The sequence below is a fragment of the Miniopterus schreibersii genome (genome assembly GCF_964146895.1).
Source record: "Miniopterus schreibersii genome assembly, chromosome: 12".
In the NCBI taxonomy this organism is placed as follows: Eukaryota; Metazoa; Chordata; class Mammalia; order Chiroptera; family Miniopteridae; genus Miniopterus; species Miniopterus schreibersii.
In genome coordinates, this window is record NC_138112.1 from 68,002,186 (window position 1) to 68,126,423 (window position 124,238).

Genomic DNA, 124,238 nt, shown 5'->3' on the forward strand with positions numbered 1-124,238 from the left:
GTTTTGACCTCTGCCTTATAACTGACAAAACCTGACTCACAGTAGCTCCACGGGTCCACACGCACAAAATGATTATTTCCCATTCCCTGCATGTAAAATGAAAGGGATTGGATATACTTCGAAGTCTGTAGACCCCCCACACTGGTCGCTTGGCCTGTGGGGTAAGAGCTATCACAGTGGAAAAGGCCAAGTGGAAACTGGAAACCTACTCCCTCCCTCCCCGGATAGTAAATCAGAAATAACAGCGCGCTCCCGGTGGGCAGCAGAGGCTCTGCCATCCCGGGAGGCCCGAAGCACACAGGGGTAGTAGCTTCCATCACCTCTCCCTTCGGTTACTTGCAGGGCCAGACTGGACTCCACTGAAGTCTGTCCCTGCCAATAACTGAGTGCTCGTGGAGGCTAAGCGTGGCCTCAGGAACGCAACCAGATGCCAGGCCCAGCCAGGCCCAGCCAGACTCAGCCAGACCCAGCCAGGCCCAGCCGGGCCCAGCCAGACCCAGTTAGACCCAGTTAGGCCCAGCCAGGCCCAGCCAGGCCCAGCCAGACCCAGCCAGACCCAGCCAGGCCCAGCCAGACTCAGCCAGACCCAGCCGGGCCCAGCCGGACCCAGTTAGACCCAGTTAGACCCAGTTAGACCCAGCCAGGCCCAGCCAGACCCAGTTAGACCCAGTTAGACCCAGTTAGACCCAGCCAGACCCAGTTAGACCCAGCCAGGCCCAGCCAGGCCCAGCCAGGCCCAGCCAGACCCAGCGAGAGCTGCTTGCCGCGCCCGGTGGTGTCTCCGCCTAGAGCAGAGCATGGGCAGGCCCAAGCGCCTCAAAGGCACACGCGGTCATTTTCTAGAGCCGCAGGATCTGGAGCCCCAAAAGAAGCCAAAGACAAGGAAACAATGTGATTTCCAGTATCACTTAAGGTGTAGCCTCAGGTCGAAGGGCACAAAGACAAACGCTCTGAGCGACCCGTGTTGGAACTGGAAGTCCAGCTGCTTTTCATGGGGCGAATCCTGGCGGTGAGCCCTGGGCCCAGTAACATCAGGCACTGGCTTATGGGAAGGTAGTTAATGACTTTTCCAGGCAACGCCGGGAAAGCCAGCAAATAATTTTATAAAAGTAAGTGGCAAATGCAAAAATGTGAAAAAGCAAAAATGAAACAAAGGGTCTCAGAAAGTTATAGCTGAGGGAAAGAGAAAACCATCAGGCATTCTTGAAAACTAGAAACCTTTTTTGCTTCCATTAAGTGTTCCTGTGGCTTAAGCCAGAGACTGCGTTTATTGCAAAGAGAAAGAACATAATTTAAAATAATACATGGAATGCTAGAACTATATCATCAAAAATGTATTTAAAAGGCCTGGGGTATTTAGCAGTGTTATATGCTAAAATTTTATGTGTAACAATATATTTTTAAGTAATAACTGATATGTTTTATGTTTGTTCCAGCCCCAAATACACACCTCGCGCGCGCGCGCGCACACACACACACACACACACCTCTCTCTTTCTTTAATTTCTTCACTGGTTTTCCCAGGATAGACCCGGCTTACATCTGTTATATTGGCATAATTACTCTGTGTCCCCTTTCTCCACCGAAAGAGCCCCACTCTTGTTTTTATGAGCTTCCTACCTAAGGGCTTTCTTGTCCGGTCAAGTAGGCACGAGCCACCCTGTCATAGGAGGGAAACTGTCAAGGTGAAGCAAGCAAATTTTTTACTTTGGGTTCAAAAATCTCTGTCCAAGTGCAAGAAGGATTTAGGGAGGCATCTTATTTAGCTAGTCCTGTCCTCCATGCCAGCCCTGCAACCCCAGGTCTAGCTAAAGACCTGAGCTGGGGCAGGAGAAACAAGAACGCAGGAGCTGCTAAAGAACTGTGGCCAAGTGTGTGCCCGTCATCAGCAACAGAGAGAGTGAGCTCTCCCGCTCGGTAGGAAACCAAGGGTCGAAGGAGGGGCATTTATGTGGAGAACTTGAAAACAATAAAACTTACTAAAAATCACTGTCCATTTTGTTATCAACGTGCACCAGCAATTTTAAATAAGTCATAGAATCCTCCTACCCATCCCCTAAAAAATATTTTGCTGGGCTATGTTCTAAACAATGCGTGTGACTATGGTTAAGGTTCAACAATGTATCTGTAGGCCTCAAATTGGCATGTTCTGGTTACTTATCACTTAATGAACATTGGGTTCTCTACGGGCATCGGACTGGAGAACTGCCAGTCACACGGTTGGTCCCGGGCATCTGTGGACCCAGGTACATACTTTTGTCTTAAGAATAAGTTTGTAAGGACTCAGAACCAGACCAGCTCGCTTTGGACTCTCATGTCTGTGGTACAACATATTCCTGCCTTTAGAGAATGGATTCAAAATAAACAATGCAAGCCTATCGATGGAAAAGATAAAGAACCGGAACTTGAATTAGCCAATTATGTCATTTTATGTGAGCACTTGGAGTTCTTTCTGTTTCACATTTAAAGCAGTGAAACAAAATGCAAACTGCAAGAGGCAAGTTTTTGTTTGGTGAGTGGACGTTTCATTTTGCATATGAAATACTTTACTGAATTTGAATAGTATTTTTAAATGGAAATTTATGAGTTTTAAGTGATTAACTTTTAAAACTAAAGAAAAATTAAGAAAACAAAATGTTATGTAGTGGTACTTAAGAGATTGTACCTTTTGCTGATGTTTCTTTTCTTTTTTTAAAAAAATTGTTTACTGGACATTTATTTATGTAAAATATTATATCAGGCTGTAACCAAAAGATCAAAGTTCAAACAACAAGGTAGAATGAAAACTATTAAGTAAATAGTTGTGCTTTGTAATATTTTTTTATCTTCTCCTGTTTTACTTATGTGGTTATATACACATAAAGTTTAATAAAAAAATTTTCTCTTTCTCTTCTGGCTATTATTATTATTTGTTTCATTTCATGATTACTATGGAAAAGAATTTTGACATATAGAGGGTGAAGGGCTTAAAATATGACCTATCCCAGGTGACAAATATGCTAGGTTTGCCCCCCTAAAGTTGGGGACCAGAGAGTAGGAAGAACCAGTGAGCCACGCCCAGGGGTCAGCTGACATCACTGTAGTCTAGATGCACCCCTGCCTCGAAGGGGGGGCGACACCGGGTGGAGGTGGCTAAGTGCCTGGAAGGGGTGATGCGGGACCCACCCCCTCCAGGCCAAGAGAACAGCTGAAGCTAAGACCCCGTGTCTTGCAGGAGTTTCAGTGTCTTGGGGAGGGTGAGCCCCACTGGAAACTGATGGAACTACACCTTTGGGAAACAGAACCATGGGGCCGGATCCCAGAAAGGCACCTGCGACAGTCACAGACGCTGGCAGAATGCTTTGGCTGGGGCACATGCCAGCACAGGACAGAGGGGAGTGGCAGACGAGACTCCACTCCTCTCCCGTGTCACTCAGGTTCCATCCTTGGGGCAGCCGATCAATGTTTCTCTCTCTCCCCCTTCTACTCTCTAAAAATCAATAAAAAAAATTTTTTTTTTAAACTGATGCGTGTCATCGCAGGTCTACTTTCTCCAAACGGGAGAAAGGCTCATGGGCGACCCTAACAGATTTTATGGGCTCCATACTGCTCCCTCCACAGTCTGCAGGTTTCCTAGACATTCCCTAGCTTTCTTAGGTGGCTTCAGCCCCCAAAGGGCACTAACGATCCCCAATCATAATTTAAATCTTCCGTCGTGTCAACATTCTCCCAAACACAATAACCACCCCTTCCCTGCCCTCATTCACACAGTCTAAAGTCCACTGGTTAGCTTATTCTAAATATTCATCTGAAATCAATGAACATAGAAATTTCAAATGTTCTGGTACTTACAAGTTAGAAAAGCAAGAGAAATGGTCTTACTGATTATACTTTAAGTTAGGGCTTTTAAACAATAAAGAATAAAGCTGATATATATAGTTTTAAAAAGAAAATATCTCTTGGGAAAGGTGTTCCTAGATTAAGGCACAGTAGGCCCTGAGTCGTGTGAGTTATAGGTTTTCTTAACCTTCCTCCCTTGAACCGCACTGTGGGTCAACAAGGGTAGGACTAGAGCAATCCAGAAGAGCTAGAGACATTTTAGTTCAACAAAAAGAACTTCTGCAAAGAGCTCTTCATTACTGGGAACATTCCAGCAGAGGTTTCCGGGATGTATCAGGCGGTATTCAGGCGTCACATACTAGGTTCAGCCTAAGAAACAAGCAAGACCCCTTTGTACAAAGAGAGTAGAATGAAATTTACCTGGTGCCTAGCAGTTGCAGAATAAACATTAGATTCTTCCCACCCATGGGTCTAATCACATATATTGGATGTATTTCTAAAGGGGTAATTGAATACATTCTAGATTCTTCCAGAAGCTCACAATTTTCTTACATGGGGCCACCGAGCAAGGAAGAGGAGGGGAGCAAAGGAGGAACGTTCTCCCTGATGTCACCAGCTCTTGTCTGCCTGGTGTGCTCAGCCCCTCCCGGCGGTGACTGCTTTGGGCCTCATGCTCTCCACCACAGCTGAAATCATGGCTCCGGCGGCCTTCGCTCCTTGCATCAGCGCCTGCTCCACCTGCAAAGCAGATCAGTTCACAGGACACTCAGGGACCATCCGAGGCTTGTCCCCTGCCCGACCCTGCCCGCGACACTTCCCTTCAGGAGCTCGCCTGCCGGGAAGCCTTTCCTAGAGCAGGAAGTAACCTGTGCTCTATGTTTCCAAAGATCCTAGAGCTGCAAGAGACCCAGAGAAGCCAGGAGGGCCCTGGACACACCTCAGAGGCAGGACGTATAATAAATACTTCCTCTGCCAGTCTCATGGGGTTTTAATAGGGAGCAAATATTAACAAGAGCAGTTCAAACTGTCACAGAGACCTCAGCTTTCAAAGCTCTTCCGCGTGTACTGTGCCACATTGAATGTGTCACGGTCCTATATTATGGGGATGGGTCACAAACCCAAATGCAGTAGGTCCAGGCAGGTGATGTGGGTGAAGCTGGTAGGTGGCACGCCTACCTTCACCCATCTAAAGGGGGAGCCAGGACTGGGCCCCACAGTGTCAGCAAGCAGGGACACGGGCCCAACGGCCCAATCAATGGGTGGTTCAGAGAGGCTGGGAATCCGTATCTTCTTATATAAAATTTCTGTATTTTTAAACGTTGACAAGTAATTCAAAAAAATACTAGTCATTCAAGCAAAACATGTAGCTTGCGACTTGAGCAGAGAAGTATCTGCCTTGGTTTATCCCTGTTTCGTAAAGGAAGGGACAGACTCAGAGGTAAAATGACTTGACCGAGGAGACCGGCCAGCTGATGGCCAAGCTGGACGGCACTGGTGGCCTTACTCTGTGCCTTGTCTACTCCTCCACGGGGTGATAGACATGAAAAGAGCCGTAGAGTCCTGTTGAAATGGAAGGGCCCCGCCAGTGCAGCAGACATGAAACCACTGATGGCCACTGTGGTCCGAGACGAGGGGCCCGACGGTGCCGCGGAGGCGGTCGGGCCGGCGGCGCCTACCTGCTGGCTCCTGGGGACGCCGTATCTGAGGTCGTTGACAAAGTGCTCGCAGTTGCCGTCGATGAGGCTGTACTGCACGATCCTGTCGATCATGTTCTTCGTGCGCTGGATGATCTTGTCCACGGGCAGGGGCAGGTACGTCCCATCCAGCTTGTTGTTAACCTTCCAGGAGCAGCCGTGCAGCACGTCCTCCAGCCGACTGCACTTCACCACGGCCCGGTTGCTGAAGATGGACGTGATGCTGCCGGCCACGAACTCTTCACCTGGAAGCCAGAGGCAACGCTGGAGAGCTGCCCCGGCCGGCGAGCTCGCGGTTAGAGCGCCGGGCCGCGCGCCGAAGGGTTGCTGGTTCAAGGGCACGTGCGTGGGTTCCAGGTTTGATCCCCAGTCCCGCGTGGGAGGCAACCAACTGATGTGTCTCTCTCACATCAATGTTTCTCTCTCTCTCTCTCTCTCTCCATCCCCCCCCTAGTCCCTTCCACTCTCCCTAAAAATGGAAAAAATATCCTCGGGCGAGGGTTAACAACAACAAAAAGTGGGAGAGCAGGGGCAGGGCCCTGGCTCACGCGGGTGCTGGGTAAGCTGCCGTCCTCCGGGCCTCAGCTCACCACCCCGAGACGGGGCAGGGGTGGGAGGCGGAGTCCACGAGCTAAAGGACCGGCTTCCCCGGAGGCCTCGGCCTTGCTCTGCCCCCGAGGCCGCCTTTCTCATAAAACTCTGAAAGTGCCTTACGGTGTGGCCGCAGACTGCACTGTGTCGCACTAACCAGACTTCAGGAACCTTCACACACGTGTGCCCAGCACCTCGGCGAGCAGGCGTCCGCCCCCGGGTGGGCCTGTCCTGGGCCCACGGCCTGCTCCTCCGCAGCCACCGCGGACAGGGCTCCCGATGGGACCTGCTCCACCCGCTGCCACCCAGAGCCACTCTGCCTCTCTCTCTGCTCAAATATGGGGGCCCTCATTAAGGGTTTATTTGAAACCAGGGTTCCACGGCTTTGAAAGAAGAAACGTTTGCAAGCTGCCGTATTATCACATTCAGTCCTTAGAGGAGCTGAGGCTCAGAGAGGACCAGGACCTGCCCACAGTGGGGGGCAGTTTAAAACCAGGGCTGTTTTTCTGCAAATGTGTGTACCCTCCCCACCCCCCTTGTAAGCTGTTTGAGGGCAAGTCATATATCTCCCTTGCTCTTTTCTTACATATTTGAAGAAAATCTGCTGATTTCACAAAAGCTGGCAGGAGGCAATTCAGCCTTCAGAGCAGTGGTGTTTGGTAGCAGAGGCGCAGCTCTGTCACACAGTAAATTAGGCGCCCCCAAATTAGGCGCCCCCCCCTCGGTGTTGCACTGCGGGAGGCCTTGGCGGAGGAGGGGGGGGGGCTAACCGGCCTCCTCCTACTCTGCTGACTTAGAATCAGCCTTTCAGCGCAGCGGCTCTTACTCGGGGGAGCCAGGTGGACCACACGATCGTCCTCCATGTAGATGGCCCAGTGCTCGTAGCCAATTCGAAAAATCTCAATCAGGTCCCCAGGCTGTGGTCTGCCCTATGATGGAAAACATAACAATAAAGACAATGCACATGCCCAAGGAACTCGAGGCCCTGCTCGGGGCTCGCTACAGCCCAGCCTGAAGACACCCGTTTCCTCACCCAGGCTGGAGAAAGCCTCTCCACACCCAGGAGCAGGTGCCCCCCCCACCCCCGGCTGTCACTCTCGTCATTAAAGGCAGCAAGGCTGACTGGGGCAGTTATCTACGTACTGTGCCCTCCTACATGCTGTGCAATGAGTGACAGAAGGGACTCCTTTGTCTTTGAAACTGAGCACCATATTAAGCTTTCTCAATAGAGGGAGCTAGAGGACTTTGCCAGAGGGGTGGGCTCTTCTACACCGTCTGGCTTGGGGTGAGCCGGACCATGGTCAGGAGCGGGTGTGAGGACATCTGGTGGAGCTCTGCCTGAGCCCAGATCCTTCCGTCCCCATAACTTTGCAGCTTTGGCCTGGGGACCTCTTGACAGAGAAATCAGTGCCCCAAAGCCTCCTGCCCCTGCTGGCCTCCTGATTCCCTCTGCAGGTCCCCAGTATGGCCCTCCTGTGGCCCAGAGGGTCGCCCCCCTCCCTGCATGCCCACACCACCAGTTGCTGAGAGCCAGCTGGCCACCTACATTCCAGAGGGTTGCATTTGCCCACCACTGGAGGCCAGCTCCAGCCTGGCCAAACCAACTTCCCTGCTGTCCGGCCGGTTGACCATCTCTCTCCAATGAGGTTCGAACCCCTTCCAAGTTTGTCCTTCCTTGAGTACCCTCCTGGTCCTCAGCCCTGGGAGACCATACTGAGTTTCCTTGTATCTCAATAATTCTTCATGTTAAACTTCCCCTGTTTAACCTACTGTGTGGTTTTTATCTCCTGACTGGACCCAGGCTGCTGATACTCTTCAAAGAGGCCTGGGAGAGAGCCTGTCCATCTAAGAGACAGTGCGTGTGTGACAACCCAGTACTGTCACTTAAACATTTGTTAAGAGGGTAGGTACATCTCACGGTAGGTGCTCTTACCATAATTTAAAAAAAGAAAAAAGAAAAGAAATCCCAAAGCTTTGCCCAAACTTAAAAAAGAAAAAAGAGAGCTCATATCCTATGTCCCTCCTACTCCAGTAATGTACCCAACACCATACAAATGTAGTCTAAGTTCTGACTCCCAGGCCCCTCATCCCTCCCAAACTGGCTCAGTTTGCCCAGGAGTGGGTGCTGGGAAGAAGCCAGCTCACTGATTCCCCCGAGAGGAAGGATGCCGGGAGGCAGAGCCAGGCAGAGAGATAGGAACAGCCCACCCAGCCGCCCATCCACTTGACGAGAACCTTGTTGCTTCCCCCAAGTTTGCAACAATTTCCCACTGGTCTGGTTTCCCCGAGGTTGTATCTCTCCTCCCAGTTCCCAGCTTTATTTCCCTGGCCGAGGACCACCATTTGCCAGGGCAAGAATTCAAAGAAATAAAAAGGGCTTTTCACCTGTTTCTTTGAACACTTTAGTGAGATATCATTGACATCCCATAAATTCACACACTTTAGGCATACAGTTCAATGACTTTTAGCAAATTCACAGAGTTTGTACTTGGGTTAGACAATGATTTCTTAGATACAACAATAAAGGCACAATTCATAAAAGAAAAGCTGATTGATTGGACTTCACCAAAATTAAAACTTTTTGTTAAGAGAATGAAAGCACAAACCACAGGCTGAGAGAAAATATTGCAAAGCATGTATATGATGATGTACTATCCACAGAATTCCTGAAGGCCTCTCAAACATACAAACCAAGAGAAAAAATGGGCAAAAGATTTGGATACTTCACCATAGAAGATACATGTGGGTGGCAAAGAAATACATGAAGAGATGTTCGACAGGGTTAGACATGAGGGAAATGCACACGAAAGCCACAGTGAGATGCCTCCATGTCCATCAGGAGAGCTAAAGTTAAAGAGCCTGCCCACGCCAGAGGCTCAGGCGGCTGCGGAGGGACTGGGCCGCACACGCCGCTGGCAGGAGGGCAGATGGCACAGCTCCTTCGTTTGGAAAAGAGATGAACATACATCCCACGCGGTGCAGCCATTACGTCCCCAGGTATTCGCCCGAGAGAACGTGCCCCCACCAAGCCTTGGACGCAACCGTTCCTAACAGCTTCACTTGTAACAGCCAAACGCCGGAAACAACCCAAGGAACGAATAAATAAATAAGATAAATATCCACACAATGGAATACTGCTCAGTAATAAAAAGGAATGAACTACTGATAACGTGAAACTACGTGGATATAACTCAACATAATCGTGTAAAATTATGTGAAAGGAGACAGACAAAAAAATGGGCCCATATGATATGATTCTATTTATATAAATCTCTTAAAAATGCAAACCAATTGATAGTGACAGAAAGCAGGTCAGCTGCTGCCTGGGGATGGGGAGAGGTGGGGAGAGGGAGGGGTTTGCCAAGGGGAACAGGAGGTTTTGGTTGTGGTGGTGACTTCATGGGCATGTGCGTACAGCGTGTCAAAAACCTATCCAACTGTATATTCTAATATGTGCAGCTGACTGTATGCCAGTTATACCTCTCAATAAAGCTCAACAAACAGCTCAATAAAGCTGTTTTTAAAAAATTAAAAAGGCATAGCCAACATCCCAAATCAGTATGCAGTTCAACCTGTCACACAGTCTAAATAAAATAATAAAATACAGTTTGTAGAGAAGTCACCAGGACTGATCAAGGATTCTCGTGACACCCACCTCAGCTGCTTGCTTTGTGAACTTGTCCGCACTCTCGGAGCTCAGGGATGAATCTGACTCCGCTCTCTGCTGGCTGGGTATGGTCTCCAGGTTAACCACTGCCTTCTCTCTAAACGAATTTTGTGATCATATAGTTAACAAATAACACTTCTTCACAATCATTGGAAATTCTGTGCGACTTCAGATTTACATGATTTTAAGATATCTTTCTAGTTTGAGATTCTAGGAAACATTTCCCCTGAAGCTTCCTTCGATGACACCATTAACTGTCATACAAAATAATTGCTGTTTACTGCTTTTCAGACAGCTGTTAAAATGCTAATTATAGCAATGAGTAGCTTTCAGAATTTTTTTATTTGCTAATAATACTTTTTAAATGTTTATCAAAGTGATACTTGCAGATAGCTTCAAAAAAAATGACAACAGCACAGAATGGCTTATAATGAAATGCAAGAGGCCCCTGCTCCCTCCCTTGTCACTCCAGGGCCTACTGCCAGAGGCAGGCCAGCCCCCTGAAGTCCTGTTTCTTCCAATGATTAGCTCCATATTTCTGAGAAATCTCGTTGAGTCACAACACTGTAACTGCAAGTAATGTGGCAGAAATCGGTGTATTTTGTCCCGTGAGACAAAGTTGAAGAAGAGAGCTGAAACTGAGAGCAAGAACACGCTTTGGGGGTAGTGTAGTGAAATATATTAGAGCAAAAAGACCCGGCTTTGAAACCTGGCTCTGATATTTGTTGTCCGACCTTGAGCTAGTAAATTAATCGGTCTGAAATTAGTTTGGTTAACTATAAAATAGAGACAGTAATAGTTGTCTCACAGAGTTGTCCAGAGGGCTAAATGAGAAAACCTATGTGTCTATCTGGCACATTATCAATCCAAAAGGGCATTTTCTTTATGTTTCCCCAGCTTTAACTCTTCTCTGAAGTACAGTGCATGGCGGGGGGGGGGGGGGGGCACTATCATTTTCAGTACAGGTCTGGAAATTCTCAACCCCTCAAGATTTTAAAAAAGAGCAAACTGTTTTTAAGTGAATCGAGGAACTTGGTTGCATCATTGCCAACTGGCAATACTGTAGGCCCTTCAAAGCAATTCTGTTCTCAAGGTTCTGGAGAAGGCCTGCGGCTAGAAATCACTGCAAGAAACACCTCCTCCAGCAAATCCCAGGCGTGGTCACAACCTGTTGCTAGGACCATACCGGCCTTCTGCATACCCATTCGTGGTAAGCCATTCGCACAGAATCCACATCAAGATTTGTTTTTACAGAACTGCCAGCAAAACCTGTTCTTCAAAGGCTCTGCCAACCAAAGACCCAGTCCTTCCAAGTCAAGAACCTTACCCCTGCTGGAGGCTTCTGCCCTGTTCTAACGGACCCTGCTTGGGCTGCTTGGGCGAGAGCTGGACCAAAACTTGCGATCCCACGGATCCTTCTATTTCAAGAAAAGGGAAGGGGGGGGGAAAAGCTATTTAAACCACATTTGCTTCCATGGGGGGTTACAGCCATGAAAGAAGGTTTTAAGTGACCACCTTGCCAGTGAAGGGGGGCTGCAAGCTCTAGTTAGAACCTGACAGCCTCGGGTCCATTTTTGGATGCATGAAGGGGATTGTAGGACAAGATGCTGGAGAGGGAAGGGGAGACTTTGGAATTCCCGGGGACAGAATCTGGGAGCGGGGGAAGAAGTCAGCGGTGTCTCTATTCCAGATCGCAGAAACCTTGGGGCTAAGCCTGAGGGCTGAACAGAGGGTCTTCACTCTACTGCCTGGGAGCTGCCACCTCCGTGCCACCTCCACCTGAAATACCGAGTCACGGGAGGGCTGCTTCACTTTGATTAAAGTAATAAACGATCATTGAAAAATATTCACTCGTCCCGGTTAACAGGCACTTCGCACAACCAACACATGTCTACAGGAAGGGCTCATGAGACAAACACGGTGAGGTTTCTGGGGATCCCACAGCCCTAGGACCACCTAGACGTCCTGGCGGGTCCCAAGCAGCTCGGCGGGGAGGGGCCCCATTCCTGCGGCACCCCGACGGGGGCTCAGCTGAATGTCCCGGAGCAGGTGGACTGTCATCTGGCCCCATACCTGCCGTCCTCGAGGCCCGTTTGGGGCGGGATCGGAGGAACCTGGAGGGACAGAGCCGGCCCTTCATCTCTGCGACGGCGCTCAGGCCCATCCCGCGGCGGCCGGGCGGTCCGAGGGCTCCGCGCTCAGCCGGTGCCCAGTGGGCGTGGCGCCGGGAGCCGCGGGGTTCAGTGCGGGGCCGCCGCGCCGCAGAACCGCGGAGGCGGAGCTCGGGGCGCGCAAACGGCGGGCGCGCGGGCGGGGCCAACGGCGCGGGAGGGGCGCGGAGGGCTCCGAGGGGAAAGGCAGGGAGGGGCGGCGGGGGGGCACTCGAGGGGTGCAGGGTAGCTCAGAACAGCTGCGTAAAGGCTCGGAGGTGGCATCCAGGGTGGCTGAGAAGCTGAATGTCACGGAGCCGACAGAGGAGCGACATATGGAGAGAGCGCTTGAGGCCAGATTGGGGGGCCTGGGGAGGCTCGCTCAGGAATTAAAATCCTGAGGATTCGGAGTTTTATACGTATTTTTTCCCATGTATATTTCATGATGCATTTTTAATTTATCTATGCCATGTAACATATACAAAAGAATACATGTAGTTACGAAACGTGATAATAAAATTTCCACCCATGGGTACAGCAACCTGGGTGATAACCGGCTGGTCCTCTGCGCAGGGGCTCCTCCTACCCGTGCTCTTCCCCAGCCCATCTCCCCGTCTGCCCTCCAGCCGTCACCTCTCTCCTGCGTTTTGTGTCTATCATGCCCTTGCTTTTTTTTTTTTTTTTTTAATATATCTTTATTGATTTCAGAGAGAGGAAGGGAGAGAGAGAGAAAGATCAATGATGAGAGAGTCACTGATCGGCTGCCTCCTGCACGCCCCTAACTGGGGATGGAGCCCACAACCCCAGCATGTGCCCTGACCGGGAATTGAACCCTGATCCCCTGGATCCTAGGTCCACACTCAACCACTGAGCCACCCCAGCCAGGCTGCCATTGCTTTTTAAAAGGTTTTTTTTCAAATCGCTTTTCTGCATACCTAGTACATTGCTTCATTGTGCTTATTTGAAGTTTTATAAAAATGGTATCCTGCTGTCTTCCGCAAGTTGCTTCTTTCAAAGTTGTTTCTATAATACGCATCACTGTCTAGATCTGAAACCATTTCCCCTGCTGGAAAACATCCCGATAGGCGAATATACCGCCATTGACTGATCCGGTGATAAAGCTACTTGCTTTCTTTTCTAATTTAAAATCAGAAACTATTGAAAACAGCCCCAGTTGTGTCCGGGAGTATGCCGGCAGGAGATTGTGTGGCCTGTAGGGTGCGGATGTCTGGGGCCTCCTCGATTCTCCCTCAGGGCTTCCTGACTGTCCTTGGCCTTGGCCCTTCCATAACTTTCAGAATTAGCTCTTGCGGTTGCTTAAAATACTCTGTTGACATCTTGATTGAAATTACACTGAATCCATAAACCAACTTGGCAATTTTGACATCTTTACAAAACTGAGCCTGCCAATCCATTACGTACTGTATCTCTCTGTCTGTTAGGTCTTCTTTAATGTCTTTCAATGAAGTTTTATAATCTTCATAAAGATCTGATTTTAGGTATATTACATGTTCCCCTCTACTTAGAAGTTTACATTCTATTCTTTTATTTATTGCCCTTGACATTTTAACACGCTTGCTTAAAGTCTAACAGCAATATCCGAGACACCCTCTCAAACAATTCGAGGACCTTAGAACACTTTGACTCCCACCTTCCCCTCCCGTGCTCTTTTAGTTCTGCCCTTTTCTAGAACTCAGAATTCACATTATTATTATTACCATTATTATATTATACAGGCATTTGTTTAGATTGCCTGTATGTTTGTCACCACCTTTGCTTATTTCCTTTCTGCATCGCAAATCTTCCCTCCGAGGTCACCTTTCTTTTTCCTAAATTCTAGCCCTTGAAGGTCCTGGAGGGAACGTCTGTCAACTCCTGGCTGTTGTGCTCAGAGGAGACCTCAGAGGTTTCTGGGGTATCTTGGGAAGAAGCTGAGGAGCTGGGAAGAGGAGGGGGAGCTCAGGCTGCCTGGCTGGGCCGGAGGGCTGGGGGAGGACCCAAAGGGGGGCCCAGGGGCCTCTCTGAAAAGTCCTCAGTGGCAGAGTGCTGCACACAGTCTCTACCAAGACCACGGGAGCAAAGGCCCCCACTAGGGCTAGAACCACACTAGCTAGAGGGAGTCCATGGTGGCCCCGGGCTGGCCCAGGGCTTGTCAGCCCTGCTCCTCCCTGCCCCAGCCCCCTTCCACTCCTGGGTACTGCAGGGGGGTGCCCAGAGGAGCAGACTGTGCCCCCTCCAGGCCACAAAGCCATGCATCTCTCCCAGAGCAATGGGGCACGAGATCAAAAACTGCAGGCCGCTCGAGGAGCGCTTTGGGAGTGGGGGTTTTTATTTCGTTGGTTGTTGCTCTTTACCTGTTATTATTGACATTTTCACATACAAATAAAAATAGAGGAAGTAGGATAATGGATCCCCATGTACCTTTCACCAGCTTCTCCAATTTCCAGGGCAGGGCCCATCCTGTTTCATTGGCATCCTCCCCCACTTCCTCTGCACCCGGGCAGTTTGAAGCACAGGCCAGATTCCAGATCATTCCACCTGTAAATACTTCATACACATCTCTAAGAGAAAAGGAATCTTTCAAAACTAAAAATGACCACAATACTGTTCGCACATTTGAAAACATTTTAGAAGTTCCATGTGCCGTCAAATAGCCAATCAGGGCTCACATCGCCCTGAGTGCTTGCAGTCTTCAACTGTTTGCAGATTCCTGGGCCCCACCCCCAGAGATCCCTCCTCAGTAGGTCTGGGGTTGGGGTCCCAACATTTGCATTTCTTTTTTAAAAAAAGTTATCTTTTTTGTTGAAAGTATTACAGATGGGACCTTTTTGTTCCCCATTGACCCCTCTGCCCCCCTCCTAACCCCTCCCCAGGCCTTCACTGCACTATTTCTGTCCATGGGCTATGCCTATATGCATATAAGTTCTTTGGTTAATCTCTTCCCACCCCACCCCTTTCTCTCTGATATATGTCAGTCTGTTCTATGCTTCAATGTCTCTGGGTCTATTTTGTTCATCAATTTTTGTTCATTAGATTCCACGTATGAGTGAGATCATGTGATACTTGTCTTTCTCTGACTGGCTTATTTCACTTAGCATAATACTCTCCGGCTCCCTCCGTGCTGTGGCAAAGGGTCAGATTTCTTTCTTCTTTACAGCTGCGTCGTCTTCCATGGTGTGAATGTCCCACAGCTGTTTTATCCCCTCATCTACTGATGGCACTTGGGCTGTTCCAGATCTAGCTATTGTAAATTGCACTGCTATGAACATAGGGGTGAATAAATTCTTTCTGCTCGGTGTTTCTGGCTTCTTAGGATATATTCCCAGAAGTGGGATCACTGGGTCAAACGGCAGCTCCATTTTTAATATTCTGAGGAAACTCCACACTGTTTTCCGTAGTTGCTGCACCAGCCTGCATTCCCACCAGCAGCACATTAGGGTTCCCTTTTCTCCACACCCTCAGCAGCACTGGCCGTTGGTTGATTTATTGAGGACAGCCGTCCTGGCAGGTGTGAGCCCAACATTTGCATTTCTAACAAGCTTTTAGGTGATGCTGATGCTGCCCTTGAGTAGCAGCTGAGATGCCTCCCGGCCCCACCACTCGCCCCTTCTGGACCTCTCCTGCAAGCTCCCCCTCACTCTGGCTCAGGAAGGATTTGCCCTCCCCCAGCCCGACGGACCAGCAGACACTAAGGCCCTCTCCTTCTGGAACCCCTTCTATTCACCAGCCTCTGGAGGTGCTTTAAACCCCTCCAAGTCCCTCCAAGCTGCCAAAAGCCAGAGCCACCTGAAAAGAGAAATGAAAGGTGCCATCTTTCTTCCTTTGGCTGCCCCCCCCCCCCCCCCCGCAGGCTGTCACCAGCCTCACGCCTGACAGTGGCACTAGCCTTGGGTTTCAGAAGGAGGACAGTTATAGCTACTCCTCTGGGACGAGCCTGATTGTATCCCCTTCAGAACCCCAGCTTGAAGTCCTAATCCCCAGGACCTAGAATGTGACTGTATTTGGAGATAAGGACTTTGAATGGGAGATGAGGTCCTATGGGTGGGCCCTAGTCCAATGTGACTGGTCTCCTTATAAGAAGAGGTTAGGACATGAACACACAGACCAAGGGGCAGCCATCTACAATCCAAGGAGAGAGGCCTCAGCAAAAAAATATCCTGCTGACACCTTGATTTGGGGCTTTCAGCCTCCAGAACTGTGAGAAATTTCTCTTGTTTAAGCCACCCAGCCTATAAGAGTCCCATAAACTAACACGTCCTCCTGTTTTGATTCGCAGACAGGCACTGAGGCTGGGATGGGAAGGAGGAAGGTGGTGCATTTGCCTCAGGCCACAAGGTTGGGGTTGGGAGGCTGGGAACAGGTCCCAGATCTGACTCCCTGGTGGGGCTCCAGGTCCCTGCCCAGCTGGTTTTTCCACCTTTAGTTCCCACCACCACCACCCTGCTCTGTATATAGATTTTTCTACCTCTGATCACACCTCTGATCGAATTTCCCCACACAAAGCACCTTCAGCAGCCCAGCTCCACCTGCCCAGGAAGATCTGAACAAGCTTCTTGACTCCGTACCCCCAGCCCTGCCAGTAAGGACGTAAGCCAGTGCTTCTCAAACATTAACGTGCATCAGAATTACCTGGACAGTGTGTTAAATGCAGATTCCTGGGCCTCACCCTGGAGATCCCTCCTCAGTAGGTCTGGGGTTGGGGACCCAACATTTGCATTTCTAACAAGCTTTTAGGTGGTGCTGAGGCTGCCCTTGAGTAGCAGCAGCTAAGAAGCCTTCCCCCCCACACCACCCATGAGCTCCCCTCTCCTAAGCAGCCCTTTCCCTTCCCCAGCACCCCCTGCACTTGAGCCTTTGCCCAGCCTGGTCCTGCCATGAGTTCCCTGCTGCCAAGTCTGACACTGGTCAGATCCCGGGACCTCCCAACTCAGGATAAAGTTGAACGGTTGTGCTGCTTTTTAAAGGGAAAGCCTTGCTGGAATTTAAACCATAACGGGACCACCTCTATCTAAATTCTAAAGGATCATGGAGGAGCTTGATAAAAATGCAGATATCTGGGCCCACCCCCAGATACAGACCTCCCTTGGAAACACCCGCTGCTGTGGCCACCCTGTCTATATACAGATGAATAAAGGGAGTCCCAGAGAGGAGAAGTGACGAGTCCCAGGGCACTCAGCACATTAGAGCAGCTGAGCAGGAGCCCAGCTCTCCTTGGGTGCAGCTGTGTGTCCCTCACTGGACCACGCTGCGTTTCCTGAGCCTAAAGGGGCTCTCCTCCTCCTGCCCTTTTCTCACCTCCCCCCACCCCACTTTCCTGGGGCAACAGCTGGGCCCTGGCATTTCCAGCTGATGCTGAAACAGAGCCCCAGGGAACTTCACAACTTACAAAATTGAAAAGAGTGGGGAAAAGGGAAAAGAAATGAGGGAGAGATGAAAACTTTTTGCGGGGGGGGGGGTTTGCAGGAGGGGAGGAGGGAATTGGAAGCCAGTCAAAGGTGTCCAGGAAGCTGGGGGCGGGGCCACCACCCCTGCCTCTGACCAGGGAGGCCTCAGAGGGCAGGCAGCCCTGGAAACCACAGACCTTCCCTGGCCCCAAGGAGCCAGCCTCTGCACCCCGCTCTGTGACAGCTGGCCCTGTGCTTCAGACCCAGAGGGGCAGTTAGTTGGTTGGTTAGTTAGTGCAAGTTTCCTACCCTTGGACACGGATTTCTGCTAATAGCCCCAGTCCAGGCGGTGGGACTAGAGCTGGAGTGTGGCACCAGGGGTGGACTGCTGCCCCCCCCCCCCCCAGGCCGGCTCCAAGTGGCATTAGTATTAACAGCTGCAAAAGCTGCCCCAGGCACTTAGGATCCCAGCTGGGAAAGGTGAGTCACCACTGTGAGCAGGGCTCCTGGACTCAGGATCAGCAGCTGGAGTTGGAGGCGCCCCACCCCCATGTCACCAGGAGAAAAACTGGACCCTCTTCCAGACACCTTCATCCTGCAGCCACCAGTCTTCCACCCGGTGAGCAGCCACTCAGATTTGGAACCTCCCAGGGCTCAGGGCATCTCCGTTCCAGCTGGGGCCAGGCTCCCAGATGGTGGGATGGAAAGACCCTGTCTTGGGCCTGGCTTCCACAGTATCTGCCCCCGAGCTCTGAAAAGGTCCTCCTGAGTTTAGCAAAGTGCTGACCAGCTAATTCTCACTTGGGTGTGAATGTCTGCTGAGCTCACAGGGTCCTTGCATTTTAAAAGTAGTAGAGCCTGGAGACAGTGCTGTGCCCCTACAATAGGAGGGACTGGGGGAAGTGGGTAGTCTGTTGGGGGGACACTGAGCACCTAGCAGGGAGTCAGGTGGGAACCTTCGACTCAGGGATGGGGTGGGGGCTTCCTCGCTTTCTACTCCTGCTTAGTATCCATGCAAATTTGCTGAAACATGGCCATGCTTTACAGAAGCTAAGCTCCCAGCGGACTCCACCCTCCCTCTGAGGAGCATTAATTATCGCTTTCTCTTTACTTGGCCCTCTCTCACCAGAGCTGCAGCAGCTCAGCTCCTTACAGGCCAGGCCCGGAGCCTGGGAAGTGAGGGCCTGAGGAGCTGAGCCCAGGGGGCTGCAGGTGCTCTGGCTGTCCGAATCTCCCACACCTCCCGGTGCCTGAGTAAGGGGGTAAAGGGGTTGCCCAGGTTACAGCCCCTCCCTGCTTTTCAGGCTGGAAGCTCCCATCTGGAAGGCAGAGCTGTGGGGTCTTAGCTCTTTCTGGGTGACTTGGGCTTCTGAAGTCTGCTGGGGGTGGGAGAAGACCACGTAAAGGCTGGTCCAGTGACACTGCCCAGTGTTTACCTGTTGCACCTTCACGTTTGTTCTGCAAACACCTGTTCAGAACCCACACTGTGCCAGGCTGGGCACTGAGCCTATAGAAGGGCGGGGTGGGGCTTCAGCTCTTAGGGGCTGTGCCTCCCAGTGTAGACAGCCAGCCACGTGTCACCCTGCAAGGCAGCTGGCCAAGGGCCAAGCCAGCCAGACCAGCAAAGTGTTCTGGAGCAAGGGGAGGGGAGAAACAATTCAGGCACCAAGGGGTATGGTGCTTGAGACTTTGTCGGTGGGTGTCGGAGAAGGTGTCAGGAGCCTCGAAAGTCAAGTTGGATTTCCCAGGGTGTAGGGATAGCGGAGGAAACAGCCCCAGGGAAGGCAGCGAGCTGTAAAAGTGTGCGTTGTGTTTTAAGAATGCCAGGCAGCTTCTAGGCCATTGTCAGTATCTCTCCAAGCTTCCACATCAGGGTCCGCGCTCAGGTCCCAACTTGTCCATCCTTCTGTATCCCAGTTCCCAGGCCCTGGCCAGTCACCAGTCCTCAGGAAGCCTCGATAACAGGCTTCTGGAAGCCAGGGTGGCATCCAGGGGGCAGCGAGCCTCACTGGGGACACTACTGTGCCCTAGGAGCTGGGGAGAGGGGCTGGGCTGGGCTCCAGCAGGTGGCAGAGCTGAATTTGGCTTCCCCAGGGCAATGTGGCTTTGACATGTGAGGGTCCAAGAAAGGGGAATAGGTAGAAGACCACATTTCAGAGAAAACGAATTTTCCCCACAGGACATTTTCTGTTTGGGGCGGGAGAATCGCGTTTTCTTGCTCTCCTTCCCTCCCCACCCCCCTGACATAGGGGTCCCTTGGCCTTTCCTCCAGCCATGTAAGGATGGGTTTCTCCCCTTGTCCAGGTGGTTCCTTATGTCACAACAATTTTTGGTGGCTTACGCGCAGGGAAGATGGTCATGCTGCAGGGAGTGGTCCCGCTCCACGCGCGCAGGTGAGGGCAGTGCTCCCGGGGTGCTGGGCTCAGCCCCAGCGGCTCCAGCTGGGGGCTCCCCTCTGCCTGCGGGGCCTCTGGGGGTCTCTGACAGAGGTGCCCTTCAGAGCCTCCGCTCCCCCAGGTTCCAGGTGGACTTCCAGTGCGGCTGCAGCCTGCAGCCCCGGCCAGACATCGCCATCCACTTCAACCCGCGCTTCCACACCACCCAGCCCCACGTCATCTGCAACACCCTGCACCAGGGGCGCTGGCAGGCCGAGGCCCGGTGGCCCCGCCTGGCCCTGCAGAGGGGCGCCAGCTTCCTCACCCTCTTTCTCTTTGGAAATGAGGAGATGAAGGTGAGCGAATGGCTATCCGGGCATCTAGAACTTGGTCCTTCCGCCCCTCCTTCCTTCTGTTGAGTCCCCATGTCACTGTGTGAAAGGGAATGGGGGAGGGGTCAAGTGCAGAGAGGACCGAGGAGCTGCCAAGCCCAGTTCCACGTCGCCCTGGGCCCCTGGGGCCTGATATACCTGGCAGCAAGACAGCTCTCTGGCGCCTGGCCCTGGGGAGGGTGCCACCACCGCGGTCACAGTATGTCTAGAGTGCCCGCTATGTGCCCGGCACTGTTCTAAGCCCCTAAATTTCAGCTCATGGAATCCTCCGAACAGCCCATGGAGGAAGGTGCTTCGTTTTCCCCACCCCACAGCTGAGGGGGCAGGGGCAGGGGGCAGGGAGAGAGGACGTGACCCCAAGGCTTTCCCTGCTGATGGGACCTCCTGCCAGAAAGACAAGGGGGGGGGGTTGGCAGTGGAGGGAGAGGCCATGGGAGAGGGATCCACACAGCCTCCTGGGCCTCGGTTTCCTCCCCCATGGACCGGTTGTGGTGATGGCCGGCTGCTGGCAGGTCTGCAGAGAGGGACCACGTGGGGAAGCGCTGGGTCAGGGCCAGAGGGGGGCGTTGGAAGGTGCCTTGGGTCCAAGGCCAGTTCTGCCATCTGCCAGCTCTGCCACCTCAGGAAGGGCACATGGGTTCTCCAGGCCTCGGGCACCCGTCTGCAAAATGTACCTGCTCCATAGAGTTGGGATGGAGGCGAATGGGGACATTTCCAGGCAGGAGTGCTCACAGGCGCCTGGCAGGAGCTCAGCGACCACGAGCTGCGCTGAGGCAGCCCCTGCGTCTCCAGGTGAGTGTGAACGGAAAACACTTCCTCCGCTACCGCTACCGCCTCCCGCTGTCTCGTGTGGACACCCTGGGCATATTTGGTGACATCCTGGTCAAGGCTGTTGGATTCCTGAACATCAACGTAAGTTTCCATGGGGCCAAGGCCTGGGTGGCACTGGCCTCTGACTTCCTCTGACCCCTGGACAGGCCCGGGACCCCCTCCTGCCCCAGACAAGCCCTGTCACTGCAGTTATGGCCAAGTTCCATCGAGGTGTCAGACATGAGTGGGGTGAGGGAAGAGAAGCTGACTAGCGAAGGGGCCAGAGAACCCTGGACAGAAGTCTGTCCTGGGTGTGGGGTCAGTCAATGCGGAGGAGCAATGGCCAGGAGGTGAGTCACTTAGAGACTTGGCGCTGTGGGGCCCAGACATAGCAGCTGGCTGTCACTCCCACCCGAGGAGCTTATTAAAAATGCAGATATCTGGGCCGCCACCAGAGAGTCTGATTCCGTGTGCCTGAGACAGGGCCTAGGATCTGCATGTTCACGGGGCCAGCTCTGAGAGCCGCGAGGAGGCCATGAGAACGAGGAGCTCTGAAGGCCCAAGGGGCCTCTGCCAGTGCCTGGGCCAGCAGGCCGGCCGGGCCAGGGGAATGGCCCCTGGGACTTGCAGTGACCCTGAATCCCGTTGTTGCCTTTTCTCTTTCCGAACAGCCATTTTCAGAGGGCGGCAGCGAGTATCCAGTTGGCTATGTGAGTCTCTTGGGAGCAAGGTGGGCCCTTGCCAGACACACAAGCTGAGCCCCCGGTTCTCCCCCCCCCCACCGTGACCTGCCCCTTGCCAGCCAGGCTGCTGCTCCCCTTGCACAGGCCCAGCTGCCCCTTCCCTTGCACCGTTGCCATGGATACGGCTAGCTCTGCCTTGGTCCCTGGAGAACCTGGATTTGCCTCTCCCAGCTCATCTCCAGGGCCAGCTTGGGAAGATGAATGGTGGGCGGGGGTGGGGGTGAGGTGGGGGTGGGCAGGGATTTCCCCTGAAGGGGCAGGGCCAGGTATTTATATCAGAAGATCCCTTTAGATTGGAGCTTTCAATTCCCAGAGTAAGCCCACGAGGTAGCTGGGCTGGCCTGCGGGGCAGAGGGGGACATGAGGCTCAGGTACTTGCCCAGGGCCACATGGTGAGTGAGTGACAGGCCCTCCACCCAGTTCTTCCTCCATCCAGTTTTCCAGAGCTGGTGTCTGTCTGAATTCAGGAGGATCCCACTGGGGCTCCAATCATCCACCTGTATTGTCTCCGAGAGACAAACCCCAAAGATCCCCAATTGTTAATAATAACATCAAGAGCTTCCCTTTCACTGAGCAAACGTGCATGACCTCTGCATCCCCTCTTCTTTCCTTGACAGCCTTTCCTGCTGGAGAGCCCCAGACTGGTGAGTCAGCTCCCTCCCCATTCTGGTGGAGGCAGAGCCCCCCACCTGCCTCGCCAGGGGTAGGAGGGCACCCCCACCTGGAAAACCCTTGGCATCAGGGTTTTCCCTCCCTTCATAGAAAAGTGCAGGCTGTGGGCTGGTGGCCCCTTCAGGCCGAAGCTGCAGCTCCATTTGACCTTGTCTACATCTATTCTGCACACAATTATTTGATATCTTTGGTGCCAGGCTCAGTGCCAGGCTCTAGGAGAGAGGGACAAGCCAGTCCCCAGGCCTCTAGCTGCTTACGGGCTGGTGGGGAGGCAGACCAATGAATGGGCCATTACAGCTCCGGTGCAGGATAGGGGCATACGTGGTGCTCACAGCACAGAGGGACACCAAGCTCAGCCTCGAAAGGCCAGGGGGAGCAGAGTGCAGGAGGCCAGGCTTGCAGTAGGTGTCTAATAAATGAGCAGAGCTGAGTCCCCTTCTGGCTGCAGGCCCAGAAGCAGAGACTTACCTGCTCAGGGCCCCCAGCCCCTGAGGGTGGCCCTCAAAGCTGCTCCTGGGGGCGGCAGTCCTCACTGAGCATCTCTGTGAGTCCCCTTCTCAGTCATCTCCCCTGTTCCTTCAGGAGGTGCCCTGCTCACGTCCCCTTCCCCGGGGCCTCTGGCCAGGACAGGTCATCGTGCTGCGAGGGCTGGTCCTGCCAGAGCCAAAGGAGTAAGTATGCAGATGAAGGGAGGGAGAAGCGTCCCGAGCCAGGCATGAGCTTTATACACATTGCCTCTCTAGTCTCCAAAGCCCCCATTTAATCCCCATTTCGCAGGTAAGCAGACAGAGGAGCAGAGGAGAAGTAAGCTGTTCAGGGTTGCGGAACTTGCAAAAGGCAGGCTGGGACTGGGACCAGGGCTCAGGCTGCCTTCATGGCCCCCGCAGCCCCAGCTCTGGGAGTATCTTCCCTGCCTGTAAATGTGGTGAGGCCAACAGCCTCTCATCGCAGGTCCTCCCTGGAGCCTCAGGAAGGGCCCTTGAGAGGCTCCAGCAGAGGATCAGAGAGAGGATGCGACCAACGGTGACATAGTGCCTGGTTTAGGAAATGCAGCTAGGCGGCCCCAGGGAGGCCTGGCGCGGGAAGTGAGGACTTGCAGGGACTCGGTAATCAAGTAGATGCTGCCTGACTTATCCCCCAGGGGGCGCTCCCGCTCCATTCGCCAAACCTGCAGGCTCAAAGGCAATTAAAAAAGGGTCTTCTCTTTCTTTCTTTGTTTCTTTTTATTTTCCTCCCTCCCTCCCTCCTTCCTTTTTTCCTTTTCTGGAATTGCATTGGATTTCCTGACTTCTGGGCCATACTGCCTGCCTGAGTTTGACTTGCTGAGGACACTTACTACCTGTGCAACTTGCAGGCATTGCTTTTCCTTTCTGTGCCTCAGTTTCTTTGTCTATAAGGGATAATGATAGCGCTGCCCTCAGAGGTGGTGTAAATGCGCATAAGTGTGCCAGCAGCCAGTGTTCCACACCTGGGTGGTATCAGATTTCTCTTGGTGAAGGGGTGGAGGGGTGAAGGGGCAGGGAGCCGGGAGTCAGGGGTGCGCTCTGTTCCCAGCTCTTTCTCCCCTGTTCTGTTTCTGAGTTTGAAGTCACTGACCTCACTAAACCCCTGCCCTGCATGATCCTGAATTCTGTGGCAAGCACAACCCTGGATAGCATGCACCTCCAAAGCCAGGCCCAACTGGGCTGGATTTCTGATTTTCCCTCTTATAAACTGTGTGGTCTTGTGCAAGTCACTGCTCCTCTCTGAGTCAGGAGTCCTGAGTTTCCCCATCAGAAAAAAACAAGGAGAAACAAAATCCCAGCCCTATGGGGAAAACAAAATGGTTCCTGGCGATAAGGAGCACCTTCCCCTCTGCCTTGGCCGGGCAGTGCAGTGGTTAGAGTGTTGTTCTGCGCACCAAAGGGTCACGGGTTCGATTCCTGGTCAAGGGCACAGTCAGCAGCTTCAGGGCTGTTGTTTCAAAGAAGTGGCTCTGGAAGCCCCCAGACATGACACAGAATCTGGCTGCCCTGCCTGAGAGGAGGCTGCCAGGCAGCAGAAAGGCCCCCTTGCCTGGAGTCCTGAATCCTGGTTCACATCTCAACCTGAAGCCCCACAGCTTTTACGAGTAACGGAGTCCTTTAATTTCTTGTCCCCTCCCTTAAATGAGCTGATGGGCCTCAAGCACAGGATTTCTGTGAGGAGTCCAGAAAAGCTAATGATGCACCTACTGCATGCCAGGTACTATAAGACACCTACTGCATGCCAGGTACTTGCTAAACTTCACAAACATCATAGCCTTTGTTCCTCTCAATGGCCCTGAGAAGGATTTTATAGTATTTTTGTTGTTGTTAATCCTCACTGGAGGATATTTTTTTCCGTTGACTTTTTAGAGAGAGTGGGAGGAAGAAAGAGAGGGAGAAACATCGATGTGAGAGAGACACATCGATTGGTTGCCTCCCACATGCACCCTAACTGGGCCAGGGATCAAGCCTGCAACCAAGGTGCGTGCCCTTGACCAGGAATCTAACCCATGACCCTTTGGTCCACGGGCCGATGCTCTAACCACTGAGCCAAACCAGCTAGGGCTATAGTATTTTTAAAATTATTTTATAGTAGTATTTTTTAAACAATAGGTATGATTTGAGTGCTATTGTACAGTGGCTGCTTTTCTAAGCATTTTGAGTTAAATGTGTAAACTCATTTAATTCTCATCACAACCCCACAGGCAGATGCAGCACTGTTATTCCCACATTACAGATGAGGAAACTGAGGCACGGAGACATTGACTTGCCCAGGGTCACAGGACTAGAAAGTGGCAGAGCCAGGATTGAATCCGAACAGCCTCACTCTAACCCCTGTGCTGTTTGCAAAACACTTACAACACCGGGCACATATGCTCAGTAAATGTTAGCTATCACTAATACCATAATTATGCCCATTTTGAAGAGGAGAAACTGAGGCTCGGGGGTGGTCATTTGCTCCCCCATGATCCTGTAGCCAGTGAGTGGCGATGTGGGGATTCAGTCTCAGGTGTGAGGCTCAAGCAGCTATTTCCACTCTGAGCTGCCAGGTGTCCAAGAGCTGGTTTCTGGGGGGGAATCTGCCCAATCTTCCAGCCTCCATCCCTCCCCTCGGGGTCCAGCAGCCACAGCCCGGAGGAGTCGGGGCGCCATGGCCTGGGGGCTCCGGAAGCTGAGCCCCTTCTTCGGCCCCTTCCCACAGTTTCACGCTGAGCCTCCTGGATGAGGCTGCTCGTGTTCCTGTGACACTCAGGGCCTCCTTCGCAGACAGAACGCTGGCTTGGGTCTCACCCTGGGGACGGAAGAAGCTGATCCTGGCCCCCTTTCTATTCTACCCACAGCGGTTCTTCGAGGTGGGTCAGAGCCAAGCATTTCCATCTGGGACACTGAGGGGGGGAGGGTGTTCCAGGGAGAACCTCCATACCAGGGTTCTCAACCCTCTACACTGGTGCCAGGCGTCCCATGCCCAGAAACCCAGGTTTAATCGATCGGGTGTGGGCCCTGGCACCAGGGTTACCAGAAAGCCCCCCTAAAGACTCCAGTCAGGGTTGAGAACCTCTCCTCCAAGGAAGCAGCCTCTGTTACAGATGGTGAAACTGAGGCCCAGAGCCGAGAAGATCCTCGTGGAAGGGCTGGTGACCAGCTGGGCCCTAGTCTGTTCGGTTGCAGAACTGGGTGCTCCACGGGCCCAGTGTGAAGGGAATAGGGCTCCCTGGGTAGGGCATCGGGCAGGGGCGGAGGGTCCATCAGGAAGCCTACAGGCTTCACGCCCTCCGTTGCCAGGTTCTGCTCCTGTGCCAGGAAGGAGAGCTGAAGCTGGCACTCAATGGGCAGGGCCTGGGGGCCACCAGCCTGAAGCAGCAGGCCCTGGAGCGGCTGCGGGAACTGCGGATCAGCGGCACCGTCCAGCTGTACTGCGTGCACTACTGAGGGGGGACCCAGAGAAGAGGAGAGGCCCACACCAGGGCCCACGGTCTGCCCCCCTTACAGTGCCCACCTGTCACCACCACTCCAGGCCTGGCTCACTTCTGGAGCTATGACCCTGAGTCCCCAGGAGCTCTGGGCCCCGCAGCACAGGGAAGGCACAAGAGTGTGAAGGCTCCTCCAACTCCGGGCCTCCCGGTACCAGGCGCCAAGACTGGCCTCTGTCTTCCTCCAGGGCCTCGACAAGGACACTCAAAAAGAACTCAAAACACTGGCTCGGAGAAGTTAGATGTTCATGTCATTCCCATCTGACAGAACTGGAGAAAATGGTCCAGGCGGGAGGCAGCTCTGTGCCCCACGGACCTTCAGGGTTGTCCCTGTCATCACTGCCACCCCCGCCCAGCAGGCCATCAGCGTGGTCTGTGTGTCTCCGCTTCCCGGCACTTTCCCACACATTTCATTCTTGTAAGAACCCGGCGACGTAGACGGGATGGCAGATGAGGCGCGGCAGACTTGTCAGATGTCACAGAGCTGGCCCGTGGGCACCGGAGTCAGAAGCAGCTCTCTGTCCCCTGGTCAGTACAGGTGCTCAGGGTTCTCCCCTGACGGTCCTGGAAGTGCAGCTCCCAGGGCGCACAGAGCTGTCCCAGGAGGAGAAACATCAACCTGGGTTCAGCTCCTGACACTTTCACAGGCTTAGGGGCCTTGGGTTTGGGCAAACCCAGTGTGCGCATGCGGAAAGGCATGGGAAATGACATCGGCCTAGCCGGTGGCTGTGAGAATCTATAAGTTGAAATTGCTTAAAGTGCCTAGTACCGAGATGGAACTCAATAAATGGTGGCTCTTACGGGTATTGTGAGAAATGATCTGTTGGCCCCATTGATGTTGCCAACGCCCCTCCCCCCAACCCAAGCAGAACTGATCTGATACTGTCCCCACCGGTAAGATGCACCAAAGGCATCTCACCGGTGGGGAGAGTGTCAGAGATCAGTGGCAACGTGCTCACCAACGTTCATGGGTCTACTCCACCCGTTCGACAACCTTCTTGGCAGAACTGATGCTCTCACCCGCAGCCCGGGGCCTGGATCCTAGTCTGGGGTCTGTTGCCCGGGTTGCTTAAAACCTTCCCTGCGAACCCAGACTGCAGACTCACCTCGAGGGGGAGGGCGGCGGGTGTAGCTCAGGGGGAGGAAGAGCAGGCTGTGCGGCTGGCCCGTCTCCGGTCAGGGCCCTGCCTTCTGTTTCTCTCCCGCTGCCAGTCACTGTGTGTGCTATGCAGTGACTCGGTGCCCTCTGCTCCACCCATTAGGTCACTCAGGACACAGCGGTTCTTAGCTCCCTCCTCTGTGCCAGGCCCCTGGTGTTTGACACGTGATCTCCTTTCACCCCTTCAGAAGGCTGTCGCCTGAGCCTCCGGCAGGGTGAGCAGCGCATCCAAGTCTCGGCTGGGACGTGGATTGGAGCCAGGACTCCTCAGTCCGTGGAGACAGGCTGACACTGTGTGGACCTTTTGCAAATGAGTTCCGTTTGGGACACATGAGAGAGGGGGTTTACCCCCTGTCCCCCAAAAAAGTGCAACTCAATTACTGTACAACAAATTCAGTCCGATAGAGAATAAAGGTCCAGAGTCTTTCTTTCCAAAGAATTTAAGCTGCCCCATAGCAAAGAACACATTACAGTTCAGCACGCACACGTTCGTGCTTCTAAACTCTAGGGCTGATACTTGAGCAGAAAACCCTCCCTACTTGCCAGGCCCAGAAGGACCACATCTCCTCTCCTGTACACAAGACGGCCCACTGCCCACAGCCACGTCTATAATTATCAACCAGGTCTCCAGGTAGGGCGCTCGGCCTGCCTGCATTAGAACAACCAAATGTACATGAACTTGAGCCCCTCCACCCCCCAGACAGTGGCTTCTTTGGGGGAAGGAGCAATGCTGCAGCTTCATCACCTCATGGGAAACCCAAGATGCCAGCACTTGTTGCACGAGGACAGCAGCTCACCCTCACAGAACCCCCGTGCGTGGGCACTGGAGGCTGGAACCAGGGAAAGAGGCGCCACCCTCAGAAGGCATGGGAAATGGGGAGCGTCTGGGGATGTGTCTGCTGAGTACACGTTCATTCAAGCACGTGCCTGTGTGCATGTGTTTGCATCTATGTTCTCATGAGACCGTATGTGCCAGCATGTTTCCAATGTAGAAGCACCGGATCCATTCAGGGAAACACTGGAAAGTCAGTCTTGTGCCCCTTCTCTGGTTGCAGACTGACCCTTGACCCAGCACGCCCCTGACCATGGTGCCCATGGCCACGTTGGGCCCCCTCCTTGGAGCCCCTTCTGGCCTGGGATGCCTCATAGCTGATGTCCTGAGAGATGAGATTGAAGGGATCTTACTGTGACCAACAGGCAGCTTGGCCAGGGACGAGGGCCTTGTGGGGTGACACAGCTGTAAGCAGTGGGGTGGTCACCTGCCATCAGCCCTTTAGCCAATACAACAACCTGAGGAGGAGGCACGGTAGCCCCTTGTTCAGGTGCAGGAGCCAGAGTTCCCAGAGGGAGATGACTTGCACATCTTGCCACTTGTGCGAAGTCTGAGCTGAGTCTTTTCTCTGCCCACACCTCCCACTAAGCACCCCATGGTCCTGCCTCTCCCTTCTGCACCCCACTCCTCGTTGTCACTGTTTCACTGCAGATGCAAGAATTAATGCTTTTTTGTCCGGCCGGTGTGGTTCAGTGGTTGATCCAGGAGATCGCAGTTCCATTCCCGGTCAGGGCACATGCCCGGGCTGCGGGCTCCATCCCCAGCAGGGGACGTCCAGGAGGCCTCCGATCAATGACTCATCATTGATGTTTCTATCTCTCTCTCCCTCTCCCTTCCTCTCTCTCTGAAATCAATAAAAATGTTGTGTGTTTTTTTTAAATTAATGCGTTTTCTCTTCCTCTACCTTCTATGTTCCTGATCTGAGGAATGACAGCCCCCGTTCCAACACCTCATGCAGGTTTCCCAGTCCCCAACAGGGCCATCCTAAGTCACCCACCTCTCACACGCCCCTACTTTCCTCCTCAACTTCCCCGCTGCCCTCACCACCTGCATCCAACCACAAAGTCCACTCACTGCTAACTCTAGAAGTTTCTTCTGAATTCACTTCCTTGTCCATCTCCCTGCCTCAGTGGCCCCCACGGTTTCCTGACCAGCCCCCTGCCTCCTGTCCCTACCACTCCATGTCCAGTCTCCCCAAGACCCACGGTGGCCTTCCCAAAGCCCCCATCTGGCCAGGACCATCCTGGCCTTAGGGCACAGGCATGCCCCTGGGCAGCTCGCAGGCCCCTCCTGCCAACCCTTCCTCGCCCTCCTCCCCCCACCCCCGCCCCCCAGGCTGACTGAAGGACTTGCCCTTTCCCTCACCACACAGCTCACTCCGCCTCTGCTCCTCGGCCCAGCCCCTTCTCTGCCCCCCCTTCCCCACACCCACTCCTCCCCTCCCCCATCAGACAGACACCCCTCCTCTGAGAAGCTGCCCTGAAGGCCCCAGCCTGGCTCAGCTGCCACTCTCTGGGCCCAGGCCCCCGGCCCTCCACCTCTCCCCACATGGACCATGTTCTGCTGCGGTTCCCTGGCCTGCCTGCACCCACCCTGCTCACCACCCAGCCGCTTTTATCTGAGCCACGGAAAGGCAGGTGTGAGAGACAGTGATCAGTAGAGACTGTCAAACGCGCAGGAACAAGTGCCTTTGTTCTGGGCTGATGCTTCGCATTTCTCCTCAAGGCCATAACCCTCCTGCGGGCGAGCTTCCCAGAAAGATAAGGACCTGTTTTCAGTTCCTGGCAGAAAGGTTTCTTTCGTTTTGAAGGGGATTTCTGCGATTCTGAGGAAGCTTGCTACCCAACCCCTTCAGAGTCTGTTTGTTGTTTGCTGGCCTTTCCTACATTTCCCCCTTTTTGTTTTTGCCGAATTTGATGAAGCAGGATAGAGAAGGCAGCTGCTTTCTGCTGTCCTTTGGTGATTACGTTTTGCGATTGGCGAGCTCCTCTCCGGACTGTGTATAGGAAACAAAAAGCAAAACAGCGAATGGAAATTCCAGACACACCTCCACCCACTGCTTTAAGACTATTGAGAGGATTTAATTTTTGTAAACCTTCCTGCAGCCCTTGTATTAAATCGGTCCCAGAAACTAGTTGTAGTTGGATTTTGAAAAGTAGTAGAAATATGTTTTTGTAATTCCCCAATTTCTTCAGTCATGTTATGTGAGTGGTATATCAAGTGTTTTCGTACTATAGACCAAGGAGAGTGTGTTTGATTCCAAGGAATAGGAGTGACACAAAAGGTAGACGTGTTCCAAACACATTTAAGGTGCAGCTGACGTTGTAAACTAACTATTTGATCTCCTAACATAACTACAGCTTGTTCTAAATCCTAGTCGAGCATTAATTTCTGAGTCAGTCCGCCTCTGAGACGTCCGTAACTGCTCAGAGTCAGTAGCCACTGTTGTATATAATGTGCAGTTTGCACGCTTTGGTGCAAGGCTACTCCGGCCGTGGCCACCGTGGCAGTGACAGCTGTAAGCCCCATGACCAGGGCAATGATCATGCCAATCGTTCTTTTGCCTCTTTTCATATATTCTACCAATTGTTGAAACAACATCATGGTTGGAGAATCTTGCCAAGGACGGGACAGTTGGACCGGTATCCACATCCCAGAGCGCGCTTTCAGCAGATAAATGTCCTGTAAAGAACTATTAAAGGGGGTGGAGAAATTCACACATGTATAAAAAACAATTATGACAAGTTAGAGTATAATTAGTAGAATTCCATAATACCTGCCCAATCATTATAAGACATGGCAATCGGACACAAGCCTGTGTCCAACGAGTCTAGTTCCTTGTAAATTGTAACTGAGTTCGATTAGTCGTAATGTTTTGCCATATGTTCCCATTCCAAGCATACACACGGTTTAATGCATTCATCAGCTTCCATAGGTGGGACTGAGAGGGCCCGCCGATTAGATGTGGAGCACTCGCAGACATGCCCCCCCATGCCATTGGATGGTGCCATTGGCACGTGTAGACATATTACCCTGACCATCAGAAGGCCACCGTAAGTCTGAACTTTGACCCTTCGCTCGGGCAGAACCATGAGGGCTCTAATCAATGACACTCCCATAGGAAGTATTAATAAGAACCCGAGCTACTTCACCTCTACATTGTTCCCAGTGTACCCAGTCACTCCAAGATGTTGCCGTAGTGGTCTGGCATGGTGGCCATTCAGGAGAGGGCAGGCCACTGCTGCTGATGTTGCCACTAAAGGTTTTTCCCTGGAGTAAAAAGAATTTCCTCGATTTTTCATCTTAGAAAAATCAAGTAGAATTTCAGGCTATAGACACCCAGGCAGCAGTCTGTACTTTTAAGCAATGCTCAGAAACTCCTATGCATATGGTAGACCCTCTACTCCTACTTCATAAAAGGGAATAATCATCCCCTCTTCATGAGGAGCTATCGGGCCTCGAGTATCAAAGGTCCTGGCATCCACGATATTTCACTAGTATAAATAGGAACAGTAGAATCCCACCCCCCTACTCCCCCGTTTAGGGGTGGGTTAGGGACGTATGCCCAATAAGTGGGGTTTTCTGCTTGGATAGGCGTTACCTGTGTGGAACTAACAGCGAGCACGGCAAGGAAAAGGGCCGTTGCATTCACTGGCTGTCCGGCCTCTTGCAACACTTGTTCAGCTTTCTGATTCATCTTCTTTGGTTGGCCCCAAGTAGGAACCGTAGCCCTTTGTGTTTGAGGCAAAGGGACAGTGATGGTTTGTGCATGAAGATCTAACTTCTGCACGCTTCGAGTTAAGTTGTTAAATTCACTCCTCCTTCGCTTGCTCATGCCTAATCCTGATTTCCCTTACGGGCGTCCAATACTTCTGTTGACCTGTGGAAACATAAGCATAACCACGGCCCCACCGCAAAACTTCAGCGGGGATCCAGGTATTTGTTAAACCATCTCTTACAAATACGGGTTGATGTACTTCCGGAGAACTCTCGCGAGTCCGATGTTTTTCAGCTGCTGTAGCACCCTGAGTGTCTTTATTCAAAAAATTGATAGTAAAGAGAGCTCTTGCAATTCTCTGTCTAGGTGACTGAGTCCCTATTTCCCCTTTTTGTTTTCGCAGCATCTCCTTGAGGGTTCTATTAGCTTGTTCAATAATTGCCTGCCCCTGTGGATTATAAGGAATGCCTGCAACATGTTGTATATGATCCTTAGAAAAGAAATGTTGCATTTTGCCTGCCAGGTATGCAGGTCCGTTGTCTGTCTTAATGGCTTTAGGAAGACCCATCACTGCAAAAGCCTCAAGAAAATGTGTTATAACAGCATCAGCTCTTTCATTAGGCAAGGGGGTCGCCCAAGTTAATCCAGAATAAGTGTCTATAGTATGATGTATATATTGCAACTTTCCAAAGTCAGACAAATGTGTTACGTCCATTTGCCACAAATCATTACTAGCAACGCCTCGAGGATTTACGCCTTCTGGCATTCGCGGCCCTTGGATTTGTGTACAGATAGGGCAATGACGCAGAATATGACGAGCCTGCCTCCAGGAAATATAATAATCATCTTTTAAGGCCCTTGCATTCTGGTGGTGTAAGGCATGAGCCTTTGTGGCCTTTAAAACTGAGCCAATCAATTTCTGATCTATTTCATGATTACCTGCTGCCACGGGTCCAGGAAGTCGTGTGTGTCCCTTATATGGGTTGTATAGAGTGGGCATTTACGTGCACGAACTAACTGCTGTAGTTGCAAAAATAACAAATTAATTGGTGAGGAATCCTCAGTAATAGTGACTGTTTCTATATGTTTAGCTGTGAGTTCAGCATACTGAGAATCAGTAACTATATTGTTTGTTTTTGCTCTTGCAGTAATAGGATAATGGCTGATACCTCCGCCTGCTGGACAGAGGTTAGAGAGGTTTTTACTACTCAGGAAATATTTTCCCCAGAATACCCAATCATTCCAGGCTTATTAGCATCGGTATAAAATGTAGGTCCCTTAACGGGTTCCTTTTGAACTCTAGTAGATAATATCCATTGTGTTTTCTTTAGAAATTGAAATAATTTATCTTTGGGATAGTGATTAGAAATTTTTCCAAGAAAATCAGACAAGGCAATTTGCCAATCTTCATTTAATTGCCACAATGTTAGAATCTATGCGTTATTGAATGGCACAATAATTACGTCAGGGTCCCTCCCAGTTAAATTTCTTAAAACGATTGCGACCCTGGATAATTATATAACATATTTTTGAAATATACTCTTCCACTTTCTTCTGACTACGATGTGGCAGAAATACCCATTCAATAATATTCATAGCTTGTAGTAGCAATCCTGTAGGAGAACGTGGGGTGTGAAATATCAGCAACTGGAAATTTTTCATTGACTCTATACGATGTATCTGAGCTCTTTGAACATGCTGTTCGATCCACTTTAATTCCCTTTCTGCTTCATGGGTTAATTCCCGTGGACTATCTAGTTCTGGTGGGACTTCTAAAGTTCGAAAGAGATGAGTCAATGCATATGTAGGGATCCCTAAGGATGGTTGTAGCCAACTGATATCTCCTAATAATTTTTGGTAATCATTGAGCGTTTTTAGGCTATCTCTTCTAATGGTCACCTTTTGAGGTGTGATAGTAGTAGACTCAATTAATTGACCCAAATATTTAAAGGGTGTTGTAGTTTGAACCTTTTCAGGAGCTATCATTAACCCATATTCTGTCAATTAACCCATATTCTGGCTCAGCAGGAGCTGAGCCATGTTAAAGATCTGTTGTAAAACAGGCATTTCTGGATGAGCAAACAAAATATCATCCATATAATGATAGATTAAACTGTCAAGATAAGCTTTTCTGATTTTTTTATAGGGGCTGGTGCACAAATTGTAGGGCTATTTAACATGCCTTGTGGCAAAACCCTCCATTGATATCTCTCATTAGGCATCCCGTTATTAAGTGTAGGGACGGTAAAGGCAAATTTTTCTCTATCTTTGGGATGCAAGGGAATTGTAAAGAAACAATCTTTTAGATCTACAATAATGATACTCCATTTTTGTGGAATTAAAGCTGGTGAAGGTGTTCCTGGCTGTAAAGGACCCATGGGTTGAATACACTCATTAACTTTTCTAAGATCAGTCAGCATTCTCCATTTTCCAGATTTCTTTTTTATCACAAACACAGGAGAATTCCAAGGACTAGAGGAAGGTTCAGTATGTTCAGCTTGTAATTGTTCCCGTGCTAAGTCATGCAGCGCTCCTAATTTCTCTTGACGAAGGGGCCACTGTTCCACCCAGACGGGTTTTTCCGTTTTCCATTTGAGTTGTAAAGCAAAGCGCTGTACAGGGGCTCCTACTCTAAATTTGGAAACGCTATTCCGGCTGCAGAACTATGACAATTGAGCATGAGCTGTCTTTCAGACTTAGATATAATAGGAATCTCTAAAGTGGCTCCCCATTGAGCCAACAAATCTCTTCCCCACAAATTTAAAGGAATCTCAGCCACATAAAATTGACAATGTCCTATCTGTCCCTCTGGCCCGACACACTGTAATTCTTTAGTACTTTGCTATACATTGGTTACTGTGCCGATTCCAGTAAATTGAGCCCTAACCGTTTGCAAAGGCCATTCTTTCGGCCAATTCTGATAAGCTATAATAGACACATCTGCTCCTATGTCCAACAGTCCTTCAAATTCCCTGTTATTTACCCTCAATTTCATTAATTACAGTATGCCAGAAGATCTGTTTGCCTGTGCTTCCAAACCCTCCTTGTCTTTGGAGTGGCCCAGCTTTCCCTTTAATATATGGCAATATAAGCATTGTGCAGTCCTTTGCCCTGCATTAATATTGGTAGTTTTAGATACACTAATCATGACCAAGATTTCACCTAAATAGTCTGAATCATTAATTCCAGTGTGCACTAAAATTCCGTGTTGTCAAACTCCTTCTGCCTAACAATAGTCCTACAGTATTTTTAGGAATAGGCCCAAACACATTAGTCTGCAACTTCTGAACCCCTGCACCTGGGACTGGTGTGACGTGCCCACTAGGAAGGCCCAGGGCAGCGCGCCCTGGGCAGCAGGCATTGGTTCTGAAACACTGGCGCGGGCCTGGAGGGTAACTGACTCCCCCTGAGGTTGGCATCGGTGAAAGGCCACGTTGTTTTCCCCTGGGCCCCGGGCTTTGGGGCCCGATCTGTAGTTTCCCAATAGAACATTCCCTTGTTTATCCCTTTCAAAAACAGGCCTCTCATAATCTGTATTGTGTTCAGAGTGCGACTGAAACACGGCAATTGCTGTGGAGATGAAATTGCATAATGACCGTACCCCCATAGGAGCAGGGTCCCCTAACTGCTGTGCTCTCCTAACAGCCCGCATAACTTGTCTTCATACTTTCAGATTTAATTGTGTTTACCTTTCGGTTGAAACCGATAACACTGTCTTTTTACCGCCATGAGTAACTCTTTAAACTGTTTCTCTTTCACTTTTACCCCCGAGCTGGCCAGCGAGCTCGGTAACAGTCTCGTGGACTGTGTCTCGGCGGATGGGGGGTTCCCCAGGACTCTGCCTCCTCTTTCCCGGGAGTCTCGCTTTCCTCTAGCGCACGTCTTCCTCTCGGGTTCCCTGTGACTTACCCACCGAGACCTTCGCTGTGGACCCTGCTCGCTGCGCCAATTGTCGTGCTCGCGGGACGCGAAGAAAACTCGAGACCCGGAGAATGTAGGGTTTAGGTGGAGAGGCAGAGGGCTGAGGCTCTGGGGGCCCTGCACCCACCCTGCTCACCACCTAGCCGCTTTTATCTGAGCCACGGAAAGGCAGGTGTGAGAGACAGTGATCAGTAGAGACTATAAAACGCGCAGGAACAAGTGCCTTTGTTCTGGGCTGATGCTTCACATTTCTCCTCAAGGCCATAACCCTCCTGCGGGCGAGCTTCCCAGAAAGATAAGGACCTGTTTTCAGTTCCTGGCAGAAAGGTTTCTTTCGTTTTCAAGGGGATTTCTGCGATTCTGGGGAAGCTTGCTACCCAACCCCTTCAGGGTTTGTTTGTTGTTTGCTGGCCTTTCCTACATACAATTGGCTACATAAACCAATTTTAAAAGAGATTGACAAAAGAGATAAACATGACTGTCTACAAGACAGTCACCATTCACCATTAATATTCACCATTAATTATACTTGTAAGTGGAAAATAAAAGGATTTTTTAAATGCCCCACACAAACATGACCCAAAAGAAGAGCAAGGTGACTATATGAATATAAGATCCTGTCAACCTCGGAGGGAAAAAAACGACCAGGAGAGAGGGGGACATTCCATAATGTTACAAAAGTCAATCTCCCAAGAAAAAATAACAACCTCAAGTGGGTGTGCAAGCAAGACCAGGCTTTCAAAATACATGAAGCACATGAAGTAAAAAACTGATAGAAGAGAAAGGAGAAAGGAGCAGATTCACAAGTAATTGGAGACTTTGACAGCACATCTCTAAACAAGTAATAAAGCTACTAGTCACCAAATCAGCAGGGGTATAGGAGAACCTAAAACACCATCAAACAACTTGATCTAATGGACCTTTTAAAAACACTTTACCCAACAAGAGCAGAATTCACACTCTTTTCAAACACCCATGAAATACTCTCCGAGACAGACCACATTCTGGGCCAAAAACACAAATCACGATTTAAAAGTTTTTTTAAATGGAAATTATATAGCGTGTCCTCTGACAGCAGTGGAGTAAAAGTACAAACCAAAACAGGTAACAGGGAAATCTTCAAACGCTTAGAGATCAAGCAACATATTTCTAAATAATCCATGGGCCAGAGGAAGCCCTAAAGGAAATTGTTTAATTGAGCCGAATACAAATAAACATACAGAAATAAATATACAATAGATCAACATTCATGGGATGCAGGGAGAGCGGCAGTGAGCGGGAAATGTGTAGCATCAGTGCGCACATTGGGGAGGGGAAGCATCCCGCTATCAATCCAGCTCCCCCCCAAGGACCTGGAAAGAGGGGAGGAAATAAACCAAAGCAAGCGCAAGGAAGGAAATGGTAGAGCGCAGAAGCCGACGAACTTGAAAACACGAAAAGGGATTGAAAATCGAACCAACAAAAGCTAGATCTTTGAAAAGTTCAATGAAGTCGACAGACTTTTGAAAAGCTAACAAAGGAAAATAGATAAGACACAAATTCCTAGTACTGGGGATGAAACAGGCAATATTACTACAGAACCTGCGGGCATCAAGGATTCCAGGGGCGCTGGCTGGTGCGGCTCAATGGTTATGTTAGAGTAGCGGATAGAGGTGAGCTGGGAGAGGCTTCGAGAGGCAGCTGCGGCTTGGAGGAAATAAGTGCAAGATGGGACAAACTGAAAACAGGCAATGGAGGTGGCGGGAAATCTTTCCTACCTGAGCAGGAGAGATTCAGAGCCCCCAGGATGTGGTCTCACCGGTGGCATAGCACCTTGATGAAGAAGCCTTGCAACTTAAACATACATTTTTTGAGACATTGGGGAGGGGGTAACTTGCTCTTTGCCTAGGGGTGGTCCAGCCTAGGGGTATAAATCCTCTAAACTCCCAAATATCGGGGCAGGGGTTCCATCTCAGCTAGCTAAGCTGCCTGCTCAGCTCCTAGCTGCGTGTATTTCTTTCCTACAAATAAACCCTCATTTGCTTTTGCTCTTATTGGTTGTCTCTTGTTGGAATTCATTCCTACAAGCAAGGCAAGAAGTGGGGGCGCAGAGTACTCTCTCTGGCCAGAGGTTATTCCCAGCCTGAGACCCCCTCGTCCACTGCTGACAGAGCGTCAGTTCCCGCACCAAAGGGTCTCGGGTTCGATTCCCAGTCAAGGGCACATACCTGGGTTGCAGGTTCCATCCCCGGTCCCCAGCTTCGGTTGGGGAAAGTACAGGAGGCAACCAGTCAATGTATCTCTCTCACATCGATGTTTCTCTCTCTCTGCCCCTTCCACTCTCTCTGAAAAGCAATGGAAAAAATATCCTCAGGTGAGGATTTTAAAAAAAGATTACAGGGAATACTGTGAATAATGTTACATAAACTTGGCATCTTGGATGAAAGGGACCATAACTTGAAAAAGCACAGGGTACACAACTCAATAAGAAACAGAATCCTTACCTCTTTTCAGGGTGCATGTACGCAAAGGACTGCTCAAGTGCTGATCAAACCCAACAGCAGAGCCTTGAGGGGGAAATAAGTCAGGAAGGTGTGCAAGGGCCATGGCCCACATGCCACGCCACAAGGGGAGCAGCTGAGGGGAGAGGCAAAGAGCTGGGCTGCAGGCCCCACCTGACAACGTTTAACCTGAAGCCGGGCCTCAGAAACTGCAGCCCAGTAACAGCGGCTCCAGCTGGGCCTGTGATGACTGAGTCACAACCCCTTGGGGAGCTCAGGGTCCACACACTCACTGCCTCTCGGCTGAGTAAGGTGAGGCCCTCACTCTTAAACAGGAGGTAACTAAGACCAGGGGATGGCAGGCAATGTGTCATCTCCAAGTGACGCTCCTTGAAAGAGACAAGACCTTGCAGCTCACTATTTTCTTTTTCCGTTTTGAACATGACCTTAATGCAGGGAGGTGAATGGTCAGTGACTCTTATACTCCTTTCAGGAATAAAGCTCACTTGGAAACAGAGCGGACGCTGCCCAGAAGGCCACCCAGCCACTCTGGCCAGAGGAGCCAGTGGTCGTTGGGCCACTGTGTGGAGCTGTCTAGTCAAGGAAACTGGGAGCCAGGGGGTAATGTAGGGAGAGGCAGTGCCCTTCCTGCATCCCTTGCACATAGCCCTTTCTGATGGAAGGATGGGGGGCTCTGCCCACACTCTCAAGCTTGCTGCACTCCCTTCCAGACTCCAGTGGGGCTCTCACCCCATTTTCCTGCCAGATCCTACAGGGAGCCAGACTGATTGTCTGAGAACTGGTCCCAGCCTCTCCGCAGTCTCCCAGTAAAGCTGTGTGACAGTGGATGGAAGCAGGTGAGTGCTTCTTATGTGCTGGTTGCTTAGTCAATAGCCATCTCCCCCCACCCACGCCCCACTGCCACACGCACCCCTGTTGCTCACCTTCTCCCAGGCGCACAGAGCCTGCTCTTCCTTGGGCAGCAGCAGTCCCTCCACAGATCCCACTGAGTCACCGGGAGTGGCCTGAGCCTGCCAGGGAAGCCCCTTCCCCTTTGCCTATGATCGGTTTGCAGTGGAAATGGAACCCAGTTCTAGACAGGGGAGGGTGGAAACAAGACAGCTAGAGGATCGCAGCAAAGATGTTCTCCCTGCAAAAAAGAGAAAAAAAATGAAAAGCGTCTTTCTTTACTGCTTTGGAATAATGTGCCCCTTGAGGCTGCAGTGCCCATAGCAACCATCAGAGCAGACACAGGACCAACATGATGGTAGAGCCTGGGTCGTCGGGGGCCTTGGTGACCTGCTGAACTGAACCTGGGTCACCTGCCTCCCATCCTCCTGTTCTAGGGACAGTGGGCGTCCAGACTGTTGGAGTCCCTGTTAGATAAAGTCCGCTTCTCACAGCCACATGCATCCTAAGAGCAACGAGCTCCTGGGATCCCCAAGATCCAAGGCACCCTCCTTCTGAAAGCTTTCCCGTGGAGGACAGCGCCTGGCTGGCCTGCCCCGTGGCTCATGTGCTCCAAGGAGCTGGAACAAGACAAGGGCTGATGTGGGCACTGGGGGCTGACAGCTCTGAGGCTCTCATGCCGTCCCTTCCAGGAGTGGGAACACTTGTCCAGGGCAGGGGCACATTATAAGGCTTCCTTCCTACTCTGACTGCTTCTAGGCAGCTTTGAATCACCAGTGATTCCATGTTTTGAGGTTGGTAATCACTGGCCTGTCCATTTAAGGAACTATTGAGCCTCCCTTTAAAATAATATTTTGAATTCAGTCATTTCCTTACTAAAGGAAAGAGAAAGTAAAATTGTCAACTGGGGTATAAAACCTGTTCCACCAGGTGCACATCACCAGCATCCTTCCCCGGCTTGCAATGGCTTCGGTAAGTCCCCCAGAACTTTCCAGAACCGGCTCTACAGCATGGGGCAGTGGCCCTGTTATGAATGCAGCCGCCAGGCTGCGCTCCTGACCTTGCTAAGGCCAGAGCCGCCTCCATGGCTCTGGTGGGAGCCGCCTGTTGGCCAGAAGCCTCTCTTCCCCAGGACGCGGGCCTCCCCGCAGAGCGAGCCTCCTCTGTGCGCCTGGCACCGCGGGCCGGGGTCCCTGCGGGGGGGTGTGGGTGTCTGGGCTGCCTGCCTGAGCCGGGGAAGAAGCTGGGGTGTGGGCCGATGGGCACCGGGCCTGCTGCCTCTGCCTCAGCCGCTGTGGGGCTCGGTGCCCCCTCAGCCCCCTCTCTCCCCCAGGGCGCTGTGGCACCGCAGGGGCTCCCGCAAACAGCTCCCTCTTGCGGGCCCTCACCCGACCCCCACCCGTTTCTGGGGGCGGTGCAGCTCTGTGCTGGCCGCCAAAAGCGCCAGGTGGATGCCAGAGCGCCATCCACCTGCACCCCTGCCCTGGGAACCGGTTCCTCACCCAGGCGGGCCCAAGCTCCCCGCCTGCTGCAGGACAGCCCAGGCCTTGACTCAGGCCCACATTTAGTTTCAGGGCGGAAAGCCCCCCCTCCCCGGCAGGAGAACCCCTCTGGGCCTGCCCTGGCCTGAGTCCTGGCCCCCCTGGTCCTCCAGCTCTTCCCCCGCACAGTGCCTTCGCTCCTATTCCAAGCCAGGCCCATGGCAGGATCCTGGGGATGCAGGGAGGGAGGCCGAGCACACGGGACCCCCCTGACTGGAGCTCAAAGCCTGACGGGGTGCAGGCAGGCCAGGGAACCGCAGCAGAACATGGCCCATGTGGGGAGAGGTGGAGGGCCCGGGGCCGGGGCCCAGAGAGTGGCAGCTGAGCCAGGCTGGGGCCTTCAGGGCAGCTTCTCAGAGGAGGGGTGTCTGTCTGATGGGGGAGGGGAGGAGTGGGTGTGGGGAAGGGGGGGCAGAGAAGGGGCTGGGCCGAGGAGCAGAGGTGGAGTGAGCTGTGTGGTGAGGGAAAGGGCAAGTCCTTCAGTCAGCCTGGGGGGCGGGGGGGGAGGGCAAGGAAGGGTTGGCAGGAGGGGCCTGCGAGCTGCCCAAGGGCATGCCTGTGCCCTAAGGCCAGGATGGTCCTGGCCAGATGGGGACTTTAGGGACACTGGATGTGAAGTGTAGGGACAGGAGGCTGGGGGTTGCTCAGGAAACTGTGGGGGGTCACATAATCAGGAACTGGGCTGCCCTGAACCCAGTCATGGGGGGAGATGGACAAGAAAGTGAATTCAGGAGAAACTTCCAGGGTCATTGTCGCTGTTGGATATTGACATGGACTGAGGGCAAAGGGAAGCTGACCCCTGGTCTCAGATGGGTGGCTTGGGGCGAGGTTGCAGGAGGTTTGTCACTTGCTGAGGTCAGGCACAAAGACAAAGAAAAACTGAAAAATTCCCAAATCACAAAGCTGCAGTGCCCTGGGTGGGGACACTGATGACCAGGGAAAAGGTTGCGCAAGGAGAGGGAGGGAGGAAACAGGACCAGCAAGAGACGCGGAGGAGATGCTCGGGGCAGCAGCTTCCAGCTGAGAGTTCTTGGGCAAGTACCATCACCTCTCTGATCCTCAGTTTCTCCCGAGCAAATGGGTGCTGCGTCCTTCCCCTGGGCTGTGGGACGGTTGCATTATGGTAGGAAGGGTGCCAGCAGAGCCCGCTGCGTGAATGTGTCAGCCCCTCCGCATGCAGGAAGCTGGGCAGCCCCACTAGCGCCCCTTTGAAACCTCGGGTCCCTTTCGGAGGCTGTCAGCTCCTGTCTCTCAGGTCAGCATCTCTGGGTAGGTGTCTCGGGGCTGGAGGAGGCAGAGAGTGAGGAGGTGCCTGTTGTGGTCGTGCACAGCCAGGGCAAAAGGCATGATAGAGGCATGAGGGTCAGTGTGTAAAGGGCAGAGAAGCTCAAATTCACCTGTCTGACTGCTGAGGATGGACCTGGGGCCCCAGCCTCAGGGAAGGGGTTTTCATGCAGGCTGTTGTGTCAACACGCTCACAGTACACCGGCATCCTAGTGTGTGTGCATGTACACACAACACATACAACATACATATGCACAGTGTACACAGACACACAACATATACACCCACAAGCATGCATAACATGCACATCGGACACAAGGTCATTTTGTCAGGCTTCCAGGCCTCAGGGCAACCCGATTCCAGGCTTCCGGTTGCCCAAGGGCAACCTCTAGAAGCTATAGGAGGCTGAGGACCTCCCAGGGGCCAAGAGCCTCCCTCACACACTCACCAGGGGATGAACATCAGCATGGGGTCCCCAGGCCGAGCTGCAGCTCCCCAGCCAGGGCCTTTGCTGCTGCCTTGAAGTCTGTCCACAGCTTCCTGGCTTTCTGTCTTGCAGCTTCATGAAGAACCCAAGCCTGGGGACCTGATCGAGATTTTCCGCACTGGCTACTCCCACTGGGCCCTCTATGTGGGAGACGGTTATGTGATCCACCTGGCTCCTCCAGGTAAGGCCTATTGAAAGTATAATTTCCCTAAGATTTGTTAACTTAATGAGAGCAATTCAAAGCCAAATGCCACCATGGGAAATCCGCGTTGGTTTCTCCCTGAGCAGTGCTGGAGCTCACCGTACACCCGTATCCTTTTGAGTAATCTCAGTGGTCACTCAGGTGCTGGCAAAGCAGGGACAGTGGTCTGTGGGCACCAGCGAAGGGGGCTGTGTCAGCATTCGGAGCTCTCCAGCTCCGTGCGTTTAGCTGGGCCTGCAGAGACTGGCTTCACTTGAATTAGCAATGTCTCTGAATATCTGCGGCCTCAGAAAGAGAATGTTTTTCAGGGCTTGTCCGGTGTGTTCACATGATGTCACAGAACAAGGTGTCCTGAGAGTCTTTACTTCAGACCCCTTAACAGAAGTAGCTCTCCCAGGTTACCCATCACAAAGAAAATTCTCATACAAACACATAAGAGTACCTAGGACCTTTAGCTCATTGATAGCAGGAGAAGCAGGATGACATAGCCAGTTAAACGGAGGCAGCACACGAATATGTATCGTTAATGAAAGAAAAGCGCTGGGGTAAGACTGCAACCTGGGCTGCACAGTGGCTGGTGTCCTGCAGAGCAATGGCACCATAACCTTGGACACCAAGCGTTTGCATTCTCACTGGGCAGAAATCATCATCAAGATCAGAATAATCTTCTTGTGTCTACTCAGGTTTCTATAAGCTATCATCTACCTTGCCAGAGCTGTAAAAATGTCTGAATTTATGGTAAATATTAAATATAACCCTCCAAATCCCAACGACAATTAGGGAGGCTTGGAACAGAAAGAGAGACTATGAGGACCCGGGTCCTGTTGTTGTCTGAGTGTGCAGATCATTTTTCTTAAAGGGGGAGCTCTAACTGCAAACATCAGCCCTTAGACTCCAAGAACAAAATGAGCAGCTTAATTAGGGTGCTCGTTAGTTACTCTCCCTCTTAGAAAATAAAACCTGGATTCGATTTATAATGGAATTTGGACTCCATCAGCTGGAAGCGGTGGAGACTCTCCATGTGGCCAGAGCCGTGCCAGAAAAGTGTGCTAATGTCTCAGGGTCCCATAACCGTTGTAAAATAGAGATGATAGTATTTACTATGACATTGGAAAGGAGAATACATGGTGTAATATATGAAATTTGCACAGCAGAGTGTCTGAAACACAGTGGGAACTAAACGAACTTTGATCTCTTTCTGAAATTCACAAGTGTCAAAGATGAACAAATAACAAATACCATTTACTATCATTGTTCACAATGGCTAACAAGGGATTGGTTGGCAAGATGATGTCCATTCACATGGTGGAAACAACGGCAGCCACTGGCCATCGCAACACCCACTAACTTTAAAAAGTATTCACAGCTTAAGAACTGCGAAAAGCACAATCTGTGAATCCTCCAGTCTCACTGGTGAAGGGACAGACACCAAAGCTCAACAACGTAATCCCTTCACCCTTCTTCCCTGTCCTGGTCTTCTCGCTCGCCGCCTCGCCTTCCCCTGCAGTTCCTGATACTGCTGTATCTGATTCCAGATGAATATGCTGGGGCTGGCTCCTTGAGCATCTCTGTTCTGAGCAACGGAGGGGTGGTGAAAAGGGAGCTACTGAAGGATGTGGCGGGAGACGACCACTATCAGGTCAACAACCACTTGGACCACAAGTACAAGCCACAGCCCGTGAACAAGATTCTCAGTTCTGCAAAGGAGATGATTGGTAAGGAGATGAGGTACAGTGTTCTGCGATGGAACTGTGAGCACTTTGTCACCGACCTGAGATACGGCAAGGCCCGCAGCCTGCAGGTAAGGCCCTCCCTAAGAGGCTCCCTCTCCCTGCTGGAGGTCTGCTTGGGATGGGGGTGACAGAGCTGTGCACCCAGAAGGAACAATTACTCTGAATGATTAAAACTGGGCTTTCAGGTCCCATAGGCTGGGAGCCAGGACGTCTGAAAGCAAATCTCCCATCTGCTGCTAATCTACTCAGGGTCTCTGGACAGGTCCCTTCCTCTCTGGGCCTCAGTTTCCTCATGTGCTGAAGGAGGGGATGTTTGGACGACCTCTGGGGCTCTGGCCAGCTCCTTTAGGATCCTTTGCCTCTAAGATCCACCCTAAAGGCAGCTCTGGATACCCCCAGTGTGTTGCCAACCTCGGACCATGGCAGGTCTCCTAAGTCCCCAGAGAGCACTCAGGCAAGAGATGCTCAAGGTCTGTGGGCCTATGTAAGAACTCCAGAACATTGTTATGTAAGATCAGGGCACAGCTTTTTTTTTTTTTTTTTTTAATATATCTTTATTGATCTCAGAGAGAGGAAAGGAGGGGGAGAGAGAGAGAAACATCAATGTTGAGAGAGTCATTGATCGGCTGCCCCCTGCACGACCCCCACCCAGGATCGAGCCTGCAACCCGGGCATGTGCCCTGACCAGGAATTGAACAGCCATCTCCTGGACCATAGGTTGATGCTCAACTGCTGAGCCATGCCGGCAGGGCATGGGCACAGCTTTAACCCCCTCCGCCTTCCCCTCTTCTGAGTTTTTTGTCCTCAAACACATAGCTAGTAAGAGGCAGAAGCAGGATTCAAACCCCAGTGGTCCCTGTTCTTTTCTGCTGACCCACTGCACCTCCAGGGCTCTCGGCATCTGTGATTGGGTGATGGCGGCCCTGGAAGAGAGGAGGGTGAGGGCAGGGGGAGCAGGTTGGGGAGGGAAATGAAGGATTTGATGCCCAGGAGGGGGTTTGAGGAGATCAGTTAGACATCCAGGTGGACGTGTTGAGTTGCAGTTGGACGTGGGAGTCTGGAGTTCAGGGCTGAGGTGGGGCTGGAGATAGAAGTTTCCAGGCTACACTTGGGAACAGTACACAGAGCACAGTGATCCTCTGGCCATAGTTTCCCAGTCTCCCCTCAGCTTCTGCCACAACTCTCCCTCTGCAGAGGTGGAGCCCAGGTAGGACCCAGACCACACAGTCATTCCCACTTTTGCCCCCAGGGCTCTGGCCCCAGGAGCGCAGGCACGAAGCCTCCTCCCTTATCCATCCCAAGTTAGGAACAAATGGCCCCACTCAGGAAGGTCACACAAAAGGATTTCATCACCCCATCCTGCCAGTTGTCAGGAGAAATCCAGACAAGCCCACCACTAAAAAGTGGTCACAACTTCTGTTTCTCAAAGAATGAGGCTGCTGGGACATGGCCAGCATCCTTCAAGAGAGGACTCTGGGCTGGCCAGCCAGGAGGGGAGCAGAGAGGCCAGGCCCCTGGGGAGGGCAAGATAGTGAGTGTGGCCTTCAGCCCCTTTGGAGGGAGGGAGAACCTGCCTGCACTTGCTGTGGACTCTGAACCTGGGCTGCTCACTTTCAGGCAGAGAACTTCCTGATGAGAACTATGCCTGTGGTTGGAGGCCTGGTTGTTGCTGGAAGCTCTCTCATGAAGCTACTCCAAAACTAGTGACAGCCTGAAGGAGCCACAAAATCCTGTGTTAGAAGCAGCTGTGGAAAAGACCTCGTACAGGTCCTGTCTCCCTGACCCTAGCTCTCATGCAACCTGTAGTTCTGTCTCTCACTTTCCCTCTCTCATTGGTTGAAGGATGGACTAATTGTGCCAAGAATGAAAATTAAGAAATGTATCTATCTATCCCTTCAAGAAGGAAGTCCACTGTTTCTGTAGACTTCTAAATCAGAAAGGAAGAAACTCAGCACTTTCTGTGTGACCTTGGGGAAAGTTCTTGACTCGCAGAGCCTCAGTTCCTTCTTCTCTGAGATGGGGACAGTGATCCACTTTACGGTGACATCGTGAGGATCAGATAAGATGATGGATGGAAGACCTCTGCACTTGTCTGGTCTGTAGCAGGTGCTCAATGGATTGTCTCCATTGTTCTATGTAGACTCATTTTACTCTCAAGAAAATCAATTACCTCCCCACGCAGTCCCATCCCTTGGTACTTGAAGCCTGACAAGGCATAAACATCTCCCAGCACCTTCCCAGCGACCTCCTTCAGTCAGCCCTCCGTTTTAGAAAATTTTGTTTTTCCTTTTTAACTCAAAGGTCAAGTCCTCACCCACCTGTGACTACCAGGTGGAATTATGTTTCCACCAACTCACCATGGCTCAAGCTGCCCCTGGTTGAATGCTGAAAGTGAGCCACCTTCACTTTAAGGGCCGTGAATCTACTCTGTATGACACTGTAATGATGGACACATGTCATTATAATCTGTCCAGATTTACAGAATGTAAAACAGCAAGAGTGAATCTTGAGCGAAACTAAGGTCTTTGGGTTATTATGATGTGTCAATGTAGGTTCATCAGTTGTAACAAAAGTATGCCCCTGGAGAGGGATGTTAACAGGAAGACTACATGTGAGTGGGGGCCGGGGGCATGTGGGAAATCTCTGTACCTTCCTCTCAATTTCTCTAGAAATCTAAAATTTCTCTGAAAAATAAATTGTCTTTAAAAAAATTAACCGCCGCAGAATATCCCTCCGCTACTAACTAGTGTGCCTGCGTGTGGTCGCAAAAGTGTCTGGTCCCCGTGTTCTTTCCTTCCTCACCCGGCCTCTGCCACCTGTGACCCTACTGAATGGCCACTCCACCTGGCCGTCCTCTATGGTGGTCACCACAGCCACTAACACTCTGACTTGAGATTTGGGATGGCACCCTCTCCTGGGCTGTACCTTCCCAAGCATGAGGAAGCTGGTGGGACCCTTGATCCCCTCGGTGCAGTAGAAACCAAGCCGGAACAATTCACAGGACTCTCTGGAAGCTCAGGGCTATCAAAAGGTTGGCGAACAAAGAGAATAACTTTGTACTGCTGCTACCAAAGAGGGCCTTGCTCAGGTTCCCTGGCTGAAATGTCAGCCTCCGTATGGAGGTTCCAGGAGGGTCCATGTCTGCCTTGCTTCCAGGCTGCCTCTGGGTCAGAGGGCCCAGCTGCTCTATGAGGCCCAATAACTGGAAGGCTAAGAGACGGGGAGGCTTTCTCACTTCTTCCCGTCTAAAGCTCACCAAATGGTAGTGGGAGGCCGGGGAATCAGATCTTATGAGATGTGAGCTCCAGCCTCTAATCCTGGGCAATAAATCTCCCCTGGGACAATACCCAGGCTCCCAGCAGCTCTGGAGGCACCAGTCAAAGGTTAGTGCCAGCTCTGCCCCCTCCCCTGGGGGCGCTGTACCAGGAGTCCCAAGGCATGGAGCGCGGCTCACCCACCCTCCCCTCCGAGCGAAACTGCCTCTGCCCCTCGCGTCAGGTTTCAACCATGTGACTGGCCCCACGCCAAAGCTGATTGGCCCAGTGGGGTCACCTGCCCCAACAGCAGCCAATCAGCAGGCTGAGCCAGTGTGGTGAGCTGAGCCAATCAGATTCTCTCTCAGGAACTTGAACTGGGAGTGCTGGTGCTGCAGGCATTGAGGAGATGCTGCTGAGCTGATGCAGAAAGAAAAGCCCTGGGGTGGGAGGGGACCAGAGAGGTGGGGAGATGAAGATACTAACTGTTCCTGGAACCAAGAGGAGCAGAGAGAAACGGGGAACGGGGAGCCTCAGCCACTGGTGCCTGGGTCACATTCATGGCGGAGAATCTTCAACACAATTCCAGCCGCTGAGGTGCCAGGCCCTGGCAGGCCAATGGTTCCCTTTCTTGTCCATCACAGGTGTGTCTCCCCTGCCACTCATGCATCCTCACACCACAAACAGAACACAGCCCTCCCAGGGGAAACCTGAGAAGAGCAGAGAATGGCCAGGACACACCTCAGTGCAGCTGGGAAGGGCCTGTGTCAGTCAGCTTGGGCTGCCGTAACAAGACACCACAGACTGGGGGCTTCGATGACAGACATTTATTTCTCACAGTCCTGGAAGCTGAGAAGTTCAAGACGAAGGTGCTGGCAGATGCAGCTCCTGGTGAAACCCTGTTCCTGGCCTGCAGATGGCTATCTTCCCCCTATGTCCTCACCTGGAAGAGAGCAAGTGAGGGAGCTCTGGTCTCTCTTCTTCTCATAAGGGGCACGAACCCCATCATGCCCACCCCCTGGCCCTTACCACCACCTCCTGACCTCCTCTCAACCTACTTACCTCCCAAAGGCCACCTCCAAATACTATCACATTTAGGGTTAGGGCTTCAACATGAATTGGGGGGAGGGGAGACACAAACATTCAGTCCATGACAGAGCCCTACTGTTTCTTTAATAAAATTCACACTAGGCTGTATTTCCCCAAATTAAATATTCCTGTGCTTTTATTTAGTTCCATGAAAATCAGCTGAAATGATTATAAAACAGAGTGAAATCAATAAACCAAACCCCACACCTGCTGGCTAACGAAGTTTTCTCCATACTAACTGCTTGCCGCTAGGATGATTCCTTGGTCTTACTGCTTTTCCTGCTTGCCTCTGTCCAGCAGCGATCCAATGAGGCCTGCGATGACCAGGCCCACCCCTATGATGCCTGCTGAAACGCCTACTGCCACCACCGCATCTGTGACCTGCAGCAGAAGAGAAGGGGAGTCACCCTCAACATCCGGGGCCAACCACAGATACATGCACCAAGAACCTTCAGTCGGGAACGACCCATCTGGCCCTTCTCGTCTTCGAGGGAACCACAGAAGGAACAATTGTTGGCAGGGATGGGGGTCCCAAGAGGGCAGGCCACCCAGGAAAGCAGAGAGGTGTCCGGTGGGGAAAGATAAGTAGAAGACGGAGCTGTGGTGTGAGGGAAACAATAGCCCTCTATAGGTCCTTAAGGTATAGTAAGGCCACAGGAGGTGGCCATGCAAAGGACAGAGGGGCAGTGCCCGGACATTCTAGGTCAAGGCTGGCCGACTGGGAGCCCTGAAGCAAGCGTGGAGTCAGGGAAACCACCCCTGTGAACTCTCACTACCTAGGGCTTCAGGCCGGGATGGATCTGGGTGGCCCAGGAGCTCAGCCCACCTCCAGACACAGAGTAGGCACTCATGATTGACCCACTGTACAAACGTCAGGACTGCATAGTGCTTTACGGAGTAAGGTCACCAGGTTCCTGCGCTGATAGCAGAAGGGTTCTGGACAAAGGCCCAGGGCTGCCTGACGTCCTAGCAAGTATGCTCAAGCCCTCCACACCCAGAAGAAAAAATACTTGAAACAGAGACCAAATGGCAGATTTCTCTAGAATATCATAACCTGGAGCCACGTGAGAGGCTGGGGAAAAGAAAAAAACCGCACTGTGTACTTCATGCAGAAACACTCGGAAACTTTCTAGAACTTTCCACATCAGAGATAAACAACAGGGATGTTAAAGTGGTGAAAAGTGGTGGAGCAAATCAGCTCCATTCTGATTTGCACAGAGGTGACTGGGTGTTTTAAAGGGTGCGTAAGGGACTCGGACAAGCTGGGGCTCAGGAGAGTCCACGAAATGAGAAATTGCAAAGGGTTGGTCAGCGCCAGTTGTTGGCCAGCTGGATGAGATGGAAGCCAGTAGCCCACCCTCACACAGGAGTGGAGGCAGAGGCCCGGCCTTCCTGAGGACTGCATTTCTTTTTCTTTTTTCAAAAAAGAATAGTTTATTGATTTTTAGAGAGAAAGGAAGAGAAGAGGAAGAGAGAGAAAAACACTGATGAGAGGGTACATTGATCAGCTGCCTCTTGCACGCCCCACAGCAGGGATAGAGCTCAAAACCCGGGCACATGCCTTTGACCAGGAATCAAACCCGCAACCTCCTGGTGCACAGGACGATGCTTAGCCAACTGAGCGACACCAGCCAGAGGTCCCAGGTCCTTGAAAGAGACACTCTTGAGTTGCAGGAGATGCATATACATCTCATGGGGCAGAGCAAGGCTTCACAATTACATGCCCTTTTCAGTAAATGCTCTAAGAAAGGGAGGTCAGGGCCTATCTCAGAGATGGGCTGGAACAAACGGTCAATTCTCCTGGCAGCGTTGAGCTTTTTCAGGCAGGCATTTCAGGGGGCCTGGGTCATCCTGGGGACACGACCTCCGGACAGAAGCCCTGCTAGAGTTTGGTGTCTCCTAGTGCAGAAGTCTGCGTGGATTCGTTCTGTGCCAGGAGCTCTGGCATTCTCACCAGCCCACTCTCTTACGGAGAGATGCAGGGAGTCTGTGTAGACACAGAGTCAGAAAAGGAAGGAGCAAGAGGGAGACAGACAGGAAAGGCCACGAGTTACCTGCTGCGGAAGGAGGTAAGAGAGAAACTGTGCAGGGGAGTAGACCTCGTCCCAGTCCCTGGGAGGCACAGCAGAGGGCCAACCACTCCTGAAAAGTTGGGGTCTCCCAGACTGGCTCTCCGGGTTTCAGCACAGATGCACAATAAGGCAGCCCCCTTCCCCCAGCCTGCCACGCCTCCCGACCTCAGCGCAAAGCAGGGAGACCCCACCAGCAGGGCGACTGCCAGGCACCACGGAGCAGGTCCCAGTGGGACCCAGAACAGCCTGGGCGCCATCCAGAGGGTGTGGTTCCCCTGGCCCACCTTCCCTTTCACCACAGCCCTTCTCCTCCTCACAAAAGAGGAGCCTAATCCTTGACCACCCGGAACCTCCAGGCCTGGCCTGAGTGTAAGCACTTGGGAAAGCCAGGGAGGGCGGGGAATGCACTGCTCCCACAGACAGGCCTTCCGGGAGGAAAGCATGACCCCGACCCACCTCCACGAGCTCCCTCCACAGCCACCTACTGCGGCAGATTGGAATTCCCGTGAGAAGTTGCCATGGAAACATGCTTTAACATATTTATTCAAGTTGCAGCTTTTTTTCTCTAAAAGAAATTGAGTCTGCTTTGGCTAATTGGTTTGACAGTAATGCCTGGCGGCCTGATTATTTAAATTACAGGGCAGACATCTTTCATTCACTGAATGAGCTAAACGAGCAACTCCAAGGACATGAAGAAAATAGATATGTATGCAATGTACCCTCCAGGGCAGGGATTCTGTCCCTGCTATTTTGTCTAGTTCATGTCTCTGCCTCCACCTCAGCCAGGCCCACATGGTTGTCCAGCCACTGTCAGCTGAATGAATGGTCTGGTTCCCAGGGACAGGGACACAGGCTGAGGACGCACCTGGTCGCTGCGGGAGACTCCATAGCGCAGCTCGTTCACGAAGTGCTCACAGTTGTCGCTCGTCAGCTTATAGACCATCTCCTGCCCCACCATCTCCTCCGCCCGCCGGACGATTTTGCTGGGCGGCAGCGGCGCATACTTCTTGTCGTGTTTGTTATTGACTTGGTACTTGTCCTTCCCGGCCACAGAACAGAGCAGCTCCTTCTTCACTATGGCCTTGTCGGCGAGGGCGGACATGATGCTGGCCGCACCAGCTCCTGCGATTTCACCTGTGGTTCACAAAGGACACAGAGCGATGGTCCTGGGCAGGCCCCTGGGGGCAAGCAGGCTGCCCCACTGCCCTTGGCACCATCATTAAGGATGAGCTATGGAAGAGCCAACAGGGCAGACCCAAGCTTGGGTGACTTTGGAGAAGTCACAGGATGTCCCTGGGCTCTGACCTTCTTATTTCTAAAGCAAAGGATGTGAATTCTTCTAAAGGACTGTCTGAGTTCAGATGTTCCTGAAAGATTCAGGATGGGGCAGAGTGGTGCAGGGCAAAGACACCCAGGTCTTAGTCCCAGCTTCTCCTCACTAGCTGGTAGCCTAGACACTGTCACTGCTCCTCCCTGAGCCAGAGCAGGGGAACTCAGCAGGCTAGGGTGACATTTTTTAAATAGTAGGAAAGGAAGCTACTGAGCAAGAGGAGGCCTGACCTGCAAACCCAACCCCTCCACCCCCCACCCCACCGCGTGGCCTCAAGCAAGTCCTTTCTCTATTCCCAGGGCTTTTATCATTTGCAAATGGAAGGGACTGGGTTAGGTGGTGACTACACTCTCCCAGCTGACTTCTCTGATTTGCCTCTAAAGGGGACCTCAGCCTCCTGCCTCACCCAGCTTCTCCTCCTGGAGAAGCTGGGATAAAGCAAAGTGATTGCCTCTGGAACCCTCAGGGAGGGGCCAATGGACCTGTTGGATGAAGCTGGGCTCAGAGAAAGCCTGTTGGTATAACATCAATCTCTGAACAGCCAATTCATCTAATGACCAGCTTCTAAATTCACTCCTTTGTGTGAGCGTGTGTATGTGTGTGTTTACACTTTAGTTCACCAGTTCTTATTTCCTTTGTAAAAGGGTATTTCACCCTGGCTGGTGTGGCTCAGTTGGTTGGAGCATCATCCTATACACAGAAGAGTGGCAGGTTGATTCCAGGTCAGGGCATATACGGAGGTTGTGGGTTCAATCCCAGTTCGAGGTGCGTGTGAGATGCAACCAATCGATGTTTCTTTCACATTAATGTTTCTCTCTCTCAAATAAATTTTAAAAAATAAAAATAAGCCTGGCTGAGCGTGGCTCAGTGGTTGAGCATTGACTTAGGATCCAGGAGATCACGGTTCAATTCCCAGTCAGGGCACATGCCTGGGTTGTGGGCTCGATCCCCAGTCGGGGGCCTGCAAGAGGCAGCTGATCAATGACTCGTCATTGATGTTTCTATCTCTCTCTCTCCCTTCCTCTCTCTGAAATCAATACAGATATATTTAAAATAAATAAGTAAAAATAAACAAAAGGGCATTTTACAAAATGTCTCTGCCCCAGCTCTCTCCCACTGCGTGAGGAAGGATGGGGGCAGAGAGACCAACTACAGGGAAAAACCAGAAGGGACAGCACCCAGCTTGGCCTGGGCTGCAGATCCCAAAGAGAAGGAGAGGTAGAGGAAACAAGATTAATACAGCTATAAAAATATGTCGCCGAGAATTTGCTCTTTTTCATGAGGAATACACATTATCTACCCTCCAACCCTGAGTATCTCCTTCTTGGCTTCTCAGTTTTCTTTTTCTGCCCCTTAGTCGTCCTATCTTTCTCTACTCCCACACACATACCTCTCTCTTCTTCAGTGTCCCCAAATCCCCCCATCTTTCCCCTCTCCCCCCATCCCTGCCCTCAGCTTCCCCATCTGCCATGAGTTTCTTCTTTTCCCCAGTAGAGGGCGCCCTCTCTAAATTGCTGTGAGCTACTTAGACATTCTGGCAATTTACCATAGGATGCCTAGATGTTCACCCAAAAGAAATGAAAATTTATGTTCACACGTACAAAGCAAACTTGTATGGGAATATTTATAGTGACTCTAATAATTTCTGTCAAAAATTAAGAACCACCCAAATGTCCTTCAGCTGGTGAATAAACAAAGGGTGGCCCATCTGTACAATGGGATGCCCAGCAATAAAAAGGAGCCACGTGCTATCATGTGCTACAATGTAAGTGAACCTCAAATGCGTTATGCCAAGTTAGAGAAACGAGACAGACAGGCAACATTCCATATGATTCCATTTACATCACATGCTGGAAAAGGCAAAACTATATGGACAGAAAAAAGATCAGGTTGCCAGGAGCTGAGGGTGTGGGGGCTGGGGCTGCAGGGGTTGACAACAAAGGGGCATAGAGGAACTTAGGGGGAGGGAAGTCTTCTACATCTGTATTATGCAGATGGTTACATGATTATATGCATTTGTCAAAACTCATAGAACTGTATCTAAAATGAGTATATCTTACTATTAAAAACTATTCCTCAATAAGCCTAATTTTTAAAGCCTGTATTTGGAAAACATTTATATATGTATATACACATATGTGTATACACACACCTGCTGTCCAGATGCTTCTAATGGTTGCATAGTATGCCATTAAACACAGGTGTCTATTTTATTTGGCCAACTCCATGCTGTTGAGTGGTTTCCAAGGTTTTGGCATTTTCTTTAACACCATGATGCTCTGGAAGGGAAGGGAGGTTGGCTCAGCACCCACCAGGGCCCCCCGCACCAGTGCTCTCCCGCAGTCCTTCATTTCATCCCTGCACAACCAGGAGCAGGGGGACTTTCATCTGCTTTACAGAGGGTGCAGCTGTAAAGGGTGAAGCTGCAACTCAGGGGGTGAAGTCACAAGTCGGAAAGCAGAGGCCCCAGGATTCCAAACAGGTTCTGCCTAGTTGGGAGGCCCACACTCCTTCCATTGCCCTGTGCAGCCAGCTGTGAACTGTTTCCTACTCATTTGCCCCTCTAGAACATCGAGTACACAAGAAGGGGTGCTTCCCTAGGACAGTGGGGTGGGTGCACCTGAACCCCACTCTCTCCTGGAATAAAGGTCAACAGTCTCTCCACAAACTTGCTGCTAAGGAAGGATACCTACCAGGGAGTATCATTCAGCCAATGGCCACTGAGTGCCCACTATGCCGGTTACTGAGGTGAGAGCAAGCACACAAGTGTGCAACTGTTCGCACTCCCCCTCGTCTCTTGCACTTACACAGAGAACCCATCCTTACTTGGAGGAGCCAGATGGACCACGTAGCCGTTTCCCACATAGAGGGCCCAGTGAGCGTAGCCAAAGCGGAAAATCTCAATCAGGTCCCCAGGTCTTGGGTTGACCTGTGGCTGAAAAAAAAGACACAGGCTGAGGTTAGTCCTGGCAGGGAACAGTCTAGAACCTGACCCGTAAGGAGCCCCAGCCCAGCCTGCAGACTCCCTCTGATCATCTCCTTCAGGAAATGGAAGAGGGAGCTCTCCTCACACAGGTGGAAAGTCCCTCTTTCACTGGGGCTGCTGGGCTGGAAATGAGCTCTTCAGGAGACAAAGAAGAGATGGACAGGGTGTCCGGAGGGCAGTGTGGGCAGCTGTGCAGCATGGGGGTGTGGCAGAGAGGTGTGCACTAGTGGGTGTGAGCACATTTTATGCACGGGGCATATTTGTGTCAGCGAGTGAGTATATGGTTCCCAGGAAGTCTAAAATGCCTTGTGCCAGGCCTGAGGGATTCTGTGAGTTGTAGAGCTCCAACTAGCACAGCCCAGGCATGGTGCTCAACATGACCTACGTTTGATATCCATCACTCCTTTGACTAAGAACTATCATTACCCCACTTGACAGATGAGAAGACTGAGTCTGGGGAAGGTTAGGTAACTTTACAAAGATCCTCACCTTGTGAGAACAGCAAGATTGAAACCTAGGTCTGCATGTTTCCAAAGTTTCACCCCTTACAATCCCAGAGCATCCCAAGCAGGCTGAAGTCTGGGCTCTAGGCCAAGACCAGCTGGGTAACAGGGTGTGATTGGAGTAGGTGGCAGGGCAGTACCCTTCTGGAGTTTGCTTGAGCAAGAAGTATGTTGCCCTGATCACACTAGGAATGTGAGATAAGCCCTTATCACAAAAGTTCTATTTTAGGATCACTCTGAGGTCAGCCACTCCTCTCCTCCCCTGACTCAGTGGAGCCAGGTCACATGGGGCCGGACTACCCTGACCAGGGTGGGTGGGCTGCTGCTGGGTGCAGTGAGGATGGCTGCCAACTGCAAGTCTGCTGGGGAGAAAAGCTTTTGACTACAGGAGTCAAGCATCAACCTAACCGAAGATGGAACAACTTGAGCATCAAAAAGATGCTCCATGAATAATGTTATCAATGTGTTCATAATGATATTTAATGCATTAGTTACCTTTGGAGGATGCAAAAGAATCACTGTATTATTTCAAAAATTGGTAAATAAAGGAAGAGATTTAAGCATTTACAAAATGAATTATACTCAGGGAACCAAATTAAGAATGACAACAAAACCCAAAGCCACAAAACAACACTTAAAAGGTGGCTGTGCTTATGTATTCAAATGAGTAGAAATACCTGGCAGGACACACACCAAGCCCTACAGAGGAAGGACCAATTGTGACCTGTGACAGGGAGGTGGTTCAAGGGAACTTTAGCCTTAATGTTAACAGTTTTGTTTCCACACTGGTTTGGGGGGGAGGGTTGTGTTTAACAAGGAAAATGTGTTTGCATATTTCTTATGGAATTAAAGAAATCAACTTTTATTTTAATGTAAAGGCTTTGGAGTCAGACTCACCCAGGTTCAAATCCCCTCTCTGTCTCTTGGGTAAGTCACTTTACCAAAGTTCAGTGCTCTCATCTATCAAGTCACAGGGTTGTTGCAAAGATTAAATAAAAGCCTTTTGCATGGTGTTGAGATGCAGTGAGCATTCAGGAAATGTGACTGTTACGGAGCCAGAAAGAAGCAGCAACATATGGAAGGGGAAGAGCAGGATGGAGAGAAAAGTAGAGGGAAAAAAGATAAGCTGTTTGGAGATGAGGGGTGGCCATGAGCGCCTTCCTGGCAGCCCCTACCTCGGCCCCACGCCGCTGTGAACCATTTTCATGGTCCCTCCCTTCCCAGCTCATTTCACCCACCCAGAACAGTGTGACTGAGGAGGTGGGACTGGGCAGAGCCCACCATTCCTGCCCCCTCAGGAAGGCCCTGGGGAGCCCTCCCACCCCCTGTCCATGTCCCCCCCCCACCCCCTGTCCATTCCCCACCTCCCACCTCCCACCCCCAGATAGCAGACCCTCAGGCCTCAGCAGGCACACCCAGGTGCCAGAGCTGCAGACCAACAAGAAACCCACACAATCACCACTAACAGGGTTACGGTGTTTTAAAATAAAAGTTTTCTGGGGACTTACCAAAGCCATCCTGTGCCGACGGTCTCTGTGTGTTGCTGCCTCTGTGCCCAGCCTTTTGTAATTTTCAGTTTCGTTTTCTTCCAGCTGGGAGTGGCTCAGCAGCTGAGCCTTGTCCTAGGAGCCAGGGGATCTACTGGTTCCATTCCTGGCCAGGGCACATGCGCAGGTGGTGGGCTCCATCCCCAGTCGGGGGCCTGCAGGAGGCAGCCGATCAGTGCCAACTCTCTCATCGTTGATGTTTCTCTCTCTCCCCCCGTCTCCCTTCTTCTCTCTGAAATCAATAAAGATGTAATAAAAAAGTTTTGTTTTCCCACTGGCCCTGCCCAGAACACAATGCCTGTATATAAAGCCCCAAATCACGTGACCTGCTCCTCCGTAAGACATTTGTCCAGGTGACCTGAGAGGTCATCATTCAGTAGGAGGAGGTTCGTGCTCTTTACATTTAGATTTGGTATGCATTACCAAATAATAAAAATATTAAGTAAAATTTAAGAAATAAAAATGCTAATCAAAGGTCCCATAAAATCTGCTCCTTGTTCAAAGCAGGGTCAAGGTACAGGCCGGGTAGACTACGAGGCCTGGACATCTGCCAGAGTAATCAAGGTGGAGATGTAGATTCCCGAGGGTTGGGTGGCGAACGAGCTCGGCGCCCAGGCCGGAAGTCACCACGTCTCAGGGCGGCCAGAAGAGCAAAGATGAGCAGAGTCCAGTGGGGGTGGGATGGAGACACAGAAGCCAAAGTAGAAGAGTCTGCAGAAGGGGGAAGGAGCTCCAAGGAGACCCCAAAACGGGGGCTGACCATGACCAGAACACACCGACATCTCCAGCAACCTCAAAGCCGACGGAAAAGACAGGACGCGCCATCAGGGGCGCGCTCCCCACGCCTGCCCACCGACCAGGAGCGCGCCGAGACCGCCCCTCCCGCCGCGGCCCAGCTCAGAAACGCGCTCCAGGCCCAACGGAGACCCAGCCCGCCCGCGCGGGGCCTCCCGAGGCGGCAGCGCGCCGCCCGGCCCACGGCCCGTGAGACTCCTTGGGCGTCGCCACTCTGGCCCCCCGCAGCTCCCTGCGGGCCCTCTCCGGCCCCCTCCAGCTTCCTCCAGCGCCAGCAGCACCCGCTGGAAGGTCTCCCACCCTCCATTTTGGAGGGAGATCGTGGGGTTGACTTGGCTAACTCCCTCCTGCCCCATTGGCCAGAGCCCTTGGGGTCCGCCCCCTCTTGACGCTAGACACCTTCTGAGTGGCTGGCCTCGAGTCAGGTGATCTCAGTTTGTCCAATCAGTGCCATTCCCTTGGGACATCCCAGCCCTGTGGGGCCGGCGCAGTGACGGGCTCGACGGCGCTGGTAGAGCGGGAAGGAAGGGTACTGTCCTCATTCTGGCTCTTGTGGCTTTTTACCTCATCCAGTCTGTTCAGAAGATCGGACCCAAGAGCCACCTGGAAAGAGTCCTCCAGGCTGGTGGGCTGGGGATTCTGTGTCTCCGAAAGGCTGGGCGGGAAAGGGCCTAAGTGGTCCCAGCGAGGCACAGGGTGGGGCAGGGAAAGCCGCACACCCGGCCTGCTGGCAGGCTAGGACCATGGCCGGGAGTACGGACGTCTTTGGTCTTATGTGTGCACATGTATGCAATTTTCAATTATGCGAAGAGCTATAAGAGGTAGGATAAGCCTCCATACTCCCCACCCCTAGCACCCAGCCCCCCAGTTCCCCTCCATAGAGGCAACCTTATCAGTTTCTTGGTATCCTCCTAGGAATGTCAGGGACTACATATACTTTTAAAATATATATATTTATTGATTTCAGAGAGAGGAAGGGAGAGAGAGAGAAAAACATCGATGATGAGCATCATTGATCGACTGCCTGCTGCACGCCCCCTACTGGGGATCCAGCCCACAACCCCGCATGTGCCCTGACCGGGAATCAAACCCCGATCTCCTGGATCCGAGGTCGATGCTCAACCGCTGAGCAACGCCGGCCGGGCTACATATACTTTTTAATGATTTTTGTTAAATCTTATATCTATGTAGAAGAATATGTAGAAGTGTGAGGTGTAAGAAATAATGATAATGGTGCCAGGTGGGTACTGGAAATATTGGGGGAACACTTTGTAAAGTATATGATCATCTGACCACTATGTTGTACACCTGAAACTAATACAAAATAATATTGGCCGTAAACTGTAACTGAAGAATAAAATTTAAAGTTCTTTTCTTTATCGGCCCCGGGCAGTGGCTAACACAGGCTCAAAAAGTGTTTGCTGCCCGGCCGGGCGTGGCTCTGCGGTTGAGCATCGACCTAGGATCCAGGCGATCAGGGTTCGATTCCCGAGCAGGGCACATGCCCAGGTTGAGGGCTCGATCAATGGCTCTGTCATCATTGATGTTTCTATCTCTCTCTCCCTCTCCTTTCCTCTCTCTGAAATCAATAAAGATATATTTAAAAAAAAAAAAAAGTGTTTGCTGGCCCTACCCGGTTTGGCATCGGCCCTCTGACTGAAGGGTCCGGGGTTCGATTTGGCCAAGGGCACAAACCTCGGTTGCAGGCTTGATCCCTGGCCCTGGTCAGCAGGGCACATGTAGGAGGCAACCAATCGATGTGTCTCTCTCACATCGATGTTTTTCTCTCTCTCTCTCCCTTCTACTCTCTCTGAAAAGCAATGGAAAAAATATCCTCAGGTGAGGATTTAAAAAAAAATTTTGTCAGCATGGTAGTGATAGCATGGGATATTTTTTCACATTTCTATATTTAACGGACATTTGTACTTACTCCCATGAATGACCTATCAATATATTTGTCCACATCTCTTGGGTTGTCTTTTTTCTTATCAGTTTGTACGGGTTCTTTATATATTCTGAATAGTAATCTTTTGTCAGTTTTTGTGCTACAAATATCTTCTCCCAGTGTTGGTCTGTCTTTTACTTTATGGTGTGTTTTGATAAACAGATAAATAGATGTTCTTATTTGATGTAATCAAATTTATCTTTTTGTGCTTTACTTTTTTTTAACCTGTGTGTGTGCGCGCACACGCTTATAAACTATGGCAAGATCATAGAGATGTTCTCCTGTATTTCCTTCTAACAATTTTGTATTTTTGCCTGTGATGCCAACTTGCCTGGGCTAAGGGATGCTCAGCTGGCTGGTAAATTATTTCTGGGTATGTCTCTGAGAGCTTTCCAGAAGAAATTAGCATTTGAATTAGTAGACTGAGTAAAGAAGATGCCTCATCTGTGTGGGCCAGCATCACCCAATCCACTGAGGGTCCAAACAGAACAAAAAGGTCGGAGAAAGGACCAACACTCTCTCCTTGAGCTGGGCTGTCCATCTGCTCCTGCCCTTGGACATCATAGTTCCTGTTTCTCAAGCCTTTGAACTCCAGAGCTTACACCAACTGTTACCAGGAAACCCCGGTGGGGCTCAGGCTGCCTGTCGCTGTATGCGATTAACGGAGACAGGGTTGAATCATACTGAGAAGGCCGCCAACCAAGAAGACGGAGCATTCGAGCATCCAAAACCTGTCTTAAGGAGTGGCCTGAGAGATAGGGTTACATGGGGGCAAACTGAGGCTGGGAATGGGATGCAGCTACATGCAGTCCTGGAAGTTACTCTTGATTTTGGTCGCCTGTCGATGTCTTGATAAAGAGACATCTTGACTCATTGTTAGGTCGGCCTGGCCATGCATCTTGGTCTCAAAAAGGAGGTATCTTAACCCACTGTCCACAGCTGCGCCACCTCCTTAATTGCTTCATTCCGGGATCAAGGGGAGTGCAGGGTGCAAAGGCCCAGGAGAAAGAAGCTTAAGGGAAAAAAACTTAAATCCCTGCTCACATAAGTATATGTGTTCTACAATTTTATAAGTTATAATTATATTTCAGATTAATTCAGGTGCTCAATCTTTGGACATTATAAGTGCCCCTATCACCACGGCCTTCACCACCTTATTTTCAGTCCTTTAATTGTACCATTGGCTTTCCTGGTTCGTTACTTGCAGGTGGTGGATTGTAAGGCTTCTCAGCCTCCATAACGATGTGAGTCAGTTCCTATAATAAATCTCATTCCTGCATCTGTATCTGTCCTTTTTCTGGTCCTTTTTCTCTGGAGAACCCTAATACATTGCCCTTTGCATTTGTTAAAAAACAAAATTTGAAGGTCTACTTGGCTTTATTAAGCAATTTATGAATTGGGCAACATCTCACCTAGCAAGTACAAGGGCACTCTGAGGGGTTATACGAAATGGAAGGTCTTTTATAGGTAGAAGGATGGGGCAAGAGAGCTGTTAACAAAAGAAAAGGATTATTTTTAGACTAGGACCTCCGGTTTGGGGGGAAGACAGGGAACTGCAAGGTTTTTTGTCATGCAAATTGCCTCTTCTTTCTAGGGAGGCGGAGAGCTAAATTCCAGATTGGTTGATTAAGATTCAGTTTCCCGAAGAGGTTGAGACGACAATGAAATCAAGTATTAAATCTAGGTTTGGTATCCTGGGCTTTTAGCACAGTGATGCCATTTTGGGCCTCTAGTTTTCACTGTACAGTGTGGCAACGTAAGAACCATCCAAACGTGTAAGAATTCTTATGAGTTTATTTGAGCCAAACCAATGACAATTGCTGGGAAGCAAAAATTTCAACAGATTGGAAAAAATGCTCCAGAAAATGGCAGTTTTACCACTTATTTTATACATCAGAATCAAAGGGGAAGTCGTAAAGGGTTGCATGAAATCCACTGGTGACAGATCATGGAGGAGGGAGAAAGCAAAGGGGGGATGAATCTCTGGAATTGGGTAAAAAGTAAAACAAGCACATGCTTCCTTTGCACAGGCAGGTAGACAGTTGACAGCTGACAGTTAACAACAAAGGGGATCTGTGGTCTCTGCTCAGGTGTGGTGGTTGTGCTTGGAGGGCTTGGCGCGGGGAGAAAACTACTCTGATATTCCAAAGGTATGTTGTCAAGTATGTTATCATAGATGCAAAAGAAGACAACAGGCTCAGTTAAGGCAAAGATCGACCTTTGTTAGGGAAAGTTACCGCCCTAGGACATGACTACCTGCCATGAACCACTTTCAGTTGGGAATTTTTAATTTCAGACCATCCCAAGTGGTTACGTTAGGCCTCCGAGTGTGTCAGGCCACGCAGGCCTTCCCTGAGCTCGTGAGGTTTAGTACGTGGCGCTTTTTCATCCACACCCAGCCCATACTCAGACTTTCCCAATTATCCTAACTCGCTTTTACAGTTTTCTTTACATGTAGTTGTTTGTCGCCAACATCTTTTTCGACCCAGGGCAGTTTTCACACACCTTCATTTTCTCTTTGATAACATTAGCTTTTTAAAACACCACGCCGATTAGTAAAATGCCCACCCTTTTCATTTCAATCTTTGTGTCCTTATATTTTCAGTGTCTCAGCTCCTGGAACTACTGTTAAGTTGCTGACCTGTTGCTAAACCCAGCTCAAGACCAAGTAACAAACATCCTGGGTCAACGAGCAACTGCTCCGGAGACTTGACTTCCTCGTGGTGACCAGACCATCTGAATTCTTCATCTTGACAGGAACCATCCATTTCCACAACCAGCGTTCCCCAATTTGCACGCCTAATCAACCCCAAGTGACCTAGCCGACATCTCTCCTTTTCATGGAGGACCTTAATGAGAACAGCTCTCATGGTCTTGCCCTTTATAACTAAACTCTGCCTTTCCTTGTTCTCTCTGGAGCACAGTTTCAGTTGTTACCCGAATCTGTGCCCATTACAATCCATCCTGTTTCCACACCGAGAGGTTCAGCAGCAATCCAACCCTCTCTCTTCTATGCGTCCCTCCCATTTGATGTGAAGCCAGTGAAGCAATTGTACCGATTGTAACTTTTAGTGTCAAATGTACCTTCACTTACCTTTCTGCCTGCATAAGTCCCTCTCACCCCCCCAAGTCAGAGCACTGTTTCAAGGCTAGCCCTCAATAAATCCTAAATAAAACTTTTCTTACATTTACAGAGAGTCTGTTTTCTTTCCCTTGGCAGCCCTGTCCAGGATTCCCAGACAGGGTCCCCTGACAACCAGGGCTGACAAAGAAAACATTCGCAGCACCAGCAGAGCATTGCTGAGGAACCCATAAAAGCCCCTTTTAGAGAGATGATCATTTTGAACATGGGCCAAGCCCAGGGAGGAGTAGCCCACCTCAAGGCACTAGCCACAAGAGGTCATTCCTTCCCTCAAGGCCTCCGGAGGGCTGGGCAGCAGGGAGGTCAGGCAGCCCCCACACCCCCAGCCCTTAAGGTGCGGGGCAACCTTGCACCATGTGACCCGGCCCATCAGGGCAGCCTGGTCGGCCTAGTGGGGTCACCCGACCCCAGGGCAGACAATCAGCAGGCTGAGCTAGGTGTGGTGAGCGGAGCCAATCAGATTCTCTCTCAGGAACTTGACCTGGGAGCACCTGGTGGTGGGGAGGGAAGGGGCCACAGAACAGGATGCAGGATCAGAGACTTGGGGACTGTCCCAAGCCCAGTGGTGAGGAAGCAGGAGTGCCAGGGCTGGGGGGGCTGGAAGCAACAACGCGGAGGAAAGATGTGAAGAGCAGAGAGGTAATGAGGCTGGTTTTAAGATTGGTAAGAGCATATACTGAGTTTCTTTATGGCAAAGGTTTGCTTTGGTTTGCTTTGAACTCTGGCGGCTGAGTCTAGAAGCTCCCCTGGGTCTAGTTCCAGGCCAAGGTCCTTCCTGTCCTATGGATCCTGTTCTTGTATATCAATCAGGTCTGTCACCCTTGCCCCGTATATCCTCACAACCAGAAAAGCCCATTATCTGAGATAATAGGCGTCGGGCTCTGTCTCCTGCGAGGCCAAGAACGCAGCCCGCAGAGAAAGTGAGAGAAAGTCACCAAAGGGCCAGGGCACAAACTGGCATCACCAGGAACAGAGCTCAGCCGTGCCCTCAACGGACTTCACACCAGGCAGTTCTTGCTGCATTTCCCCCAATAAAATCTTTTTATTGGGCTTTATTTAGTTCTATGAAAATAAGCCTTATTATAAAAACAGAATGAAATCCATAAACCAAACCTCAAAACCTCTAGCAAAACAAGACCCCCTTAATGTATAAAGTAAATGCTATCAGGGCAGTCCCTTCAACTCATTGCTTTTGTCGCTTGTTTCTTGAGATCATGGCTCCAATGAGGCCGGCAGCTGCCAAGCCCACACCTGCGATGCCAACTGCCGCGATGGCATCTCTGACCTGCAAGAGAGAGGAGGGTGGATCAGACTCTGTCAGGAATCTGTGTACAGGCTGTACATTCAACGAGAACATTCACCTTAGAGAGCCGCACATGCCCCTTGGTCTCCTTAACAAACTCAGAAGTCAACAAATATTGGCAAGGAAATGGGGAGAAGAGGGCAGGATGGGGAAAGAGTTGGGGGATGGAGCCAGCTGGCCAGGAATCTGTCTGGACAGGAAGAGGGAAACTCGATTTGCACTGCGGGTATTTAAAGCACATAAATCCCAGAGGGTGTCTGTGGAAAGGACAGGGAAATGAAGCCTTATTATAAAAACAGAATGAACATAGTTGAGATCCTGGCTGGCCAATGGGGAGCCCTTGAAGCTGGAATTGCTACTGAATACTCAGTGAGCTATGACCTCCCCGAGAGCAAGGACCTCACGTGCATGGCTGTAGCCCCAGTGCCTGGCCGGGCGCAAGCGACACCAATTCCTGTGACAATGCAAAGGGAGAGCAAGCTCCCTCTTCAGCTCATAGCAACTGTTCCCGGTGAAGGCACACGGTCCAAATCAGCAAAGCTGCACTTTTCCCCACTGAAGGCTTGAAAGAGTATCCTGAACACAAATCACGAAATCTCACCCCAAAACCAAGCCAGGCATTTAAGCAGAATCAAGAACAGCAAAGGAAAAGATTCTCAACCAACTTATGCCACGAAGTCCAATGAAGAGTGTACCACAAGTCCCAGGACTGAGAACGAAAATGTAGGCTCGGTACCCAAAACCCACCCCCTGGCGTGACACGGTCAACACTGCCCTGGCTAGGCTAACCACAGAGCTCGCCCAGGTTGTATATGTTGTGGCTGCCACAACCCCTACATGCCCAATGTAGAGAACTTGGAGGTCTCCTATGGCTGTGTGCATGTGTGTGCCCCATAAATGCACCCAGCGCTGCTGTGTGAGGCGCCAGGAAACACACCAGCCTAACCAACCGCACAAGGCAACCAGCACTGGTGCTCTCAGCAGCCAGGACATACGACGGCGACACTGGATGAAGCTGCTGCTGGGAGGGTTGACTGCTGCCCGGTCCTTAACCTTTCCTCTAAGGGCAACGGGGCACGGCTGCGGGCAGCCACGGCTCTGTTGGGTTAACCTGCTAGAAGCCTGCATCAGTCCAATTGCACCCCGCGTTTTCCTGGCTCAGCTCCGTGTCAGGGTGGGGGAAACGGTTTGCAGATGATGGAGGAGGCACAATGTGCCCCTGGTTCTCCACAGAACCTCAGAGTGTGAGGAGAAATGCTGATGCAGCTGGTTCCTACAGAAGCTACTTTGTCAAGGAAAACAGCAGCCCCGTTGTCTGCGGTCATGCTTTGGGCAGAGTTAGAGTATAATGAAACACCAGAAAGTGGTATAGTTAGTCCTGGGGGGTGCATATTTTATGGGGAAGACGACAGGCCCGAGAGTCAGAGCTACTTCAGATGCCAGCAGTGGTTTCCTGGTGCAAGGCTGCTGGGTCAGCCCAGCCACGGGGCTGCCATCACCTGAGTTCCGATCATGAAACTGGCTGCACAGTGTGGGTCATGGGTCTTAAATCAGAATGCTATGCAGGAATGCTAAGAAACCTTTTTTTTTTTTTTTTTTTTTAAGTGGACAAACTGAAATACTATCAGAATACAGAAAATTAGCTGTTTACGCTACTACACAGCTTCTCTGAGTTAAGCCCCAGAACTGTTTCTGGGGAAAAAGAACATTCTAATGTGCTTTCTTCAAATTCAGTAACGTTCTGAGTGGGTAAAAGAACAGTGTTATTCTCAAAGGAATTGGATTTGGACGATTAGAGGCTGCAAAATAAAAATGGGTATAAAGTCTTTGTATAGAAATTTGGCTTTAATATTTACAGTAATATAAAAATAATCCCTTGTAATTTATCCAGATTTATGTAACATATGCATTACCAATGGCCACATCTTCAGTTTCTATTTATCTGACAAAAAGTAGACTTCACTACGAGTGTAGCTCCTAGTTGCTTTTTATTTTTTTAAATATATCTTTATTGACTTCAGAGAGAGGAAAGGAGATGGAGAGAGAGACAGAAACATCAATGATGAGAGTCATTGATCGGCTGCAGCCCGCAACCCGGGCATGTGCCCTGACCGGGAATCAAACCCTGATGGCCTGGATCCTAGGTCGACGCTCAACCGCTGAGCCACGCCCGGCCGGGTGCTCCTAGTTGCTTTTTAAAAAGTACTATTCAGCAGGCCAAAATGGATTGGCGAGAAATGTTCAATGTGATGAAAAGCAAGGACCTACAACCGAGACTACCCAGCAAAGCTGTCCTTTAGAATCGAAGGTCAGATAAAGAGCTTCCCAGACAAGGAAAAGCTAAAGGAGTTCATCACCACCCAAACGGTACTACATTAAATGTTAAAGGGTCTTCTTTAAGAAGAAGAGGGGGGGAAAAGGAAAACCATGAACAATAAAATGGCAATAAATACATATCCATTGACAAATGAATCTAAAAAGCAAACAAGCAAAACAGAAACAGACTCATAGATACAGAGAACATTTGACTGCTGCCAGATGGGAGGGGGTTGAGGGGATGGGTAAAAAGGTGAAGGGATTTAGAAGTACAAATTGGTTGTTACAGAATAGTCACGAGGATGTCAAATACAGCCCAGGGAATATAGTCAAGAATATTCTAATAACTATGTATGGTGCCAGATGGGTGCGAGATTTATTGGGATGATCACTTAGTAAATTATATAATGTCTAATCACTGGGGGGGAACACCTGAGACTAATATAATATTGTATGTCAACTATAATTGAAAATTTTTAAATGATTTAAAATGAAAGAAAAAATTAAATTAAAAGTACTATTCAGGCCCAGCCAGGCATGGCTCGGCGGTTGAGCGTCGACCTGGGAACCAGGTGACGGGGGTTCGATTCCCGGTCAGGGCACATGCCCGGGTTGGGGCTCGATCCCCAGCGGGGAAGTGCAGGAGGCAGCTGATCAATGACTCTCTCTTCATTGATGTTTCTCTCTCTCTCTCCCCCTCTTCCTTCCTCTCTCTGAAATCAATAAAGACATATTTAAAAAAAAAAAAAAAAAGGACTATTCAGTATGAAGGCTTATTTACAAAAGCTGACTAAATATGCCTTTTTTGGGAGCCTGAGTATTTTTAGGTAGGTGGAAAGTCAGGGAATCATTTTTTAGAAACTCTTAAGCATATAGAGCACAAAGTACATTTTAGTCTAAATCCATTGCTGCCCTTTCTAACCGGTAAATTAAATGAGTCATAAATATTCTGCTGAAGGAAAATCTAATCTGCTTCAAAGAGCAAAACACAAATAACCGTAATGACTGACCAGATTATTAAAGGCACATAAAAATGTCCTCATGTGTTCAACGAAGAGGAGGGTTGCCACTTTGACAGCACTTACAAAGGAAAACACTGCTAGACATTTCCAAAATCTACTAAGCCCACCATCTCTCACGGGACGGGAGGCATGCGGAGGTAACGTTTTAGCGTGGCCACACCACGTATCCTGACCGTTACTTGCCTAGGCCAGCAGTTCTCACGTGGGGACGGATTTGCCCTCTAGGGGAACCTGGAAAGAGCTGCAGACATTTGATTCTGGTCGGGGAGCGCTACAGGCAGCTGGCGTGTAGAGGCCACAGATGCCACTAACCACCTTGCAGTGCCAGGGCGTCCTAACAGCGAATGATCTCCAATGTCAACGACCCAAAACGTCAATACTGCTGAAGCTGACAGACCCTCATCCTCGGCCAAGAAATGGAAGGGGGGGGCTTTGGAAACAGTACAGGTGGCACCTCTTTTTGTTTTGTAACACATTCTGGTTTCGTTTCCTGGGAGGGTCCGAGAGAATTGTTTATGCTGCTTTATTGTTGTGTTGTCAGTTTTCGCCCTTTCAAGTGGGTGGGTGGTGCGCAGGGCTAAAGCCATCGGAAGAAAAGTGTGATGTGTCCAATGTGCATGTTTCATTTTGCAAGAAGAGTTGAATTATTGTTTCTATGAAGAGTAAATGACAGAAACTATTTCTTAATTATCTCACTATCTCAAAGTTGGAATTGTATTTAACTGCTCTTAAATAGTATTCGTGCCTATCACCTATCAACATAGGTATTTACAAAATTATGTAACAATTTTGTATTGACACATAATTATTTATATAAACTTGTGAGTCTGTTTTTGTTTTGTTTTGTTTTGTTGGTTAATCCTTACCCGAGGATATTTTTTCCATTGATTTTTAGGGAGGGAGGGAGGGAGGGGGAAAGAGAGAGAAACACTGACGTGAAAGAGACACATCAACTGGCTATCTCCTGCATGAGCCCCAACCAGGAACGGGGATCGGACCTGCAACCCAGGTATGTGCCCTTGACGGGGAATTGAACCCGAGACCCTTCAATGCATGGGCCAACACTCTAACCACTAAGCCACACCAGCCAGGGCCTGTGAGTCTATTCTTTAGTCTATTAATAATCAATGAATAACAAAAAATTAGATGACTAGGAGATATTTTATAAATCTACCAAATCTTCCTAGTGTAGCACCCTAAATTTCATAGGGTATCTTACTGCTTTAAAGTTTCTATACTAAGTTCTACTTGAAGTTTATTTCTGCATAGGAGTATGGAGACTTGCCTGAAGTAGACGCCACATATGAATGAGGACCTCAACTGTTAGGCAGTATCATCAATAATGAAAACAGATTTATTTAGCATAAGTTTCTCTTTTTTATGCTGATACTGTCACCGCTACTTTTTTTAAAACTTCTATTATACCCAATCTATCAATAAATGTTAAGTTTTCTAATAAAAAATAAATAAATAAATAAATGGAAAGGAGGGCAGAGAAGAAAATCAGAGGAGCAGTCTAGGGGTCCAACAACCGAATAATTGGAGTTCCAGAATGAGAGAAGAGAAAATGGAAAATTTCCCAGAACTGAAGGAATGGGGTTTCTAGAATGAAAGAAGTCATCAAGTGCCCAGCACAATACATAAAAACAGATCCACACAGGTGTATCATAGTGAAATTTCAGATAAAGAAAGATTCTATAGCTTCTGGAAAGAAGAAATAGATCACATACAAAGGATCAAAAATCTGAGCCATTTCAGACTTCTTGACAAGAGCATTAGCTAGATGACAATGAAGCAATGCCTGCAAAATTTTAGGGGGGAAAATCATACTTTTGCATCAACGAGCATCTAAGAACTTTTCCAATGTTTACACACACACACACACACACACACACAAATGGTACTGAAGTGACGAAGGGGAGAGGAGGGAGTGGGAACAGGAGGTTGGTTAGTTATCCAGGAGAAAAAAAGATTCAAAAAAGAGGGGCCATAGCCAAAATCAAACTTAGTAAATGAGCAAAACTGCGTCCCCTGGGGCCTCCTGGATTGAGCCTTGGGTTGCAGCAGGGCTGAGGACAATGTTTTTCATAAGCATGAAAAGCTGTGTCCAAAGACCTAGGCTTCAAATCCCACTGCTGCTACTTAGCAGCACAGTTGCAGATTCCCAGAAAAAACACAAGTACCAGGTCTGGAAACTCAACACAGAGTTGTTACTTAAGTGCCGTGAGCCTCGGTTTCTCCATCTGTAAAATGGGAATAATAAAACCCGTCTCTGTCCTGTGGGAAGGGTCCATCTCAGGGCCAGGCAGCCAGGGAGGGCTTGGCAGTGGCAGTGACTGTCATGGCTGTGACATCACCCCCTAATGGCATGGGTCTGCTCTGTAGACTGGCACGTCTCCCCACCCGCATCCCTACCCTGACTGTCACTCCGTCGAGGGGAGGGATTGTGTCCCTGCTATTTTGTCTAGTTCATGTCTCTGTCTCCGCCTCAGCCAGGCCCACACAGATGTCCAGCCACTGTCAGCTGAATGAATGGTCTGGCTCCCGGGGACAGGGACACAGGCTGAGGACGCACCTGGTCGCTGCGGGGGACTCCATAGCGCAGCTCGTTCACGAAGTGCTCACAGTTGTCGCTCGTCAGCTTGTAGTGCATCTCCTGCCCCACCATCTCCTCCGCCCGCCGGACGATTTTGCTGGGCGGCAGCGGCACGTACTTCTTGTCGTGTTTGTTATTGACTTGGTACTTGTCCTTCCCGGCCACAGAACAGAGCAGCTCCTTCTTCACTATGGCCTTGTCGGTGAGGGCGGACATGATGCTGGCCGCACCAGCTCCCGCGATTTCACCTGCGGTTCACAAAGGACACAGAGCGATGGTCCTGGGCAGGCCCGGGGCTCAGGGCGGGCTTCGCGCCGGGCACCCACCCTCGGCACCATCCATAAGAGGATGAGCTGATGTGGAAGGGGAGGGTCAGACACATGCTGTGTGGCTTTGGAGAAGAAGCTTGTGGTCTCTGGACCCTGGTTTCCTTATGTGAAGTCAGGAGTAGTGAAGTTCCATGATTCGTGGTGATTATTTTTAACCTAGAGGGCTGGTTTTCTACACCCTGTGCCGCCTCAGTGGCCCTCTTGGTCATTCGATGTGGGCCCTGAGCACACCCACCTCCCTGGGCGAAGAGGGTGTGAGCCTCCAGTGCTTCTATCGGGGCTACACTTCCTTGGCATATACAAGGCTGACTACTGCAGGAAAGGTGGATGGATTTGCCCTTCTGGGAGCAAAGGGACCAAAACCCCATAGCTGCTCCCTGAGATGTGACACCAGGGAGGCCCAGTGGGTTCACCAGCACAGCCCTGGCCAAGGCTGAGGGGCTGGAAGGGGCAACATAGCTCCAATAGTGAAACTGCTTCAAAGAAAGCAAGTCTGGGGTCACTATGACGACCAGGCTGGCGGGGAGGGAGAGCTGATGCCAGCACAGAGCCCGGACACCCTTCCCAAGGCCGCCAACCTGCACTGTGCGCAGGGCACGCTCCCGTATGATGACTGAAAAGGCAGTGGGTACCAAACAGGTGGGCCTAGAGAAGAGGCTCCCTCTCCCTCAGAGAGCCACTGTGGCCCTGCTGGGATAGGACCCCCGGCTCTCCCTAGCAGGGGAGGCTCCCTGTTAAGCTGGGCAGGCGTCTTCCACTGTGACACCGTATGACAGCAGCAAGCAGTGGCAAGAGGGGCCGATCAAATTCCAGGTCCTCCTCTGCTTGGCTTTCCAAACAGGACTATACCTGTTTGCCCTGTGTGCGATCCTGAGATTTTAGAAAATCAGGGGAGCCTGGCCGGCGTGGCTCAGTTGGTTGAGAGTTGTTCCATGCACCAAACGGGTGCAGGGCTCAATCCCCAGTAGGGGGCACGCAGGAGGCAGCTGATTGATAGTTCTCTCTCACTGATGTTTCTCCCCCTCCCTCTACCTTCCCCTCTCTCTAAAGTAAATTTTTAAAAAGTCATATTTAAAAATAATAAAAAATATTTTTAAAAAAGAAAGAAAACCAGGGGACTTTCCACTTGCTACCAACAGGGCAGAAGATGCTTGAGTGGTTCACGGGAGTAAATAAAAGAGATGGTGCCATGTGTAAACCCAGAGTGTGTGAAGAGAGTCAGCCCTTTGGTGGGGTGGGTGGCAGGGCTGGGGCTGGAGTGAGGCAAGTAAGATGCCTGAAGCAGCCCTGCCAGCGTGGCTCAGCGGTTGAGCATCGCCCTGTGATCCAGGAGATCTCGGTTTCATTCCCAGTCAGGGCACATGCCTGGGTTTCAGGCTCGATCCCCAGTGGGGGCGTGCAGGAGGCGACCAATCAATGACTCATCATTTATGTTTCTCTCTGTCTCCCTCTCCCTTCCTCTCTCTGAAATAAAAGCTTTTTTAAAAAAATTAAAAATTAAAAATGTCTGGAGCATAAAATTTCAGGAGGTACCAACTCTCAGACCAGGCAAGTATAAAGTCACCCCTAAGAGTGAGGCCTCCTTAAACTCTGCACCCTGGGCGCCACCTGGTGGGTAGTTCAATAGTGCACAGGCTGGCAGTCAGAAGCTCTGGGTTCTGATTCTACCTCCATCACTGGGTGGTCCTAACCAGTAACTTAACCTTGTCAAGCCAACGCTGTGGGTAATCCCCAAATACACACTACAATTGATACAGGAACACACATCAGTATAGTAATTTAAAGTTACTTTAAAAATTTATTTCAGTTCTTAAAGTTAGTCTATTAAAGAAAATAAACAATTGTAGAAAGGGCATGTGGATATGGCAAACGATTGATGGCTAAACTTTGGGGAACATCAGACTGGGCATCATTAAAGGCACATCGTGGTTAAAGGCACAGAATCCAAAGTGGGACAGCCAGGGTTCGAGTCCCACCTTCACCACTTACGTGCTATATGACCTTGGCAATTTGCTTACCTTCTCTGAGTCCCAGATTCCCTGTAGAACAGGGACAATAACAGTCCCTCCCTGTCCCTACCACACTGCCAAGGAGCTGCAAGGATGAAAGCAGCCGGCCACATAAGGTGCCTTCCCCGGTGCCTGGCATGAGGTGAGTGCCCAGCACATGTTAGCTGCCGTCATTCTTGGGGTTGTTCCCTCAGCTACCTTCCAATTCTAATTTCTACCATTTTCTCAGTAGCCTGAGGTCAGTCCTGACCTATCTTGCAAGGTTCCTGGGAAGCTAGAATGAGAAGCTGCTGTAGAGGCACCTTTTAGGAGCATCACACACCCAGTGATCCTTGGCACCCCTGGGCGCCCAGACCCCCACCACGCCTTCCCTGCCTCCCTCCACCCGTTCCACCCACTCAGTGCAGTCAGTAACCAATACTGAGGCCCTGCTATGTGCCAGGCCTTGCCCGAGGTGCTGGAGATAATGGCATAAACTGCCCTAAGTAGCTCACATTCTAGTGAGAGGACACTGACTCCAAACACACAGACAAAACAAGGTACTTTCAGCTACTGAAAACGCTACGGATCAGGGCAGGCGAAGTAATCCAGGAGAGGGTGACTGGGGAGGGGGCACCAGCTTGGACTGGGGGGCCACCAGGGAACGGGCATTTGAGTTGAGACTTGAGTGATGAACAGGAGGCAGCTGTGCCGAGATCCAGGCAAGAGCACCACAAGCAGATGGGCCAACAAGAGCAAAGACCTCGGGAAGGAAAGAGTGTGGCCCATGCAAGACGCAAGGGGGCCACGGTGGCTGAAGTCTAGAGACTCAGGAGGGGCTCCGAGGAAGAGGAGGGTCAGAGAGGCGGGCAGAGGCCGGACCATACCAGGTACGAGGAAGACGAGGGTCAGAGAGGCGGGCAGAGGCCAGACCACACCAGGTACAGGGAAGACGAGGGTCAGAGAGGCGGGCAGAGGCCGGACCACACCAGGTACGAGGAAGACGAGGGTCAGAGAGGCGGGCAGAGGCCAGACCACACCAGGTACAGGGAAGACAAGGGTCAGAGAGGCAGGCAGAGGCCAGACCACACCAGGCCCCACAGTAGACAAGAGATTTGCTCTATGGGGGTTAGAGAGGGGACATGTGAAGCCGAGGGGCGCTTGTTTTACCAACAGATCTTACATTGGTTTCTATGCCAATAGGAACAGCCCAGTAGAAAGGGGAAAGATGACAATACAGAGAAGGTGGGAAGCCTAAGGAACAAAGAGCTTGTGAAAGTAAGAGGAGGGGGTCCAGGACCCACACATAGGGCTGGCTTTTTTTTTTTTTTAACATATCTTTATTGATTTCAGAGAGAGGAAAGGAGAGGGAGAGAGAGAGACAGAAACATCAATGATGAGAGAGTCATTGATCAGCTGCCTAGCCCGCAACCCAGGCATGTGCCCTGACCGGGAATCGAACCCCAATCTCCTGGATCCTAGGTCGATGATCAACTGCTGAGCCACGCCCGGCCGGGCAGGACTGGCTTTTTAAATAAGAGCATGGACACTTGTTGCATTTTAACAGAAGAAAAGATTCTGTGGGTGCAGATAATGGTGGTTTGGTTAATCAGGGGTGGGGAAGATGACATCTGCTCTGGTTACTTGTGATTTCTCTGTAAGTACAGGGGGAGGCCATTAGTCAAAGTAAAGGGGTGGGCAAGCCATGTCCTAGAATGGCCCCGGCAGCCGCACTCAGCAGCCCAGGACTGGCACAGACCCGATGTCCGGCAGCAGAATAGATAACAGACTGCGGTGCATTCACATCAAGGAAAAGACTGGGCAACGAAAATGTGAGAACTGCTGCTACTCACAACACGGTGACTCTCACGGGCCCAGGAAAGAGGCAAAGCTGATCTGGCAAGAGGAGCTGGAACGGCGGCTGCCGTTAGGGAGGGTGAGGGGACACTGGCAAGGCGTGTGGAGGGGAATGTTCAAGATCTTGATCCGGGTCATTGTCACAGGGATGGAGACCGTTTTTTAAAATTCATGGACTATATCTGTGCGCTTATTTATGTTATATCTCCATTTAAGTAACTAGCTTAAGAAAGGGGTGGGGAATTCTCACGACAACTCTCCAAGTTCAGTGTTCTTAGCCTCGTTTACAGACAAGGAAACCAAGGCTGGGGAGTAGAAACTGGATTCACGGCCAAGTTTGCTGCTCCATACCCATGCTCTTGGAGTCTTACACTTAAATGCTGAATGTGTTCTATTCAAAGTCATAGTATGTAAAACCTGAAAGGCAGAGCTGCCCCCTTGGGAGCCCACCTCAGCCCGGCTGCAGAACCCCTAGGGTTCTGAGGAGCAGAGTTTGAAAACCATTGCACCAGACCAAATTGCCTTCTTATAGCACTCAGGAACCAACTGCCAGTTAGGGAGCAAAGAGAACATTGGGGTCACCTTTGCCCACAGCTCCCCATCTCCCTCTCCTCCCAGCCCCAGCACAGTGGAGACCCTGGGCATCCTTACTTGGTGGGGCCAGGTGGACCACATATCCATCACCAACGTAGATGGCCCAGTGTCTGTAGAGGGGGCGGAAAATCTCAATCAGGTCTCCAGGATTGGGCTCTGGCTGCAAAACCAAGAACAGGACTGTTAGAGGCGGGTCTAGCGAGACCGTGGAACCATGGGGCAAAGGCTGGGGTCCCTGACAGAAGCTGTCAAATCAGATACATGTCCCACAGACACTTTGAGACCTGGCTGAGGACCTGACCAAGAACTGGTAGCAGTCTCTGGCAGTGACGTCCTCCTGGCTGCTCATCCTGATGATAAGAGGGAGGGTGTATGTGTGTATGTAAAGGAAAACTATTCCTCCTCTCTGCTATACCCACATCAACATGTGTGGGTTTTCCACACCAAGCAAGCCAATCTTCAGTGAACTCTAACACCCCAGAGTTAACGCAGACCCCACAAGTTAAAGGCTCGGTCCCACAAGACTGCCCCCCCACCGCAATTCGGGTGCCAATCTCACGTCCAAGTTGTCCCCTGTGCTTCTAACCCACCAGCCATAAATTGGGAGTTCCCACAGACCCCTCCTCAGGTTCAGTCATTTCCTAGAGCAGCTCACGGAACTCAGGAAACCAGTTTGCTTACTCGATCACCAGTTTATTACAAAGGGATACAACTCAGGAACAGCAGATGGAAGAGACGCATCGGGCAAGGTGTGCCGGGAGGAGCACAGGGCTCCACACCCTCTCCCAACACCTCCACGTGTCCGCCAATCCCTTAGACTGGGGTTTGTTATGGAGGCTACAGTATGTAGGCACAATTGATTAAATCACTGGCCATCAGTGATTGACTCAACCTCCAGACTTCTTTTTTTTAATCCTCACGTGAGGATATTTTTTCCATTGCCTTTTCAGAGAAAGTGGAAGAGAGAGAGAGAAACATCGATGTGAGAGACATATCAATTCGTTGCCTCCGGCACGCGCCCCAACCAGGGCTAGGGATCGAGCCTGCAACCCAGGTATGTGCCCTTGGTCGGAATTGAACCCGGGACCCTTCAGTCAGAGGGCTGATGCTCTAACCACTGGGCCAAACCGGCCAGGACAGGAAAGTTCTTTTTAAAATGAGGTGGACAGAAGTGGACTTGCCCACAGAGCCCTGCGCGCTAGTTAGAAGCAAGGGCCCGCTGTTCCATGGCACGGAGGAGATCTTCTAGACGCGGCGCTGAGTGGAAAAGTGAGAATGAGCGCTGCAATACAACACCCCTTACGTAAATTAAAGATGTCCACACAGAACCCAGCAGCACATGTCTTATGAGAACCACCCCTGAAAAAATAAATTTAAAAAAGCAACAACTAAAATGGAATCATGCAAACTAAAGAACAGCACATTGAACACTCTAGGATGCTGGCCACTGGGAAGACGGAGTCAGGGGTGATGGCAAAAAGGAACCAAAAACCCAAAAAAACCCAACCCATAAGAGAAGGGGGCCCGCAGCGGGGACAGGCTGCCATGAACTAAGGGTATGATTCACCTTCTAGCACTAAAATCTAACTAGAGGAACAATGACTTCACAATATACACAAGCCAACTCGGCTGAATCAAAACTAAGAACGCGAGAAACCCCGTTGTAAACTTAGAAGTACAAAGTCTATAATCCACAGGCCAAATTTGTGCCTCTGCTTATTTTTGCGGGCAAGCTAACACTGGTTTTTACACTTGCTCAACGGTTGGAGGAAAAGTCAAAAGAATACTATTTGGTGACACAAGAAATTCAAACTTCAGTGTCTATACAGGTGTCCTGGCCCACGGCCGCACCGGGCACTCGCATTTACCTGCTACACAGCGGGCTGCTTTCTACACAGCGGAGTTGAGTGGCTGCGGTGGAGACATATGGCCTCCAAGACCTACAGTCTTCACTCGGGGCCTTTACAGAAAGTTTGCCGACTCCTTAGATAAAGGGATCAGCAGCGCCGCCTCCCTCCCTCCACTTGATCCCCAGGCGTGGGAATCGGGGTCCCCTGTTGCCAGGCGCTTCTTCCCCAGGAACCATGGACACCAGCAGGAAGCGCCAGGAAGAGCTGCCTCTCCAGGGCAGGGCTGGGCCCCCAGGCAGTACAGGACACAGGGCACACCGGGTGACAGCGGCGAAGCTGAGACTCTGCGCCCACGGGACTACAGAACAAAGAGCCCTTATCCTCCCGCAAAAGCAGGGTCACAAAGGGCTGTGCAGCAACCATTTTCCTTAGCAAGCAAATTGAGGTGAAATTTCTGGCCTCCAAACGTCACATTGGAAAAACGACCTAAACAACCATTAATAAAACCAATTGAGAGGAGATTAAAGACAGCGGTGGACTGAGTGGAAGCTACACTGACACTCTCCCGGGACCAAACTGGAATGACAACTAAAATATAGAAAAACCACCCTGAATAATTAACTGCAATTGCAGACGAGCTGGAGAGCACCCTCATAACCAAGGAGGAAGAGCAGAGACCACATAGAGACTGGCGGGAAGTGCGGAGACGTGAGAGGGCTGGCTGGGCTCCCACAGTCAGCACTGAAGGTCCAGAGGGAGATCTCAGCTGTGGGGGGTCCCACTGAGGACTCTGGGGCCTAAACCCCAGGCTGGGCTCCCCAGCCAGTAGCACCAGAACTGAGACAGGTGCCCACATAACATCTGGCCCTGAAAAGCATCGGGTTTCTGTCTGCCAGGGAGAGATGGCTGGAAATGCAGGCACCCTCTTAAAGAGCCAACTCACAGTTTTGTATGCAGCCACTCACCTTGGGCTCCAGCAGAGGGAGGGCAGAGTGGACTGGAGCTGTGTGAGGAGAGTCTGGGGTTGCAGGCTCTGGAGATAGAGCTCACAGGGCACCCCTCTGGATTCCTGTGCTGAATCGTTCCCCCATACTGCAGAGGACATCTTTCTCAGGCAGACAATTTGCAGCTTTTGCCTGGGGGTGGAAGCAATTGCCCCACCCTGCTGGAAAACCTCTGCCCTACCCAGAGGAGTGTCTACAGCCTGAGGCTCATTAAGAGAATCAGATTAATCAGCCTGTAGGCAGAGGCAGACCTCAGAGTGCTTTGAGTCTTTGCCTGATCTGCTTCTGGACCTGGGCCTTGGAAAAGCAGACTTTGGTGTGCATCTTGGTCCTGTCCAACCGCACCCAACCCCAGGAGAGGGGACCTCAAGCTGAGGGTTGTTGATAGCTCCAAACAGGGTACTCAGGGCCAGTAACAAACTGCGTCTGACACTGGCCTGCACCAGAGACCCTCCAAAAAGATTGAGAGTCCTTGCACGCCTAATACATAGAAACAAATCCAAATAGGCAGCCAAAATAGAGAGACAAAAAAAAAGCACCAAATGAAAGAACAAGAGAAGTCTCCAGAAAAAGAGCTAAATGAAATGGAGATAAGCAATCCATCAGATATAGAGTTCAGAATACTGATTAAAGGATGCTCAACAGCATGAGAAAAGATATGGACACTATGAAGGAAATTAAGAATGACATAGCAGACGCGGAAATAATCGGAAAAGGCATGTTGAAAAACATTACTATCCCCATTTTTGCTTAAAATACATTTTTATACATTTATAAAGCAAAATGTATTATACACTATGTATGATCTGAGGAAATGACAACTAACTTGTATATTATGTACTGTGGGAGGTTGGGACTCAGGGACTTTCACATTTTATGTTATATGATTTAATTGTTTTTTTACCAGTATGAATTACTTCCATAATAAAAAAAATTAAGATTTTTTAGGTGGGCAAAAATCCCTCATGTTGATGAACTTGTGGTTCTTTAACTGGAAAAGGTAGACATTGTCTGTCACCTTGAAACCAGCTCCCTTGTGGAACCTGCCACTATGACCATGTTAATGCTGCTTAAAAGTAAGTAATACTTCACTGTAACATAAAACCACAAAATAATTTTTAAAATAAGACAGTGGGATGTGTATCAGATCTTGGAATTAGGAAAGACACTCTAAGGATAAAGGCCAAAGAAAAAGGCATAAAGTAAAAGATTAAAAGGTTTTATAATTTTTAGCCCTGGCCGGTTTGTCTCAGTGGTTAGAGCGTCGGCCCTCAGACTGAAGGGTCCCAGGTTTATTGCAGTCAAGGGCACGTACCTCGGCTACAGGCTCGGCCCGTGGGCACGTGCTGGAGGCAACCAACTGATGTGTGTCTCTCACATCAATGTTTCTCTCTCTTCCTTCTATTCTCTCTGGAAAGCAATGAAAAAAATATCCTCAGGTGAGGATTAATAAATAAATAAATAATAAAAGGTTTTACAACTTTTTAAATGTTAAAGTTCTTATTATTGAAAGTTTCTATTACCGCCTGTTATGTTCATATTCCCTTTTAAGGGAAAACGATCCCCACAATCCCAGGTGCCCAGGCAGCTGTGTTCTGTACCATGGAATGGGACCAGCCTCAGCCGGATGGACCAGAAGGCACGGCCCCCAAGCAGGTCAGCGTCCTATGACCACCTCGAGAAGCAGAGCTGGCCTAACCAAATGCTCCCCTTCCCTCCCTCCCTCCCTCCCTCCCTCCCTCCCTCCCTCCCTCCCTCCCTCCCTCTCTGTGTATGTGGTTCAAAAATCTGAACCAAGAAATGAAAAAACAATAGCTTTTTGGCAGTAGAGGCTAAAACTGAAAAGTCATGATGTAGAGGAAGAAGAAAGACCCCAGTGGAGCATGGACCAAACCAGGGGTGGGAGGAGAGCATGCCAACTCGGACCAAGCAGAAGCCCCTGTTGACAGCGGGAGAGAAGGGAGCAGGCATATCAAGAAAGCGAGCTGAGTCCCACCAATGCGGACGGCAGAGCACTGGGGTGGAGATGCAGACTCCAGGGGCTGGGATGCCTGCAACCACCTTGATCCTGAACTGCCTCCCAGCTCTAGGCCCTGGCAGGCCCGGCCTTATTACAGCTCCTGTTCTCTGATTTTCACAGAATCCCCTTACGTCTCCACATGTGTCCTTAAACTAAACCTTCTTTACTTGAACTAGCTTAAGTGGGTGGCTTATTCCTTAAAACCAAAAGAGCGAAGGCAGAACATCCTGTGCATGGAAAAAATACCCCAAACAAACTATCTTGACCAACTCGAAGAACATGACAGAAAAACGGTTAATATCTTTAATATATAAAGAGTTTTTATAGATCAATAATAATAATAAAAAAGATTTCAACACCAAAATAGAAAAAACTGGACAAAGGGCATGATAATTTTAAAAGGAGCAATATGTATTATCATTAATACAACATATTCTATCTCACTACTAATGAAATAAATTCAAATTAAAAACTAGTTTGAGAGGAATTAAACATGAATACTAAATACAGGAAAAGATGCAGGCAAACAGGCACTCTCATCCACTGCTGCTGGGGATGTAAGTCAAATTATAACTTGTCTCGCTAACCTTAAAAATATTAATGAGGCGGGGTGTGAAGGAAAGAGGAGCCAACAAGGACCCCCGAGGCTTCTACCAGAGCAACACGAAGGCCAACCAGGCAGCGGGAAACAAACGCAGAGGCTCGGGAGGCGGTGAACGCGGGTCGGGAGGTCAGGAGAGTGGCCTGGGGTGAGGGTCACTGGCGCCATCTGGGAAAACAGCTTCTACTGGGAGCACAAGCCTGGCTGAGAGCACCAGAGGAGAGGAACTGGAGGTGATGCCAGAACAGGCGGCACCTGAGATTTCTGCGGAGGCCTGAAAGGTGAGAGGGACCCGGCGTGTGGCAGAGAACTGAACCCCATCCTACACCCCCTCACACCCCCTCACGCCCCCTGCCACGGGAGAAGGCTGAGGGAGGGAGTGACCTGAAGGGCATGGAGGGGGGCAGGTACACGGGGTGGGGGCCTCAGGGTGCTTTGGGATTTGGCCAGCAGCAGGGTCCCCGAAATGAAGCGGGAGGCTGGCTTTTTTTAAAGATTCCAGGTGATTCTACTGTGCAGCCCAGAGCGAGAAGCACAGGAGAGGGTGTCTGAAGGGGGCAAGGGGTAAGACTGAAAGGTGAGTCTGAGGCGGGCAGCCATGCCTCATTTTGCAGGAGGGAAACTGAGGCTGAGATGAGGTCACCCGCCCAGCGTCAGCCTGAAATGGCCCACCACAAGGACAGGGAAACAGCCTCCAGCCGGCCCGCGGTGACCCTGCGCCAGAGGGCCGTGGTGCTGGGCAGGACTGGAGAGGAAAGCCTGGCCACTTTCAGAAGGATTTTCAACCCAAGGGTTGAAACACAACAAAAAGCATGTTTTTCCTTGGAGGCCACTAAGGAAGTATATTCCAACCCACCCACACTCAGCTCCCTCTAGCCGCATCAGGCGTCTGCTATTTTGGTTTTTGAGTGAAATATTTCAGGCGTATACAAAATGCAGAAAGTAGGCTGAGCACAACCGCCCCGGGTTTCAGTCAAGATGGATTTAGTTTTCAGAAACAGCAGACTGATTACAGCCTTGGGGCTCCAGAGCCAGACAGCCTGGGTTCAAGTCCCAGCTCTGCTACTTACTAACTGGATAGCCTGGGGCAAGTTACTCAATTTCACCCAGTCTCAGTGTCCTTAGCTGTAAAATGGGGGTAATTATAGCACCTGATTCGTGGAGGTCTCCTGAGGATTAAATAAGTTCATACCTATGAAACCCTCAGCAAATACCATCCGGCTCATAAAGGGTTTTTTTAAAAATTGTTTATTGATTGATTTTTAGAGAGAGAGAAACACTAATTTGTTATTTCACTTACTTATGCACTCTTTGGTCGATTCTTGTCTGTGCCCTGGCCAGGGATTGAACCCACAACCTTGGCATATCTGGACAACACTCTAACCAACTGAGCTACCCTACCTGGCCAGGACATAGAGGACGGTTTTTGCTGCCACTGTTCTAGTTTTGATGTGGAAAGGCCGCAGACAGCTCTGGGTCTAGGTGGAGACACTGGAGGTTGTGAAACCCAGCATGGAAGCAAGTTCTCTCCCTGCTGTGATGAAGCTTGTGATAAAAAAAAAAAGGACCAGAGTCCCATGTGGATGCTGAGAAGGGACTTGCCAGCTGGGAAAGGGGAGTTCCCGTGACATTTTAGGAAGAGAAGAAAGCCCTGAGGAGCTGGCCATCAATCCTGTCTACCTTGAGGCTGCCTTTCAGAGCCCCACCGAGACTGAGCCCCTCTCTGCAATATTGCTGTGTGACCTTTAGGCATCACTTAACCTCTCTGAACTTCTTTGGTAAAACAGGCTATTAAGACCCAACGGGGAGGGTCTGTGTGAGAAATAAATAAGGTAACAGGGGAAGCTGTAAAACCACTTCTGCCCAGGAGAGGGTTGAGGCGTATGAGGAGGAGGCCTGACTGCCCAGCCTCCCCAGCTTCAGGCCCAGAGGGAAGATGGAGGAGGGGTTGAGCTAACACATTACCTCTGCTCTCGTCAGCTGCTGGGAAAGGGACAATGTTGGTTCCAGCAGGCACCAGGCCCAGTCCCAGCCCCAGCAGCCCAAAGGTCATGGGTATTCGGGGGGGGGGGGGCTCATCCACCCTCCCAGGCTCTTGCCCTCCAGGCCCCAGGCCTGTTCTATGTGTCCAACCCCACCCCATGTGAATCAGGACTGCCCCCCACGCATCTGGAAACGATCAGGCACTACTAGGGGTTTTTATGTCTAGCATCCGTACAGCGGTCCATTTTACAGACCAGGAAACGGCTCAGAGATGGGAAGTAACTTGCCCAAGGTCTCAGAGCTCTCCAAGAAGCAGTGCCAGGTTCCAAGGCCAAGTTCTTTTCCACAAAACCAAGTAATTCACATGAAGGTTCTGGCATCCGATGACAACCGCATGGAACACGGTGCCTCTACATCGCTGCACTCTAGGCCTGAAATTCTCTTGGCTGTTCACTGGCAAACTCCTCCTCGACCCTCGAGACAGGTTCAAGGTCTCCACCCCCTCCGGCGCTCCCCGATGCCCCAGCACAGAGTGTTGCTGTTGCCTCCAAGGCTGCAGCCCTGTTGCCCAGTGACTAGAACTGGGCTGAGCCCATGGGAAGGAGTGATCACGTTCCTCGCCCAGCCCGCCAGCCAGCCTGAGCAGCCAGCCTGGCACACACAACGTGCCCAGCAGAGGCTGTGGCCCTCCCAGCCTGCAGCCCCTCCAGGAGCAGGAACCCCTGCTCTTTGGAGGAGGGTCTTCTTCTCCCTGCTCCTCTCTGCACCTTAACTGGCTCCACAGAGCTCTGTCAGAACATCAGAGGGTCAGGGAGAAGCCCAGAAGAGAGTCTAAAAAGTCAGAAATCAGAGCAGGCCCATCAATTTCCTCATTATGGACTCGGTTTCACGTCCCCAGCAGCAGCTGCTCAACAAGACAGATTAAAAACAGGTGGGAGGAGGGGGCGCAAAGGCTCAGGCCTACTCACTCTAAGCACATTTGGCAAACAGGAGAGAAACAGGGACACACCAGCACTGGCACTGGCACTGACCAGGAGGTGACCCAGGCTGGTTAAAGGGCTCAGAGAAACGTGGGCCCCATGGTAGACTCGCAGCCTCTCCATCTCAGGGACATCCAGGGAGCTGCTATAACAAGTTAACTCTTGTCAAGCCCTCAGCGTCGGGCAGTGACACACCCAGAGTGGGGAGGTGGCAGCCGTATTCCCTGGGTACAAATAGGAGTTGTCCATAGAGAATTTTAAAACAACGATAAGACACACCAAAAGTCAGTCTCCTGTTTATTCTCTCCACGTGCTGACAATTTTAAAGACCATCAGCGGTAAAATACAACTCTCCCCAGAGCTATTTCATTGCTCTGAGTTTTATTTCTGCAGATTTAAGTTCTATTTCTGAGATTAAATAAAATATATGTGAGCCTCAAAGTAGCCTGTTTTCATTTCTTTTTCTTTAAAAGCCTTTGTCTTCTACATGGAAGTTCAATCCGAGAGCACCCAGTTAGTCAGCCCCCCAAACACATTCAGCTACAGTGTCTGTTCCAGCGGAAATTTCCCAAATAGCTTAGCATGGTCTGAGCTCACTTTTGACAGGATTTGTGTCAAATCCTGCGGCCCTACATTTTCCTGTGTTGAAACAGAAGACAAAAGAGTCTGCCCTTCCAGTGCCAAAAGAAACCAAAACTGAAGTGTTTGAAAGCCTGAGTCATTTTCACAGAGAACTAGACTCTCATTCAAAAGCAGTGGATTAAACAAGAATCTCCATCACTCGGCCATTTTCTCTGATTTTTGCAGAAGAAAAACGGGGGAGAACTTTGCCAAATAAGATAAAAACTTATGATGACTTTTCTGGTGAAGATGTTTTAGTAAAAATGTTTCAAATGTGGAGATATTGAAACATCATCAGAATTGATTTTTTAAAAGATATAGGCAGTATTGCAATTTCTGGACTGTATTATGAAATGGGGTTTTTAATGAATCTCTGACAAACTTATCCTAATGTTTAAGGCTTTTCCTATTTGTATATCTTGTTTCATATGAGAGAAGCTTTTGAAATTAAAATTAATAAAAAGTGTTCTTCAATCAACTGTGAGCAATGATGGCTTGACAAATCTAGCTCTACCAAATTTTGAACATTAATATGCAACGATAGATTTTTTTATTATTTTTTTTAAAGATCAACTTTGTCAAAGTCATAGACAACTTTTCAGAAGTTAAATTTCCAAAACGGAAACTGTGATGTTAATTCCCTTCTGTGACCAACCTATATGTAAGGATAACTTTTTTTCAAAAATACATTAAATCAATTAAAAACTATTAACCCATTACTTTTCTCTATTTTTCTCTATACTTTATTTTTCACTTTTTTATTTTTCCACTGGCATGAGTTCATATAAAGAGCTCAACAAAAATGTTTACTGTTTCTTTTCTGGACATTATCATTATTCATCTCATTATTATTACTGAAAATAATGTCAGATGAAAGAGAGGAGTATTTAAAAATGACCACTCCAGGTATCAAATGTGCTGGGTACACCCTGAGGCCAGGCACTTGGGGAGCTGTTTACCTGGACTGAACTGAATCATCATCATCATAGTGAATTATGGCTGAGCACTTCGTACGTGTGCAAAGCACTGTTCTGAGCACTTTCTAAGTATTAAGTCGTGAAATCTTCACTGGGGGGAAACAATGAATTTGAAACTTGACCCAAGTTCCACAGCTAGGTGCCCGAGGGGGCGCAGGGGAGAACAGGTGCCAGGTGGGTCTGCCTCCAAGGCTGCACTCCGCCCCTCTCTGCAGCCAGCGGTGGGAAATCGAAAGGGGGCATTTGCTAAGCCCTTTTATAATTTCTGAACCACATCGCAGGTTTGAAAAAGGAAAAGTGAAAGCTGGGCAACTGCTGACAGAGGGGGTCATGAGGCCCTCAGCTGAGACCAGAAAAAGCCACTGTGATCAGACCCAAGAGGGGCCTGGGGCAGCAGTCCAGCCCTGACCTTTAACCCCGCGGAGCCGGCCCAGGGACTGGTGTGTCTCAGGAAGGCAGCTCGGGACCTCGGGGAGCAAGGCGCCCCTCACTGCCTCCCTCGTCCTGCGGGTTCTGCCTTCCTGGGGGCCTGGTTTTAAACCTGCCCGTGGAAGTTCAAGTCCTGAGACAACTGCAGCAGGTGCCTGCTGCCCCCAAGCGACACCTGACGCCCAGGGCGGGTAGAGGTGCGGCCTCCCTGAAGTGATAACTCTGGCTCCAGGACGAGTCACCACTAAAACTCGGCCCCGCCCGCAGCCCACGTCGGCTCCAAACTTACAATGGGCGCCAGCATCTTCTTTCCTGCGGTGGACCCTCAATCTCAGGCTGGAGTTTGCTTTATCGGCTGCGTAAATGCCTGAGGCAGGGGGAGCAGGGGTTCGTTATGTCATTAACAGGTAGCGGCGTCCCCAAGATCCCAGGGGACGGTGACTTCTAGCAGGGAGACCGTGCAGCTGGTCTCCGATCCTTCGGGCAACAACCGGCCCCCTCCCTAGGAGTCCCTCGCTCGCCCCCCAGCCCTGCGCGAGGCTGTGAGAGGACGAGCCCCCCGATGGGGGCGCGGGAGCTTCCCCAGCGACCCGCGAGGCGGGGGCGCAGCTGCGGGGAGCGCGCCAGGGACGCGCAGCGGCGCCACCCGGCCCGCGGAGCTCGGAGGCGGCAGCTGCTCCCCGACTTGCTGGCTCCCGCCTCCCCCGACTTTCCGTCCCCGCGCAGCCCGCAGGGGCCCCAGGGGCCGCCCCAGCTCCTCACCCTGCCTCGAGTCCCCGGGAGAACCGCGAGAACCGCTCCGCCTACCGCGCAGGCTGAGAGGCGGCGCGGCCGCAGAGGCAGAGGGACCCGGTTTAGAGGCCACGGAGTCCCGCCCAGCGTGAGGTCACCCGGCCCCTCCCCGGGGACAGGACAAGAGCTTCGCGGAGCTTCAGGCCCGAGGCAGGGACCGCCCACTCCAGCCTCGGACTGACCGGACCCGCTGCCGCCCACTCACCCGGCGCCTCCCTCCGCGCGCCTCCTCCCGGGAGGCCCCCACCCGGCCTCCGCTTTATGCTCGGTCCCTGCACACACGTCACACGAGTGTAAGCAGTTCATCTCCTCCACTAGAGCGGGCTTATAGTTTTAAACTATATTAAATAAAGGCATTAGAAGACAAGGGTCTAGCAGAGAGTACTTTTTGTTTTGTTTTGTTTTTTTAATATCTTTATTGATTTCAGAGAGAGGAAGGGATAGAAACATCAATGATGAGAGTCCGCATTGATAGGCTGCCTCCTGAACGCCCCCAACTAGGGATCCAGCCAGCAACCCCCGCATGTGCCCTGACGGGAATTCCAACCGGGATTCGAACCAGGATCTTCTGGATCTTAGGTCGATGCTCAACCGCTGAGCCACACCAGGCTGGGATAAAGTACTTTTAACTATTGGGTCTTATGCCATCAGATACGCCCCTAAACCTGGCACACAGTAGGCATCCCATGAATGGATGAATAAATTGAATGACCAAACACAGGCCCTTCCTTACACTGGGCTGTGACTCCACAAGAGTAGAACCAGCTCCAGTCCATCTCCATGTTTCCCCCACTCCCAGCCAGCGCTGGGCCTTGGAATCAGGATGCTTGCGCCAAACCCTGGCCCTGTCACTTGCTAGCTATAGGATCCAGGCACCCTTCCCTCTCTGAGCTTCAGTTTGTTCGTCTGTAAAATGGAGTGATGATACTGTACAACATGTGAGATAATACATAAAACTACATTCCCCAAAGGGAGAACAACAAATGGAATGGTACTTATAAAGTGCTGAGCCCCATGTCAGGCACGTGGTAAATCATGTTATTAACATGAGCAAGGCTTCAGGTGTTATTCACCAGCTTCCCAACAAGGAGAGTCAGAGGCCCCGTAAGTAAACACCAGAGCTTTCTGTGCATTACTACTCACCCCACAAAGTGCTGTGCACGTGGAGCGAGTGACCAGCTGTAAGGCAGTCCAAACCTAGGATGGCCAAGTCTGCTTTTAAGGAAACCAGACTTTCTGCCCCTCCCTACTCTGTTTCCAGAATTGCTCAAATGTCACATCCCTTATGTGTGTGTTTTTTCCTGTCATATTGCTGTGCCAAAAAAACCCAAAAAGCATCAAGAGGGGCAGGGATGTCAGGGTTCTATATTGTTACCTTTCAAGCTGCTCTAAAGGAGGAGCTGTGTGAGGAAGGCCCCAGGCCTGAGAAGCTACCACTTGATGCCAGCACTGTCAACAGGATTGTCCTCAACCCATTCTGCATTGTCACCACTGTACAGGTGGACAGCCACACCAGAATCTGTCACGTGCCTCCAAAGGCTCTGGTGTTTTCTGCAACCATAGCTATGGAATCCTGCTGTGTGGAGATTCTTTGGGGGGTTTTTTTTGCACTTGTGAGCATCTAATGAACTTCCTTCCATGTGGCTTCAAGCTTCTGGGACTCAGGCCTCACCAACACCCTTCATCTTCTCCTCAGCTCTTCTGCTGAGAACTTGGCCTTCACCATGACTGCTGTGGGACTGCTCCCTTCCCCAGAACTCTATAGTAGCCAGGTCGCACGTCAATGATAGGAGCAGCTCGTCCTGTTTTTGGCAGCATTTACATGTCTGCTCAGTGACCAAGGCAGACAGTTGGGCAGAAGCTCTGGTTCCTCTTTAAGTGATCATGCCTCACACCAACTTTCCCAAAGGAACCTGGGTGATATCTGTCAAAGTCAATCCTGTGATGGATGATGCAAGCCCCCAGCCATACCTCAGCCTCCGGGTGCTTCCTGTGCTTGCCGATGCGGCAGTGGCTGCGGCCTACATGGCCCCGGAGTTCCCAGCTCTTCCTCAGTCTGGATAGCACGTCGGTGGTCAAGATGCCCCATGTGGGGATTCTGAGCAGGTGGGTAGGAGTGGAAGCAAGGCCAGAGCTGAGGAAAGGGGGTTGGGGGAAAGTGGGCAGGCAACGGCATTTACAGGAGGCTGTTTGCAATGCTTCTTTACATGAGAGCAGAACCATGGGAGCATTTCGTGATAACATCAGGGTTTCTGTCGCTTAACAGCAACTCTCAAAATAGGAGCGTCTCAGGGAAAGTGCTCCATCTGCCACCTGTACCTACTCTGTACACGTACCCAGGCTACTCTGGTGAGGCTTTGTGAACACACCAATGTTGACAGTTTGCTCTAAACAAAAAAATCAGATATTCTGAAAGGTGAAGTGTAACTTCCCCTGAACCCCCCAGCTTTGAAACCCCTCAAGTCCTATTAAGAGGCAAGAACAGATCCCCACTGAGAGACCCTGAAGAGCTTCCACTGTATTGTGTGCAGCACAACCACCTCTACTCCCCTTAAGGGACTATCCTGAAATGTTCCAGGCACTCATTCCACTGTGTGTTAAGTGGCCAGGCCGGGGAACTGGTAACTGCTGTGGACACTCATTTTTGTCTGTCCAGCATTCTCTAATTTGGTGACTGTGGGGTTCTGTTGGGGCTGCCAATCACAGTACCCTATCACCCAGACTAGAGACACATGTGACCTAAGTCTGGCTGGTTATTGTGCCCTAGCCGCCAGACTAGTGATTGGCCCTGGAAGGAGCATATGCCCCAAGTCAGACCAATAAGAAGCTTTCTCTAGGCTGGAGCTATATATATATACACACACATCCTTCAAATAAGCAGTGGGTAAAAAAAAAAAAAAAAAAGTCTCTTTCCTCTGGGGATATAAAAATAGGATGATGTAAGCCGGGAACCATTTGTGCCTGCCCTCCCCTGAAGCAGGATGGAAATCCTGCAAGAGCAGATAATTTGGCCACTGCAGACTTAAAAAAATAACCTGCTGGCATTTGATTTCTTCCAGTACCTGAAGTCAGTTTTACTCTACACATCATTTTTCCCAGTTACCATTCCTTTTTAAAAAATCTAATTCAAGTTGGATTTATCTTTGGCAAGCTGATATATGCTGATCAAAGGCAAGCGTGTCAATGTGCCAGAACAAGCCAGTTAGCTTTCCTCCCCATCCGCACATGGCCTCTTCCCCACCTTGATGTTTCCCCCAGCTTACAGTGACGCAGCATCGACACTGATGGGAGTACCCGCGTTTTCCCCATACCCTTCGAATCATACCAACTTGGGGGGCTGCCCCTTCCCCACTAAACTGTGGTGAGCTCAGTAGAACCCCTAGCATGACGCCTGACATATGACCACCACCAGGGAGGGAGGGAGGGAGGGAGGGAGGGAGGGAGGGAGGCTACTGACCCTACCCAGTGTTTCAAACTGGGGAAACCTTTTTTACTGTAGAGCAAAGTAGGGCATATCTAGTGATTAGGCAATATATGAGATGTCCAATGCAACCTCCCCACTGCCTCCAAGGTGGCCAATGAAAGGGAAAGCTTTCAGTAGAACCTGGCCTCACCCACCCCAAAAAGAACCATTTAACCAGTTGGATCCAGATGGAACAACCAAACGAAAGTGCCACAAGTTCAAGGGTCCTCAGAAGTCCATGTTACTATAAATAAAACTTGTATTCGATTATAAGCAACACCACCAACAGCATAGCCTTCTCCAGCACTATGCTAGTAAGATACTAACTAGTTCGGTATTGTTTTGTAGGACAGAAAAAGCTGATTCAAACCACATTATCCCTACATTTGACACCAAGTTATCCATCTTCTTAGAGATCCTATTTGCTTTACCATACCCAAACCTATTTCACAGATCTTCCCATATTAAAGAAAAAAGGAGAGGGGGAAAAAAAGACACGATGTTGTGATCTTTATTCCATTAAATGACCTTACAAGAAAGAAACAGAAACATGCTTTTAATATAGGAATAGCATAATCTCATCCTATTGCATTTTTTAAAGAAGTGTATTAAATTTTAAAGCCATTTTAAAGGGTATAGGAGAAAAGCACTTTAAACAAATCATTTTTAAAGAAATCTGAGAAGAAAAATTGTGTATGTTCAAGATTAACATTATCCTTTAAAGGCTTTAACAGGGGTGGGAAATATCGGGCCTGAGGGCTACATAGGGCCCAAGAAATCATTTGGTCAGGCCTTGCCAAGGCAACTACAGGTGGGACATGAAATTTAGTAAGTTAATATTTTATCAAATACAGCAGGCTAATTTTCACTTGATAATTTTGTATGGCCCACAAATGATGTTATAAATATCCAAGGCCCTTAGCAGAAAAAAGGTTTCCCACCCCTGCTTTAGTCCATGACAGCATTTACTCATCCAAACTGGAAAGCTTTGGGAGTCAGTCAACCTTCCCTTGGTCAGAAGAATGCTACCTTTAAATCTTAGCTCTGGCACATGAAATTCCTTCCCAAGGAAGAAAAAATTTTCAATCTTTCTGCCCCTAGATTTTGAAAAGTTCCTGATATGGGTTACTTTTGTTGCTAATTTTCAAAGTTATGATCCTATCCCGCCTTTTTGTTCATTATTTTTATTTATGGCTTAAGGTTTTCTGTGCATGACTTAGAGGTTCAAATCACAGTGCTGAATTTTGCTTTTTAAAAAGAAACATAACTTTTACTTTGGCCGGGTGGCTCAGTTGGTTGGCATGTCATGCCGTACACCAAAAGGCTGCGGGTTCAATCCCCGGTCGGGGCACGTGCAGGAGGCAACCAATTGATGCTGCTCTCTTACATCAATGTTTCCCCCTCTCTAAAAATCAATAGGAACATGTCCTTGGGTGAGGATTAAAGGAAAAGAAACAACTTTCAAAAGTTCTTTTTTTAATCCTAATTACACCTGCTACTAAACAGGATACTTGTACATTCATTTTCGAGAAGGCACTATGACATCCAAACTTTGAGAAACAGCTTTAAGGAGCTTAATCCTCCCGATTACAGGCATCCTTACTGCTCTGAACACTGAACTCCGTGACTGTACCTGGCAGGCCACCTCATCTGAAAGGCCAGTAAAAGCTGCCCACTTGCCCCCAGACCGTCCCGAATTGCACTTTCCCACCGCACAGCGCAGTCTCTCACTGCTGTCTCCAAACCACCTGCAATACTGTTTCTAGAAGTGGTGATTCTGGAGCCACAGCCAGACCAGCTGAGGCAACCCCTGGATATAAAGCTGGTAATTAGAAATTTTTAATGAAGAGTCCCAGTAAGTCGTATGTACTCCAGGGTAGTTAAGAACCACTACCTAAACACAGCTACAGTATGATTTAACAAGGAAAACTATCCAATTGAAAATGGTCTTTTACAATGGGGACCTTAATGTCACTGTAAAAAACCACTAACACGAGTAGTTTCTACTTTCGTAAGTGATGCTTGTCTTCATTATGCCCTTATCACTTGACTAAAATTTTGTTGGATCTTAACGTAAGCCGGAATGATGTAGCCCATGTTGGCTACTTTAGTGGTAGCTATCCTAAATCATCCTAAATTAAATTTCAATAGTTCTATGGGGTAAAAAAAAAAAAAAAAAAATCCATGAAGCCTGCACAGAGTGGCTCAATTGGTTGGAGCATCATCCTGCACACCAAAAAGGTTGTGGGTTCAATTCCCTTCAGGGCATGTACCCAGGTTGCGGATTCAATCCCCAGTTGGGGTGCATATGGGAGGTAACCGATTGATGTTTCTCTCACTCTCTCTTCCCCTTCTCTCGCTCTAAAATAATCAATAAACATATCCTCGGGTGAGGATTTTAAAAAAAAAGTTCCATGAAGACGTCCATGTAAATTATTTTAAAAAAAAACAACACTAGGAAAAATATAAAATGTTTTTATCATTTTTGCCTGAACTTAAATCAATTTACTCAATTTCTCTGTAATTCATACATACATACATACATACATACATACATACTCATCCAAACTTACCCTATCCAGGACACCATTTTTATAACCACAAGAACACTGGGTATGACTGCTAAAGAAACATGCTGCCAGCACAAGGTAGCTTGTTTGTTTCCCTAAAGCATTTTACTTCGTGTAAGAGAAAAAAGAGAAATAACAGGTAAAGCAAAAACAATATTCACAAGCAATATTTCCAAGTATGGAACAAATTTCTCAGGATACTGCTAATAAGGAATGAGCCGGAAGATGTTTTATCATCACACATGATAACATGATAGTTTGCCCTCATTTTGTCTACAATCCAACATAGAAAGATTTCTCAGTGGAAGGATCAAAAATTTTATTCTATTATTTTTACTCTAAGCTAACTGGAAGCATTTAAAAAAACAACAACAACAACAAAACAGACCTTAACATTTAAACAGACCTTAACCTCTCCTGAAATGAGTTCCTGTAAGAGAAAATTTTGAAAACCTTTTATGTTAATAGGAGCGTGCCCCTATGCTGTTAGGAATGTACAAATAAAAAATGCATTGTGAGAAGGCCAGCCAGGAGGAGCAAAGCAGCAAACACTAAGCAAGGAGTCTGAACTCCTCATGTCCCTGACCCACAAGTCGAAGGCTGAGGGGAGCTATGAGGTAAGACATTCTTCTCAACCTGGTTATAAATGTGCCCAGGACTATTTAGCCAGCAATGAGAATGCTTCTTTTATTGAAAAAGCTGATATAAAATCATCATTTCACTATTAAGAGGTCAAAGAAAACTCCTAAGAATCCTCACTGAGAAAACTTTATAAAACACTTTTCAGAGACAGAATATGTAAACTAATAAAGACCAAAAATATAAGACTTCCCCCAGGTAATTAAAACAAGTTATTCCTTTAAGATCAAAACAAAAATGGCAAACTTAAACAGTAAATCAATCCTAAGGTTTCATTATATCATACATTACCGTGTTATTACTTTAAAAATCTAATACTTTAGTATGGAATTAAGTTTCAGACACATTGCCCTTTTTTCACCATTAAAAGGACCAACTCAGACCACTGTTCTGAAATGCTCAGAAAATGCACCCGTAAGTTTTGTTTTTTGGGTTTTTAACGAAAAGAAAAACATGCAAACAGGTTTATCAAACCCAGTATCAGTAATTTAGTTCTAGTGAAACATCATCCATTACATTGATGCTTTCAATTTGCACTCTAGTGATTTTGTAGGTTTGTTTTTAATTAATATATGTAAGGCCTTTAGCTAATAAGTATGAACCTTCAGGAAGAGGAGGGGCCACCTGAAAATGCATTAAATTTCTAAAACTCCGCTTCCAATTTAACAGTCAAAGCTAAGCATCACTGACACTCAAGTCAACAATTTTTAGAACTGGAATTTTACTAAAATTTAGCAGCAAGTGAATAAAATAGCAAGAACTTCAGGGCAAGATGGTATGTAAATATGAAAAAAATATAAAATGCTTGGAATTAATTCAGGACTTAGAAAAATACTTGAATGGTTAAGTGTTAAAGTAGTCAAAAAAATTCATTAATAGATTATATGCTAAAAGGGACTTTTTTCCACCTTCCATTCATACTTCATATATATAGAATTTACTCAGATTTTGCCTAAGCTGTCCCACCTCCCTCCCACAAAAATTAAATTATCTTAAGAATTAAGGCTCATATACCTGAATGTTTATATAAATATTTTGCAGGCAAATTTTAGAATTTTAAAATCCACAATAATTCACCATTATAAACCAAAGGAAAAGGCAACTATAGGTAAAAAAATTTTATCATACAATCAAGGTAAATAAAAAAGAATTCTTAGATACGTCTAGGTATGTCAAATTTGGGTGGGGCTTTGGTCCTTACTAAGCCAAAGCTATTTTAAAGCTACCAGACAGGTCAAGTTAAATAAAGGAAGACTCACTAAATAAAACTAACAGTTTTAGCTCCATTATTAAAAATATTAGTGCATAGAATACAAATAAATGTTTTGAATAAAGACCTGATTTACTGCTAAGCCACATGCAATAGGACATCACTTCAAGGCTGTAATGTTTGGTAAGGTCTTCTCTCTAATTCGTAAAAGTTCTGTTCTTATGCAGAACTCACAAAAGTAAAACCTCTCAAATGACAGCTGTGTGAGAGTAGTGTATAATACATATACGAAAGTAAACCTACAAACAGTGAATCTCACCAAGGCACAAGTTAAAGTGGCTTATCAGAGGTCACACGGTTCATTTAAACTCTAGTTTTCTTAATTATCAAGTTCATGCCTTTTATTATGAGCCTCTCTGGCTTTTCAAGGCATGTTTGCTCTTTTCTAGAAAGAAGGTACAGGAATAAATGCAAAAGAAAGAATATGTTGCAACAGAACTAACAGCCTGTCATGTAAAAGACCTTAAATTTCAGTGAATGGTAGAGTTAAACATGATATGATTTTTCCACACTATGTGGCAGACAGGGTTCTCTAATATTATAAAACTTTAGAAGTGTAATGGCATCATTTTCAGTCTTTAGTTCTGAAGCTTTAGCAAGTTTTGTAAACTTTTAAAACAGGAATCCTTTTCAATAGAGTAAGGTATAAAAGAACTGACAAGTTTCACCCCAAACAGCATCTTTCATGAGGCTGTCCTCAGTCCCTCCCTATCATGCCCGCAAAAGCACGGATTCAATTTTAAAAGGCACTAAGTGGCACATAAAGGACTTAAAACTGCATTTCCATTTTGTCCTTTAGCTTTCCCCCCATAAAGTGCACAAAGCAGAGAGTAATAAGAAAAGAGACACAGGCTTGGATCTACATCGTCAGCAAGGAAAAGAAATGCCTCCAACAGAAATGGAAGTGTGTTTAAGAGTTTGAAACCACAGGAAAGGCCTGTTCATTTATTGGTGCCATGTTTCAGTTCTTCCTGGAGGGTCCCAGATCTACATTCCTCTGGAACTACACCTGTGGCTGCAGCAGAAACGCAGAAATCAGTAGGGGCTGATTGGGTTGTTGTTGGATCCTCTTGTTAAGATGCTATTGAGCTTTTTTATCCACAGGGTGTCTCCCAACAACTGCATCCCTCATGGCAGCCTGAGTGGAATTACCAATATGAGAAGTAGCCTGCAAAAGTCCATGAGTCAAAATGTAAGTTAAGAAAATACAGCCCCGCGTCAAGAGAATAAATCCTTGGAGATAAATTTTCAAAAATTTCTATCTACATCATCAGTATATTACAGAAAATAGGGGAATGAAAATGTGAAGGAGGAGAGCCTGTGGCAGCAACTACCTCCCAAGAGAGTTAGCTGACCCTTTGCTCTGTTGTTGGGGTGGAGTGGGCAGCTTTCCCGGCTTTACTACAAGCTTCTAACTTAACTGATCTGTTCATGCTACTCAGAAAAAGAAACCAGAGTCTCGAAGATCTATAAACCTAGAGATCATGTCAATGTCAAAAGCCATTGACTTTTGGAAGATTTTAAGTTAAAGAAATGCCAACCATTAATAGGAATCAAAACAAAAAATTTTGTTAAATTCATATTTTTCAAAGTTCTTGATTTTTAGTAAAGCAAATTAATCTTGGATAAGGGAAAGAATCACATAGGAATTGTATCTGAAAGACATATAGTTAGAAGTTTCTCATGAGGAACAAAATATGCCTAAGTTGAAACACTTTTTGCACTGAAGGGTAATCCTTAGGCATGAAAACAAAATATTAAAACTAATATCCTAAAGAAGGGTAATAAAGCAATGCTAATCAGAAAAAAATAGCCAGGGAGAGCTTCTCTTGCCTTCTTTCACTACAAAGCTCTTCCAAATGGAGATATTTTATAATAGAAACACAAATATCTGTCCACTGTCAACCCTCAGGCTCCACAGCTGGCACACTTACCTGCTCCAATACATATGCTGCTCCAGAATCGATAGCTCCGCCCAGCTCACGATACTGACCAGAATACCTGATGTACCCCCAAGTGAGAAGTGCTATTAACAGCAGTCCAACTATACAGTTGAACAGCTGGGCCACAACCTCCAGACCAATAAAGCCAGTGAGGCCCGAGGCTATGTACAAAGCCACGATGCCCGTGAAGAGCACTGCAGGGGTTCGGAAGGTGCTGAAGATGTTCTTGCTACCGTTGTGCTTGCAGAAGTTCTCAAAGAGTTCCTTGATTTCCTCCTCCAGCTCCTGCTGGTAACGAAGGCTAAAATCCTTCCCACCCATCTTCTTGGTCTTCTTAAAATGGTCAAGAGCACGTTGTCTGAATTCACAGTGCTTCTCCTCTAGAATGTCTGGAGACAAATAAGGTTTCTCTCCCCCACACACCTAAAAAGAATGAAGATGCAATGTGTTGAAGATGCCTTCAAAAACAAGTGCCAAATAAAATTTAAAAAGTGAAAACACTGAAGAACTTAGAATATTTTAAGATATTAGAAATTAAGTTTAAATGATGATCAAGACCAATGAAGTCTTGGTTTGCTGTCTCTGAAAGAACAATTAAATTCCAGAGCAGTGACACTGCAAGAGAGCACTGGTTAGAAGCCTAACAGTCAGAAGGCCCTAATTGCCAGGTGACCTGAGCTGTGTTGCCTCCTCATCTGAAGACACTGTAAAAGGATCAAGTTTGGGCTTTTAAAGTCAGCAACAATGTCCAGATTATAGATATTTCAGAATAAGATATATACCAAACATACCTCCTCCATGTTGCTGTAATAAATGTCCTTGGCAGAGGCTGCAGCTGCTAAATTGTTGGCTTCAGCAGTGGCCTTTTAAGAAAGGAAAGCATAGCTGTAAGTCCTTCCTCTCCTAAAATTCCTCTACAAATAGCCACGTGACATTTCCCCCTCACTTTATTCACCATTCTTTCTTATTATCCTTCTGCTATTTTAAAGTTTCCATATAGCCCAATTTATTAAATAAAATACACCTTTTCCGCCAAAAATGTTCACATACTTAAGAATCTTTATAATAAATTAAACCTCCCCAAAATCATTTCCTTTGCTTCGATTTTTACTTACTGATTTTAGAGAGAGAAAGGGAGAAAGGGGGAGAAGGGGAGGGAGAGAAACATCAATGTGTTGTTCCACTTATTCATGCATTCACTGGTTCATTTCTTTTTTTTTTTAAGCATACCTTTACTGATTTCAGAGAGGAAGGGAGAGGGAGAGAGACAGAAACATCAATGATGAGAGTCATTGATCGGCTGCCTCCTGCACGCCCTCTACTGGGGATCGAGCCTGCAACCTGGGCATGTGCCCTGACCAGGAATCGAACCTCGATCTCCTGGATCCTAGGTTGATGCTCAACCGCTGAGCCACACCAGCCAGGCTCATTGGTTGATTCTTGCATGTGCTCTGACTGCTGATCAAACCCACAACTTTGGTGTATCAGGACAATGCTCTAACCAACTGAGCTACTTGGCCAGGGCCCTTTAGTTCAATTTTAAATGTTAAAAAATAGATGTAAGTCAAAAAAGAAGGGAAGCAAATTATCTTTGCAATGTCAATCCCAAATTCTAGCTTCCTGAGAGAAAGAATATAAACATTTGGCAATAAATAGCCTTATGTTCAGTACATGAAAGTCAGAATCATGTTTTAACAAAACAACACTTTGAAAATACCAAAATGTTGAAAATAAAACTAACTGGAAATTTAAAAACCTGATGAGTCAATAGTAAATAGACACATCAGGACACGTTCTAGTGAAACAGACAACAGATAACAGAAAAGTGACCTGTCTCACATAACTGGGGATGCTTTACCTGAGAATAATAAAACAGTGTTTTCACAGTATGTTTGGTGGGAAGATCAGGCCCAGTGAGAGGCCGGTCTGTTTAATCTGAAGCACCAAGAATATAGATGCAAGGAAGCCGGTTGGGAAATGTGATGGAAATTAACAGAGCTCAGCATAAGGGGAAAGGAGAGCCACAGCACTGTCCTCTTAAAGGACTCTGCCTACTGCATCCGATCAACTCACACAATCGCAGGCTACACTCAGGCTATCCAAGAACTGCGTACCTGAAGCATGGATTTGGGGTGAGGCAGATCTTCTCCTTGGTAAATTTTAATATATGCCTTAAAATGTAAACATAAAAAGAATCACCAAAAGTGTTATTCTGTCATAATTAACCATACTTTCAATTGTAGAAACAGTAACCAAACAACTGAATTTTCCTAAAGCCCTAGATCAACACCCAGGAATTAGCAAAAACACGACACACCTTTGAGTGCATGTTAGCATTTTTAGTTAACTAAAAAGGTTCTCAAGCAGCACGAGCCTACCAAGGCTAAAATCCCCGCCAGCGTTGCCATGCACACTGGCCTCACACTACCTGTGGGCAGAGTGCCCATCCGCCTTGAGGTAGTCATGTCACATCTAGGTGCCGGCTCCTCCTACTCACAGCAACTTCCTAACCACCTGCTGTCCACACCATCTTCCTTGAGGAACACTCTTCCTTTGCCACAGTAACCACTCCTCCGCTAAGAGAGTGCAAAGAACATCCATTTGGTTCTTAGACTGATACTGCCACCCAGTGGTCCACTCCGGGAAGGCAGTGAGGTCTGAAAATGCCTCTCACCATATCCCCCTTCAAACTTTTTCCTAAGCTTTAAAATATTGAAATTCAAGTTAGTTTAAACCTAGACCAGTTTTACCGAAAGCCAAACATTTTCATAATTAAAACCCATAATTACCTTAAAATACTCCAACAGCCCCCGACAGGTGACTTTTGAGCCATTGATCTCCTTTTCCATTAAGTTCGCTGGGTTTAATATATATGGTATCAGTATCTGTAACTGCTCTTTGAATTCACTGGCAATATCTGTTCACAGAACCATGAAAGGAAACAATAAGCCAAACAGACTATACAACCAAGGTGAGCACAAAACACAATCTTCAGGTCTCTGTAATTGTTTTCTTGTTTTTTAAAAATGTCTTTATTGATTTCAGAGAGAGGAAGGGACAGGGAGGGAGAGATAGAAACATCGATGAGAGAGTCATTGATCAGCTGCCTCCTGCACGCCCCCTACTCAGGATCGAGCACCCAACCCAGGCATGTGCCCTGACCAAGAATCAAACCACAATCTCCTGGATCCTAGGTTGATGCTCAATCCCTGAGTCACACCAGCCGGGCTAATTGTTTTAACATATGCTAGCTCTAAGTGGAGAGCAGGAGTCCCAGATTGCGTGTCTGACACTTTCTGGCTATGACCAGAACAGATAGATCTGTTCTTATATACTTTGATTGTCTCCTTCGCTTCTGCAGTATTAAGTCCTTCCTAGTCCAGAAAAGAATATGCAGAATATCCTTACCCTGGTTTTCATTCTGGGAGGTTCAGGTCTAATCCCGAGCCTTTCAAGAAATTTCACTTTTTAAAGAATTTAATTAACAAGGTCTTAAAAAAATCAATTATCAACCCCTCAAGTTCTCTCAGACCAGGCCCTTACCATACCTTCATGCTCCCCTTAAACCCATTAGAATCACTATTCATCCATTTCTTTATTTTTGTTCATTTTTTAATGGTAAAATAAATAGAAGCACCTGTACTTCATGATACCTATTTTCTAGCATCTCCTCAGAGAGGCCCTCTGGGGGGAAAGACTGCTGTCTTGGAAAGGTGACAGCTTTTTTGCAGCTTCTACAAAGTTTGCACAGAGGACCTAAGAGATGGATGTTATTAGTAGGCAGGGCCTTTGGGGGGTGATTAGGTCATGAAGGTGGAGCCCTCATGAATGGGATTAGTGCCCTTATAAAAGAGATCCCACAGAACTCCCTAGCCCCTTCCACCAAAACTCTGAGACTTGGAAGATAACCCTTAACCCACCATGCTGACACACTGATCTTGGATTTCCAGCCTCTAGAACGACAAGAAATAAGTTTCTGTTGTTCATAAGCTACCCAGTCTACGGTATTTTGTTACAGCAGCCCAAACAGACTAAGACAGTTGGGAACACAACTGGACATCTACTTTCCTAGGAACCTGAGAAGCTCATATAAGTTTATAAACAAAACTGCTAAGTTTAACACATGGGTAAACTGAGGGCTAGCCATTAAATGACTCAATGTCTCGATGAATAAGGAACAAAAATAAGATAATGGAACCCACGAGTCCCACCTCTGGTTTCTCTAAGCTCCCACTTTGTTAGCACTTCCTGAAACTAACAAATGACTCAGCATCAGGTCTTGTTATTTCATCTACAAATAAGATGAAAACAACAGCCATGACTTGCATCATGTTACCTTTCTTTACAAAGTTTATTTTACTTGATAAACATCAGCTAAGGTTTAATTTTCTTTTACTTAGCACTTTCACCTTTTATAAACCAATAACCATAACATGTCTGTTAGAAAGATCATTAATGGATATGGCCACCACCATTTCAGGTGGAGAAACTAAGGTGAGCTAATTCTAATTCTTACAGTCACAGTAAGGCAGGAGCAAAACCTGAACCAGACTCTAAATATTACTCTTTCTTAAGAGAACACACTGTTTCTCTTCAGCATTCACTAGATTCTTAATTGACGTTTTCTGGTCACTATTTAATGCCAAAGATCAAATTACATGTTTAAAATAACACCATCTGTAACACACCTTTTAATTTCCCATCAAAGTCAGGACTTGTGGCCACCTGGAGTCCTGGATGTGGCAGAAGAAAACAGGTGACACTGGAGAAACATGAGTGAATGTGATTCCGGACATTCTGAATTTCTTCATGCTGATGTTCTTTCACCTACCAACGAAGACCAACAATTTACAAAAGACCATTTGTTTCTCTTTGCTAGGACTAGTATAGGACAAAGGAAAAAAGATTTCCCAATTCTGATGGGTCATAGTGGCCTACATTTTTCCCAGTAAAAAGACACAGAACCCTAAGAAGCAATAAATGCATACATTTGATTAACCATAGCTTGGGTCCTACAGCTACCAAAGAATAGGTACTAAAGAGTTTCTTTTAAAAAAGTATTGCCCAATACTTAGGAAGAACAACAGGTTCATGGGCATGAAGGAGGATCTAACCAGATACTAATGATAGACAAAGGACTCCTATGTTTTAATTCTGGAGAAAAGGCTAACTAAGTCTGTATATATTCATCCTAAAACAAACAGAATTTTGAATAAAAACATCAGACCAAAGTTCTGAACATTCTAAAGGCACATATAGAACCTGATATAAAATGTGAAATGGAAATTACAATCAAAGCTTGGGCTTTTGCCAAGAGTTCTCTACAATCCCTGGGCACTGTATACCCAGGTTCTTTAATCTAAAACACAGATAATATTAGTGTATGTTAATACACATAAGTATTTAACACATTTAGTATAATTTTCCGTAATCTGCTTGAAATACAATAGCTAAGGCAAATGAGAAAGTTATCACTGCTTTTAGGTAATTCCTCATATATTTCTACTTACCTGTAGACGCTTATCCAAAAATGACATTCCTCCCTGTAGTCCATAGCTGTATTCATAAGGGAAACTCCAGTCTCGAACCAAAAACATCAGTGTCTATTTAAGAAAAAAGTAGTACATATTATAATGTTGCATAAATGCATTTTCAAAATAACAACTGAAATACTTCTTTGCACAATGCCAGCTTCTTCAAGGGAAACAAGAAAATATGCCGAAGGATTGACCTATTATGTAAAGTCTTAGAAACCTAATAAATATCTAGACTAAAGGCAAGGCAAATGTAATAAATGACAAGAGAGAAAACAATGTGGAACTAGCTACTCATACCTCAAATGTACTTTCAACATTAGAAAGGAAAGGAAAACTAAATAATACTTAAAGCTCCTCTAATCTTACTGAGGGTACTGTGCATTCCCATCCTCATTAAATAATTAGCTAAAACAGGGGTCAGTAAACTTTTTCTGTAAATGGCCAGAGAATAAATATTTCAGGCTGCTGCAGCATGAAGCAGCCATGGACAATACAAATAAATATGGCTGTGTTCTAATAAAACTTTAGCTGTAGACACTGATATTTAAATTTCAGATAATTTACATGTCATAAAATAATATTTCTCTTTTGATTTCTTTCAACCATTTAAAAATGTAAAAACCATTCCTAACTCATAGGTCACATAAAAACAGAGAGCTGGCCAGAACTGGCCTGTGAGCTGTAGTTTGCTGATCTCTGAACCAAAATAAAGATATTTTGACATTTATAGTTAACATTCTACCTGGAAGGGTTTTTGGAAAATTTCATCCATTGCCAGACGACCATATTCTGTGAAGAGCTTTAAAAAAAAAAAAAAAAGAGTTAATGGCCTGGTTGCAAGTCTCGTGGGGTCCCTTAGAGTTTAGGAGATGCAAGCCTGTGGGAGAAGAAGAGGGGGAAGGGAAAGGCGCAGACATGGAAGTGAGAGCACCTTCTTTGGCTATTCTTTATCAAAATATTCATTTAACAGACCTGACTACTACTTATATGAAACCAAAGTTCTACAGTTTCAAAAGCCCACAGGAACCATGCACCTTAAAATAATCTTGGATCTGTCTCACATTCCATATCCCAATTCATTAGCAAATCAAGAATCCAACCACTCACAAATTTCATGTGGCTTGGAATATTGCAATAGCTTCCTACCTGGTCTGCCTGCCCCTCCTCACCCCCATTCTCAATATAGCAGCCACCATGGCTCTGTTATCAGTAAGGTTAGTTAGATCACATCCTGCCTCTGCTCAAAACCTACAACCACATTCAGTATAAAAAGCCAGTCCTTACAGTGTGATCCCACCACGCTGGCCCTCCTTGCTGTTCCTCAAACATGCTGGGCACACTGCTGCTTTAGGGCCTTTGTTTTGACTCCTCTTGCTGCCTATAATGTTCTTTGACTAAATATCTGTGAAATCAGGTCCCTCATTTCTTAATTTTTGTTGTTGTTGTTGATCCTCACCGGAGTATATTTTTTTCTATTGATTTTTAGAGCAAGTGAAAGGTAGTGAGAGAAACACATCAATTGGTTGCCTCCCGAATGATCCCTGACCTGGGCTAAGGATGGAACCTGCAACCCAGAAATGTGCCCTAGACCAAGAATCGAACCCATAACCCTTTGGTGCACCGGCCAACGCTCTAACCACTGAGCCACATGGGCCAGGGTGGGTCCCTCATTTCTTAGTCTTTAATCAAATGGCTCCTTCTCAATGAAGCCTTCCATCACCATCTACCTAAAAAGATTACAGTTTTCCACACAATATTTCCTACCCCATGTCTTTTTAATTTTTCTCCTTAACATGTTCCACTATCTAACATACTATATCTTCACTTATCTTGATTAGTGTGTCTTCACTACTAGCACTGAAACTCCGCAAGAGCAGGAATGTTTGCTTTGTGCACTACTGTACCTTCAGCGGCAAAAAGAGTACTGGGCCCACAGTATGTATGCCATTCAAATAACAGAGTGAACAAATTCTTTTAAGGTTAGTGTTTACACATACATTTACCTCTATTTCTTCATGAAGCCTCACTAAAAGTGTAGCAAAAAAGTTTAAAAGTTATAAACTTACAGGACAAAGATGATGAGAAATAATATAACAGCAGACAAGAGTTGTCAAAAACACTGGAAGGAAAACAGACAAAGGAGAACTGTCTTGTGTTTTGGCTTTCTCTGCCCTAGGACATCTGCAAGAGGCAGGGGCCATCCAGAAATAAGCAGATTCTCTCAGCAGAATCCCTGAAAGGCTCAGAAATTAGAATCATCAGTTACCTTGAAGGAAGGGGTGAGAATGATAATTAAAGAAATGGTTGAGCCCACCCAGGCGTGGCTCATCAGTTGAGCATCGACCTATGACCCAGATCGCTGTTCGATTCCCAGTCAGGGCATATGCCTGAGTTGCGGGCTCAATCCCCAGTAGGGGACGTGCAGGAGGAAGCCAACAATGATTCACATTGATGTTTCTCTCTCTCTCTCCCTTCTTCTCTCTGAAATCAATTAAGATATATTAAAAAAAAATGGTTGAAAGTCTTTGGAGAAAGCACCTAACACTCCCAGATCCTGCTTCCTCCCCTAGCTTCAGTGCTCTTCTGGTTCCCACAGAAGATGGGAAGAACACTATCTGGAGAGGGTAACCCAGAAAGAATATAGCCGTTGGTGCCAAACTCAGTTGAGTAAGAAGTTCCCTACCTTACTGAAAATGGGTACCTAAATCAAAGCCTACACACATACTGAACAGAGAAACTCTTTAGCCTCACACCCTGCTGGAGCCTCAGCAAGCTTCTACCCACCCAATCCAGGCAGGGGTTGAAAGAATTCTTCCCTGGGGAATTCGACAGCCCAAAAACGACAGTCTACAAATACAGGCATTTAAAAGTTGCAATGAAATAGCTAAATCATCTTTCCCAATCACCTCTCTGTGATTCAAAACAGTAAACAAGGCTCACCTCTTACCAAAGCTCCCAGTCAGATTTTAGTGGCGCACTGTTAACTAGAGAGTCAAGGACCACCAGACCTTTGAAAAAAGCTCCTAGCAGAAAAGACAAAATTCATGTCCTTCAATTCTAGAGCATCATCTTATATTACTCTTTTTATAATTTCTTTCCCTCCATGTTCTGTTTTCTTTTACTAAAATATCTATTATTTTATTATTTTTTGTTAATCCTCACCCAAGGATATTTTTTCCATTGCTTTTCACAGTGGAAAGGGGAGGAAGAGAGAGAGAGAGAGACATGGATGTGAGAGACACACACCTATTGGTTGCCTCCCCCATGCCCCCCAACCAGCGCTGGGGATCAAACCTGCAACCAAGGTACGTGCCCTTGGCTGGAATCAAATCTGGGACCCGCAGGTCGACACTCTAACCACTGAGTCAAAACGGCTAGAGCTAGAATACCTATTTTTAACATGTTAACCCTCACCTGAATTGATCGCCAGATTTTCCTTTTTTTCTGTGCCCTACTGTTCTGCCTCCCCCTCCCCCTCTCTCCCTTATCTTATCTTCGCTTCACTTCCTTCCCCCCACCATTTCTTCGCTTTGCATCCGCCAGGGAGAGTATCTTCTAACTCCTCCTCTACTGAATTTTCCATTTTTGCTGTCACAGTTTTAATTTCCAGGAGCTCTTTTTTGTTTTCTGAATGTTGCTTTTTAACAGCATCCTGTTGTTATTTCTTGGTTGTAACAATTTCAATATCTTATCTGAGATTATATGAATTTACAAAAAATGAAGAAAAAGCCCAAACTAAGCTACATTACCATGAAAATTCATGCCAAGAATAAGATCTGAAAAGCCTCAAAGAGAAACAAAGAGGTACATACAAGAGAGCAGGAGTCATGGTGTGGGACTTCACCACCGGGAGCTGGACACAATGAAGCAATGCTTCAGTTCTGAAGAAAAAAATCATTACTGTCTTCTCGTCAAGAGCCCTACTCTGCTGAGATTCACGCTATTCTATAGCACTCCCCTCCCCGTTTTTTACTGCTGTCCACCTACTGACCACGTGCTCATTCCCTCTCATGTACCAAGAACTCCGACACCTGTCCCAGTCTTCACCAAAGCAGCCATCCTCCATTCAATTTCTGCCTCAGCCAAAAGTCTAAGATGAGGAAAGATATGTTTCCTCCCCTACAAGACATAATGAAAGGAATCAGGAACACTTGACGTTAAAATGCTTATGGGAAAGACATACTTAAATATATCTTGGGTTTGAGAAATCAGAAGGTAGGGGAGCTCTTGAGAACAGCATCAAAGGAGAATTACATAACTGCATCATATTTTCCTTCCCACCTGTTATGAGTTGAATTGTTTCTCCCTCCAAAAATATTTTTAAGTCCTAATCCCTGATACCTATGAGTGTGACTTTATTGGAAATATGCTCTTCACAGATGTAATTAAATTAAGATGATTTAGCGTGGGCCCTAATCCAATATAACTGCTGTCCTAACAGGAAGAAATAACAGAGGAGAGTGCAATGTGAAGACACAAGACACATGGACACAAAGGAAAGACAGCCTTATGAAAACAGAGGCCGAGACTGAAGTGCTACAGCTGTAAGCCAACGTATGCCAAGGACTGCCAGCAAACCACTAGAAGCTAGGAAGAGGTAAGGCTTCTCCCCCACAGGCATCAGAGAATATGGCCCTGTTTACTTGATTTCTGACTTCTAGCCTCCAGAACCGAGATAATATATTTCTATTGTTTTCATCCACCCTGCCTGTGGTGCTCTGTTACAGCACCCATACCTATTTATTTATGTATCTGTCACATTGACTGGAGCACAAAATCCATAAAGAATCATGTTTGGCCCTGGCCGGTGTTGCTCAGTGGTTGACCGTCAACCAATGCACCAAGAGGTCACCAGTTCAATTCCCTGTCAGGGTTGCTCCCCAGTAAGGGGTGTGCAGGAGACAGCCAATTGATGTTGATCTTTCTTTCTCATTGATGTTTCTATATCTCTCTCCCTCTCACTTCCTCTCTCTAAAATCAATAAAAACATATTTTAAAAAAAAAAGTCTGACCAGTGTGGCTCAGTGGTTGAGTGTCAACCCATGAACCAGGCAATCATGGTTCAACTCCTGGTCAGGGCACATGCCCCAGCCTGCAGGCTCGATCCCCAGTAGGGGACGTGCAGAAGGCAGCAGATCAATGACTCTCATCATTGATGTTTCTCTCTCTCTCTCCCCCTTTCTCTCTCTGAAATCAATAAAAACATATTTTTAAAAAAGAAAAAAGAAAGCCCTGGCCGGTTTGGCTCAGTGGTTAGAGAATCGGCCTGTGGATGGAAGGGTTGCAGGTTTGATTCTCAGTCCAGGGCACGTACCTGGGTTGCAGGTTTTCCCTGCCCTGGTGGGGATGCAGGCAGGGGGCAACCAGTGGACACGATGTGTCTCTCTCACATCAATGTTTCTCTCTCTCTCTGTCTCTCTCTCCCTCTCCCTCTCTCTCTGAACAGCAATGGAAAAAATATCCTTGGGTGAGGACTAACAACAAAAATAGGGAGGAACCAGTTTCAGGTGAAAAGGTGTCAAATTCCAGTTCTGATGGAAATGTATTACAGAACAACAGCTCTCAACCACTGTATCATGGCGCTGGTGTAGAACCATCAATTATAAAGTATGAGTAATTCCTAGTAGTAACATTAAGGGCCAAAGTTTAGGAATTGTTTTCTTTTTTTTTAAAGAAATATTATATTGCTAATTCTTGATCCTGCCAGCCCCCTCCACCTCACGGTCTTTCTTCTTGCTGCTCCCTCTCCTATACCACTATCCCCCAGATATGTCTGCAGGACTTACTTGGCCACTTTCTTTAGTTCCCCACTCAACTCATTAAGGCCTTTCTGACCACTTCAGCAATAGGTACACAGAGTGTGAGATTACTATGAACATAAACTTTCCTCCATATTTCAATCTTTTGCTAAAACTACTCAAGTAAAATTTTTCTGTCTTAAAACTTTTAAAAAATATACTATGATGTTTTAATGAGGAATATATACCTGTAGCTGTTGAAGATCATCTTCCTGAATGTTCTGAGACAAATTATATATCTAGAAAACAAACATCCAAATTGATACTACTTTAGCTTACTTCAAACAAAGCCCAAATAAGCCTAAAGCATTGCTTTGTACATTTAAAGGTTTGCATATAACATAAAGTGTGTTCAAATAGTAATACCATCTGTCCTTTAGAAAACTATACTTACATGATTGAAATAACATAATTCTTTCTTTACAGTTTAAAATACAGTTTTCTGAAGTTCTTACCAAATCTACATTTCCTATATGGTGTAATTTCAATTTCCACTTTCACACTTTCATTAAAAATTTTTACATAAGTTTAGACCAAAGTGTAAAAATAGTTTAGGCTCCTTCTTGAGCCTGTAAGAGGTTAGCTTATATCTGTAGTCTACAAAAAACATTTACATATCACCATAGGAATTCAGACACAGGACAGCAACTAAAACTAGATACAGCCCCTTTATGTTATTTCCTCTACAAACTTGTTTTCCTAGTCAAGTGGTTTTACCTGGACAGAACTAGTCATGGTGCTTAGAGCAAAGATGGTAGCACAATCCTTCACAGTGGACTGGCTGTCAAATGCCCCCTGGGTATCCATCAGTACAACTGCAACCTAAAAAAAAGGAAAACACAAAATACATTAATGTGAGAAGGGGGAAAATGTAAAAGAGAAATAGAAAAGTACAGGTAACATTTAAATGAGGCTTAAGCACCTGCTTATAGGTTCCATCAGAAAAGTATAATTACTTAGGTGCCTTGTTTTGAGCAGAAAACCTGAAACCTGGGCATCCTGGCACAGCTGGTTGGAGTGACGCCCGGTTCACCAGGTCACAGGTTCGATTCCTGATCAGGGCACATGCCCGAGGTTTCGGGTTTGATCCCAGTTCAAGGTGGGTACAGGAGGCATCCAATTATGTTTCCCTCCCTTCCTCCCCGCCCCCACCAGCTTCCTCCCTCTAAATTCAATAAACATATCCCCACCAGTGAGGATTTAAAAAGAGTCACACACACACACAACTTCCCCTCCTGACCCTTACAAAGAAATTTGGGGATAGGTTGTGTAACTGTAGCTTACTATTTTTTGTTAGAAGCCTTGTATTACTATTTGACCTTTTAAACTATATTCATGCGTTATTTTTAAACCACAGGCATATCATTTTCATAGAAATCATTTTTTAATTAGATTATCAAAGTACACGTTAAAGTTCTTCTGTTGTTTTTGTTCATTTGTAAGTATTTTTCTTCCTTACCTTCTTTCCACCTGGCTTTTCCACAGTGAAAACTTCATTCCAGATCTGAATCCCAGTAGTTTCTGGGTCAGAGCCCCCTCTCCATGAAAATCCTGTTAATGGTTCTTCTGAATCACCTAACCAATTTGAATGGCCACCTTCTTTCTACAAGAGAAATAAAACATTTCCATTATATCTTAAATTTTGAGTAATTTTAAACATCAAGAATAACACACGAGCCCAGCCGGGCGTGGCTCAGCAGTTGAGCATCGATCTAGGATCCAGGAGATTAGGGTTCAATTCCCGGTCAGGGCACATACCTGGGTTGTGGGCTGCAGCCATCAATGACTCTCTCATCATTGATGTTTCTATCTCTCTCTCTCCCTCTCCCTTCCTCTCTCTGAAATCAATAAAGATATATTTTAAAAAAAAAAAGACTAACACACGAGCTGCCCGGCTGGGTGTGGCTCAGTGGTTGAGCATGGACCTAGGATCCAGCAGATCACGGTTCAATTCCTGGACAGGGCACAGGCCCAGGTTTCAGGCTCAATCCCCAGTCGGGGGCCTGCAGGAGGCAGCCGATCAATGACTCTCTCATCACTGATGTTTCTCCCTCCCTCTCCTTTCCTCTCTCTGAAATCTATAAAGATGTGTTTTATTTTTTTAAGAAGAGTAACGCATGAGCTTATTTTGCTCTTATGAACATAAATGCTCACTTTCTAATTGCAAAACTGAAATAATTTTGTCTCACCTGGAAATATAAGTATCGGAGCATGAAGTCCAGAAAGAAGGACTTGCCCTTTCGGAAGGCTCCAGCAACCGACACCACGACCACATCAAGGTCGCGAATGTGGTCCTGCAAGAGGATGCTGGCCAAGGCTTTCTCCTCCAGCTCAAAGGAATGCTGGTCTTTCTGAACCAAAACAACTTGCACTGGACCAGGCTTTCCACTCTCCATGGCATCACCTATGTTGTTATAGAAAAAAACATTAGTTTCACATATTTTTAAAATATGTATTTTTGAACATGGAAAGAGCAAAAATTTAAGGCACAAAAGCACTAACCATAAAAAGAAAAAAATGACAAGTTAGACTTCATTAAGAATTTTTGTTCATTAAAAGATACCATTAAGAGAGTAAAAATGCAAACCAGAGGATAGAAGGAAATACCACAATACCCATATCCAAAGGACTCATATCCAGAATCAATAAAGAAATCTGTAAGAAAAAGAGAAATATACCAGCCTTGGCTGGTGTGGCTCAGTTGGTTGAGCGTCATCCTGTGCACTGAGGACTGGCCAGTTCAATTCCTGGTCAGGTGACATGCCCCCCTCCCCATTTCAGGCTCAATCCCCTACTGGGATGTGCAGGAGGCAGCTGATCATTGATGTTCCTCTCTCTTCCCCTTCCTCTCTCTTTAAAAGCAATAAAAAACATTTTTTTTTTAAAAAAAAATGACAAATATAACAATTTTTAAAAATAGTAATGAGCAAAAGACTGGGAACAGGCAATTCATTAAAAAAGGATATCTAAATGGTCAATGATCATATGCAAAAGTGCTTCCATACCATTATTTATCAAAGAAATGTAAAGTAAAACCATAATGAGATCCACTTCCTGCCCACCAGAATGGCTAAAATTTAAAAGAAGGTCAATTATCAACTGTGGCAGAGGATGTGGTACAACTGAATTTCTCATACATTCTGAGGGGAATATAACCACTTTGAAAAACTGTTTGGCGGTATTTATAGAAACTAAACATACCTAGGATCCACTAATTCCACTCTTAGGTATATCAAAATAGTACAAAACTGGAAATAACCCAAATGTCCATTAACAGAAATGGTATCTGCCACTGCTATACATTTTGCATATATTATTTAATGCTCAAAAGAACCCTATGGGGTAAATAACACTGTCCCATTAATTATAAGAAAACTAAGGCCTACAAAAAAAGTTAAGCATCTTGCCCAACAGTCCCTGGAGAAGAATCTTGAAAAGGTCTTTAGGTGGCTGTTTTACAGATCACTCTTAAGAATCCTGTGACGATTTCAGGGGCAATTAATTCTTAGCTCTAAATTAAGCACTAACTAGTAGTTTCCCTACCAGAGTTGAAAGCAGAAAGATAATTCTCTGAAATTCAGAGCCTCTTAGTAGCTATGGATATATAAAAAATTTACAAAGAAGTAGCAGGCCTTGGAACTGAAGCAAAGCACTAATTTCCCTAAATGTGAGTACATACCATTGGTATTAAAAAAGATGTTTTAGGTGGTTAAAAGGATATTTTATTTTAACAGTTATGCATTTTAATGTCTATTAGAAAACAAAATCACGTTTTAATGGATCATGGCTTAGAAGGAGGCTAAGTTTAAAGAATGAATCAATTTAAAGTAAACTGAAGGACAAACATTAAGTAAAACATATACAGGTTAGGCAGATGTGGTCAAAAATCATAAATATGGTTTATTCATGGCTCAGTGGTTAAGCGTCGTCCTATGAACCAGGAGGTCAGGGTTCAATTCCCAGTCAGGGCACATGCCCAGGTTTTGGGCTCGATCCCCAGTGGGGCATGCAGGAGGCAGCTGATCAATGACTCTCCCATCATTGATGTTTCTATCTCTCTCCCTCTCCCTTCCTCTTTCTGAAACCAAAAAAAGAAAAAGAAATCATAAATATGGTCAACAAAGCTTAACTGCCAGAGTCTACCCTTTAAGCTATGGAATTGCTGCTCACTTTTTAAACTTTATCAGAGAGCAACAAAAGGGTTCTTGCCACTTTTTAGTTTTTTACAGACTATTAGAAAACAAATATATATTAAATGTAATGCTATCGTTGTAATAAAAGTATACTAATACTTTTCTTTACCATTATTGGTGGATAAGAAACATTTCTGTGAATAATCTCCTTAAAAGTTCTTCTCATTGCCACAACAGCAGGTGAATCCAACACTTAAAGACCTTCAATCTTTCGTGTAAAAGAACTATTGAGAACAATTTATTCAGACCTTATGAATAAACCACTCAAAGCTGTACTGAAGTCCCTGATATAGCTGGTTGCTCACCCAATATTTGTTTTTCCCTCCTACTACAGTAATAGATTTTTACCTGGGCATATTAACTGCCTAAAAGAAACACATTTCCAACCCAACCTTGCAGCTAGGGTGTCATCATGTCAATAAATTCTGACTGGAAATGATACAGCAGCTTCCAGGTCATGCATTTTCCCCTTTCCTGCTGACCAGATGTAAAAGTGAGAGTGAGTCATCCTGGACCAGGTACACAAGGGAAACACCCTAGGAATATTGGAGCAACAAGAGAGGTAGGACCTAGGACTTCATGTTACAGAACTGCCATGCTGGCTCACTATTATGGGGGGGGGGGGGGGCGGGAGTTAAAATCTACCTTGTTTAAATCACTATCTGGAGGTTTAATCAAACATGGCCAAACCTAGAAACCCATACAATAGTCCCCTAGGACTTCACAATTAAGTTCATGATACTGGTTCTTTAATTTCATCTTTTTCACTATTAAAGTTTACTGAGCAGTGTGAATGTACTGGTACAAAGCAGACAAACAATAAGTTGTAAAAAAGAATGAATGAGTGCTATAATATAGTTGAAGGCTTCAACCCTAAGGATGCAGGTGGTACTGTTAGAGCAACGGGCGTGGAAGATAAGGTTACATAGGCTACAGACAGGATGGAATAATCTAATGACAAAAATGTATGCAGTTGTGCACAATGAGTTGCACTTCAAGAGAAGTTGGAGACCACTGAGGACCATTTTAAAACAAAGGCAATAAAGCCTTTACTCACGTCTTCCTGCCTATAGCACAGTGAAAAGGAAAAGCAGGCTATGTTTAGTTGGATGATCCTGCAGCTCTCTTCACAACAGTCCAGTGGGCATACCGGATTAAAAAAAGATCTTGTTCTTTTGGTGTGAACTATACACCAAAATCCAATGTAAACAAAGAGAGCTGCTCACTTTTCAGCACACCATCTTTAGATCTCACTTTCTAGGAGAATGGAACTGTATAACTGATCATCCAAGTAAAAACTTTACTTCTACTCACCTCTTCCCAGATGTCATGTAAATGTCCTTTGCTGACTTATCCTCACAACTCAGACTCCCCAAATCCCTTAGATCCTTTAATCCAAATCTTAGGGTCCATTCCCTTAGGCTATGCCATCTTCCAACCTTTCTTGCCTATTAGGTTGATCATCCAAGTCACCATCCCCAAGTGTTTCTTTGATGATGTCATCTCAAGTCCTTTAGGGCCCAACTCCATTATATCTTCAACATATCATGACAGCAACTACATAAAGGCTATCAAAAATATTTTATGGACAACTCAAAGCTAAAATCTCCATCCCGTTAAGTCAAAGCCTTTCACCACCACCACCACCCCTCCATTGCCTATTCCTCTAATTTCTTATTCTCCTCATTCTCCCAGGCACATTTATTTTCATAGGTCTTTATACTGGGAGAAAGTTAGGATTCAGGTTCTGTCCTAATTCCTAAATCTCAAGTGTACAACCTACTCAACCATTTGTGCTCACCTCCTGAAGTGCTTCTTCCCCCTTGACCACACATACACTTGCTCTTCCTTCCAACACTCATCTTCACCCTCCCTTTGTCCTGATCCTTCCCAGCCTATCCTCTCAGAGGCTGTGTCACTTACATGGTACACTAAAAAGAAAACGGGCTCTGGTATCAAGACAGGACAGGGCTTGAATCCTTTCTCCCCTCTACATGAGGGCAAGAATTTTTGTATCTTGTTCAGTGCTATATCCCCCAAGACCCTGGAACAGTGTCCACACATAGTAGGCATCCAATAAATACCTGTGGAATAAACAAACAAACTCCACCGCTTAGTCACAATGTGACTATGGATAAATTTCTAACCACTTGTAGCTCATTTATAAATCTAATACCCATCTCAAAGCCTAGTGTCTGACACATTTTAGGGACTCAATAAAGTGGACCCACGTTCCTATTTCCATTAAAACCTAGTACATAAATTTATTCTACTCATTACAACTATTATATTGTAATTATGACTTTTACCACCCACACTTCAAACTCCGGGGGAGTAGAGAAACTAGGAGGCATTCAGCCTCAGTACCTAACATAGGAAAAATAATAGTTTCCTAGTGTTGTGAACACTAAACTCCATAGTACACCTCAATAAAGATCAGTTTTGCCCTGGCCAGTGCTGCACAGTGCTTAGTGCACCAAAGGGTCCTGGGCTTGAGTCCCAGTCAAGGGCACAGACAGGGGTTGCAAGTTCACTCCTGGCCCCCAGTCGAGTTGAGTGTGGGAGGCTACCAGTCAATGTGTCTCTGTCACATCAATGTTTTTCTCTCTCTCTCTCCCTCCCTTCCACTCTCCCTGAAAAACAATGGAAAAAATATCCTCAGGTGAGGATTTAAAAACAAAGGTCAGTTTCTTCCCTTCCCCTTCCCAGTCTCCTTTCGTTTATTGTCAAATTCCTTGAAGGCATGTCTTCGCCCACCCGTGGAGCCATTCTCCTTAGCCCCTCCTGCCTTTCCTCTCAGGCTCTCCTTATTTATGGCCTCTCTTGCCAAATGTGAAGGCCCTGATTCTCATTCAATCCTCTCTCTGTAACAAAACACAACTGCCCCCCACTTCTAAAACTTCATAAAGCCTACCGACTCTGTGACAGTGCACACTCCTACTTCTCATCCAGCCTCCTTATCATCTTTCACTTCTTCTCGGCCTCCTATGATATACACCAAGGCTCTGCTTTGAGCTTATGCAAAGTTCTCATTCACTCCCTCAATGAGCTCTGTATTCTTATTTCACTACACCCCCTATGTTGGTGATACCACTTCATTAATTTCTAACCTGCATTCAGGTCCAAATGTACAACTACCTAAGGGACAGATTCAACTGGATATTCCACCATCACCTCACTCTCATGAGTAATATGTAGAAATATATGGGCATAAGAGTCAGGAGACGAGATCCCGTTCCAGTTCTACCACAAACAACCTGTGATTCTGGGCATGTCTAGTCTGTCTCAACAGAAAAATGAGTCAGTATTTAACCTCTAGCAACCCTTCCAGTACTAACATTTTAGAAATCTACATTTAGTATCATCAAAATGAATCCTGTTAACCCACTTCTCTCGAATCTCCATAGTTCAGACTCCACATCTTCCCTATTTTCCTATATGCAATATACCATCAAATCCTATCACTTCTCCCTTCCATGATTTAAGGCCCTGCTTTGACAAAGGTTGTTATTCTAGTGAGGCAATACATATAGAAGAAAGGCCTTCCCAATTAGGAAAGACCACAGTTTGGGGCCCAGTTGAGCACTGAAAGTATCAGCCTGAGTAAATCACTTTATTTTCTGTGTCTCGATTTTGTCTACAAAATCAGCCAGACCCACTGGGGTGGAGCCAGCCTCAGTGCTCATCCTTACTGTCCAATGAGATCTGAAAAGCAAATTAACTACAGTCAGAAACATTTCCATGTAGAGTGCATGACTCAGGCTAAAGTTATGACCGAGTTTTCCACTCTCCTTTTGAAATCCATTCTCTGTAAGTGAAAAGCAGCACACTCAGAAACAAAAGCATACCATTTTCATGCCTTGTTCTTGCTGGCAGTCCTTACAGCTCCTAATTCACACACCAGGCCAGAGAAAACATCTTATGAGAAAGTACACTAAGCGCTCAGCCAACTCTAGAACTGCTGGGTGTGGTTCCTTTTTGGTGATGGCAAGAAAATACTTTTATATACTCTACTTTCTCTTAAGGTCGGAGTATGATGGTAGATACACATAAATTTTTAAGGCTGTTTCAGTGACAATACTACTTAAACCCAACTAAACAGAATATCAGGGGAAATTTTACATCCTAATTAATTAAAGGATTTTAAAGGAAGCTTTTTCTCAGTTCATCTGTTGTAAAAACTCTTTGCACTTGAGCACAGAATGCTGAACAAAACCATTTGTGTGCTTCGTGATTTATGATCAATTATGACTATGCAGTATTGAATATACAGAAATGCAGAGACTCAGCTAAATCTAAAAATGATGTCAGGCTATATGTACTGGGGGGGGGGGATCTTTTTACTAGAGAATGACTTTAATATTCATCTTATTTGACTTTTCCCTAAAAATAAGACCACCACCAAAATTATTCTCACTACCTGAAGGTTTTAATTGTGTTCCAATTTAATGAGGCTTTCTTAATTGGCAATATTTATTTGCCTGAGATTCCTTATCATATCAAGGCATAAGAAGAGTTAATCCTTTGCTTATTTGCCTGCTATACCAGTAAAGCCTGTTTCCTGATATGAAATACTCTAGCTGTGAAATATATCTAACATGTTCTAACAATCAAAATACATGCCAATAAAAAGCACCTGTTTTAGAAATTTGCAATGAAGAACATCAACTTCTAATACAAATATATACTGACATTACAAATTATACTTCCTATGTAGTAACAAATTTAAACTTGAGCAACTACCTACTGGGAAATTTGATTATAAATTAGTATGCAAATTAGATTTGGATTTTTTTTTTTTAACTGTTGCTTGACCCCTCAATGAATTAAGTCAGAATCTGTGGGTAGGAACCAAGCATCAGCAGGTTTTAAAAACCCCAAGTTATTCTAATGTGCAGCAGTGCTGAGAACTGCAACGCTATAGCAACTAAAAGATTTTTCTCTTAAATAAAAGCTTTCCCCTCACTTTTCCCCCTTGATATTTTTTAGATAATATACTTTAAAATGTCAAAGGTAACTTGGGAAAATGTTTTTAAATTGATACTAACTTTAAAATCTAGTTGTGTTATTTGAACAATTTCTCAATATGAAACACAAGGCCTTACTTAGAAACTTTAACAGGCACACCTAGTCATTATAGGTAAATACTAAACCAGTTTTCAAACAAGTTCATACAACCTAGGGTTCCCTAAGGTACTTCATAGGAATCTTAAAATATGTGACCCACCCAAAATAAATATGTGGCCAAACTGTTAATAATGACCACTGGGGAGCTGGAGAGGTAGAATAAACTTTATATTTCTTACTTCTTTCAATTCTCTATTATTTTATTTTAAATAGTGACTATATCCTTTATTCTATGATTTAGAAATCATAAAAATGAAAAATGCATGTGCTATACCAATTTTTTAAAAAGCCTACTCTAAACAAGTCCTATTTAGTTAAAACTAGGAAAAGTATGCTAGTACACCTCATCACATTTATCCTCTATGGTTAACTTTCTTAATTTCATGTTTACTTCAATAAAATAAGCCGTTGCTAATAAAACAATGTGCTGTACTAGTGTAAAGCTTCATTATGTAGAGAACGTTTCATTCTAGTCTTTCACTTGTAAGTGGTTAAAGTAGCAACAACAGGGATTTCTGGACTACATACCAGCTAGTTTCCATGGGGGTTGAAAAAAGTACTAATTTTAGAATTTCAGTACATTGCAATGTCCAATACTTGCCGCGGATTAAAACTACGCAGGTTTCCCTTCTCCAAAAGCAAGTCAAGATGTGAAATCACGTTCTTGGTCCGTTAGTTCTTTACTCCCTTTCGCAAAACATTCCACCCAACTCCACATTCAAATTTGAGAACCAGGGTTTATTTACTAAATGATTCTTCAATGTTATTTTCTTTTCTTGCCTTTAGATTTCGCAAGGGAAACTTCTGGCAATTTCAACAGCATACACATTAAACAATAAAGCCAGGTAAATGAAGTCGTACCCGTGAATTTACGGTGACTCTCTATTTGGTTTTTATTTAAAACTTCTTTTTTTTGGTCTTCAGGAAAGCAAAGGAACAACGTGCAGTACCAAACGTACTAAAAGAACTTCCTAAAAAATAACTTAGGCCACATTTTTAAATCTCCTTTATGGAGATAAAGTGTGGTTTGAAAATCGACTTTCTTAATACTTCTTGTGTCTCAAGGTCGGCAGGGTAAAGATAAAGCGTCCAACTCGAGGACACGTCGCAGTCCCCCAAAGTCTTCTTAAAGGCTGAACAATAATAAAGCATCTGCCTTCTCGCTCCCTCGGCCAGTTAACAAGGCCGGAGCTCCCGGCCCAGGGTTCCCGGCCCCCAAGCGTGCGAAGCGCCGGGCTCTGCCCAGAGCGGGCTGACGCCTCTGGACACCGCCCAGGGGCCGCGGGGACGGAACACCCGCAGCAACAGCCCAGAGGAGCACTAGCGGCCTCCCCCGGGCGCTGGGCCTGACCCCCGAAGGCGGCCGCTCCCAGCCGGGGGCCGAGGAAGGCGCCGCCCGCGCCCGACCGACCGGGCGCTGCGAGCAGCCCTCGGCCCCGAATTTGCGGGCGAGGAGCCCCGGCGAGGGGCGTGCGGTTCCAGCCCCGCGACAAGGAGGAACGGCGGCGCGGACGGGCGGTCTCCTTCGAGGTCTAGCAGGAAGGGCAGCGGGGGGCGGCCATAAAGCGGGCCCCGGGGAAATTAGGCGCCTCACCTGCTCCTCCCGAGGCAGCCGCTACCGCTCGCTGAGGAGACAACATGGAGCCTCCGCCTTCAGCAGAAGCAGCAGGGGCTCAGAGAGGGAAGGGCTTGGGCGGGAACGAACTTGGCCCTGGAGGCGGGAAACGGGCGGGGCCCGGGCTCTAGAAGAAACTAGGGAGGAGGGGCGCGCGGAGCTGCGAGTGAGCGCGCACAGGGCGGGGGGGGCGAGGCCAGACCCGAGGCCCGAGGCGGGGCGAACCCTAGAGGAGCTGGAGCGGGAAAACGCACGCGGCCTAATCCCGCCACCGCCCGACAGGTGTGCATGCGCAGGAGAGGGAAGAGCGCCTCCGCCTACCTGGGACTGCGCCCTTGGGAAACGACGGTCCGTTGGGAATTGTAGTCCTAAAGCTCTCTGGGTCCTGGCCTGCTCTCCCGATTCTGCGCACTCATCCTCGGCGGGGAGGAAGCAGGAGGATGGGCTTCTCGGGGCTCTTCGACAACTGAACTACAACTCCCAGCAGGCCTTGCGGGGAGGCGAGGGCCGGCCCGGAGCCCGCCTGCGGGTCCTGCTGGGAGCCTAGTCTTGACACCAGGCCCGGCACCGAGCCTTTGGAAAAACCGGCTTGGAACCCATGTTCGAAGCCCTACCGGCGCGTTTAAAACGGTTTTGGCCTTTAACGCTGGCCGGGGCCATAGGTGGGTGGCACTCTGCTCTAAGGACCGAAGGCAGGCCTCAACCCCGGGTGACGTGAGCCGCGCCGGTTATTTAACGATTTTGACTTAACAAGGAGAATAGACCTGGACTTCGTTACCGCAGTTACAGCTTCGCTCCATGTTCCCGCCCCTGGCCACGCCTGAAGGTGCACCATCAGCGCTCGAATAGCTAACGTAATCCGTGAAACCGCTTCCGCCGGCTTTGTCCAGCCTAAGCCATGGCCATCTTTCGTTAACCTCGGGTTTACAGGGGCTTTTTTGAAGCTGCTTTTGCAAACACATTCTTAAACTGTATGGTAGAGCAATACAAGAATCTCCGAAAATGCTTTATATCACACTTCACATATGATTGAGAAACTGTCAGTTGCCACAACTGAAGAAGTTGTATTGTTATTTTGGATTTATTGAGGTAGGGGCAGTTTTCTTGGGGTTAAGTAGCTGGTGGAGCTTATGGGAGGCTAAAGCATCCATCACACCACCACCACCATCTCTTGGCATCACCACTGCCTCATTCATTTGAAAAATTACTTTTTTCCTTCTGCCTCTACATGAACTAATATAACCTACTTAACACCTTCTTCCAGCTACTTCTACGCCCTGTTAAGCCCTTAAGCTGTTTTGAACAGCTAGTGATTAGGTCAAAGGTGAAGAGGTAAAGATAATTCTTCCTAATCTTACCTAAAGAGGTCTCCTTTTGATTTATTTTCCTCTACCCCCTCTGAGTCTCCCCAAACTCTCAAGATTATTTGAATATCTTCCTCCAGGCTTTAGATTTAAGAATCAAGATTAGATGTAGACCAACTGGGACCAGCAAGAAACTAGACATGAACAGCAGGGCAAGTGGTTACTGGGGTTTCACACTGGGTGCAGAAAGCAGGACCTACAGGATGTGACACAAATCTAGGGCAGCATTTGGCAGGTTCAGAAAGAGAGAAGGGTTAAAGGCCAATGATGTCACAATTCTAGCACATAGTGTAAGAATTTAAAATTGCACACACATCCCAGCATTTTCTATTCTCTTTCCCTGTCTGTCTCGATATCCTTACCATCTGATTTGTTTTCCTTTTCTTTTTGTTTATCTCTTCCCACTAGAATGTAAGTTCCAAACAGATAGGAGTTTTTGTCTGTTTTTGTTCAGTGCTATATCCTCAGTGCCTCAACAGTGCCAGGTAGATAGTAAAAACTCAAATACTTACTGAATGGATGAATAAAGAAGGTATATGTTACATCTGACACCACTCACTCTGCTTCTTTGTTCCTTTAATATAAAGTATCTACTTTTGCATTTGAACAAAATACCCTATTCTATTTTAAGGGCTACCAACACAGATCCACTGAAATCTATCCTGTCAGGAAGTGACCAGCAAATACTGATGTTAATCTATCTCAATATAACATTACCAAGGTCAGCATTAGCAATGTCAACCTTCCCCATACCTTTTAGAAGTTTTGGGCATTTGGAACAACTCAGTACAAATTACAGGGAGACTTTAATGAGAAACATATTTTGTTGTTATTGTTGATATTTCCTTCTCAATTATCCAGGATCACCAAAACAGTGGACATTCAAAATGCTAAATATTGGTGATACTGATCACAGCCTGCCTTCAGCCAGCTCACTCTGATTTGAGTCATGTGGTATGACCAAAGGCTGAGCTGCTTTTGTGGTTTTCCATAAGTAGGTGACATGTAGACACATCTGAATGGTTAAGGCCACTGGCTTTGGGTCAAACTAACCTGGCTTTGATTTCTGACTCTGATGCTCACTAACTGTGCAAACTTGAGTGAGTTACTTAACTTCTTTGAACTGGTTTCATCATTGTCTGTCAAATGATTTGACTACCCAGCTCATAGAATTGTAAGTTAAATTAGATGTGTTTGGCAGTTATCACTGATGCATAGTTAGCGCTCAAAAATTGGTAATCATCATTCTGGAAAAGCAAAACAAAGTCATAACTATTCAGGTTACTCAAGTATATTTATGAAGCACAAAAATAGCAAAGTTGTTTTCTGCAATTATGTCCACTGTGACTCAGGTTCCAAAGCTTTCAAAAATAGGGTATTTGTTACGTGCCAGGCACAGCGCTAGGCAGTAATGCTGCAGTGATGCATAAGACACATTCCTGTCTTCCAGAGACTCATAGTCTTGCGGAGTAAATAGCTACGTAAATAATCACTCGCTGTGACTGTGCTGGGACACAGTTCAGCTTTCCTCCTACCACACACTTGAAAAATCCATGTTTAAGCAACAGTATGGGCACTCAGAAGGAAAAGACTATACTAATGGCATCCCTTGGTGTCATTTACATATTTGTACCTTACTTCACTAATGTTAAAAATGAGGTAATGGCTTGGTGTCCTAGTTTATAAAAAGAAGATAGTCAACCCCAACGCACAGGGTGTTAATAAAGCTGAACATCAGGCCCTCAACATGGTAAGACAGTAAAAGCTCAAGACCTGTCAGCTGCTTCCTTATTATTTCATTCAACAGCACAGCTGTCTAACGCTTCAGAAAGACACTAGGAAAGAACACTAGAATTGACTCTTCAGGAAAGGAAGCAAAATACCTGTGTACAGCATGCTATCATTTGTATTAAAAGGGTGGATGAAGATACAGATTTGCTTTATTGACCTTTGCATTTGCCACAAAAAGCTCCTAACAGTAGTTACCTCTGTGCATGTTCAGGGGGAGACTGGTGAGTGGAGAGGGGTTGGTATAGAAGAAACTTTACAATATACTGTATATGCTTTTGAAAAATATATGTGTTTGTGTATGAACATATATATGACAGTGAATATATTTAAAATATTTAATTAAAATACTTTTTTTCCCTAAAAGTCAAGAAAAAAATGAGGTAATGAGATGGTGTAGAAGCTGAGGTGGAAAATTAACTGTGTAAATACCAGTCCCATAAGGACAGGGCCAAGGAAGAAGAGGCCCAGCTCAGTGCCTCAGCACTAAAAATTGCTCAACAGAAGTCCTGAGAAATGGCTACACTACAGCGAGCCCTTTAAAAATCCCACAGGGGCCCTTCCTTGCCTGAAAGTTTTTACTGAATCCCCATTAGTCTAAGACAAAGCCTCAGTTCTTTAGTTCTATATTACTGCTTCTCCACACTCTGGCCCCAATGCATCTTCCCCATTTTATCCCCCTCTTGCCCAGTTCAAGCCCTTGGCTCTAGCCAACCTGGGTTAACCACAGCCAAACACCTTATGCACAGACACACTTCCAAGCCTCCAGCAGCCACAGATGACCCAGGTGTTGCACTAAGGCAGGCTGCGGAGGGGAGGGGCAAGAAGGGATCAAATCCGGGCTGCTTCTGAAAGACAAGCCAGCACTGAAGTACATCATGGGCTGGGGTGGGCTGGGAGGAGGGGGTTCGTTTTTGTGATTGGTCTGCTCAGAAGGAGGTCTTACTGTGTATTTTCTTCACACCATTCTCCCCCTGCCTTCAGTGACTTCTTTACCACTCCAAACTCCTGACTTTCGGCTTCTTCTCCCCCAGCCACTGTAACTCCATAGTGATTCCTTACCCTCTTAAATTCATACAATTCACATGTCATCTGATCATAGCATTATAGTTTTGTGTTGTTTGGGATTGGTTTTGGTTGCTATTTAATTTGTAGTTTTAAATTTTATGTATGTCCTAAGCCCCAACTAGCTTGTAAGCTTACTGAAGACAAGATAAACATTTTCTGGAGCCCTCCAGATTTCCCAGATTAGTAGCACACACACAGCAGGTGATCAGTAAACATCTGTGGAATAAATTATATATACAAATAACATCCCAAGCAAGAGTCAGTCTTGCTTACTGGCAAGTTTATTGGTAAAGCAAGAAAGATCAGGAGGGAAAGGTAGCTTCAAGAATTGGACCTGCCGGACCAGTGTGGCTCAGTGGTTGTGCATCATTCTATGAACTAGGAAGTCACAGTTCCCTTCCTGGTCAGGGCATATGCCCAGGTGTGAGGCTTGATCCCCAATAGGGGGCGTGCAGGAGGCAGCTGATTGATGATTCTCATCACTGATGTTCCTATCTCTCCCACTCCTTTCCTCTCTCTGAAATCAATAAAGACATATTAAAAAAAAAGAATTGGACCTAATGTAAATGTAAAGGTCTCATATAAAAAAATTCAAGGGTCTGAAGAGACCAGATCAATGTCTTGATTTTTAGCTTCTTTTCTCTGGTTCTACATATCATGGAAATGGGTTTCCTTTCCAGCCGAGGTCTCCAGATTCTAGCAATTGCTGTCAGAGTTAAGGACCAGGATCATCCATTTCCTCATCCAGCACCTACTAAAGTAAATTTTTAAAATGTATCCATTTGTCAGAATGGGCTTGGTCATCCAATTGGCTTGTATTTCCCCTTGCCATCTAAAGGACAGATTGCTGCATTATCAACTGATGCTGTGAGTGCCAAAGTAAGATATTTGCCACAAAGTTATTTTGGGAAATATCCTTCTGTGCCTTTTTTCAGAGTGTTGCAATAGCCAGGAATTTTTCTCCTGTCTGGGCTTTACCTGACCTTAAAAACTGTCAAGGGCAGATGTAGTCCACTATTCTAGAGTGTTTCTGGTCAGATTGCTTTTCCTTTCAGTGGCCACCTGGCTGAGTACCTCACCCTTCATGAGGCAGCATCTTTACAGGATCTGCTGATTCTGCAATTGCCCTTCTGGTCATCAATTTCTGCTTTTGCAATAACAAAACCTACTGTCTTGATTTTTATTACTTCCAGTCTACATTCCCCTTTGTAAAAGAATTATGCACATTTCAAGTATTTTGACCACATATAGGGAGAAGGCTTTTAATTTTGCAAACCACCAGAAGTGAAGCCAAAAACAATGAACAAAATCTAGTATAAGTGAGACATCTGGTTTCAAATACATTTTCTGCTAAGGAGTCCTTTTAGGCTATGAATAAAATTCAATTGTGTGTTTTCTG

The 124,238-nt window shown here is 47.9% G+C and overlaps 6 protein-coding genes and 1 pseudogene across 11 annotated transcripts in view; 2 read left to right on the plus strand and 5 right to left on the minus strand.

Annotated features, from left to right (window-relative positions):
- PLAAT5 (phospholipase A and acyltransferase 5) overlaps positions 1-12,055 on the minus strand; it is a 14,222-nt gene extending 2,167 nt beyond the window's left edge. Inside the window, exons 1-5 of the mRNA XM_081153583.1 lie at positions 11,845-12,055; positions 9,760-9,868; positions 6,931-7,033; positions 5,496-5,758; positions 4,372-4,557 (exon numbers count right to left, since the gene is read on the minus strand). Of these exons, the coding sequence (XP_081009709.1) occupies positions 4,456-4,557; positions 5,496-5,758; positions 6,931-6,967 (402 nt within the window). The 5' untranslated portion in view covers positions 6,968-7,033; positions 9,760-9,868; positions 11,845-12,055 and the 3' untranslated portion in view covers positions 4,372-4,455. The remainder of the gene's footprint in view (positions 1-4,371; positions 4,558-5,495; positions 5,759-6,930; positions 7,034-9,759; positions 9,869-11,844) is intronic.
- Positions 12,056-17,855: 5,800 nt separating this feature from the next.
- On the plus strand, positions 17,856-26,232 carry LGALS12 (galectin 12; the record flags this gene model as incomplete). Of its 3 annotated transcripts, XM_081153534.1 has the most annotated exons (9): positions 17,856-17,924; positions 19,610-19,698; positions 19,823-20,036; positions 20,865-20,984; positions 21,554-21,592; positions 22,243-22,269; positions 22,880-22,968; positions 25,505-25,655; positions 26,086-26,232. In XM_081153534.1, the coding sequence occupies 9 exons, from the start codon at positions 17,856-17,858 to the stop codon at positions 26,230-26,232; spliced, it is 945 nt and encodes a 314-aa protein (XP_081009660.1). The 3 variants fall into 3 exon arrangements, with proteins under 3 accessions (XP_081009660.1, XP_081009661.1, XP_081009662.1); XM_081153535.1 differs by lacking the exon at positions 22,243-22,269; XM_081153536.1 differs by lacking the exon at positions 21,554-21,592.
- Positions 26,233-40,166: 13,934 nt separating this feature from the next.
- PLAAT4 (phospholipase A and acyltransferase 4) lies at positions 40,167-47,243 on the plus strand. Its single transcript, XM_081153580.1, has 4 exons — positions 40,167-40,264; positions 42,677-42,785; positions 44,342-44,607; positions 46,157-47,243. Exons 1-4 carry the CDS (start codon positions 40,256-40,258, stop codon positions 46,241-46,243), a joined length of 471 nt encoding a protein of 156 aa, XP_081009706.1. The 5' UTR covers positions 40,167-40,255; the 3' UTR covers positions 46,244-47,243.
- A 1,364-nt stretch (positions 47,244-48,607) lies between these two features.
- LOC308564818 (phospholipase A and acyltransferase 3-like) lies at positions 48,608-57,778 on the minus strand. Of its 2 annotated transcripts, none has more exons than XR_013999990.1 (5): positions 57,282-57,778; positions 55,111-55,219; positions 51,820-52,088; positions 49,090-49,263; positions 48,608-48,736 (listed from the first exon to the last, which is right to left on the minus strand). XR_013999990.1 is itself a non-coding variant. In XM_081153576.1 (5 exons), the coding sequence occupies exons 1-5, from the start codon at positions 57,288-57,290 to the stop codon at positions 48,733-48,735; spliced, it is 501 nt and encodes a 166-aa protein (XP_081009702.1). In that variant the 5' UTR covers positions 57,291-57,597; the 3' UTR covers positions 48,608-48,732. The 2 variants fall into 2 exon arrangements, 1 of the variants encoding a protein (XP_081009702.1); XM_081153576.1 differs by having other exon boundaries at positions 49,154-49,263; positions 57,282-57,597.
- A 4,058-nt stretch (positions 57,779-61,836) lies between these two features.
- On the minus strand, positions 61,837-86,575 carry LOC308564821 (phospholipase A and acyltransferase 3). Its single transcript, XM_081153579.1, has 5 exons — positions 86,435-86,575; positions 85,962-86,039; positions 75,265-75,367; positions 70,419-70,687; positions 61,837-64,487 (listed from the first exon to the last, which is right to left on the minus strand). Exons 2-5 carry the CDS (start codon positions 85,974-85,976, stop codon positions 64,386-64,388), a joined length of 489 nt encoding a protein of 162 aa, XP_081009705.1. The 5' UTR covers positions 85,977-86,039; positions 86,435-86,575; the 3' UTR covers positions 61,837-64,385.
- Positions 86,576-88,125: 1,550 nt separating this feature from the next.
- On the minus strand, positions 88,126-88,687 carry LOC308565604 (large ribosomal subunit protein uL15 pseudogene; annotated as a pseudogene). The gene has a single exon. The product of its transcript is annotated as a large ribosomal subunit protein uL15 pseudogene (transcript).
- Positions 88,688-91,117: 2,430 nt separating this feature from the next.
- ATL3 (atlastin GTPase 3) lies at positions 91,118-119,039 on the minus strand. 2 transcript variants are annotated; one of them, XM_081153474.1, is made up of 13 exons: positions 118,941-119,039; positions 109,874-110,088; positions 109,144-109,287; positions 108,402-108,506; positions 107,873-107,923; positions 102,629-102,685; positions 101,860-101,952; positions 101,038-101,176; positions 99,139-99,266; positions 98,464-98,520; positions 97,141-97,212; positions 96,341-96,772; positions 91,118-95,574 (listed from the first exon to the last, which is right to left on the minus strand). In XM_081153474.1, exons 2-13 carry the CDS (start codon positions 110,078-110,080, stop codon positions 95,488-95,490), a joined length of 1,572 nt encoding a protein of 523 aa, XP_081009600.1. In that variant the 5' UTR covers positions 110,081-110,088; positions 118,941-119,039; the 3' UTR covers positions 91,118-95,487. The 2 variants fall into 2 exon arrangements, with proteins under 2 accessions (XP_081009600.1, XP_081009599.1); XM_081153473.1 differs by lacking the exon at positions 118,941-119,039 and adding an exon at positions 118,599-118,905.
- Positions 119,040-124,238: the final 5,199 nt, after the last annotated feature.

Bases quoted from the DNA above. Each gene is read 5' to 3' on its own strand.
- PLAAT4 (XM_081153580.1), top strand. The intron at 42,786-44,341 runs GTAAGGCCTATT...ATCTGATTCCAG, and splicing joins GATCCACCTGGCTCCTCCAG to ATGAATATGCTGGGGCTGGC. The intron at 44,608-46,156 runs GTAAGGCCCTCC...GCTCACTTTCAG, and splicing joins GCAAGGCCCGCAGCCTGCAG to GCAGAGAACTTCCTGATGAG.
- LOC308564818 (XM_081153576.1), bottom strand. The intron at 52,089-55,110 runs GTAAGGATGGGT...TGTGAACCACAG, and splicing joins GGTCCATCTGGCTCCTCCAA to GTGAAATCGCAGGAGCTGGT. The intron at 49,264-51,819 runs GTGCGTCCTCAG...CTTCTGCTGCAG, and splicing joins GAGTCTCCCGCAGCGACCAG to GTCACAGATGCGGTGGTGGC.
- LOC308564821 (XM_081153579.1), bottom strand. The intron at 70,688-75,264 runs GTAAGGATGCCC...TGTGAACCGCAG, and splicing joins GGTCCACCTGGCCCCACCAA to GTGAAATCGCGGGAGCTGGT. The intron at 64,488-70,418 runs GTGCGTCCTCAG...TCTCTCTTGCAG, and splicing joins GAGTCCCCCGCAGCGACCAG to GTCAGAGATGCCATCGCGGC.
- ATL3 (XM_081153473.1), bottom strand. From the start codon at position 118,644: ATGTTGTCTCCTCAGCGAGCGGTAGCGGCTGCCTCGGGAGGAGCAG. The intron at 102,686-107,872 runs GTATATATTCCT...TTTTTTTTAAAG, and splicing joins ATGATCTTCAACAGCTACAG to CTCTTCACAGAATATGGTCG. The intron at 98,521-99,138 runs GTAATTATGGGT...TTACATTTTAAG, and splicing joins GGCTGTTGGAGTATTTTAAG to GCATATATTAAAATTTACCA.